The 105,308-nt window shown below is 35.2% G+C and overlaps 17 protein-coding genes, 1 long non-coding RNA gene and 1 other non-coding gene across 28 annotated transcripts; 12 read left to right on the top strand and 7 right to left on the bottom strand.

Moving 5' to 3' along the window:
* Nucleotides 1-3,104: 3,104 nt before the first annotated feature.
* Nucleotides 3,105-4,633, bottom strand: LOC127148509 (ubiquitin-40S ribosomal protein S27a-like). Its single transcript, XM_051082492.1, has 2 exons — nucleotides 4,105-4,633; nucleotides 3,105-3,426 (listed from the first exon to the last, which is right to left on the bottom strand). Exon 1 carries the CDS (start codon nucleotides 4,573-4,575, stop codon nucleotides 4,105-4,107), a length of 471 nt encoding a protein of 156 aa, XP_050938449.1. The 5' UTR covers nucleotides 4,576-4,633; the 3' UTR covers nucleotides 3,105-3,426.
* A 504-nt stretch (nucleotides 4,634-5,137) lies between these two features.
* Nucleotides 5,138-9,232, top strand: LOC103487703 (uncharacterized). 4 transcript variants are annotated; one of them, XM_051082489.1, is made up of 9 exons: nucleotides 5,138-5,517; nucleotides 6,119-6,470; nucleotides 7,216-7,249; nucleotides 7,574-7,801; nucleotides 7,990-8,079; nucleotides 8,212-8,277; nucleotides 8,360-8,451; nucleotides 8,552-8,599; nucleotides 8,686-9,232. In XM_051082489.1, the coding sequence occupies exons 2-9, from the start codon at nucleotides 6,148-6,150 to the stop codon at nucleotides 8,801-8,803; spliced, it is 999 nt and encodes a 332-aa protein (XP_050938446.1). In that variant the 5' UTR covers nucleotides 5,138-5,517; nucleotides 6,119-6,147; the 3' UTR covers nucleotides 8,804-9,232. The 4 variants fall into 4 exon arrangements, with proteins under 4 accessions (XP_050938446.1, XP_050938448.1, XP_050938445.1 ...); XM_051082491.1 differs by having other exon boundaries at nucleotides 5,217-5,517; nucleotides 6,263-6,470; XM_051082488.1 differs by having other exon boundaries at nucleotides 5,217-5,517; nucleotides 6,122-6,470.
* A 3,996-nt stretch (nucleotides 9,233-13,228) lies between these two features.
* LOC103487704 (ATP-citrate synthase alpha chain protein 1) lies at nucleotides 13,229-18,096 on the top strand. 2 transcript variants are annotated; one of them, XM_008446129.3, is made up of 14 exons: nucleotides 13,229-13,473; nucleotides 13,560-13,611; nucleotides 13,829-13,938; nucleotides 14,366-14,542; nucleotides 14,675-14,836; nucleotides 14,967-15,047; nucleotides 15,368-15,419; nucleotides 15,675-15,789; nucleotides 15,892-15,973; nucleotides 16,817-16,912; nucleotides 17,010-17,111; nucleotides 17,263-17,379; nucleotides 17,464-17,580; nucleotides 17,671-18,096. In XM_008446129.3, the coding sequence occupies exons 3-14, from the start codon at nucleotides 13,840-13,842 to the stop codon at nucleotides 17,740-17,742; spliced, it is 1,272 nt and encodes a 423-aa protein (XP_008444351.1). In that variant the 5' UTR covers nucleotides 13,229-13,473; nucleotides 13,560-13,611; nucleotides 13,829-13,839; the 3' UTR covers nucleotides 17,743-18,096. The 2 variants fall into 2 exon arrangements, with proteins under 2 accessions (XP_008444351.1, XP_050938444.1); XM_051082487.1 differs by lacking the exons at nucleotides 13,229-13,473; nucleotides 13,560-13,611 and adding an exon at nucleotides 13,620-13,702.
* A 4,122-nt stretch (nucleotides 18,097-22,218) lies between these two features.
* On the top strand, nucleotides 22,219-27,251 carry LOC103487705 (protein NSP-INTERACTING KINASE 3). 2 transcript variants are annotated; one of them, XM_008446131.3, is made up of 11 exons: nucleotides 22,219-23,013; nucleotides 23,156-23,252; nucleotides 23,378-23,449; nucleotides 23,549-23,692; nucleotides 23,778-23,849; nucleotides 23,952-24,011; nucleotides 24,108-24,196; nucleotides 24,285-24,428; nucleotides 24,574-24,915; nucleotides 26,069-26,460; nucleotides 26,708-27,251. In XM_008446131.3, exons 1-11 carry the CDS (start codon nucleotides 22,914-22,916, stop codon nucleotides 27,023-27,025), a joined length of 1,830 nt encoding a protein of 609 aa, XP_008444353.1. In that variant the 5' UTR covers nucleotides 22,219-22,913; the 3' UTR covers nucleotides 27,026-27,251. The 2 variants fall into 2 exon arrangements, with proteins under 2 accessions (XP_008444353.1, XP_008444352.1); XM_008446130.3 differs by having other exon boundaries at nucleotides 23,120-23,252.
* A 1,114-nt stretch (nucleotides 27,252-28,365) lies between these two features.
* Nucleotides 28,366-31,545, top strand: LOC103487706 (protein trichome birefringence-like 2). Its single transcript, XM_008446132.3, has 5 exons — nucleotides 28,366-29,203; nucleotides 29,410-29,602; nucleotides 29,719-29,909; nucleotides 30,090-30,248; nucleotides 30,499-31,545. Exons 1-5 carry the CDS (start codon nucleotides 28,434-28,436, stop codon nucleotides 30,839-30,841), a joined length of 1,656 nt encoding a protein of 551 aa, XP_008444354.1. The 5' UTR covers nucleotides 28,366-28,433; the 3' UTR covers nucleotides 30,842-31,545.
* A 6,487-nt stretch (nucleotides 31,546-38,032) lies between these two features.
* LOC103487707 (homeobox protein knotted-1-like 6) lies at nucleotides 38,033-48,298 on the top strand. Its single transcript, XM_008446133.3, has 5 exons — nucleotides 38,033-38,429; nucleotides 38,952-39,071; nucleotides 39,222-39,357; nucleotides 47,277-47,515; nucleotides 47,910-48,298. The coding sequence occupies exons 1-5, from the start codon at nucleotides 38,133-38,135 to the stop codon at nucleotides 48,072-48,074; spliced, it is 957 nt and encodes a 318-aa protein (XP_008444355.2). The 5' UTR covers nucleotides 38,033-38,132; the 3' UTR covers nucleotides 48,075-48,298.
* A 525-nt stretch (nucleotides 48,299-48,823) lies between these two features.
* LOC103487713 (2-phytyl-1,4-beta-naphthoquinone methyltransferase, chloroplastic) lies at nucleotides 48,824-56,371 on the top strand. Of its 2 annotated transcripts, XR_007819538.1 has the most exons (11): nucleotides 48,848-49,082; nucleotides 49,181-49,245; nucleotides 49,328-49,418; nucleotides 49,495-49,583; nucleotides 49,724-49,857; nucleotides 49,999-50,060; nucleotides 50,191-50,290; nucleotides 50,435-50,656; nucleotides 51,053-55,064; nucleotides 55,263-55,593; nucleotides 55,765-56,371. XR_007819538.1 is itself a non-coding variant. In XM_008446138.3 (8 exons), exons 1-8 carry the CDS (start codon nucleotides 48,969-48,971, stop codon nucleotides 50,533-50,535), a joined length of 756 nt encoding a protein of 251 aa, XP_008444360.1. In that variant the 5' UTR covers nucleotides 48,824-48,968; the 3' UTR covers nucleotides 50,536-52,059. The 2 variants fall into 2 exon arrangements, 1 of the variants encoding a protein (XP_008444360.1); XM_008446138.3 differs by lacking the exons at nucleotides 55,263-55,593; nucleotides 55,765-56,371 and having other exon boundaries at nucleotides 48,824-49,082; nucleotides 50,435-52,059.
* Nucleotides 50,876-53,688, bottom strand: LOC103487712 (cysteine-rich receptor-like protein kinase 2). The gene is made up of 7 exons (XM_051082485.1): nucleotides 52,923-53,688; nucleotides 52,720-52,836; nucleotides 52,492-52,634; nucleotides 52,189-52,399; nucleotides 51,870-52,104; nucleotides 51,598-51,748; nucleotides 50,876-51,494 (listed from the first exon to the last, which is right to left on the bottom strand). The coding sequence occupies exons 1-7, from the start codon at nucleotides 53,686-53,688 to the stop codon at nucleotides 51,156-51,158; spliced, it is 1,962 nt and encodes a 653-aa protein (XP_050938442.1). The 3' UTR covers nucleotides 50,876-51,155.
* LOC127148508 (cysteine-rich receptor-like protein kinase 2) lies at nucleotides 54,439-58,265 on the bottom strand. The gene is made up of 7 exons (XM_051082486.1): nucleotides 56,600-58,265; nucleotides 56,373-56,486; nucleotides 56,047-56,190; nucleotides 55,754-55,960; nucleotides 55,436-55,670; nucleotides 55,204-55,354; nucleotides 54,439-55,115 (listed from the first exon to the last, which is right to left on the bottom strand). The coding sequence occupies exons 1-7, from the start codon at nucleotides 57,351-57,353 to the stop codon at nucleotides 54,780-54,782; spliced, it is 1,941 nt and encodes a 646-aa protein (XP_050938443.1). The 5' UTR covers nucleotides 57,354-58,265; the 3' UTR covers nucleotides 54,439-54,779.
* Nucleotides 58,266-60,522: 2,257 nt separating this feature from the next.
* On the top strand, nucleotides 60,523-61,050 carry LOC103487709 (pectinesterase inhibitor 12-like). The gene has a single exon (XM_008446134.3). The coding sequence runs from the start codon at nucleotides 60,523-60,525 to the stop codon at nucleotides 61,048-61,050; it is 528 nt and encodes a 175-aa protein (XP_008444356.1).
* A 2,434-nt stretch (nucleotides 61,051-63,484) lies between these two features.
* LOC103487714 (uncharacterized) lies at nucleotides 63,485-66,030 on the top strand. Its single transcript, XM_008446139.3, has 7 exons — nucleotides 63,485-63,983; nucleotides 64,090-64,176; nucleotides 64,273-64,485; nucleotides 64,588-64,752; nucleotides 64,935-64,988; nucleotides 65,070-65,216; nucleotides 65,316-66,030. Exons 1-7 carry the CDS (start codon nucleotides 63,690-63,692, stop codon nucleotides 65,691-65,693), a joined length of 1,338 nt encoding a protein of 445 aa, XP_008444361.2. The 5' UTR covers nucleotides 63,485-63,689; the 3' UTR covers nucleotides 65,694-66,030.
* A 3,697-nt stretch (nucleotides 66,031-69,727) lies between these two features.
* On the top strand, nucleotides 69,728-73,165 carry LOC103487715 (uncharacterized). 2 transcript variants are annotated; one of them, XM_008446140.3, is made up of 8 exons: nucleotides 69,728-70,281; nucleotides 70,384-70,478; nucleotides 70,568-70,671; nucleotides 70,744-70,844; nucleotides 70,926-71,029; nucleotides 71,555-71,992; nucleotides 72,101-72,232; nucleotides 72,329-73,165. In XM_008446140.3, the coding sequence occupies exons 1-8, from the start codon at nucleotides 70,027-70,029 to the stop codon at nucleotides 72,486-72,488; spliced, it is 1,389 nt and encodes a 462-aa protein (XP_008444362.2). In that variant the 5' UTR covers nucleotides 69,728-70,026; the 3' UTR covers nucleotides 72,489-73,165. The 2 variants fall into 2 exon arrangements, with proteins under 2 accessions (XP_008444362.2, XP_050938441.1); XM_051082484.1 differs by having other exon boundaries at nucleotides 69,860-70,281; nucleotides 70,568-70,844.
* Nucleotides 73,166-73,865: 700 nt separating this feature from the next.
* Nucleotides 73,866-74,990, bottom strand: LOC107990702 (uncharacterized). Its single transcript, XR_001762426.2, has 3 exons — nucleotides 74,810-74,990; nucleotides 74,624-74,688; nucleotides 73,866-74,528 (listed from the first exon to the last, which is right to left on the bottom strand). It is a non-coding gene; the product is annotated as an uncharacterized LOC107990702 (long non-coding RNA).
* A 732-nt stretch (nucleotides 74,991-75,722) lies between these two features.
* LOC103487716 (condensin-2 complex subunit H2) lies at nucleotides 75,723-79,700 on the bottom strand. Its single transcript, XM_017044414.2, has 11 exons — nucleotides 79,245-79,700; nucleotides 79,053-79,152; nucleotides 78,852-78,958; nucleotides 78,630-78,766; nucleotides 78,118-78,532; nucleotides 77,832-78,007; nucleotides 77,587-77,760; nucleotides 77,404-77,499; nucleotides 76,662-76,763; nucleotides 76,385-76,543; nucleotides 75,723-76,248 (listed from the first exon to the last, which is right to left on the bottom strand). Exons 1-11 carry the CDS (start codon nucleotides 79,423-79,425, stop codon nucleotides 76,039-76,041), a joined length of 1,857 nt encoding a protein of 618 aa, XP_016899903.2. The 5' UTR covers nucleotides 79,426-79,700; the 3' UTR covers nucleotides 75,723-76,038.
* Nucleotides 79,701-79,961: 261 nt separating this feature from the next.
* On the top strand, nucleotides 79,962-84,010 carry LOC103487718 (glutamate--glyoxylate aminotransferase 2). Its single transcript, XM_008446145.3, has 13 exons — nucleotides 79,962-80,473; nucleotides 80,565-80,630; nucleotides 80,741-80,858; nucleotides 81,249-81,330; nucleotides 81,463-81,550; nucleotides 81,624-81,782; nucleotides 82,129-82,302; nucleotides 82,392-82,523; nucleotides 82,707-82,772; nucleotides 82,902-82,966; nucleotides 83,114-83,205; nucleotides 83,430-83,586; nucleotides 83,707-84,010. Exons 1-13 carry the CDS (start codon nucleotides 80,357-80,359, stop codon nucleotides 83,810-83,812), a joined length of 1,422 nt encoding a protein of 473 aa, XP_008444367.2. The 5' UTR covers nucleotides 79,962-80,356; the 3' UTR covers nucleotides 83,813-84,010.
* Nucleotides 84,011-85,886: 1,876 nt separating this feature from the next.
* Nucleotides 85,887-88,307, top strand: LOC103487719 (F-box protein At1g70590). 2 transcript variants are annotated; one of them, XM_008446146.3, is made up of 4 exons: nucleotides 85,887-86,893; nucleotides 87,232-87,365; nucleotides 87,617-87,799; nucleotides 87,909-88,307. In XM_008446146.3, the coding sequence occupies exons 1-4, from the start codon at nucleotides 86,254-86,256 to the stop codon at nucleotides 88,074-88,076; spliced, it is 1,125 nt and encodes a 374-aa protein (XP_008444368.1). In that variant the 5' UTR covers nucleotides 85,887-86,253; the 3' UTR covers nucleotides 88,077-88,307. The 2 variants fall into 2 exon arrangements, with proteins under 2 accessions (XP_008444368.1, XP_008444369.1); XM_008446147.3 differs by having other exon boundaries at nucleotides 85,893-86,893; nucleotides 87,914-88,307.
* Nucleotides 88,308-89,438: 1,131 nt separating this feature from the next.
* LOC103487720 (ARM REPEAT PROTEIN INTERACTING WITH ABF2) lies at nucleotides 89,439-91,656 on the bottom strand. The gene has a single exon (XM_008446148.3). The coding sequence runs from the start codon at nucleotides 91,429-91,431 to the stop codon at nucleotides 89,611-89,613; it is 1,821 nt and encodes a 606-aa protein (XP_008444370.1). The 5' UTR covers nucleotides 91,432-91,656; the 3' UTR covers nucleotides 89,439-89,610.
* Nucleotides 91,657-91,997: 341 nt separating this feature from the next.
* On the bottom strand, nucleotides 91,998-92,071 carry TRNAN-GUU (transfer RNA asparagine (anticodon GUU)). Its single transcript has one exon. It is a non-coding gene; the product is annotated as a tRNA-Asn (tRNA).
* A 3,938-nt stretch (nucleotides 92,072-96,009) lies between these two features.
* Nucleotides 96,010-97,757, top strand: LOC107990717 (uncharacterized). 2 transcript variants are annotated; one of them, XR_007819537.1, is made up of 4 exons: nucleotides 96,087-96,434; nucleotides 96,553-97,081; nucleotides 97,441-97,506; nucleotides 97,589-97,757. XR_007819537.1 is itself a non-coding variant. In XM_051082483.1 (2 exons), the coding sequence occupies exons 1-2, from the start codon at nucleotides 96,263-96,265 to the stop codon at nucleotides 96,948-96,950; spliced, it is 570 nt and encodes a 189-aa protein (XP_050938440.1). In that variant the 5' UTR covers nucleotides 96,010-96,262; the 3' UTR covers nucleotides 96,951-97,158. The 2 variants fall into 2 exon arrangements, 1 of the variants encoding a protein (XP_050938440.1); XM_051082483.1 differs by lacking the exons at nucleotides 97,441-97,506; nucleotides 97,589-97,757 and having other exon boundaries at nucleotides 96,010-96,434; nucleotides 96,553-97,158.
* Nucleotides 97,758-105,308: the final 7,551 nt, after the last annotated feature.

Raw genomic sequence — 105,308 nt, 5'->3', positions numbered from 1 at the left:
TATTTGCCTTTCATCTTTTTACACACAAATTTTATTTTTTAGTAATTTTTAATTTATTTTATACGGTAAAAAGAAGAGAAAAATACTAAAAATGCACCTAATATTTTTGCTTAATTTAAATAAAGTATATGGACTTTTTTTTATGTTAATTGAATCCTACTTCTAAAAGAAAATAAATTAGATACAAAACCCAAGACTCCACACTGATAATAATTTACCATATTTATTTTTATTTTTTTGAACTTTTGTTCCATTTCATCCTTGAATTTTAAAAGGGTATATTTTAAATTTATAAATTTTGGACGTTATTATAGCTTTCATCACGCGTTAGTATATTTGATATTATCACAATTTAAAACTACGTGGGCTTGAAATCAACGTTGATATATCAAATGAAAAAAATAAATAAATAAAAAAGAAATACATCAATGATCGTTTTTGTAAATTATTTTTTGAAAAAATTAAAGGAGTTAAGTAAAAGGAAATTGAAAGTTTTCGATCAATGTTAAGGGACGAAAAGGACTGTATTAAAAGTCAAAGAAACAGAATGAAAAAACTTGAAAGTTGAATTAACTTTTGGTAGTGCATCCATGAAGGGAAGTACAATATGGTGACTATTTTTCGCCCTTTTTTTCCTATAATCTTTCTATCTCATTTACCAACATTTCATTTGAGTAGAATTCAGAACAGACAAGATTATGTGAGGGTTTCTTAGGCTTAGTTAAAAGTGGGTACTTAAGGGCCCGTTTGGTAATGTTCCTATTCTCTGTTTCTTGTTTCTTGTTTCTTGTTCCCTGTTTCCTGTTTCTTCTTTTTTTAGAACAAGAAACAGTAATGCGTTTGATAACTGTTTCTATTTCTTGTTTCTTGAAAAAAAGAAACAGAAACAAAAAAAGTGTTTGATAACTGTTTCTTGTTTATTGATTTTCTTCTAGATTTATTTTTTATTTTTCACATCTACTTCAATTAAACATTAAACAAAAATATAGGTCTATCCATCAAACATAACAAATAAAATTATCAAAAGTTTATTCATTTAATACGAAGAAGTATCAATGCACGAATAAAAATAATAACATAAACATAAAAATTATATTTATCCTTCAAATGTTACCAAATTTGATTGGAAATATCATCTCTTACTCAGGCAATTTCTCTTTTTAATCCATCAATTTCTACAATCCCATCGTTATTTCGTGACATCTAGAATTTAATATTAATTTTAAAGTAAGTTATTATGTCTTCAATATTCAGAATTGAAAGAAACAAAACAAAATTTCACCTTTAACTCTTAACCTATGATGCTTTAGAGAAAAACCCACAACGAAAATCAAGATTTGCACAAAGAGGAAGATGAAAATTATGGATCCGACGAAGAGGAACAATCTTCTTCGAGTACCAAGGACTCATAAGAAATAATTAAAAAGATTTACTTGATTGAAAATTTACTACCTAAATATTATATTATAATATTATTTGAATAAATTTTTGTAAAGGATTTATTACATTTTATTATGATAAATAAATGTATATTCGGGATTAACCCATCAATTAGATAGATCTAAAATAAAATAAAAAAAGAAATAAAACGATAAAAATAGATAATAACAATACATACATATCAACATTTTCTGCCTAGTTTATTTAACTTAAGAGACTCATTAATCTTTCCCTAAAATAAAGTGAAAAAGATGTACGAATTGTTACTTGGATTTACAATTATTCATTACAGACAAACATACGAAAAAATGAGGTTAAAAGAAATACATAATATGTTACATATGTAATTTGATTCTTTGTTAATCAGATTCGGGCAGATATTCAAATTGATATCTTCCGTTATGGATTAACTCCTATCTACCCCCAATTAGATCGAGTAGATGCATCATAAATAAAAAAAGGATCCTACAGGGGGACTGGCTAGTTTCGGAGGTGCTAGACTATCTTGTATAAGGCGAAAGTCAAACAGATCTAGAGTAAACGATTGTTCCTACCTATTTTTTTTTATTTGACTCTAAATTTTAGTACCCTAAACCCTAAATAGGTCTTAAGTTTCTTAAGGCCATTAATTGAATTCCATTAGTGCCAAACTATGGATCCGACGAAGAGGAAGAGTTCGGGTTGTTGAGAAAGACGGTGAGAGGTGAAGAGGAAGACAGTGTGCAGAGAAAAACGATGAGTAAAAGAGGAAGATGATGATTATTTGGAGAAGACGATGGAGATAAAAGGAAAAGGAAACCAATAAAAATAATTGAAAAAAGAAAAATGAACCAATAAAAATAATTGAGAAAAAGGAAAAGGAAACCAATAAAAATAATTGAGAAACAGTCAAATGAAACCAATAAAAATAATTGAGAAAAAGGAAAATAAAAGAAATAAAAATAATTGAGAAAAATGAAAAGGAAACCAATAAAAATAATTGAGAAAAAGAAAAAAAGCCAATAAAAATAATTGAGAAAAATGAAAGAAAAAAAATAAAAATAATTGAGAAAAAGGAAAAGGAAACAAATAGAAATAAATTGAGAAAAAGGAAACCAATAGAAGCAATTGAGAAACGGAATAGAAGAAACTACTTTTTTTTTGTTCCCAATAATTCTTTATAAAATGAGAAACATTTCTACTTTTTTTGAGAACGAGAAACAAGGAACGTTATCAAACATTTCTGTTTCTTAAAAAATGGAAACAGAAACAAGAAACAGGGAACAAGAACGTTACCAAACGGGCCCTAAATGTATATGGTTATATATGTTGGGTGGAGGGAAAGCAAACCGCTGTTGAATGAATCAGAATTTAGTCATCATACTCGACATGAGGGGTTCCACATGCCTTGCATTTTGGTTATCACCTTAACTATCATTAGGAGAGACATTCTATCACTAAATAAATCAAACACTAATGATTGTGATCGATGAGAAAACATTTTCTACAATAAAATATATTTGTATTTGTTCTTTCATCTTACAAAATTATAAATTTAGTTTTCAATTTTTAAAATTTCTTAAAAGTTAAAATACACAACCACTGAACACAAGTTGAAAAAATTGATTCATTAGGCATAAAGCTTAAAAGCACACTTAAACAATCAATTCCTCAAAAAAATAATATTGAAATTGTCAAAAACCTATTAGACATGAAGTAGGGGCATAATGTATTGAACACTTTTGAAGGTTATGAATCAAATAAATACAACCGAGTACAAAGCACTAAAGAATAACTGCTGCATCCGTCCATCTCAACAGAATTATAGAAGGAAGCACCAAATAATAACATTTCACGAAAATTTGTCACTAGTTTTCATTCGCTAAAAGTTATTACATAATATGGGGCATGGGTCTTCGACATTGGACAATTGTTGATGCCTCATCTATAAGAACATATGGTTCTTCGATGGTGCAAAACTCCCCTAATCTTTTGGCCCGTTTTCATCTGCCAGAGAAAATATTGAATGCAAGTTTTAACCAAAAACCTAATTCCTAGGGGAAATATCTAATTTGACAAATGGTAAGGAATCAGCCTCACCAATTACTCGAAAAAACACATCAGACATCAAAACTCAAACCTAGTTAAAAAAAAAAAAAAAAAAAAAAAAAACCTACCATTGTTGAAGCATCAACAATTGCCCAATGTCAGAGAACATTCCCAAACTTGATTGCCCAAGTCAGCAGTAGAAAACTGCAATATATCTTATTCCCAGTATTTTGGCTTATTATTGATATGAAAAATGAAGAACCTAATAATATTTGCATTGAGGTACTCCCAAACTAATAAGCGGTCCAAGATTAATTTCAAACCCATTATGGATAGGCCAAAAAGGCATAAATAGCAGGGTACCAGTCCAAAGAATTAAAGATTTTTCAATGACGTAATTAGCACACTGATTTAAGTATAAAACTGCATAAAATCTGGAGCGAACAGGCAGTATATGAAAGATGCTTCAAAAATATTAACCAAGATTGAGCGTTGATTTGATCGTTTCCAAATGTAAAACAGTTCATGAAAATGGACCCATTTGATAATTTGAAATCCTAATAATTAATATTACCCCAAAAATGATGAGCATCATTAAAAAAAAATCTCTATCAAAATGTAAATATAAATTAAGACCTAATCACCGCCGGGCTTCTGATACACGTATGTCAAACCGCACTTGCCACAGTAATGACGATCAAAATGATTGGCCATAAATGTACCAGCTCCGCATTCAGCGTTAGGGCACTCCTTCCTGAGCCTCTGAACCTTTCCTGAATCGTCGACCTTGTAAAACTGAAGAACAGAGAGCTTGACCTTCTTCTTCTTGTGCTTGATCTTCTTGGGTTTGGTGTAGGTCTTCTTCTTGCGCTTCTTAGCACCACCACGGAGCCTTAAGACAAGATGGAGCGTAGACTCCTTCTGGATGTTGTAGTCGGCAAGTGTTCGACCATCCTCCAGCTGCTTACCGGCGAAGATGAGACGCTGCTGGTCAGGCGGTATTCCCTCCTTGTCCTGAATCTTTACCTTGACATTATCGATGGTATCAGAACTCTCGACCTCGAGAGTTATGGTCTTCCCGGTAAGCGTTTTCACGAAGATCTGCATATTGTGGGAGTCGCAGGTTTACCGAGTCGAGGAGAGTAGATTGACAGATTAGGGTTAACTATGGTTGCCAAAGTTTTATATTTGGGCATTAGGTTTGTTGGGCCAACCCAAGGCCCAATATATTCATCAATCAGTGCCCGTTTCACCGCTCATTTATAATTATATACATCTAAACTTTAGGTTAAAACTAGAGGTAATAAATTGAAATATAAGAAAAATCAACAATAAATTTTATTATTATTATTTGCCCATTTGTGAGTTCAAAAGAAAAATAGGGAAATTCACATAAATCTACCACGTGCCCAAGAGAGTGCTAGGTTGTCCAGGGTTTGAGTTTGACTAAATTTGTATCATGTGCAAAATGCTAAGTTTACGTTGCTTTGTATACTTTTCTTCATTATGCTTTTGTATCTTTGAAATTTCGTTAAAAAGAACAAGAGATGAGAAAAACAAACTCTAATTTACACACCCACCGACTACAACACGTCTATGCAAACACAGACGTGAACCTTGAAAAACAAAAAAAAAGTAATTCTACTTTTAGGATCGGCTTTCTTTTCTTTATTTTTTTTAGGGTTAATCGTTATTAAAAAAAAAAAAAGAAAAAGAAAAATCAATTTGTATTTATTAAAGACAAGAATTGCAATTGCAATGTGAGTTGCGTTTTGGGAAAACTGGGTACAGGTGGCGGGTAGATTGGGGTTGTGTGTCGAGAAATTGGAAGTTAGACCAATCCCATGCCATTCCAATCCAAAATAATTTAGATTTGATTCTGTAGCAGGAAGGGAGGGTGTGTACCCCAGAATAGAAGAGTCTTCTCCTTCCCCCGGAAGGAACTTGGAGGTGCGGAGTTTTTGTTTCTCATCAAATGGCCGGAGGAAGCAAAGAATCTTCCTTTTATTGAACTCTCCGTTTCCTTCCGACGCCTTCCATTTTTAATCGGTACCTACCAATACTACTTTAACTCTTTTCTTTTCTATTACTGATTTCATTGCATCCCTTTCCACTCCATTGGACCAATCTAGAGTAACGAATCTGGGAATTTCTCTTTACCTTTTCTTTTTTTAATGAAATGATTGTGTTGCTTCTTGTTGAATTAACTAGTTTTAGATATTGGGTTTTCGCCATTCTTCTTCCTCTGCTGTTTATTGAATTTCCCCTCCTCCTTCTCTCCTTATTTGTTCAATATATTATTGCTGCATACAAACTCAATTCTTCAGAAATTTTCTGTTGTAATTCTGACTAATAATTTTATGTTCCCTCTCTGGCTTTCTTTCTTTTCTCACATTTGTTTTCCTTTTCCCATGACTCCACTTCATTTACTTCTTGTTCTTCCTCCTCCTTTGACCCTCATTTGCTCTTCCATGCCTGCTCATTGGAATCCACCATCCTACTTTCTGCTTTCACTGCTCTAAAATGTTTTTTTTTTTTTTTTTCTTTTTCACAACCATTCATTTACCTTCTTTACTTCAAATTTAGACTATCTTTTCAGACAGCTGAATTTTTTTCGTATATTATTATTAACTCAAAATGAGTTTCTTAGCAGTACTATCAGACTCCTGGAAGCCTGTCATGACTACCGATACTAATACTTTAAGCTATTGGTTAAACTGGAGATTCTTTCTATGTGCTTTGTTCCTATCAACCGTTATGATTGTGGCAGCCCTATTAATATGGAAATATGAAGGTTCCAAAAAATCCAAATCTGGTTCGAGAGACGATTCACAAGATTCAGTTGGGTCATTGTACGAGGATGAACTCTGGCGGACGTGTCTAAAAGAAATACATCCACTTTGCCTCCTAGCTTACAGAATGCTTGCTTTTGCTCTGCTTTTTGGATTGATATTAAGTGAGGCTGTTATTTCAGGAGGCAGGATATTTTTATTTTATACTCAGTAAGTCATTATACATCTCGCACTGTTCTATCACTCTAAACCGAATATTTTGTATTGTATGTTTAAGTGGGGAGGACAGTAGCTCTTAGCTCTATTGGGAGCCTGTAAAACTATCTTGTTCTTCCCATTATTCCCATGCTTGTCAAAGCTTGGTAATGATTATAGTTCTGATGGTTCATTTTGGTTCAAATCTAGAAATATTTACATTGTGGGGAGTTGGACTCTGTTCAATTAGTAGTCCAATCATTGTAGCAGTGCTTGCATCATTGCATAGGATAATTTTCATATTCTTCTTAAAGATCTACTGTTAAGGATTATAAATATTTCCTGATAACATTATGTAGCCTTTATATCACTCTTGCCTAGTATAACTTTGTGCCAGATGTGGGCGAAATGCCCCAAACATATTGATTATGGTCACTTTCTCATCTAACATTCATATGTTTAGGGAAATTTGCAATCATTGGTGTAGATGGTGTCCTAGAGAGAAGTTGTGAAGTTATGTATTTAGGTATATCTCGTATGTTGCTAGAGAGAAGTTGTGAAGTTATGTATTTAGGTATATCTCGTATGTTGCTAGAGAGAAGTTGTGAAGTTATGTAGTTTACTATGAATTATCAACCTACCGTCTCAGGTCATATTTAACCATTAATCATCTTGAAAGTACAGAAAACAAGTTACGAACTACTTTGACAATATAGGAAACAAGGTTATATCCCAGACTTGACATATTTTTTTTGTACAGGTGGACGTTCACATTGGTCACGCTCTACTTTGGGGTATGTTTTATAACTTCAAAACTACATGTCTGCTTGCAGATGTGGTTATACTTCACTCACATTTGGTAGATCCAAAGTAGGAGGGTGTATCCATGAATTTGGGTCCTGAGATATGGGGGTGGCCCTAACAGGAAAATAGTGATCCAGAATTTGATATATGTAGCACCATCTAATTATATATAAAATCTTTTTGGCTGTTGAGAACAAGGGTAACCAGGAATACAACTAAACTTATCTAACATTCACTGAATTATTAAAATTCATGGCTTTAGTTTCCCATTATCCGTAAGTTATTAACTAGGCTTAAATATTGCTATCTTGCAGCTTGCAACTTCATTCTCCATTTATGGTTGTTTCAGAAAATGTAATGATAATGGCAGCTCAAACGAGCATACAAGTTTAGATGCAGAGCGAGGCACTTATGTGCCCCCGACTCTTGGTGTGGACAGCCTCGATGTGGCTAATTCAGCCAAGAGTTTGAACTCCCGTGAAGGTTTTCATACTCGCAAAGCTGCTGGTGTGGGGGGATATGCACTTCAAATTATTTTTCAGGTGACTATTTTCCTCCTAAACTGAGTAGAAACAGCTTTTATGTTGAAAGGTATGATGCATAGGTTGGCAAAGGTTATTACATGCTATTATTTAACCTTCCAAGTACATATTTGAGTTATATTGTCAATTTTTTAGTGTTATATTTCTCTTACATCTAGAAAATGTCTTGCTCTGTTTTCTTTTCCTAGATATCTGCAGGTGCTGTAGTGCTTACCGACATAGTATTTTGGTTCATTCTTTATCCATTTCTTCTATCTCGAAGTCGTGGGCTAAGTTTCGTAAGTATTTGATTTTCTGCCCTCTCTCTATAGGGCTAATATTAAGTCATTTACAATGCTTATTTTAGATTGGGGGGAGATGCAGTTTGTTCTGTGTGATTGATGTTTGATGTATTCATCATTTGGCTACAGTTTGTTGTTACCATGCACTCGGTGAATGCTGTTTGTCTTCTTGGAGAAACAATGTTGAATGGTTTGGTAAGTTGGGATGCTTCAATAGGCTTTTCTTTTGGTATTCCATCAAGTATGGGCAATGATTTAATATTGTTTTGAACTGCAGCGATATCCGTTTTTTCGGATTGGGTATTTTGTACTGTGGACAGGGATATTCGTCATTTTTCACTGGATTCTCCATGCTTGTGTTTCAATGCCGTAACTTTCTACTCTGCTCTATCACAATTTCTTGCAATGATTTTATATTGAGCGTATATGAATGAGATTGTTAAAATTATTTTGGCCCGTTTTATTGTAGGTGGCCTTATCCATTTCTTGACTTGTCACCCCCGTCCGCACCATTATGGTAAAGTTTGAAGTCCTGGCTTTGACTCCAATGCCTTTGTATTCTTGTTGTCGAATTTTCAGTGGCTATGGACATTCATTTTGCAGGTATGTTGGGGTTGGGTTGATGAATGTACCTTGTTTTGGTGTCTTCGCTTTAGTGATCAAAATGAAGCAATCTCTGTTGCCGAAATTGTTCCCGAGGTCTTTTCAGGAGTCGAGCTAACGATCGAAGCAGACAATCATCAAACCAGTGGGTTATGAAGCTGTGTTTTCCAGTGATCCCCATCATGTTTGCTTCAAATTACGAGTGTTGAGAACGTAAATATCACACATATACACAACATAAAGCATGATGAAGAAGTGCAAAAAGACAGGCAGTGGGATGGAAACATTACCCTAACAAAGCTCAAATATAGGCGGAGGATGACTGATTTTTTAAGCCTATTTTCATATTTAATACTCTGAAATTCTTGCATCTTCCGAATTACATTTTCCCCCATCTTTTTCTTAGTTTGAGTCACTTCGATTTTCCTCCAACTGCCCGTATAACTTATTTGAAGCATTTCTGGTATGGAATGTACCTCCAGCAATGACTCATGCATCCTCTTTTTTTATTTGTTCCAATAAATTTAAAATCTTGTTGTGTTTTAAATTGTAATGTTTACTTTTAATCCTTCATAAAACATGAACATTGACATTAGTACCCATACCTTAATACTTAGGATGTTGAGGATAATTTCTATAAAACCTTGTTAGGGTACTTACAAACGGAAGTTTAGAGCTTTCTGAGGTATCTTTCAACTTCTCATTTGTCATTCCTGCATTTCTGGATCCATCCAATCCCCTTTTCTAGGGACCCTAATCTAAGGGGGTGTTGCAAAGGAACTTTGGAAAAAAGAAGGCTCGTCAAATAAATCAATTTTGTTTAATAAAATATGTTTGGGAACAGTAAAATGTGTTTGGCAGTATGGTGTCTCATCTCAAGTAATAGATGAGTAAAACTGTTGTGGAAGATTTTAGGAGTATTAAGTATGTGTTTGTATATTATAAATTTCAAGTAAACTAAAAAGTATTGTGATTAGTAGCTAGACTCAGTTTTAGATGTAGAGTAAGCAAATAAAATTGTTATTAAAATCACTTTAAATAATTTAATTTTTTTTTTTACCTATTCATACAATTAATTTAAACTTATTAAACCCTACATCCTTCGAATTAAATAAAGAAACAATAATAATGTACATAATAATAATAATAGTAATAATAGTAAATAATAATAAATAAATAAATATTTTAGGGATGATGTGGCACGTAATTTTTAAACAAAGGTAATTATAACATGTAACAATAACATTAAAAAAAATAAAAGTTATAAATATGTATGAATTTAAAATTTTCACACTTGTGTGGTACTAAAAAATTTGTAGTTCTATATATATTAATATTAAAATACTACAGATAGAGATATTTGATCGGTGACCATTTTATTTATTAACATGATTTAAGTAAGGTGAATGAGTTTACCCGTTACTAAAAGTATATAATTAGTTAAGATTGAATGAAGTAGGAGCTGGAAACCCTACCTAAATTTGTTGATTTGTTCCCATAAAAAAATAATGTACCTAAGTTGGTTGAAAGGGTCTTCTTTTTGCCCTTTCATTTGTCTTCTTTTATTAATTAAGTATTATTTGTTGGATAATTCACAAAACTCAATTCATAACTATTATATAAAATAACCACTAGCATGAAACTTGAATGAAAAAACAAAATCAAATTAGGTAGATGGACTTAGATTGATGGAAATGGGTACTATTACTATATAGATCCTTACTATCTAATTGTGAATATATAGGATGCTAATGCTAACTTGTAATTAAAATCACTTAAATAGCGCAAATGTAATTGTTAATTAATTTGTTGCCCACCTATAAATTAATAATGAAATAATTAGTTGGAAGGAAAAGGTTGTTTAGATATCTAAATTATTGAAGCATCAAAGTTTAGGGGAGACGTAATTGGTATGCATTTGGTGTTTGAAGTCAAATGTTTAACCTCCCATTCTATTTCTATTATTTGCACTTAAAAAAAACAGGTCAACATTTTGGGTGTGTGGGTGTGTGTGTGTGTGGCTATGAATGGATTGAGATGTATTCCAACCAACAATAATATATATATATATAGTCCATATATATATGTGTGTGTGTGTATATATATGTGTATATAGGTTTCAATTAATTTTATGTCCAACCTCATAAAATCCCTACCAAAAATCACCAACCACTTTTTCGCTTTTTATTCCCCTTTTTTTATTTTTTTAACTACTAAAATTGCCTTTTTTTTTCATTGAAAAAAATTGAGTATGTCTTATTTCTTTTTCACTTCTTTAGAGTGAAATAATTTGTACTTCTACCCATTTTGAATTAAAGAAGAATTCAACCATAAATCTAAATCTAATTTATAATATGTTTATTTGAATGGTCAAGAAATTAGAATATTTTTTTTTTTATAAAAAAAGGCTAGAGGGGATGATGTGGTATGAGACAGATCTTTTTACAGGTTAGTTAGAATCTTAAAAAATGATTTCTATGGATTAATAATTTGATTTACCAATAACAATAAGGAAGCCGTTCAGATGTTTCCAAAATTATTTCTACAATTCCAATATTGCAACGTAACCTTATTAGGTTATCAATCTTGGGTTAAGATATTGAATGGAAAATAACTTTCCTATATTATAAATAATAGAAAACAAACATTTAGAAAATTAAAAAAAATAAGAAAAAAAAAACTCGTTTTCTCATAATTATAAATAATAACATGGGAGAGGAAAAACAGCCTATGAAAGTGAGAACGTGTCAAGTCAAGGTGAGAAGGGGGTTTAGGATTTTCTAATTTTTAATATTGTGATTAAACAAATATAATTCAATTGGCATTCAAAATCACACGACTTGTCTCCTTCCTTCACTAACATTTTAATATTTATATAGTTTTTTTTCTCTATGCATTTCTTTCAAATAAATTTCTACTACACATATATACATAATTGTTTTAATTTAAATATATCTAACTTTATAAACAAATAATGTTATGTAATGCCGCGTAATAAGTACCTAAACGTAGCTACCCATCAATGAAATATTGCTGTATTACAAGCACTTTAGTAATTATGTAATAAAATAAAATTCTCAAATTAAACATGGTTTAAATGGTAAAGTGACATATACTATAAATAATCAAGTAGAAAAATGAGTTAAGAAACCGTGGTAGAAGTAGCTCATAAATATTGACAAACTAGAGTTAATAATGTTATGAAATAATTAAGTTGATTAAAATTCATTTTTATAATGCATTGCATATGCACCAACCAAATCAGATGCATTATAATAAATGATAATCCACCTCATTAAAACATTTTTAAAAAGGTTCGTCAACCAATATATTTTGAACTTTTTAAATATATTTGAATATTTTAATTAACCATTTGTAGGTAGAAAAAAAAAATTGAACATGTGAAAATTGAAAGTACAAATACTCCTTAACCAGAATTATGCTAATTTTAGCTACATTACTTCTAATTAAAAGAAAAAACGAAACATGGGTAAACGAATAAATAAAAGTATAGTAGTGGAAAAATAAAGTGAATGGGTGGAAGGAAGTTAAAAGAAAAATGGAGATGAATTCACGAGAAAGAAGACAACGTACACATCTTCTTCCCTTTTATTTTATTTGTTATTGTTTATTTCATTGAAAGAATAAAAATCCCACGGGTATCACATGTTACACCAACGTGATTCATCATATATCTTAAATAATCCATCTTTATTTTTAATCTATCTTTCATTACTCCACTTTAGAATCTCATTATTTTTTCTATCAACTTCTATAAAACATCATTCTCTCTTTCATTACACGGTCCATGGTCCATGGATTGGATCCTTTATTTTTTTTTACCTATTAAATATCTTGAATTGATCAAGTTAACTATTCAAAAGGGCTTCGACTATAATTTTTAAATTTGTATTGAGTTAAATTAAATTGTCGAGTAATTTTTTTTATTAATTTTAAATGTATAATTTATCTATGATACATTCACATAGAACTCAAATATACACACAATATCTATCGTAGATTATCAATCTTGATATATCTATAAATTGATTAGATTGGGTCAATAAATTTATTGAATATGAGACCTAATTCAACCTTTGCAATTAATAATTTAGATCGTATGTTAAAATTGTTAAATCATTTGGAGATCCATAATTTACGATTAACAATTAATATTTTAGATTGTTAGATCACTTGAGTGATCCATAATTTACAATTAGTTTGAATGATATGTATTGTTACATATGTTTGACTTTAAATTTATATTTATATTTATATTTATATGTAGGAAAATTAATGTGTTAAATATTTGTGTTTGATCTAGGAATTTAATGCATAGAATCTAAATTGAAAAAAATCAGAAAGTAAAAATAAGAAAGCAATGTATATTAAATATTTTGTTTTTAAGCGTAGCAAAAGTAGTGAAAATGTTAATAAAGAAATGGGTGTGGTGGATGAAGAAAGACACTAAAAAATGGTAAAAATTGTTGGTAAGATAAGGAGGTTATGGAAAGAGTGATTGAAGTTGAAAGAAGAAAGAACAATAGTTGAAGGTAAGAGGTATGCAAAATAAAGAAAGTGGACTCTCGGGACAGGGGTGCTACTTTTTACTGGCGGTAGTGCTGTGTGGTGGAAACGGAGAGTAGCGGCAAAACAAAAACATCCTACCCGTTGGTTGCCTGCTCCTGAACTCATTCTATTCTATTGTCCTTCCGATTCAACCAAATTGAGGTTCCCGCCGTCTGAAGCCAACGAACCAAACTCATCTTTTTTCTTTTTTATTAAATGGTAACTTTTCTTCTAAAATTAATTTAAAAACATCGTGCACCTATAAATACAAAGGTTGTTGGTAAGGTAAGGCAATTCTTGTGCAGGCGAACCGAATTCATCAACTTCCATCCTCCTCCTCCTACTTCTAATCCAAAGGTAACAACTCAAACTAGTTTTTTCTTTCTTTCTTTCTTTCTTTCTTTTTTGCTTGCATTTCTCTGGAACCAATTTTTCTAGATCTGTCACTGTGAGTGCGTCTTTGTTTTCATTATCAAATATGTAATGTTGTTAAACATTCTCTTTCTTCTACCTCCCAAATGTATGACTCGGACTAAAATCTTCCGATCTGTCTCTCTTCTTTGAATCACTGCAGGCTTTGTAAAAATGGCTCGCAAGAAGATCAGAGAATACGACTCTAAGAGATTGTTGAAGGAGCACTTCAAACGGATCTCTGGTAGAGAACTCCCCATCCAATCCGCTCAAGTGAGTCCTCCTTCATTCTTCTTCTAGATCTCCAAATTCTTAACAATTTTCTTCCTCTTTACCATCATATTCACGTTCTTGTCTGTTCAGGTGTCTTCTTCCCTACACTCAACACATTCACTGAACATTGTTTTTCTTCGTTTCTTTTTCTTTTTCGTTACTGGTGGTCACTGCTGCTTGCCGATAATGGTTCGAATACCCCGAATCATCCTTTTTCCCATTGTTTTTCAAAATTTTCCCGCCTCAAAGTTTCCTCTGGACAATTACCCAATCTGAAATGAGTGTTATTCACCCGTTTGAATCCTTGGATATGTTAAAATAAATCTGATCTAACGTTGCTACCCCTGTCTTTGCTCCACCGCTGACTCGAAATCTCTTTCTATGCTGTCGTTGTTGATTTAATAACCATATTTTAAATCTGGCTCAGGTCACTGAATCAACTGATTTCAATGAGCTTGTTGAGAAGGAACCTTGGCTTTCTTCATCAAAATTGGTCGTGAAGCCTGACATGTTGTTTGGAAAGCGTGGCAAAAGTGGTTTAGTCGCCTTAAATCTTGATCTGGCTCAGGTTGCTGCATTTGTGAAAGAGCGCCTTGGGAAAGAGGTGTTGTTTTATTTTCTTTTGTCTTTTGGATCAATCTGCTTTTGATTATTGTTTGTTTCCTCATCATCCCATTCCATTTCCTCCTCTCCTCTATTGATCCTTTACTATGCTATTATTCTTTTTCATGGCCAGGTAACAATGGGTGGATGTAAGGGACCCATCACCACATTTATTGTGGAACCCTTCATTCCGCACAAGGAAGAATACTATCTCAATATTGTCTCAGAGAGACTTGGGTGCAGCATTAGCTTCTCGGAGTGTGGAGGAATTGAAATCGAAGAGAACTGGGATAAGGTATTGTTGCTTTTGATACTATTTGGTGTATTTTTAATTAACAATCTGTTAGGTTCAGGGATTACTCTTTGTTTGATTTCTGTCACCCCCAAATTTTACTAAGCTTCAATGGAACTCTCTTCTGAATCAGGTTAAAACCATATTTATCCCCACAGGAGTGTCCCTCACTTCGGAAACATGCGCCGAGCTGGTGGCAACCCTTCCTTTGGAGGTAAATTTTCATCGATGAAAATGGTTTCTTCTTTTTAGAGTTTTTTTCTCTGGTGATACCTATCCCATAGTTTGCACTGACTCAACCAAGAGGTTAGAGGTTCAAAACCTCAACGCCACATATTCTTGAACTAAAAAAAAAAAGTATATTACAGTATTCTTGTCTACATAATTTGTGGAAGCCTAAAACTGATTTAAGACCTTAGATATACTATATACTCATGAGGCTTTAATTTATCTGAAATGGTTATCTTGTCACGGAAAGTCAAGAGACCCCTTTGCAAGACCAGATAGTTGACATAAATTTGCTCTTCAATCCAGATCAAAGGAGAAATCGAGGAGTTTATCAAGGCAGTCTATACCCTATTCCAAGGTATGTTATTTGTTTTAGATTTGAACTTAATTGCTCAATTATTGGTAGATTAAAAAACTGAAGTTGTTAGTTTAGTCTCAATATATTTCAATATCATTATAAGGCTTGTCTGTCTTATAATCATGCTACATCATCACTAGAGTATAGTCCTGAAGTCTAGTTAGTCCTATAAATATATGAAGTTAGGTTGGAGTAAATCTAATTACTTATTTTATTTTGTGAATAGATCAATTAAGTCAATTTTTTGTGAGACAGATCTGGACTTTACTTTCTTGGAAATGAATCCTTTTGCGATTGTTGATGAGAAGCCCTATCCTTTGGATATGAGGGGTGAACTAGATGATACTGCTGCTTTCAAGAACTTCAAGAAGTATGTCTGACACCCTTGGTTATAATTACATTACATCCTTTGCTTGTGTATCAAGTACAAGCCTAGTAAATTATATTTTCTGATATGTTTTTTCCCTTGTAGGTGGGGAAGTATTGAATTTCCAATGCCATTTGGTAGGGTTATGAGTCCCACTGAGAGCTTTATCCATGGCCTAGACGAAAAGGTAATGAACCTATCTGTACTTTTTTCTCCATATTTATGATGTCTTTCTTTAACAATTATTCTCATTAGTCAACTGGTTTGTGTATATTCTTTTATTCTGGAAATTCATGGAAAATGTTTGCATTTGAAAACCCTTTTTGGCGTAGAGCCAATGAATAATGATATTTGGGGGTTTTCTGTTATCTTTCTGCAAGTTGTCTGTATGTTCTCGGTGTTTTAGTCTTCAACAATTACGAAAGTACGATGGATTGAATATTTATGTTTTTTTAATGCACAAAAAAATGTTTGGGAAGTTAGAATGAAATCAGGATTACCGGAAATCAAATGGGTATTGAAATGATTGTCGAATTGAAGGCAAAACAAAAATAGGATTGTAAAGCATGAACACAATAGAAAATAGCGTTTAATTGAAAACTGCCAGAACGAAACGATTTTAGTATTACAATTCGGGCTCAAAGTACTCCATCCAAAATTGAATTTTGGATTTCTTTCCAATAAATTTCAATTCTATTGTGGGTGCCCAAACACCCTCTAATGCTCTTATTCTGTAGCCAATTTTTTAAGTAAAAAAAGAAAGGGAATTCAGATAAGAAAAGGACTCCAATCAATGAGAATTAAGACCTAGGGAATAATTACGAAGACTTTGTCACCAATATTTTATAAGGTTTGCATGCCCTTGCAAGTCCGCTAGTCCAATGCTTATGTGACCATCCTAAACTAATTTCATTCCATTCATTTCATCAGCGAGTTTGCTGAAATTTTACTTCTTAATGGATCTAATCTGTTGGAAGAAAATTTTGTTATAAACTAATTGAATCAACTATTTTTATTTCCATCTATGCAGACAAGCGCATCTTTGAAATTCACAGTTTTGAACCCCAAGGGACGTATTTGGACCATGGTGGCTGGAGGTGGTGCAAGTGTCATATATGCAGACACGGTGTGCTTTAATTTGTCCACTCCAATACTTGAGTTTCGAGATTCAGCATTCACTTCTATTATTTTGGTTTATTGATAGAAGATTTCGTTTTGTATAGGTTGGAGATCTTGGTTATGCCTCTGAGCTCGGAAACTATGCAGAATATAGTGGAGCGCCTAATGAGGAAGAGGTGTTGCAGTATGCCAGAGTTGTTATTGATGTAAGCATTGTTTATTATCAATTTACATGTGCACAACATAATTATCATATAGAATACCAATCATGAGCATGTCAAGATACTCGAATTTGTAATTGAACATCTTGTATGTATTGGATGTAGAGGTTGATACTTTCACTTCTGTTTCCTGTAGTGTGCAACTGCAGACCCCGATGGCCAAAAGAGAGCACTCGTGATTGGAGGAGGAATAGCGAACTTTACTGATGTAGCTGCTACATTTAATGGCATAATTCGGGCCTTGAAGGAGAAGGTAAAGCAACCTCTGTCCAGTTTCAGGAAGTCCATTTTCCCGATATAAAGTATTTATATACTAATGGGTGTTGTTACGACTCAGGAATCAAGGCTAAAAGCAGCTAGGATGAGTATTTATGTGAGGAGAGGAGGCCCCAACTACCAGAGAGGGCTTGCTAAGATGAGGGCAGTTGGTGAAGAACTTGGTGTTCCAATTGAGGTAGAGTGCAGCTTTAAATACTTCCAACTATATATTGTTAAAAGGGTTTCATAAAAACTGGTATTGAGAAACCTTGGCTTTGTAATATAGGTCTATGGGCCAGAGGCAACCATGACTGGCATATGCAAGCAAGCAATTGAGTGCATAACTGCAGCTGCATAAATCGGGATACACCATCCGCATCGTTCTTGTCATAGAAATCTTATATTATGTGTAGTTTTCTTTGCCTTTGACCAATTTGTGGTGATAGTTCGTCAAGCTTTTAATAAAAATCTCAATCTGTGATGCATTCGGAACAAGGATTTGAGTGGATAATGATAAAGCAAAGGGATGGTATGAATTGAGAATGTAGATGCAAGATGGGTGTAACGACTTGGGGCTATTTCGTTTCTTTATCAGTATAAGCTCACTGCTTTTATTACATTTAAGATGGTAGCTATTCAATTGAGTTCGTCAATGTCTCACAACTCTTTCAACAATATTAATGTAATGATACTTATCCCTGCTTCCAAGTGATATTATTTCTATCTTCTACAAGTGTTCATTTTTCCTTTTAAAATATATCCCTCTTCCTTTTGTCTCCAAAAAAAAAAAAAAAAAAAAAAAAAAAAAAAAAAAAAAAAAGAAAAAGAAAAGAAAGAAAGAAAGAAAGAAAGAAAGAAAGAAAGAAAAGAAAAGAAATTAACGGCGTTTTGCATGAAATTTCTACTGTCTAGTGACCAAGAATTCACACTAATCACTACTTCTTATCCTCCCACTCGGTATTCCTCTCCTATATTTGAGCTTGTGGAAAAGCTGGAGGCCGGGGAGAGTGGGTACATCTATTCTACATGCCTTTCATTTGGTTGAATTTAATGTGATGGGAAAATTTTGTTTTTGTGAACAACCTTGCTTTACAATAATGTAGAGACAACATTGAAGCAAGGGTACGGAGAATGGCGCTGGGGAAGCCTCAGAGCCTCCACCTTAGACCATTATCATTCCTGGCTCCCTCCTCTCATGCTCCAATCCTACCCACAAACACCACATCCAAAGATATCGAAACTTGTTAAAATTAGATAATGGTTAATATATACAATCCCAAGGCCCAAAGCCCACTAATAGTACATGACAATGACATGACCCACCCCAAAATCACGCGAACCGAACCAACACAGGTTTTATTTAGTATTATTATTATTATTATTATTATTATTTTAATTAGGTGGAGTGACCTCAACATCTACAACTATTTCTTTCTTTTCTGTACAAATTTAAGCATGGTCTCCCCAGCCAGCAGAAGTATTGGTAAAAATAAAATGATCATAAAATAGAGATGGGTGAATCGATTTTTTCAAAGTATGCCCTAGAATGGGCCTACCACTGGCACTCCTTTCCAATTTCCATGGTTGATAATTTGGATAAGACAGAAAGAATGTGAGGCGGTGGGTAATGGTAATTGGTAGAGATGGATGGTGATTGTTCAGCGCATGACATGCTCATACATTACATATTCCATTCCCATTTACTAATACTCTCAATTTCTTGCTTCTACCAATTTCTTTCTTTATTTCATCCTCACTTCCATTGTTATTTTTTGTCTTTTCATTCTTTTTTATGATATATTCCACCAATTTCAAATCGCACTGGATAAACATTTGATAAAGAGAAAAAAAATTATAATAGGTGAAAACAGAGCAAGGGAATTAATTAGGACGTGTCTTAGAAGATGATTGTGTGGGACATGGTGGACCAATCATGATTGAACACGCCAGCAACTTACTATCATGCTGTTCTGCGAGAGGGGATGGAGTCCATCTTCAAAACATGTTCTCTGATTCTCCAATTAAAAAAGTAAATATATATATTATATATATATATAGTTAATATCAAGGTGTATACAACTCAATTATGTTCTAAAAATGTATATACTTTCAACTCAGTTGAGTACTTTTTTTTATTATTATTATTGTAGTGAGTATTTCGAAACCTGTTGGAATAGAAGATTACTGTTTGTTTTAAATTAATATGCTTGATTCTAAACATTATTGTAGAGGATATATCGAAATATTTAAAAACAATTTAGATTAACTTTGTAAGGAGATTAAAATAGGAGAGATGTTAGAAAGTTGTTTGTGTCACTACCATATATCATCATTGTATAACCAATTTAAAAGGAAAAGGTTGATGAAGAAACGAAGAAAAGAAAAGAAAAAAAAAAGATGAGTCACAATCATGTTGATAAGAAGAAAAAATAGAAACAAGTTAGGAAACACTAAAAGTACTAACTCTTTTAAACTTTCCCCTAAACAATCATTGCATTGTAGTAACGCCTTTTCCCTGTAACTAATTAATTCACCGCTTCTTTTTAAAATTTCTTACACTTCCACTAATCACAAATAATTACATATCCTTTGCCAACGAACTATATATGTTTTTAATTGAAAAATCTATAAATAAATATTTTGACTTAAATCAAGATTCTTTTAATAGAACAATTGGCTTTTAAACCACGAATCCGGTGACTATTATTATATTCAAATGTAAGTTGAACTAAACTTATAAATGTTAGGTGAGTTATATTCAATTTGAAGGGAATGTTTTGTGTAATTGGGCGAGGGTTTTATTTTTTTTAATTTTTATTTTTGGATAGGTGGTGATTATGTTTGCGATGAAGTATTGTAATTGGATATTTTGTTTGAAAAAAAGAAAAGAAACAAGAAATGTAATTGTGATTAGGTGGTATATATAAAAAAGTTAATATTATACTTATGGGTTAGGGATAGTAAAGTATGAAGAATGTAAGAGATTGGGAAAAGAAAAGAAAAGAAAAGAAAAGAAAAGAAATGGAAAAGGTAGTTTGGAAAGAACAAAAATGGAGTTGGGAGGCGGAGGGAGGGAATGGGAATGGGAATGGGAAAGGAAAAGGGGTGGGGGAAGGCATGTGATGTGAGTGCAAATAATGGAATATATTATGAATTAGAAATAGAATTGGTAATTTGGAATGTAGTGGGAAAACAATATTTACAAAACCTGCAGCTGCAGCAGCAGTAGCAGCAGCGTTTATATATAAAGCATTATTATTCTACGGAATTGTGGTTTTCCCAAAGCAAACTCCACCCCTTGCGAGCTTTGCCTTGCCTTCGCTTCCCTAACACAAAATTCCTCTATAAATAAAAAAAAAAAAAAAGAAAGAAAAGGAGAGCATATTCAATTTTCCCAATGCGACAAAAATACCAAATGCATCGGGATTCTATACCACTTTATGGCCTTGTAATACCAATCTCAATTTAATAATACACACTCTCTTCCTTATTCAATTATTCTTCTTCACTCCCCTTCCCCTTCCCCTTCCCTTTCCTTTTTAATTATTATTATTATTATTATTATTATTATTATTATTATGCGGACTTATCTTTTTATCTTAATTTCTACACAAATCTTTCTCTATGCAAAAACAACATAACCAATTGTTTTTCTCTTCTTTAATTAATAAATTCATTCGGAAGGAATATATATGGGGAAAAAATATCAATTTATATGTTTATTAGTTCTTTCTCAGTTTAACTTATAGGTATCTCTTTTCCTGTTACAATATAAGCTTTCATTAGATCGACATGTGATTTGTGACATTCGTCCAATTTTATTTCCAAGTGTTTATGTAAGACGTAAATTAAAACGAAGGAAGGTATGTTGTTGTTGTTGAAGATCCTTTTTCCAATAAAATGAGGGCATATTTAATTTCTGATCAGTTAAGTAGTGGCTAAAGATGGTATAAAATACTATGAAAATAGGGATGGGAACTGTATTTTTTGGTTATTTGGAGGGATGACCCACCCAAGAACCATGATTCTTATACGAAATTGAATAAGATTCTACTCTACATATTTGATTATTAGTGATGACCCCCCCTGAGATATGTATTTGGGTATTTGGTACTTGGATTGAAAAGCTTCCTTAAAGTAGTATTCAGGAGTAAATAAGGCTGGGCTCCAAAAGAAAAAAAAAATATTGAAAAATGGGTTGGTTTTGGTTTGGGCATGATATCATATCATAGAGATTCCCATCACAGCATCCAACCAACCAACCAACCAACTAAAAAGAATAACACAAAACACTCGCACTCGCACTCGCACGCACACCACAGCGTCACCGCTCTCCTCCTTTGATTACATCTTATTTTATTTTTGCTAATTCCACAAGCAATAATAACACAAATAAAATAAAAGAAAAGAGAGAGAGGGTGTAGTGTATAGGCCATATACACACACACACACACACAAATATATATCCGTAGGGGGGGGGGAGGGGGGGTTGTAGTGTGGAAGTGGACCCCCTGGTCTCTTACCAATATTCCCTTTTTATAACTGTAACTTTCTCCTTTAAATATATATATATACATATTAAACTAATCTCAAATTGATAGTTAGTTAGAAATATAATTTTAGATGGAAAAGAGGGAGGAATTAAAAAAGAAAAGGGAGTGAAGAACATGATGAACATCATAATATTTATTAGAAAGAAAGGAAACGAAAAGAAAGACAATGGGAGAGCACGTGACGTGATGTGACCTGCCAAATACACACTTTTGTTTCTGCACTCCCAGCCAACACACCGGACACCCTAATACCAATACCCATACCCATACTCTCTTTACCCACATTTCTTCTTTCCCTCCCCCACCTAAACCCCCAATATCCACCATCCTTTCATTCCAATCCAAACTCTTTCTTTTCTTTTTCGTTTTCCTTTTCCCTTCATTTTTCCCTCTTTTTCCTTTTTACCTTTTTCGAAAAAGCTGCCTGCCTGCCTGGGCCTGCCTCCTATTATTTTCTTTTTTAAATAAAATAAAATAAAATAAAATAAAAAGATAGAAAGAAAGAAAGTGGTTTGATTTGTGTGTGTAACTGGGTTTAACTTACTTACTTACTTACATCCATCCATCCATCTATCTATCTATCTGTATTTGGGGCGAACCTCGGCTGCTTCCCGCGGACTCTGTTTGTTTGTTTGGTTGTGGTGTGCGGAAGCAAGAGTGCAAGAGTTGAGTGGGTTTTACTGAACCCCTACCAAGACAAGGCGCTTTTTCTTCTCAACCAACACAGAAGAAGAACAAACAAAAACAAGATTTCATTATGCCAATTCTGGATTCCCCATTCTCAACACCTATACCATCTTTCTCAGATCTCTAGAATCTCACACTTTCAACTTCTACCTATTACCTCTCTTTTCCTAAACACCCAACTCCTCACCTTTCTGGAGAGCCCATGTCGTCTCCACTTCTGCTTTTTCTTCATACATCCTCCCACCCGCTCCCCTGACTCACTCTTTACACAACCCCTAATTACTTGTTCATGGCACCACATTTTCTGTTTTCCAAACCCCTTTTTCTTCTTTCCGCTCTCCTCCATCTTGCTTCTGCTACGCTATCTCCTTCTGGTGTTAACTTTGAAGGTTAGTCTCTCCCTCCATTTCTTTTTTCTTTTTCTTTTTTTCTTTTGTTTTCTTTTCATTCTCCAACTTTAATTCTATATTGGAATTTCAATTTCAATTTTAACAGTCGTAGCGTTGATGGCCATAAAATATGATTTATTAGATCCCCACAATGTTCTGGAGAACTGGGATTCTAATTCTGTGGATCCTTGCAGCTGGAGAATGGTCACCTGTTCTCCAGATGGATATGTTTCTGTTTTGTAAGTCTTCTTATTCCCATTATCTCCTTTTTTCCGAATTTTCTGTCACCACTTGTCATGTCAAAAATCACTCCTATTTATTATTTTGGGTTCCTTTCTTTCTTCTTAATCTTATTTACGAACAGGGGGCTACCTAGCCAGAGTTTGTCCGGGGTCTTATCACCGGGGATTGGAAACCTCACCAAGTTGGAATCAGTGTAAGCATCTCCATTCTGCTTCCTCCCCTCCCCACTTACTGTGTATACATTTTCTATCCAACCAAAATAATTCCATGTGCTATTACATAACATACGTAGGTTGCTTCAGAACAATGACATTTCAGGACCAATTCCTGCAACCATTGGAAAGTTAGAGAACCTCCAGACTCTTGATCTCTCCAACAATGTATTTAGTGGCCAAATACCCAGTTCCCTCGGAGACCTGAAGAAGCTGAACTATTTGTAAGTTTTGCACGCTTTCTTAGCTTTTCGTTGAATGATTCATTCTGATCTTTCTCAACTGCACATTATTTTTTGAGCAAGGCAGGCGACTGAATAACAACAGCCTAACTGGACCTTGTCCTGAATCTCTATCCAAAGTTGAAGGTCTCACGCTCGTGTATGTTCATTTACTTCTGTATACCACATCTCTATTTTGTGGTTTAATCCAGTTAGTGCTATTTGGAAGAAATATATATTCACGTTTTTAGTTGAACTATAGGGACCTTTCATACAACAACTTGAGTGGCTCCTTACCCAAAATATCAGCAAGAACGTTCAAGTAAGTTATTTCCTTTATTGTATTTTCAAATTCATATCATCTAGATTAAGTTAAAAAAAAAATTCTCATACCTCAAGTACTGTCACTTTTGTTCAGGATTGTTGGTAACCCTCTGATTTGTGGTCCAAACAACTGTTCTGCTATCTTTCCAGAGCCATTGTCGTTTGCCCCAGATGCTCTTGAAGGTATAGGTCTAATGACATCTTTTTGTATTTCTATTTTATTTTGATTTGTTACCTTAACTTACTGATTGCTTGGGTTCTTTCTCCTCAGAAAATTTGGGGTTTGGTAAGAGCCACCGCAAGGCAATTGCTTTCGGGGCAAGTTTTAGTGCTGCGTTTATTGTTTTAGTCCTTATTGGACTACTTGTCTGGTGGAGATACAGACACAACCAGCAGATTTTCTTTGATGTAAATGGTAAGTCTCCTCTCTACTCCTCCTTGTTGGCATTTTGCTTTGTGACGGATTAAGTAATATTCAATTAAGCAGGAAATGATCTTGTTTGCTTCTCGTGTAATATGTTTCAAATTCTTATTGGACTAATATGACATTAATGGAACAGATCAATATGACCCAGAGGTACGTTTGGGTCATTTGAGAAGGTACACATTCAAGGAACTTCGGGCAGCAACTGATCACTTCAACTCTAAGAATATCTTGGGAAGAGGTGGGTTTGGAATTGTGTACAAGGGATGCTTAAATGATGGGACTCTGGTAGCGGTTAAAAGGCTGAAGGATTATAACACAGCTGGTGGGGAGATCCAATTTCAGACTGAAGTAGAGATGATAAGCCTAGCTGTACACCGAAATCTTCTCAAGCTTTTTGGCTTTTGTTCAACTGAGAGCGAAAGACTTCTGGTTTACCCTTTCATGCCCAACGGCAGCGTTGGATCTCGTCTAAGAGGTTTGTTGCTTGCATATATTGTGTACTATTCCTAGTTTGTTAATTTAACATTATCTGGTGGCTATCAACGGGATCTGGCTTAACAGAAAAACAAGATATTGAATCTTCATATGGTTTCATACTGCTTGATGAGGCTGTGTACTTGGATATTTAATAGGCTAAATTATATATATATAAAAACATGCTAAACCTTGTACTTTCTGTCCAAAATACTCTTAAAAGTTTTAAAAATGTCCATGAACTATTGGAAAATTTTATAAATACCCTACCTTTAAACTTAAAAAAAAATAAAAAATACTCTCGTTAACCCAATTTTTACACCAAATTTCTTAGCGCCAAAAGTAAAAACTATAATTTTAAATTTTTATCGTTATGCCATACTTCCATGAATATCTTTTCATTTTCATGGGTTTGATATCGATAGTAGAGATGAATTGATATTTTCATTACATCTTTTAAAAACTAAACATTAAAATGAAACTCATATAAATATAAAATAAATAATAAAATGTTTATTTATTTGAAAATAATAAAATATTTATTTAATAATTTAAATATATATTTTAATGAAATTGTAATTTATGTAAAACTAAGATTTGATATATCAATCAACGTTGAGATTTATTTGACTATAACAATGGGTTAATAATTAAATACATTTTTTATTTGACAACTAACTGTCAATTACAACTATAGCTAAATAGTCAAATAAATTTAAGATTATGGTTTTAACTTAAAGTTCAGGTTTTATTTTGGTTCGTGAGAAAATTGATATAAAATTTGGATCAATGGAAATATCTGTTAACTTTTTTAAGTGCAATGATAGTTGTGAAACTTTTTCATTAGTTGAGGGATATTTTTTGAACAAAACTTTACAAGTATTTTTGAATAAGTTTAATTGCATTTTAAGTTTAGGAATTTTTTTTTGACACAAACTACAAGGTTGGAAGGTATCTTTTTCTTTTTTTTTTTTTTGTAATTTAGCAAGTTTCATAGTATTACCGATTCCTAACCAATGTGGTTAGTAGTGGTAATCCCCAGTTACAGTTACAAAATGATGCTAAACTGGAAGGTTTCAAGATTTCTATGTTTTTTAGAAAGGGAAATTTAGTATTAGTGGATGTTTCATAGCTTTCAATCCTTTGTTTATCAGATCATATCCATGGGCAGCCGGCTCTAGATTGGGCAATGAGAAAGAGAATAGCCTTGGGCACAGCTAGGGGATTGGTATACTTACACGAGCAGTGTGACCCCAAAATTATTCATCGTGATGTCAAGGCCGCCAACATTCTCCTTGATGAAGACTTCGAGGCCGTCGTGGGAGACTTTGGGTTGGCCAAACTTTTGGATCACAGGGATTCTCATGTGACTACAGCCGTGCGTGGCACTGTTGGCCATATTGCCCCAGAATACTTATCAACGGGCCAATCGTCAGAAAAGACTGATGTTTTTGGGTTTGGAATCTTGCTTTTGGAGTTGATTACTGGTCAGAAGGCTCTGGATTTTGGTCGAGGAGCAAACCAGAAAGGCGTGATGCTCGATTGGGTAACTATTCTAGCGTGTTCTTTCTATAATGCATATGGCAATTATACTCGTCTTAATTCAACAAACTCAAGGGAAATATTGTTTATACAATTCATTCCACCATTTCAATGGATAAATCTAATCTTATGCACTAGAAACTTGCATCTTTGGCTTCTTGGCTCTTGTATTGTTTTGATTAAACAAAGCAATATATTTCTGGTGGAGTGGAATTCTTTATCTGGATCTTTCATTTTATTTTAATATATAGGTGAAAAAGTTGCATCAGGAAGGGAAGCTGAATATGATGGTGGATAAGGATCTAAAGGGTAACTTTGACAGAGTCGAGTTAGAGGAAATGGTCCAGGTTGCGCTGTTGTGCACTCAATTCAATCCTTCTCACCGACCCAAAATGTCTGAAGTATTAAAAATGTTGGAAGGCGATGGTTTAGCTGAGAAATGGGAAGCATCACAGCACATCGAAACGCCAAGATGCCGACCGTGCGAGAATCCACCTCAACGGTACTCAGATTATATAGAAGAATCTTCTCTGATTGTGGAAGCCATGGAGCTTTCAGGCCCCAGATGACAGCCATCGTTTTTCTTTCTTTTGTAATTCCCTCTTACAACATTAACTTGCAGTTGAAGAGAAGAGAGTGAGTGGGCGTTGATAGTGTTGGTTTCATGCTCGTGTAATTCTTTCTGTAAAAAGGAAACAAGAGAAAGAGTAACGCTAAGCTGTTTGTTGAAGCCTATGCTTAGAGGTTAACTTCTTAGTTCTGGCTTATGGAACGACGTGTCGTTTGTTAAATTAATTAGTGTCCACTAAACCAATTTATTCAGCCAAACCCCAGCTGGTATGTATATTCAGAAAAAGAAAAGAAAAGAAAAGAAAAAAGCTAATAGAGGACATCCGAAAAGATTGGAGACATTTTTGAAGTTTATATGTGATAAAAAGATTTATAGATTTTATCATTTGATAGAAATATACTTAAAAATCATATTAGCAAGATCCATGATTTTGTTTAATTTCAATAAATAATAATATGCTTTTATAATTGATAAACTTTTATTAACGATAGAAGCTATGATTTAAACAAGTTGCAATGCAGAAAGATATTTGTTTAATTCAATCCATATTAAATTATTGTTATCAAGTAATATGAACAATAATATCAATATTTTGTTAACATTTAAATTGCATTGCCACTCCAACGTTTTGTGAACCTCCAAGATCTTATTCGTCACTTACTTCTTTCACTTCCTATTTCTTCCTATTTTCTTCGGTCCCTACCTATGATTTTTAATGGCAAACGCTGCGAGCGCCTATTTTATTTTCATGGTTTTCTCCTTCTCCTTATGGTCTTCGTCATTAATTTTCCTCCATCTCCATCTTTCTGGACTTAAGTCCGTCTATTCTTCTTCTTGGCATTTCCTTAAATTCCCAATGCTGTTGTATTTCTATACAATTCCCTCACTTTCCAATTTAACTTTGGATTCATCGTTTCGTTTTGTTTCTTTTATTTTATGTGACTTCCCATGGCATCTATCTAATATTGATTTGTATTTGGTTTTGGTTTTGGTTTTGGTTTCGTTTGGGAATCCCCATCCATTGAAATTATCGTTTTGTTTTGATGCATATATTATTGGATGGTCTATTTAAGTTTAATATAATGGTTTATAATTTATATATAGGTGGGGATGGATATGTATATGCATTCTATTAATAAGAAAGAAAAAGAAAAGAAGGGTTAATAAATATATGGGTTTGGAAGTGTGGTGTTAAGAATGTGTGTCTCCGGTGTGGATCTCCCTGTTTTGGCGTTGTTAAAAAATAGAAAGGAAAAAAAATCTCTCTCCTTGCGATGAACCACAACCACCTTTAAATCTCATATTCCCTCTCCACCCTTTTCCACTCCCTTTTAATTTAAATTAAATTTGGTTTTTTTTTTTTATAATTTTTATAAGGCATTCTCCCTTCCCTTCAGGTTAAAGCCATGGACCCCAGGAAACTTGGATTCCCCGAGCAGATTCTATCTCCGAGGAGAAGAGTTGTTCCTGGATTTGGTCTTGGCATTTCCCTTTCTCTCATTGTTCTTAGCTTTCTTTTGCTCTACACTTCTTCTCATGGCAAATTTTTCTTCTCTCTCTATGATCAACCCCCTTCCGTTGATTCTCTCTTTTCTTCATGGTCTTTCTCCTTTTCTTCTCCTTCCTTCTCTCGTTTCACTTCTAATTCTTCCAACTTGCCCACCTATGATCCCGCCCTTCCTTCCCAATTCCCCTCACTTCTCAATCACACTCACGATCACGACAATGCCACCATTCAACCCGATCACCATTCCCCCAACCCCTCCCTATTTGCTCCAAATTCAACTGTTTCCGACGTCCCAAAGTTGGACACCCAGCACAATTTCCCCCCCTCTAACTCCACTTCTTTGAACACCAATACTACTCAATATCATAAGGGCACCAATCATTCTTCCAATGCTGAGGACAATTTGCCATCACAAGGTAATCCTAGTGGCACAAATTCAAGCGACACAATTGAAATTTCCAACACCCAACCAGTGCCAACATCCTATAACAGTTTTTATGAGGATTGTGATATCTTCGATGGTGAATGGGTGAGGGATGATTCAAAGCCATATTATCCTTTAGGTTCTTGCCCATTCATTGATAGGGACTTCGATTGTGATCTTAATAAGAGGCCAGACGCTGGATATGTGAAATGGAAATGGCAGCCGTATGGGTGTAACATTCCAAGGTATTATTTTAACCTGATCCCCCCCTCCCCCGATCCTTAATTTACTTGCACCATTAGGTTTGCTCCATTTCCCACTAAAATGAGTTCATGAATGCTGAAAATACTATTCTCTTCCTATTTCATAATGCATGCAACATATATGAGATGTATTTTGAGTTTACGAACCTCTGTCCTAATACCCCTTTTGAACACTGCTGCTTTTTTAGTCTGAATGCAACACATTTTCTAGAGGTGTTGAGAGGAAAGAATCTGGTGTTTGTCGGGGATTCATTGAATAGGAACATGTGGGAGTCTCTCGTCTGCATTCTTCGTCAAAGTGTAAGCGACAAGAAAAAAGTGTATGAGATATCTGGAAGGACAGAGTTCAAGAAGAAGGGCTTCTACGCCTTCCGTTTCGAGGCAGGATTTCTTTGGATGTTTGTCTATTTATTCTCTCCATTGTCCAAAGTTTTAAACACATGTTTGTCATTTCTGCAACGTTTTCAACTCATCTTTCAGTTTTGTTGTATCTGCAGGACTATAATTGTTCCGTTGATTTTGTTAGTTCTCCATTCCTAGTTAGGGAGTCTTCATTCAAAAGAAGGAATGGAACCATCGAGACATTAAGATTGGATCAAATGGACCCAACGACCGAAATGTATCGGGATGCAGATGTTTTGGTCTTTAATACAGGCCATTGGTGGACTCATGAGAAAACATCGAGGGGGTATGTATTGTACTCATCATTTTTATTCAATCCAACCTCTTGGGGAGATTGTGCTCCATTGCATTCTCTTCACCTTGAAATTCACCTGGACTTACCTTGCATGATATCTTGCCATGGTGCATCACCATTTGTAGCCGTTTTCAGTTGTTGAAGTTGTTTTTGCTTTCGCCCCTATTTCAGAGAAGACTATTACCAAGAAGGTAACCATGTGCACTCAAAACTCAAGGTGTTGGAAGCGTTTAAGAGGGCTCTCACCACTTGGGGTCGATGGATCGACAACAATGTTGATAAAAATCGAACTCTGGTTTTCTTCAGAGGGTATTCATATTCTCATTTCAGGTATACAAATTTCTCTTGTTTTCTTGCTTCCAAACTAATTATTGTTATAGATATGCGATTTAACATGGAGAATATGCTACTAGTCCAAAATGAACGAACAATATTATTAATTTATTGTTTTTATTATTTTAATGAATTCATCGCGTTCGATGCAAAGCATCGCATTGAAAAGGGTTTGTCTATCCTCGTTCTAGTAAAAACTAAATGAATATGAACTAGAACTCAACTTTTTTTCCATTAATGCTTCCAGTGGTGGCGAGTGGAACTCAGGAGGGCAATGCAACATTGAAACGGAACCAATTTATAACAAAACACACTTGGGCAAATACCCTAAGAAAATGAGGGCTCTGGAATATGTGATTCAGGAGATGAAAACGCCAGTGTCATACTTAAACATAACCAGGCTCACTCATTATCGGAAGGACGCACACCCTTCAATTTATAGAATGGAGTACAAGACAGAAGCGGAAAAACGTGCAGGCCTGCGAGTTCAAGATTGTAGCCATTGGTGCTTGCCCGGGGTACCCGATACTTGGAACGAGCTGCTTTACGCATCTGTTTTAAGGATGGCAAAGAGATATTGGAGCAACTAATGAAGATTTGTACTTCACCATGTTGCAGTGAAATGATCGCATAACATTTTTTCCCTATCTTTTTGTTCTTGTGTTTTGTTCTTTTTGTTGGGTTTTGGGGTAAAGATATATATCAAAGTCTTGTTTAATCGCCTAGGTTCTGAGCAGCAGCATGGTGCATGCTCGTGTGGAGGAAACTATGTTGCTGACGTATAGATTGCCTGAGTCGTGCAAATGTAGAGCCAACAATTATCATATGTGTATTCTGTTATTCCAATTTGTTTAGAAATAGAAATGATTTTTCTTTTTGGTATTAACTTGCAGTTGTAGTGGCTGTTTGGCATAAGTAATTGCGACGTCTAACAAAAGAAAGAGACAAAGAGAGAAAATTTCATTTCGTTTTATTGAATTGTAGTGATTGTAGTTGTAAAGAAACATAGTAAGATAGGAAGACGACCCTATAAACTAGACTCAGAAGAGTCCACGCCGTTTCGTGACTTGCCGGTGTGCGAGAGCAGAATCCAAAAGCCAAGCAGAGAGTGAGGCATGGCTGATGGGTTATGCTCCGGAATATAAGGATGAAGGTGAGAGATTGGCATTGGCATTTATACTTTCACCTGATCTCCATTAGCATTTCTTCAAGGCCTGTGGTCGTGGTCGCGGTCCATAAACCACAGCCCCACAGCCTCTCTCTCATTCAACACTTGAGCTCTCAGAAAAGCTAGGGAGAAGCTGCCTTCTTCATTCTGGGCTTTAAATACACAACCCAACTGTTACCTCCATCGCCATTATAATACTCTCACCACCCATCAGTTGCTATTCCAAGCTGGATAAGCTTCAAATTTAAGGATTTGGAAGTGGAAGCGGATTCAATTTATGGTGGAACTTCCAATTCCAATTCACACATCACAATAATTAATGCTTGACTCAGCTTTACATTAACAAATACCTCTCTTCAATATAAAATACTTGTTTGAAGATCCACCCTCCCTTTGCCCATTGGTTGGGTGAAGTCATCCATCCATTCCTTTATATCATGGTTTTAATTATCACTAATATTATGCAATACTATATATACGACAGTGGGATCTTATCCCATTTTTACTCATTACTTCCTCTTTTTTTTTTTTTTTTTCCTTCTAATTTTGAACAATAAAGGGGAGTGAAATTTTAATATCCAACTGCTTGGGTAAGGATATAATTTTACAATTAAAGTTGTGTACTGTTTTACTTTGTTTAATTAGTAGCAGATCACTTATAGCCTCTTTGGATATAAATAGACTACCTTGTTTGAGTTCAACAATAATTATAAAGTGGAAAATCAAACCATTGATTTTACCACATAATAGACATATGTTTATGTGTAGACATTAAAAAAGGTTAGGTTAAATACGAAACGTGGGTGGAAGAAGGTTTTATGAAAATACATTTTGAAGGAGGAAAGAAATATGAAAGAAGAGGAGGTGTGGCGTAGTTTATTATATAAGAAGATTCATGTAGAAGAGGATGTTTGAGAAAAAGACAAAACACCTCCATCTCAGAATCCCACCTGCTGACAGTCGATAATACAAGAACCATCCAGTATCCACTATTCTATTGTTTATGCGCATTTGCTTTTGATATTGGCGTTTATCCATTCCTATAAGTTCCCAACTAAAGAGAGAGGAGCTGATTCAAAAGAAACATTGGGGTGGGCTGGATTAGATTGGGCCTGGGTGGGCTCCTCCCAGGGCCCAGCAAGGTAGAAATGGAAATAAATAATAGGGATAAATAATAATAATAATAATAATAATAATAATGGTGGAATGGGGGAGGGGAGGCATTGAATAAATAAATTACAGAAATAAAAATGGATAATTAATGGGGTATTTAGATTTGAATGAGTGGTCAATTCGTAAAGTAAATTAAGAAAAGGAAGGAACGTGTTCAGCTATCGCTTTCAAAATAGACAAACAGCATCTCATCCCACGACACGAACTCCACCCTTTTTTACTTGCCTTTTCCTACTCATCATTCCTCTTGTGATTTTTGTAATCCTCTCTCTCTCTAGTCTCTCTCTCTCTATATATATATATGGACTGAAGCCTACCTAGATGATCTAAATAGAAATTTACAATATTTACTACGTTTAAATTAAAATATTATGGTTGTTTCAATTATTGGTCGGCCTGTGCAAATTAAGAAACAAACAAGCAAATATATATATATATATATATATATATATATATATATATATATATATATATATATATATAAATTATGGTAGTTGTTTTTATGTTGACAAGAAACAGAGGAGTGTAATTATTTATTTGTAAGTTAGCTTTGGATAGGTGGCCTGCAAGAAGGGATAGGGGATGTTTCTTGCACCTTCTGTCTGCCCTTTTCTTTACACAATCTTCTATTCTTCTTTTGGTTGCTTCTGCATCCAATCCATTACATCTTTCTCCTTACTTCCTATCTATCACCCTTATTCTAATATGATTTTGTTTCAATTTAAATTTGGTTGGATTCAACTATATATATAATAATTCAATGTTTTGAAAGCAATAGGGGTAGCTTCCTATGCCGCTGGCTGCTGCTGCTGCTCTCTCTCCCTCCAACATTTTCAATCAATCTACTACCGGCTACCAATCATCACTTGTTGCATTTATGAATGCTTTTCTCTTGTAGTAAATTCACATTTTTAACCAACCAAAAAAGAAAAAAATAACAAACACTTTACTTGGAGCCCCTAACTTAACCAAAACATATGTGTATTTTTCTTTTCTATTCATTTCTACCCCAAGTGTTTAAACTAAAACACGTCTGAAAATCTTTATTTGAAATCATATAGAAAATAACCTCTAACCTTTTTTTTTTCTTTTGCACTCAACAAAACCTCCACGCCTTGATGCTGCTTAGAACCTAATTCCAACTTTGGACTTTATTAACTAAAAATCCACAACTTAAATATATGACAACTTCATTCTACAAATTAGTTCATATATAAATCTTTTAACTAGCTTACTTGCAAATTTTAGCCACGAAGTCTAAGTGTTGAGAGAAAATGCACGAGTAAAATGGAAATTCTGATTGTCCAAAGTTACCTATTTTATAGTGCATCTTGCACATATATTTAATTTTCAACACTTGTGACTTCACAACTTCTACTTGCATGACTTTTACTTTACACTTCCTACTTGCCACCATCTAGGTGCTTTTCATGTCATGACTTGGCTTCCGCTCCATCTCTTGCCCAAAATGCCTTAAAACGTTACCTTGCTCGCATGCATACACACAACCAGACTTTGCCAGAAAAAGCCTCATGTGTCAAACTACATGGCTTAGCTTGCCTAACCCCTTGTCTTGCCTACAATGCACATCACAACGCCTAACATATCGTGTTTGGCTGTATAGTTTTGTCCTTAGAGGTTATTTAGACAACCTTTGTTGCCTAGCCTAAACTCGAAATGCCCACTTGACACTTATACTCAATTTCCACCTTGCTAAACATTTCTTTGATGGTCAAATTCTAGCTCAAAATGTCTAGTCCCTTAATATGGTTGTCTGACATCAATACTCGGTCAATTTTTCTAAACTTTCCTTATTAAAGCATGAAACCTTTATAATAGGACTTAGGCCACTACCACAACTTAGTAAACTCCTTTTTGTCCCTTCTTTGAACCACCATTTCAACTAAATCTTAGTCTTCAGCTGACCTCAAATCCAATTCATTCGGTTATTTTATTAGAAGGTTTAGGAATGATATAGTTTAGGGTTTACATAATTTGTTTTGAATAAATCTCATGAAAGTTTAAAGCAATAAATTATGCAAAAGGAAAAGAATTATAGTCATAAAAAAGAAGTAAATAATAAGATAAAAGAAATGGTGAAGAAATATCTTACACCAAATTATAAATTATAATATTGAATTGATATAGGAGCTAGAAGAAATTAGTTTAGCATTACAAAGTCGTAATAAGGTAGCATAGTTAATATTATTATTTTTGGGAATCAGGTATTTAATCATGTGTAGAGAGATATATATTGAAGTTGGAGCAAATGAAGGAAATTTGGTATTAGTAAAAAGGTATGTGATGTGATAAAAGTGGAGATGAGTGAAGGAGAGGATGAAGATGTGAGTGATTGTGATTGGAGGGGAAGACATTGTATATGTGAGTCAGGGTGATTAAATTTAAAACTTGTAATTAATCCAGCAGTCCACCCCGGACACTTAGGGGGAGACACGACTCGTGTCCTTCCTTTGACTTTGGTGGTATCGTAGATTAATCATATTAGGCGCATAATTAGTTTAGATAGAAATGTGAATAATAATAAAAGAATTAATTACACTACAAGAAACGGGGGTACTCCCGACGCACAAATACGTCGGCGAAAATGCAAAGTACGTCGGAAAAGGATATCCCGACGTACAAAACGGCGTCGGGAAGCACGTCGGGAGAAATGCGTCGCGAGAGGCTTTCCCGACGCCGTACCAAAGCAGCGTCGGGAAAGGCTTTCCCGACGCCGGAATATGCGTCGGCATGACGGCGTCGGGAAAACCTTATTCCCGACGCCGTCTATGCCGACGCATATTCCGGCGTCGGGAAAACCTGTTTTCCGACGTTTTTTTCCCGACGTAATGAACGTCGGGAAATATTTTTTTATATATTTTTTAAAATATTGTATTTTTACTTTTTTCCTTATAATATTTTGCTCAAACATTCACAATGATGTTCGGATTGCTCAAAAAAATTTCGCGACGTTTTGGATTAAATTAAAATAAATTAATAAATATACAAACACAAATTAAAAAAATAGAATTAAAATTAATAATACGAATAAGTTGACTACAACAAAATATAGTTCTCAATATAGAAAAAACATAAACATAATGAAGCTAGGGATCATGTGGTGGTCCCTGTTGTGCACGAGTTAGGTCTTCAATCATCTTTTTCATAGCTTCCACTTGTGAAGCTAATGCTTGGTGATTTCTATCTTGTACTTCAATCCGTTCCAAAGCTTCATTAAGTTTAGCTTGTAATAGGCTTACGGGGCGATCGTCATCGGAATGCGCCCATTTATTGCAACGTGGCGCTCTAACTCCAAGAGTCGAGACTGCGCACGTCTCCTAGGAGTCGGAGTCGTTTGTTGAGAAGAAGACTCTGCTCAATAAATAGACAATAACATATAAAGTTAGAAAAAAGAACATGAAATATTTGTAAGTTAAAATGAAGAAAATTCTTAGACTCACCCGTATTGTCGCCCACAGATGATGACCCTCCCGCGATGTTATTATCTAAATCGTCCTCAAACTGGAGGAACATATCGTCCGTCTCCATAAAAGTTGATCGTCGATATGACATAATGGCTATGGACATAGAAAACAAACATTTTCAATTTAACTTAAACCTCCCTCTCCCCAGATAAGTAGTAATTCCATTTCATAATAATTACACGACCACTGTACACAAGATAATCTTCCCCATAGAATCTCTATCAGATCAAGACATCTCGGTATAGACTTAAGCATATTCAAAAATCTCATGCTAAAACTTTAACTTTCTTAAGTTAGCATGCTTATGAAAAAAGAAACTCTTGCATTAAGCAAGTCTCAAATCTAGCTTTGCTTTAAATTATCTCTTTGCTCTAATATTTTCAGAAACTTAGCATTCTAACACATTCTCATAAATCTCATGTTTTAAGAAATATGTTGAGTAGACCCATTAAAACCATCCGTATATAAGATTGAAGAATGTTAAACATTTTGTATAAACACAAAATTAAAAGTTTATTAGGTATTTCTCAAAGTTCAAACGACTAAGTAATTGGAGATCCTAAATCACAATCTCAAATTCAATAAACACCCCCCCCCCCCCAATTCAATATAACCTCAAAAATCTCTACACATTCAAATTTTTTATCAATCTCAAATTCAATTTCAACTTCAATCTCAACGTCAATCTTAAATCCTAAAACCACTTCAAATTCAAATTCAACACTAAAACCTAAAACTAATTCAAAATCTATATCCTAAAACTATTTCAAAATCTAAATTCTAAAACTAATCCTAAAACTAATTAACTAAAGCAAAACTAAAACAAAAACAAAAAAGAACTTTAAACAATTTCAATAATACATACATTTTTTTAACTTTGAAACAAAAAAAAAAAAAACAAACAAACCCTAAACTAATTTTTATCAAAAAAAACCCTAAAAAAACTAAATAAATTTACATATTTCACTTACCTAAAGTGGCAGACGGCGACGAGGAACAACGGCGAGGCGGTCGGCGACAGACGGCGGCGGAACAAAAGGATGGCGGCGACTTCTTCTTCTTCTCCTTTCTTTTTCTCCTCCTCTCGGTTTCGGTTCTGTGAATACAGAACTGAAACGAATTTAAAGGGGATTTCCCGACGCAGTGACGTGGCGTCGGGAAATCCCTCAAAACGCGTCGGGAAAAGGGGAATTCCCGACGCTCATTAAACCCCTTTTCCCGACGTTTAACGCGGCGTCGGGAAAAACCCCTATTCCCGACGCCGCTCCCGACGCACTGTTCACGGCGTCGGGAAAAAACCCCTTTTCCCGATTTACTTTTTGCCGACGCCTTCATGTTGCGTCGGGAAAAAAGGTTTTCCCGACGCCGCTCCCGACGCACTGTTCATGGCGTCGGGAAAAACCCCTTTTCCCGATGTATTTTTGCCGACGCCTTCATGGTGCGTCGGGAAATATGGTTTTCCCGACGCATCTCCCGACGCGTTGTTGAGGGCGTCGGGAAAGCCCTTATTCCCGACGTTCTTTATGCCGACGTGCTTTTCGGCGTCGGGAATTCTCCATTTTCTTGTAGTGTTAGGTTAGGATGGTTATCATGTGAACATTGTATATATAGAAAAGAAAAGGAAATGGGGCCAGAAGACAATATGGAAGCTGGGGGGGGGGAGAGAGTACATGAAGGGAAGGAGAGTAAGAGTAGAGGTGGCCGTCGCTGAATTGTTGCAGTGAAAAGGGTCGACCATCATTGCTTCCATAAGTAATTAATATAATAAACAAACTTCTCTTCCACCGTTTTTTCCCGCAACCGCAAGTGTGTAGTAACAATTAACAAACAATATGAAACCCCCCATCCCCACACCGCCACTCCTCCGCGCCTTCTCCGACAATCCCTTCAACCACAATACTATTTCAAATCAAATTGAATCCCAAATTCAAGTCCATTTATATAAATTCCCTTTACCTCTTCGTTTCTTTTTTTATTTCTCTCTCTCTCTCTCTCCCGCCGACCCCCCTAGCTATCTTATTTTCCTCATCTACCCTTTCCCTCCCTTCAAATCAAATGGACGAGAATATGTATGGCATGCCTAAGTCCTTCCTTCCATCCGACAATCTTATCCTTCCCCTCGATTACCAAACCATGCTTCCTTCCACCAATTTACGCCGCGATCGGATTCCTATGTTCGGATCTCATGAATTGGTTTCCCGCCCTACTTCCTCCATGTCCCAAGCTGAACCACCTTCCACTACTCTCGATTTTTCGCTCCCAGAAGAAGACGTTCTCAGCGTCACCAAGGCCAAAATTGTCTCTCATCCTATCTATCCTCGCTTGCTTCATGCTTATATTGACTGCCAGAAGGTGATCCCAAACCCTCTTTTTCTCAGTTTGAACTTCAATTGCGTTGCCTCCAACTACTGTGATTTACTTCCATTTAAATACTTTCGTCTTTTCATTTTCAAATTCAGACTCTTCTGTCAAATACTCGATTGTTTGAAGACCACAAACAAATGACGCGCGTCTATAATTGTTTTGCGATTACCGATCTTTTACGTTCTTTCTTTTTCTTTTCCAAGAGCCGAAACCTTTTTCCCCAGGTAGAAACGAAGATGGTGGCTTCTGACAATTTATTGGCGCAAGTAGAAATTGCTATAGTTTGTTTTTTTTTTTTTTTTTTTTCTTTTATTAATTTTTACTATCAGTGAACCCTAGAAATTAAAAAATATATATAAATCAGTAGGTGTGATTTTTGACTGCAGTCCTAATGGAAACTTAGACGGTTTAAACAAAAAAAGGTTGTGTGTTTCTGGTGAATCGTAAAGTAAGACGCTACAGAATGAATTTAATTAGATGGTTTATTAATTTATTTGATTTTGGGGTCAGGTTGGAGCTCCTCCGGAGATAGCGTGCTTGTTGGAGGAAATCAGGCGAGAAAACGACAGTCATGAACAAAATGCCATCTCCACGTGCTTCGGAGCCGATCCCGAGCTCGATGAGTTCATGGTAATAATGGTCCCCCCCTCAGTCACCCACACGCAAACTTCTTCGTGATTCTAACCCCCAATTTGGCCATGGTGCCTTTTTATTCTATATATATATATATATATATATATTTGAGTGTAACTGAAAACTCTTTATTGTCTCTCCGGATAGGAAGCTTACTGTGACATGCTGATGAAGTACAAATCAGATCTCTCAAGGCCCTTTCATGAAGCTTTCTCCTTCTTAAACAACATCCAACTGCAACTTTGCAACCTTGGCGCTGGCGCCTCCACCACAACTCCTTCCAGTCAGTTCTCTCTCTCTCTCTCTCTCTCTCTCTCTCTCTCTCTCTCTCTCTCTCCCTCTCCCATTCTTTCAATAATTGATTCATTACGCACCCTTTTTTCTATTTATTATTTCTATTCCCTCTTCAGATTATTGCATCCTTTTTTTCTGCCAGCTACATTATTTTACCTTTTATCTGTATCTGTATCTTTTTTTCTTATGACTTGGAAGAAAATAAATGGGATAACAAAAATACTAAGTAATCCAACCTACTCTGTCAATCCTTTTGATTTAACAAAAATGAAAAGAATTAAAAACTCGGAAGAATAATAAAAACACGAGAAAACAGCAGAGAACCCTAGTACAGAGAGACCCACGCCTTTGATTACCCACGATTCTCGCGGTTTTTGCCGGTGATTATTGCGTCCTCAGTGTTTTCAGTTTTGTACAATGGACGTATCGTTATTTAAACTTGGGGACTTTAAGTGGAACAGCAACTACTCAAGTCTGGATCTTCCCTTCCCTCTAGTGACCTAAACATTTTCCATTTTAATTTAAATCTTGCTGTCTGGGCTGCTGATCATTTGTTTTGATTTCATTTCTCGGCCCAGTTTTTTTGTTTTAAAATTCATTTTCCTTTTCTATCATTTCTTATCCTTTTCGAGGGCAAGCCGGATAAAAACAGCTTTCCGTACGAGAGATTCTGACTTTGACTCTTGAATATTGGGGATGACTTTGGCGGATGGTAATTGATTAAATGGTATAGACTTATGGTCGGCCTGGTTGGTCACAATGATTAAATATGGAGGAAGCCTACAAAAGTGGAGTTGATGGGTTTAAAGCCTCTTCTTTTAATCAAAACATGAAACGGGTTGTTTTACTAGGTAAATTTAAGATAGGCACAGGCCTTACACGATTTTGATCTCTCCTCCTCTGGGCTCTGGCATCTGTAAATGGCTGGAAGGGAGAGGCCCTCCTCCTAGTGCATGCTTGTTTAGTTGAATAAGTCACGTAGCACCAGTATGACAGGTGGCGTAGATTGTTGTTTTCTTTGCTTTATATGTGACTGGTCTTTTATTTCTTTCGGTCACCTATTGCCTTTGCTAGCGGGTGGTGTAGATTTTTGTTATTTTTCTTTATATGCTGTGTTTTTATGTTTTTCACCTACTGAGGGTTAAAGGGTTGGATAAAAATATTTGGAAACACCTATTTTTGTATCTCACAGAATTGTTCATTTATTTCTTTAATATGCGTGATAATAGTGCAATGCATAGACTTAATGTATCTTGAGATGAGATGCATCTAAATAGGCTTGCACAATACAAAAAATATCATCTATTTATTTGGCCTCAACTTCCCCTTTTCCACTGTCGTTTTATCACTCGAACATTTCCATACTTGAGATGTTTGTAGGACTCTGTTGAACAGTTCCCTCGTCTTACTAGACTAGACCCTACGAATACATACTTGAAATGAACCACACTGAAATTTTCTTTTCCTTTGTTTTTTTCTTAAAGAAAGATATGGAACAAAATAGGATGAGTCTGGTATTCAAAAGATGAAAATAGGTCTGGGAGAAAAACAAGAAAGTTTGGAAGATGTTAATCTATTAATTTCCTCGAGCAAGCACTCAATAATTCCCTTTTATAATTCATGTTAAAAATTGTGTGTGATTTTCCCATCAATAATAAAAAGTAATGTTTCTAAAGGTAACACTTCTATGTAAGTTAAGTTAAGCAACACTTTCAAATAATTGTAATTCTTTCGTGATATCCCAACTAGTAATAGACTTGCCAAAATGGATTTAAATTTTGTTATATTTACCATTTTTTTTTTCATTGTGTTAGAAGATTAATAATATGTTACCCAATAAAATAAATATGTGATTGCAAGTATAATTTCTAAATTTACCATATACTCAAAATTTTTGGTAAGCCTTTCGTTACTCTTGATTTTTGATGTGTTGAGAATTTTCTATTATTTGGGTTGAGAATATTCTTAATTTGCACCTCAAATAAAATATTTTAAAGAGTTAACTAAGCTTTTTTTTCCTACAACTTCGTTTCTAAATACAGCAGAAAATATATTTGACAATGAAATTTTTGTATGCATTTTTTAGAACATTCAACATAATTTTAGATGATTTTCTCAGAAAATAGAGTTTGATATAGGGAAACCTTTATAGATGCATATTGATATTAAAAAAAAGGTTAATGGATTATGAATACGAACTATATAAAACATTCTGAAGAAACAAATTATTGTCGTCTGAAATTTAATTATTCAAAACTTCGAAGAATGTAATATTGATGCTCGTGATTCAGTTGTTGCCCCATTTTTTAATTTGAACATCCTAACGCAAAGGAAAGAAGGAAAAAGGCCGTAGAGCTATTCTCAAGGTAATACCTGCAAAAGTCTAAGTCTGTAAAATAACCTACATAGCTGCACAGCTACGGTTCCCAATGCCATTTTTCATTTCCCATAAACTAATAGTCATCGTTTCCGGTGCTCTGGAATCTAGAATTTAGTTGGTTTTTGTTTTTCTTTTTCGTATATTCATGTATGTCTTGTCTTACAACCTACGACATGACATGCGGTATATGTATATTATATTCAGTTCGTTTTCTTGCCCTTGAAAATCTACTCATATTTTATGTTTTAGATTTTAGCGAATAGAAAAGTGCCTTGGTTGGGCATTTTAGTCGGAAAATGCTCCTTGAATTGGAGTGAGTATTTTTCTTTTCATCTTATTTGTTTTTTGAACTTTGAAATTGAACGTGGGTTAACATTTTGTTTGTGTTTTAAATATTTTTGGTACGTTTCTTCTAGTGCTGATAATATGGATCTATAATGTTATAAGAAATTCTACATTTGTGTGATTGACGTTGACTAACCATTGACTTTGTTGGTTGAGCGGACATATTTTATGCCTGAATTAAGTTCTTTTTTTGTTGAATAAGTGAGAGAAGTTATGGAATGTATAAAATTTCCATTAGAAGAGATTACTATCATATCACTTCCTTCATCCTTTTTCCTTTTTCCAAAAAAGACCTTTTTATCTTTGCTCATACTATTAATTTTGTAATATTTAGATTTGAAATAAACGCATCGTCAAGGGTTTATACACGAGGAAGAATGCTTCCTCCCCACGCACACACACGCCGACCTTTTCCGCCATTTGCGAAATCTGCAAGTGCAAATGAATGAATATGTCAGCTTTATATGTTCACATCATCTTTGATTAAAGATGTAGCTTCGCAAAAGGGTCTAAATCATGGAATAGCAGTCTCATTGGTCGTAGTCGGAAACTAATATTATTTATCGAGACGGTACAATCTGCCTTTTTTGGTATGTTGTCTTGTCGTCATCTTTAAAATATTTTTTTCACTTTCGGCTGCCTATCTTCAACGCTTCCATTGGGGGTGTCCTAGGTCTAACTTGTTCCCTTTGAACAACTTTTGTGAACTTTGATTTAAATGTTAAGTAGCAGCAAAAATTAATCTATTATAGTTAAGCTATTTTATTGAACTTATTTGGGTCTAATATTTGGGGCCGTGTTGTTCAGGCAACTTTGTGATTTAATTGAGTAATTTTTTTTATTTTTAGTTTTATTTTGCCATTTGATTGGATACTATTTGTTTGGATTTAATGATTTACAAAACCATATCCACAATTTTATTTTCCTCTTATTATTCTTTACACTTGGCGTAATAACCAGCAGGCAGCAGCAATGGTGTTTGTGAAATTTACTGGTTTATACGATGAATAATCGTGGTTTATTTAATAATTGTATTTGATATGGTACGATATGTTGATACAAATTATTTTATTCTCATCTCCCAAGACTTTAACCTGATTTTTGTTAAATAAGATATATAGCAATATAAAATCTAACCATCCATCTTTCTACCCGATAAATTTGTTTGAAATTAAGTATGAGCTTCGCTTTTAATAACGTTTCTTTCTAATATTTTCTGATCCAACTCTCTTAATCTTCCTACCCTCTGGATTTTTTTCCCTTTTTTTCAGTTATAGTTTAAAATAAGCGAACCACCTTCGACCTTGAATATGAAATATATATGGAGCAAAATTATGCTTGGTCCTCGATTATGATAAAAGCCAAAATGATGACCTCTCAGTCCGATGTTTTTGGGTCCATGCAAATGTTTTTAAAATTTTAAAATAACTTTTTAAATGATTAGACAGTTATCAAGTACCACTCTGTAGAACTTAATTGAAGATTAAAAAAAAAAAAAAAGTCAGACATACCACTCTATCATAATTGGGCTTGCTACATTTCCATCCCCATCCCAATATTTTAAATTTGATAAACCACCTCTTTAACTACTTAATTTGCTACGAATGTGTTGCTAAAAGATCAATTAGTTTTGTGTTGTGTATTAATTTTGGTTCTCAGCCCCTATAAGTATCAATTTGCGACGTTCCTATAATTGTAAATTTGATATTGCTAATATATTGTATACATAGAGTGACTGATTGAATTGTCTAACATAATACAGTTTGCACTATGTTTGAAACGTGTATTTTTTAGTTTCTGAATTAATTGTCCTTTTTTCGTAATCCCTGAAGAAAGGTTATTTCTACTTAAAGTTTAACTCTCATCAGGGCTTCTTAGGCATGTTAGATTAGGGCCGTTTCTGTTGGTATCAGAACTAGGGGATAGTTGATGTAATTTAAAAAGTGTTATTGAAGCAAACATCAAAGTTAGAGGTTGTTTGTGTAGTTTTGATAAGTAGGGTAAATATGTTTTTAAACAGTTCAATCATAGGGAAGACGGAAGATATCAAATATTTTATTTGTCTAAGATAATGGTCGGCCACTTGAGCTTGGTGTTACCTGGCTAGCGATGTAGATTCCAGTCGAGTCCAGTGTTACTTGTTTGGATATATAGTTTCCACTTGAGCACAATAATACTTGTTTAGTTCTATATATATATATATGTATATATATATATATATATATATATATATATTATTATATTATATGTTTGAATCACGGGTGAATTTAGTGTTATGAATATCATTAGTTGGTCCAAGAATAAATTACTCTTTCAATTCCTTCTTGATTTAGATTTAAGTTCCACTCTATTCTTGGATTAATCGACAGTTAAAATCCTTTTCCTTAAATATATATATTGAATCTATGGAATGTAAAAAATCAATTATTGGCGAATAAAATGTGAGATGTTTTAGTGAAACCTGGAAAGCTATTGAAACATTATTTTAATATAATGTGGATAATTCATGTTTTTAATTGGAAGGAAATAAATAGCGATTGGTAAGAAATATATGTAATACTCCATTGTATATTCTGTGTTTGGGCGAGTCACGGTGGAAAAAACAAAAGAAAAGAAAACTTGGGGCATCGGAAAAGTCGTGGGTAGAGGATGAGAAGGGTGTGAAGGATTGGTGTAGGTTTCAGTCTCACATCACATGGACTCCCGTGGTTCGCGCTGAGAAGCAGCTTTTAAGACCTTTCGCTCTCTCTCACACACGCACTGTCTCTTCAGTCTCGGTGTTGGTTAGTGCTTACTACTTTCTCTTTACAAATAGTCTGTTGTGGGTCTTTAAGTTTCAATTTGATAATGTGTCTTACACGTGTGACCTGCCTGCTTCGTATCTGTATCCACCGATTCCCACGTTCGGATCTATTTCTTTTAATTACAAAAATGAAAAGGTGCCCTGTGATCATTCTTGAGGGCCCTTTACTGCCAAATCCGTGTGCCCTTGTCCCTCCTGTGAGTCTCCAATTGGTCTCCGTCGTTTTGACCACTGGTGTTTCTAGTGATCCAGAACCCTCCAGGGATACGGACTTAAATTATTTTTGGACAATAAACTTGGTTCCCTCCCGTCCCGTTTCGTCTTTTGTCAGAACAATACACGTCTTACTAGAGTATTAGTCGAACGTATCACTTTTACTTTTAATTTGGTGTGGTGTACGCATCTTCTCCCTTTCCCAGACAAGTTTTGGTTACCACGCCCAATTTGTCTTCTTGGACCGAGAGTCTGCATTTTTCACTCTACCTGACAAGCTAGTCAACTAGATTCTTAAAATGTAACTTTGTTTGAACCATTTACTTTGCTTTATTTGCTTGCTTTCTACCCTTCAACATCTTTTCTATTGTTGTCGGAGATGCTGATGTAGTTGCGTCATTTCTAAACACATATTTAGCACTAAGATTTTCCATCTTAGCTGCATCTTAGGCTACAGCCAGTCTTCTCACTGTTGTAATTCTGGTTACTTTTTGTGCTTATTTGGTTTCATTGTTCAGCATTATAATGATAACTCAGCGTCATGTTATCATAGCTTTTAGTTGTATGGATGGTTAGTTATCTTATGGTCAGTTAGTTAAGCTGACATTAACATATGAATTATTAAAACTTGGCGTGAGGAGAATGATGAAATATACTGGTACTCTAAAGAAAAAGAAAAGATAGAATAATACTATACAGTTCCATTAGTTTTTCTTCAATTTATTGCTCCCTTTTACTTAAAAAGGGGTCAGATAAATGATGTCGTAACTTGTAACTATCCAGTTCAAGATCTTTTTTATTTTTATAATAATGCAAATGGAGATGTTGATTTCTGTTTTAATCAGTTTCTTAATCTTTAATAATACCATAAAATAACGAAATATACCATTTTTTTTTTCTCGAGCACCTTTAACACAAACAAGTACAAGGATTATTTCTAGGTTAAATTACACCTTTTTGTCTTTATATTTGGATTTTAAACTTCCAAAAATATCAAATAAGTTTTTGAATTTTCAATTTTATGTGAAGTGCTAACTTTATAATTTCTGTTTAATAAATTCTTTAGTTTTTAATTTTGTATGTAATATGAGATTGATATCTGACCTATTAGATTTAAAATTTTACTGGATTCAATACATGACAACTATCTATTTAGTAATTAATTTCCTACAAGTTTACTTTTAACCTTCAAATATTGTAGGGTCACGAGAGTTTTCACCTGAAATCACTACATAAAAATTTGCTCAAACACTCATAAAAAGATTATTTAATGTCTAAGATTAAAGGAACCTTGAAATATCACAATCTATCAATATGATGGAGATATAGAAAGTGTGAAATCTCCGATATTTGATAATTTAATGAATTCTCTTCTAAAGTAGTCTTGCCCTTGAGGGCTTTATAGCTTGTTCTTAGTGTTGATTTCTTTTGAGGGCTCGACAACATGATCTTCCTTGAGGACTTTCTAGCTTATTATCAAAGGTATAGTTCTTGGGTTACGAAGTTGACTGATCGTCTATATACGAGGAGATGTATTTTAAAGATCTCAGGTTTCAGAAGCTTCAATGTGCGGCTCTTTAAATCTTCTAATTTTTATGTGAGTTATATTCTTCACAGTTTCATAGCTACAAACTCTGTGACTTCACATCTTCAGGGCTTCAACCATTGGAACTCCGGATCGGCAGAGCTTCAAACTCTGAAACTTTTGATCTTCAGAGCTTCAGGCTTCGGTTCTAACCCTCTCAGGTGGAGCTTTAGATTTTCATGGGTCTTACATATGCGTTGGGCATAGTCGATTTCGGCTCAAAGATTGGGCTTGTACCTACTTATTCGTTTGGCCCAAAATTCCTCCGTGAACTTGAATCGAGTTAGACTTTTGACCTAAGCTACTTCAATTACTCAGTCCGGCCCGATTTATAATTTCAGGCTCAATCGAAACTCTAGTTAAATTCATTCATTGTGGTTTAGGTTTAGTTACCGTCGAATTTGATAAGGCTAAAGAAAGAGTAAACATGCATCTTTAACATAATTCTAGAGAAGTCTATTACAGGAAGTCTATTACGGTTACCTTTGCTTCTAGAATAATTGTTGCTTCTACTTTAACATGGCTTTGTTTATTGTATGTCTGGCTGACTATCCGGTTTTGTTTACGCGTTCATTTCTGCAGACGAGGATGCCATGTCATCAGATGATGAGCTTAACTGTGGTGAGAGAGAATTGCAAGATGGTCAAATGAGGTTAGAAGACAAAGGTCTTAAAGACATGCTCTTAAGTAGATTTGGCGGTCACATTGGTACCTTGAAGCTGGAATTTTCCAAGAAGAAGAAGAAAGGAAAACTACCTAAAGAAGGAAGAAAAGTACTGCTTGAGTGGTGGGATGTTCACTATAAATGGCCATATCCTACGGTATATTTTCTCTCGATCAGCAAATACACGAAGTGATGTTTTTAGTACTCTGATCTCAGTAACTGCTACTAATTGTCATGATCTATAATTGAGTTCGAATTTAATGTAGGTTGCTGTTATTTTATTTTTGTCAAGAGTGAACCTGAACTATCCTAAGTATTAGGTTAATGTGATTTGATGAATGATAGTACGGAGTGTTGCTGGTTATGTCTTGTTGCAAGACAAGCAAGGTGTGTGTTTCGTTGGTCGTGTTGAGTCCCCATGGAACTGAATTTTTATCTTAAACTTACTGATTCAAACTTGTTTACATTGAGATTTTGTCTTATAAAGAGTTTAAGCAACGTGATAGTAATAAAGATTATTTTATTGATGAAGTGTTTTCTCAATCATCCAGGAAGCTGATAAGGTTGCGCTGGCAGAGACCACAGGACTAGATCCCAAGCAAATTAACAATTGGTTTATTAATCAACGAAAGCGGCACTGGAAACCTTCTGAAAGTATGCAATTTGGAAATATTGATAATACGGCTGAACAATTTTCCGCTAGGCTCGACTCTTAAGAATGAGGTGTACATCGTCCAAATGGGTATATATTACATGCTTTAAAACCATTCACCATCCTAAGCCAATAGCTTAGCATATTCGAGAACAAAACTATTGTGTTCGTTACATTGGTGGGAAAATATCAAAATGGCTTCCATACTTCTGTCTTGTAAATTTGTGAAAGGATTAACATTGATTATGGAAATGTTAATCGAAGTTTGGTTGATTTCTCCGTCTTTAAGTCTATATCTAATCAATGTTTGGAGGACGTAGGTTTCTCACCTTTATTTTATTTTCGGAAGTAAAAGAACCTACAGTCCTTAAATAATCACATTTGCAACCCGATTCTCTTCTTATGGTTGGTTTGGTGCAAAGCGAAACGGCAGTTGTAAAGATTTGTCTTGATCTTTTAAAACAATTTTTTTGTATCGTTAATTCAATGGTCCAATGTTTTAATCAATTAACGCTGAAATTTTAGTTAAAAAAAATATAATCTATCTTAAATATTTAAGTTTTATGGATTAAAACTCTGAACTTAAAATGTTTTTTTCTTAAGTGATTTAAACATCTGACAATATTAATATATTATATTTTTATCCAGGATTATATAATGTTTAAATATTAATTACATGAGATTTGAAGAAGATTAGGTAGATTATAACGAATTATGTTGAGAGCCGAGGCACATACAACAGTGGTAAGAATGTAGTTGTGGTTGTAAAGAGCAAAGGAAGGCCGACTTAATTTTTATCTTTATAATTTGTATTGTTGGTAAAAGGTGAAGTGGATAAGTTGGTTGGGAAAGATGGCAATATGATGGCGTAAGGCATAAGCAGCGAAGTGAAATCTGATGCGCTTTTGGCGATTTCACTGGGAATTTCCATATCCATACTTCTCCCACTGCTTTTCCAATGTCTTCCTACCTTCAACTCCAACTCCGTCTTCCTCTTCTGCGTCGCCGTCCTATTCAATGCGCTTCCGACCGCCAGGCATTGTTCAACCGTATTGCGCCTGTTTATGATACTGTGCGCTTACTTTTACTTTCTTTTTCTTTCTTTCTCCATTCTTTCCTATTTCCCTTTCCCCTCTTCAATTTTTCTTTTCCTTTCTCCTTCCGTTTTAGTTAAATGACTTCCTCAGCTTGGGCCAGCATCGTATTTGGAAACGGATGGCCGTCTCCTGGAGCTGGTATCTCACACCTCTTCTCCTTTTCTCATCTTCTCTTGTTCATTTTTCTTTATCTAAGGCTTCCTAACATTTTTTTTAACAGTGCGAAGCCAGGAGACTGCGTCTTGGATATATGTTGTGGAAGCGGCGATTTGGCCTTCCTTTTATCTCAGAAAGTTGGATCCACCGGCAAGGTAAACCGACGTCCACACTCCACTTTGTTTCTGTATCTATGTTCATTATCGTAATTCTAATCGTGATAATTCACAGGTGACGGGTCTTGATTTCTCATGGGAGCAGCTAAGTATTGCTTCTTCTCGCCAACGTTCCCTCTCCAAACCCTGCTATGAGAACATTGGGTGAGCAATTAATTAATATGTTGGCCTGTACTATTTGGAAAATATTGAAGTAATCTACTTGGTATTTAACGATACAGTTTTGCTGCATTGAGAATTGTTTGTGAAATTAACTACCTATTACTGCTTTTGTCGAAATGAAGGTGGGTGGAGGGTGATGCACTCAATTTGCCATTTCCTGACTGCTCTTTTGATGCCATTACAATGGGCTATGGCCTACGAAATGTGGTGGATAAACGGAAAGCACTAGAGGAAATATTTAGAGTACTCAAAGAAGGTTTTTTTTTTTTTTTTTTTGGGAGAGGGGGGTGTATGGTATGGGTATTTTCTGATATCGGATTGTGAATTTATCGTGGTAGAAATCAGTTACAAAATTTACGTACATGTTCTTGATTAAAATATCATGTGGTCTTTCCAGGTAGTAAGGCATCAATTCTCGATTTTAACAAGACTACACAACCCACTGTTGCTGCTATTCAGGTACTTTTATGTGAAAGCCTAAACCTTTGCTCTGTGGTCAACACTTCAATTTTACCGAGTCTCGTCTCAGTTTGTATCTCTAAATCCCCTACTTGTTTCGTTTGTTTCTTCTGAACTTCCTCTATGCAAGGAGTGGATGATCAACAACATTGTCGTCCCTGTGGCATCTAGTTATGGCCTTGCTGATGATTACAGATATTTGTCCAAATCCATCCGTGAATTTTCAACAGGCAGACTCTCTCTCTAGATAGGGAAACTCCTGTTATATTTGTTTTGTTTTATTTACAAAAGCCTCCTGTTTTTTTTTCCCTCATAATTATGTATTTGGGATTTTTTTTTAGTATCATCTGCTGACAAAATTTGTTATTATACAGGAAAGGAATTGGAAGACCTCGCTTTAGAAGTAGGATTCTCGACCTCTGTACATTATGAACTTAGTGGAGGCCTTATGGGAAATTTGGTGGCATCTCGTTAAATGGGATTCATGTTTTCTCTTGGTTCAAAGCTTTGAACTAGAGTACCTGAGAATATGCTATTTGGCTTCATGTCTTTGATGCATTAAGTTCTGTGACATTTTCAACGGTGCTCTGTTTCATGTAAGTTTAAGCAACAGAAAATATATAGTTGCCATAGACGTTCCATGTTTGGTTTGTTATTAACGCATAAGGTTTTTCTAGTCCCTTCCGAATGCTATTGAGTTTTCAGTTTATGGATACATATACCGGGAACGTTATAAGTTTTAAGCCTCATTATAAAATCATCCAAATTCTAGTACGTTCTTACTGTAGTAATGATAGACATTATAACTCAATATATTTTCCAATTCTTGTTAATGAACATTGAAGCTTAATTAAGTGGATGTATACGTAATGGAGTTTGAAAATTTAAATATTGGAGAACACAAAATCACTATATCTACAGATGTCAGTTTGTCTGATAGCTTCATGGTGGCTGCCTTCTGGCTAATGAATCCTTTGTCTTCATGGTGTCAGGAGATTGGCAATTTTTGCGAGGAATGCAATGCCATTTCCCATTCTTGGGAACGTTTTAGTGCTTTAGGTAAGAGAGACGGAAGGATTCCCCAGTTTATGGTAGTTATCTGGGATAAAATGAACTATGGCCGACTGTGGCAGTAGAAGATCCCTCCGTATTCGAATAACATCGTGAGTACTTGCATGAATCATCAAGTTCCATGGTCATCTCATCCATGAAGGGTGGTTTGGTGGGTGGAGGAAGATGCTCTTCCTCCATGGTCAGCATTCGTAGTACCTTTGACATTGTTGGCCGTAGAGATGGAATCTCCTGGATGCATAAGAGCCCTATGTGCACCACTCTCACTACCTCGTCCTTTACTTTCTTGTTATAGTGATTCTGAAGATTGAGACTTGGATCAAATAATCTCTCAACTGTGCCTGCTTGGAAATGTCTCCATATCTATTTTACCATGTAGAAACACAAGGGAGAAGGGAGATGTCATACTACTGTTTGTAGAATTTTGCATTCATAGAAATATATGTAATGGTTTCGTAGAACTTACAGCAGTGACTAGACTTTCAATGTTTCCGGAGACTTGAATGCCGCTATATTGCAACCCTGTAACAATTTCTAACAAGAGCACTCCAAAACTATAGACATCGGCCTTCTCTGATAACTGACCATAAGCTAGATACTCTGGAGCCATATATCCTCTGGAGATGCAGAAGGTAGAAAAAGGGAACGTTATTAGCTCTGCAAACCTTCTATTAGCTTTTATCTAATTGAATATATTTCAAACTGACTGAAAAAGAACTTGTTCATGAGAAAACATACAGGGTTCCTGCAACAGCCGTGCTAATATGGCTCTTGCTTTCTTGGAAAGACCTTGCCAATCCAAAATCTGCTATTTTCGCTTGATACTTTAAGTCCAGCAAGATATTACTGGCCTTTATATCTCTGTGTATGATTTTGAACTTCGGGTTTTCATGTAGATATATTAAACCTTCAACCGTTCCAGTGATGATGTTATATCTCTTATCCCAATCTAGAGCTCTACTGTTACTGGTATCTGTGTAATTTTTTGAAAAAGTTAAGGTAAGATCTTTGAATTACTATAATCAATGTATTTTATAGTGATAGCTGCAGTACATACCGAAAATGAAGCGATCAAGACTCTTGTTTGGTAGGAATTCATAAACAAGAAGGCTTTCAGGTCCAGAACAACTGCATCCAAGCAACCTTACCAGATTTTTATGTTCAACACTGCTGATCATGTTTACTTCATTGTAGAAATCTGCTGCTCTATGTCTGTTATCATAGAAGAATCTCTTGACAGCAATCTCTCTTCCATCGGATAGAGTACCCTGTGAGGAATGAGAATGAAAAATGAATGGTGTGTTTTCGGTTAAAATTGAAGATTGTAGGACCTTCTCAGATGGAGAGGAAGAATAACTACCTTATAAACTGAGCCAAACCCCCCTTGTCCAATCTTGTTATCTAGGCTGAAATTGTTTGTTGCTTTTTCAAGGGTTGAGTACTTGAATTCCAAGTTACTATCTTGAAGAGTTTTTGCCAACTTCTTCACGTCAGTTGAACCTCCTGAAGTGTAAATCGTATCATTTGAAGAAAAAAATGTCAATTAAACTCCCTCAAAGGGTCCTCACCATGAAACTTGCAGCTTTACCTTTCCTCTTCTTTTTAATATATCTGCGCTTCCAGATATAAGTGCCAATCGCCAGACCAATTATCAAAACAACAACAGAACTCAAGACTGAAACTATCAATTCAGTTCTCGTGCCACCTGCAGACAAGGCATCGTTTTAAACATTGTGAGAGTGGAATAGTTGGTTAGCATACTCTAAACTTGTGGCATAGGATCAGTGTTACCTCTGGAACTATTTTTAATGTCCTGATTGAGGAAGTCTGTATTTGAATATCTCATGAAGCAGCCTGTGTTCAATGCCCGTGCTTCCGATCGAGGTAAACATCTTAACATTGAAGCAGAAGCAATTTGCAAACATGTGCTGCAAGAACTGCGGTTTAAACTTCTCCAGCACTGACCCAGAGCATAAGCGGCAGATTCATTTGCCATCCCGGCCACAGCCATTCGAGCTTTCGCAAAGCCTCGGTTGTCTGGTGCACCATTGACCACTTGCATCACTGCCTCCGTGGCTGCTTGTCTGTAGTTGGGGTCATTTTGGGTAAAGTTCCCGCAAATTGCAGTGTCTTCAGGTCCTTTATATTCATCAAAGAAGCTGTAGTTTTCGAACCTCAGGAAGCAGCCATCGATGAAAGCTCGACCGCCGTTGAAAGGAAAGCATTGGGGAAGCATTGTACGTGCTTGAGAATGACACAGCACACATTCAAGGGATGAGAGATCTCCATGGCATTGAGCAAGCCCATAGCTGGCATCGGGTCCTATTCCTGTACCAGCGGTTCCAAATCCTGAAGTTCTGATTTGTTGTCTAACTTTTTCCATGGAACCAAAAAAGTTTGGGACATATGCGGTGGTGTTGTGCTCCAGTTCTTTCCCGCAAATCACTCTCACAGTTCGATCTCTTGGCTTCCCTAAAATCGAAGTTGCTTGCAGCAGAAGTAAAGTGATGACCGAAAATAGGATATATTTAGAAGCATAAACAAGCTGGATCCCCATGGAATCTGGATTTCTGTTGGATCCAGAGGAAGCCGAAGAAGGAGAAGGAGAAGAAGAAAATTGGATGACAGTTTCTGTGGAAGGTTCTACCCAAATGGAAGTTTAAAATTTTTGTATTGAAAATGAGGGGGTGATGTAATGGGAGTGGATGGCTCTAATCGACACGAAGTCGTCAAGTCCAGGAAGGAGAAGGAGAGGGAGGGAACGAGACCTCTCCATTCAGTCAACAACGGCGGCTTCCTCTCTTTTCTTGCAAGCAATTATTTTGTTTTAACAAATGAAATTATGGTGAAACAATTCCGCCTGGCCCTCGATTTTTTCCATTCCTCAATTTCTCGTAGTTATTAAAACATTTGAAAATAGTTCTTATTTAAATTCTAGGACTCTTTATCATTTTTTTTTTATCAATAAATATTAGCGAAAGATTATTCTCAAGATTATTTAATGTTTTCAAAATATGTAGGGCACTTGGCGGTCAAAAAGGGAAAAGAAAAGGTTGAAACCAAAATTCTGCGGATGTTGTAGAAAAAAAGGACAAGAAAAAAACCTAACACAATCTCAATAAGGCCATTTCTTTTCTTTATTTTATTTATTTCTTTTGAATTGGGGGTACCAGGGTTTCAACAAACCCACGACCTTGAATCTTCATAGGAAATGCCCGATTATACAAAAAAGAAAGATCTGGTGTTCACTTTTATAAGCCTGGAATTTAATTAATTGAGCCTACCTTGAATTTGTGCTACAGGTAGGTTAGTTGGTACCAGAATTAACTTTACTTCTTCTTCCTTTTCCATTGAAAAAAACACAAGAAAAAAGAAAAAAAGAAAGAGCAGTTACAAAATTTCCACGAGGAAGCAAAAAAGAATTTGGATGGCACCTCTTGGTCCTCGTGGAAATGGAATTGTGGCCCATTGCAATTTACAACTGGGAATTAGCGTACATTAGAGAGTTGCACTCAGATTACATTACTCAATACTTCAAATTACGGTATTGCTGATCGACACAATTATATTTATTGCCAAATACCTTCTCTTCTCCTCCACCATATCTACAAAAATCTTCCTGAGGTGAAACTCTAAACAATATTACAATTACCTGGGATGAAATGAACTATGGGTGACAGTAGCAGCTGAGGAAGAAGCTTCGGTGAGGTTGAAGCATGATGGGTCCTCACTGGTGTCGTTTAATTCCATTGTCCTCTCATCCATGAACGGTGGGTTTGTTGGGGTCGGAAGTTTCTCTTCCTTCTTCATCAGCATCTGCAGTACCTTCGACATTGTGGGTCGGAGAGATGCACTCTCCTGTGTGCAAAGAAGCCCTATCTGCACCACTCTCAATATTTCCTCTTTTGTGCTCCTATCTTCCTCAACCATTAGGTTCGGATCCAATATCCTTTCAGTTGTTCCTGATTGAAAATGCTTCCATGCCTGTTTTGTGTTTTTATTATTCATTATTATTAGCTCCATTTCTAACTTCCAATTACAAACAAAGTAACAACAAAAGATACAGCCTTACAATTAGTACTATGCTTTCCAAGTAGTCTGAGGTTTTGCTTCTACTGTTTTGTATGCCAGTCACAGTCTCCAGCAAAACCACACCAAAACTGTACACATCTGCCTTTTCTGTTAGCTGCCCATGAGCTAAATACTCTGGCGCCATGTATCCCCTGTGGATTCAAAAATCACTTTTTAATTAAATCTTCACTAAAACAATATGATCGATCTCAATACAAGAATATAAAACACACAAGGTTCCAGCAATGGCAGTGCTGATGTGACTCTCGTCTTCTTCAAATGATCTAGCTAATCCAAAATCGGCTATTTTGGCTCGAAGCTTGGAGTCTAGCAGGATGTTGCTAGCCTTGATGTCTCTGTGAATGATCTTGGTTTTCGAGTTCTCATGAAGGTATGCCAGACCTTCAACTGTTCCTACAATAATATCATATCTCTTCTCCCAATTGAGTGCTTTACCTCTATCTCGATCTGCATGTAGTTTTAATTTTTTTAAACTAATCAGAGTAATTGTTTCTAAATCATTCTATTGAAATGATGATGTCAACATTTACCGAAAATGAAGCGGTCGAGACTCTTGTTGGCAAGGTATTCATAGACAAGCAGACTTTCAGGTCCAGAACAACTACAACCGAGCAACCGTACTAAATTTTTGTGCTCTACACTACTGATTATGTTTACTTCATTGTAAAAATCTGCTGCTCTATGTTTGTTATTGAAGAAAAGCCTCTTCACAGCTATCTCTCTTCCATCCGATAGAACTCCCTATATCAACATGGTAAAAACCTCAGAGTTCAAGCTATATTAATTCAAATGCACGTTCGAACTGAAGCAAACAAAACAAGACTTGCCTTATAAACAGTGCCAAATCCTCCTTGTCCAAGCTTGTTAGCCTCAGCAAAGGATCCTGTTGCCTTTTCAAGGGTAGAGTACTTGAAATTCAAGCTACTATTGTTTAGTGTTTTTGCCATCTTGTTTGCATCGTTTGAACCTTTGGATTGGATATATAAATAAAGGGTAATCATGTGAACATCGATGTCCTAAAGCTTAGAGCTCTTGAAGAATGCATCGTCTTCTCTAGCTAGCAGTAATTAGTGTTTTCCTTTTTTTTTCTTTTTCAAGTTCTTGGTACTTAAACCAACAACAAATAGAAAGGCAGTGTTTTAAAGTTACCTCTTCGTTTCTTCTTTACATATCTGTTATTCCAGACATAGATTCCAATTAACACTCCAACGACTAAAACAGCAACAGAGCTCACCAGTGAGACTACAATTTCTATAATAGTACCTGCACAGATGGTGAATTGAAATTTCATAGTAAGCTCTAACCAACTTAAGTTGTGATGCAGGTTGAAAACTTGAAACGGAATATAGCTTATAAAACATAATTTGAATCCATACCCCTTGACCTTGAAGCTGAAGCTTCCGCATTTAAGAAGTCAACATTAGAGTATCTCATGAAGCAACCTGTGTTGAGGGCTCTTGCTTCAGATCGAGGTAAGCATTTCAAGATAGAAGCAGAGGCGTTTTGCAAACAGGAAGTGCAGGAGGTTCGATTCAAATTCCTCCAGCACTGAGCCAACAGGTAAACGGAGGCATTGGAGGTTCCAGGTGGAGCCACTTGAATTCTAGCATACCCTCCATTGTTGGGCGCAGTTTCAATTGCTCGGGCCACTGCTTGCCTGGCCGACTGTCTAAAAATGGAGTTGGTGATGGAATTGTTACCACACACAGCCCTGTCAAGAGGCCCTGCAAATTCGTCATAAAAGCTGTAGTTCTCAGCCCTCATGAAGCAGCCATCCAGGAAAATCCGGCCGCCGTTGTAAGGGAAGCATTGAGGAAGGACAGTACGGGCTTCCGCATAACACAACACACAATCCATCAGCGACAAATCCCCGTAACATTGAGCGAGTCCGTAGTTGGCGTCCGGCCCCTTACCCACAACTGCCACTCCAAACCCACCGGTTCGCATTTGGTCACTTATTATTTGCATTGTGGCCACGAAATTGGGCACGAAGGCAGTTGTGTTGTGCTCTAGCACTGTTGAACATAGTATCTTCGCGGTTCGGGATCTGGGGTCTGCCACGGTGGATGAATGAAGCAGCAGAAGAGCACCGATCAAAATCAACAACCTAAGTGGGGATCCAGTCTTCATGATCACCTCCCTTATACCGATTCAGGGATTAGTGTGTGTCTGCAATAAGAGAAAACGCAACGGACATGTGAATTTGAAAACAGAAACAGAGGGATAGGATTGGGTTGTGGGTGAGAGTAGCAGTAGTTAAGAATTAGACAGCTAAAGGTAGAGGATTATGAGAGTAACATGGATAGAAGGATTGGAGAATCAAAGTCGGAGAAGATGAATTTTGAGATTGGATTATTAGGTGGAGGAGTTTCGATCTTAAAGATTGAGAGAGAGAGAGAGAGAGAGTTGAAAATTGAAGGTTGAAGGTTGAATACCCAAAAAGTCAAAGGGATTGGTTTGAATTAGAGGGAAGGGATGAGCTGGTGGCCAAGTGTTAGTTTGCCGGTGGAGGCAATTAGCCGCATTCCCCATAGTTCTTTGGTTTCATACTATTGGTTGATGGTGGGATATCCTTATTAAAGCTCAAAAGCACAACAAAAACAAACAAACAAACATTTAAGTTGACTCAACTCACCGCCTCCACGTTGGACTAAAACCAAAAAGTGGAGATCTCAATTCTCAACTATCAGCACTAAGATTAGAAGCTTTCGCCCTTTCCAAATATATCACTTTCACTGTGAAAATCACAATAGGTAAAAATAAAAAACTAAAAGCCGCTGTGTCAATACAAGAGAAAGAAATCCCATCCTTCCCTTTTATGACAAAAGTAATATATGTTTTCTCATACCAACCAACATCTCAACTTCTTGAATTGAAAAGAAAATCTCAATACATCCATATATAATCAGTAGCTGATAAGTAGCTATATCCCCCACTTCCTCAATTTTTTGCAAATACTTTTTCAAGTACAACCGTTTTCAATTTTTGTAGTAGCTCTGTTTTTGTACTAATATAATGTATCATGCTCTCTCATAATCAAAATTAAATGATTCCGAATTGAGAGGATTAATTTAGTATAAGTTATATAAGAAGATAAGATTATTAGCATAGCAGGCGAGGCGTAGTTAAAACAAAATAGGTTAATCTGAAAATAAAAAGTGAATATATAAGTTGATAGGTCGTGGAGATCAATGAATAAAAGTAGAGGAGAGGAGAGGTGTTGTCTGTTGAGTGTGATATAAATAAGAAAAGGACAACTTTAAATTGAATGAAAAAAAAAGTGTAGAAATGAAATGATGTGTATTGATGGATGATTGAATCTACCACATTAAATGCCAAAAGGGTTGTTAAAACCACACACTATGAAATTTATATACTCAAAACTTAATTAATATCTTGCCTCATTAATTTTAATTTATAGGATCATCATCTCCAGTACAGACCTGCAATCTCACCAATTACTAAGTCTGGATCCACTCCATCTCCAACCAACGGAAACTGAGCGATGGCCGATGCCGATAGATAAGATAGTATTAGTATTAGTATTAGTTCTAGTATTAGTATTAGGATTAGTATTAGTATTAGTTCTAGTATTAGTATTAGTATTAGTATTAGTATTAGTATTGAAGAAGGTGGTCGTCAAATTTAAAAAAAAAAAAAAAAAGCAAAAAAGAAAAGATATATTTTTGGTGGGATTTGACACATCCTCACACTTATAAACTATATTCTTTATTCCACTCTCTAATCAACTTTCTTCAACAAAACAATGAATGCTACATTGAAATTTATGGAACCTCCAAACCATGTGTTTAATATATATGTCAACTTTCTTTTTATTCCTTTCTTACACTCAAAATTCCTACGTCTAAAAACTCCATCATCCAAACCACAAATATGACCCTTCCAAAAACTTCCAACTCCAATATGTTGACCACTCGAATTAATGACGAAATTTTAAATAATTGAAATTGAGTCTCAATAAAAGATAGTTTATGTTCCAAAATTGGGATCGAAAATATAAATTCCTACGATGATGGTACAAATCAAAATAATTATTATAGTTCAATTAAATATTATTATTTGTTCTAGATTCTAATTAAGCCAAAAAAAAAATACTTAATTTAGTCAAGATCCAACTAATTGAGTTAGAAGTTAGGTGATCAACTAAATTCAAGCTCATAAAGTCTATCATTGAATAGAACTCTGCGTAAATAGAGGAGTTTTTCTTGGAGAAGTTGGAAATTCTACTCTCAAACCCATAAAATCCAACAATAAGAAGACTCTAACGTACCATTTTTTAAAAAGAAAATAGATTATACAAAAATTTGTGTTAGTGAGGTATGTTGCCATATATATGTGTGTATATCTATATAGAAATAATGTTATGGGTAGCAAATTAATTTAGAACTTTTCTTAATTATTTTATTTACCGATATATATTGTTGATTGAAAATCATCTAATCATAAATAAAAACATCAATACTAAAAAGAATATATGAAAAGTAGGTGTAAAACAAGTGATCATTTCAATAATTTTATTTAAAGTAGGTACGGTCTTTCTTTTTTGCTCATCTTTCTAAGTGTATTGGTAGGAGAGATGTAATTTGAGAAAAAGTCATGCCCATTTGAAGGCATTAAAAATGAGTTAAGTTCGCGATAGATTAATAAAAATTAAGATGGAGAGAATGTGCTAATGGATCTTCTCATTTTCATTAATATTTTATATTTTAGAATAAGTTGTGGTTGAAGTTATATATATAATATGTATATACAAAAAACAAATATTAATAGATTGAAGAAATTGAAATGAATTTGGTTTGAACTTATAAATTAGTTTTATTATCAGATAACACATGGATATTGATATTGATATTGATAGGATAGGAAAGGAGAGGATACGGTTAGAGATGAGGAACGGTAAAAGAGGGAGAAAGAAAATAGATCAGTACGTAAACGGAACCCATGGGTTGCCCTTCAATTCCTAAAATGAAGGAAAATTACTTCCCCCTACCTACACATATACATGTTTATATATATATGAATCAAGAAATAGGGTTTCTAATATTCAGATGTAAATAATTAATAAATTAAGAAAAACACCAATCCCATCTTTTCCTTTTCTTTCCATTGCATGCAGAGATCCTCCCTGTGTCTTGTCTAGTCCTAGGAATCCAGGCGCAGAGAGAGACCCGCCGCCTCGGATTGCACGGATTGAAATTCATTTTCTTATATATATATATATATATAGGCTTCAACAAATTTACAAACAAACAAACAAAACAAAAAAACACGGATAATAATGGCCGCTTCCTATAATAGATCAACAGTTTGTTGTAATAATTTCTACTTACCGTTGTTGGTGGTGGCCATGCTGTGGAGCAGCCCGGGATCAGAAGCAGCATTGACCTTGAATCTAAACCTTTCATTGGACCTTTGCAAGAAAGCAGACTACCCAGCATTGTGTCGGTCGGTGGTGAAAGGGCTGACTGACCCATCAACCGCCATGGAAACCTCAATTAAGAAATTGATGGTTGAGACGAAGCAGGCGATGAGTGTGGCTAAAAGGCAGAAGTCGTCGGCCATGGATGTGTGCATAGAGGTTTACGATGACGCATATAGCAACCTGGAGACAAGCCTTTCGAGTCTAAAATCTCACGACAAGGGAACCCTCAACATCAACCTCTCGGCATCATTGACCGACTACGTCACCTGCGATGATGCAATTGCGGAGAGAGGTTCTACTTCTCCGGTTACCCGAAATAACAAACTCCTCCGTGAAATGACCACAAATTGCTTGTATTTATCTGGTTTGATTCGTCTTCACTGAGATTAATTAAAATCCACTCTCCCCTTCCCCTTTAATTTTTTTTTTCTTTTTTTGTAATTTTGACATTTAATTTTAAGTATGAAGTGGCCGAGGAAGATGAGAGTTAAAAACTCTTTTTTTTTCTTTTTTTTTTCTTTTTTGGTGTGTGTTTGTATGATTAAATGAATAGGAGAAGAGATGGGAATTAAAGAGAACAGAGATCAGAAATGGGGTTGGAAATATCCATTCATCGTCTCTGTTAATTAATCTTTTTATATATATATGTTAATATAATCCCTCTTTCTGTGTTTTTATTGATCTTTATTTGCTATTTCACCATCTTCTTTTATTTCTTCTATATCTATATATCCATCGTCGTTATTCTGCAGCAGCACCCCTACAGGCCTTCACAACGTAACATTCCCCATCTACACACACAAATCCCTTTTATTTCTTTGAAATCATATATACATATATATTTTCCATACTTTTTATTTCTTTAAATTATTAAAGCAATACTGGAAATTCTACGTTAATTAAAAAGGAAATTAAATGATTTTTCTTTTTTCTTTTTTCTTTTTTCTTTAAATATTGGTTAGAATATATATATATATATATGTATGATAGAAATACATATGAAGCATATGATTAATAATGATAATGTGTTGGGTAAGGTTACATAAATTAATTATACCCTTTTTCAAAAAAAAAAAGAAAAGAGAATTATGAAATGGCATTAATATGTATTGTTGTATAATATCCTTGAGGGTTGGATGAGATGATGATCGACATCATCATCCCCTCCATCCCCCCATTATATTACCTCTTATTCCTTTCCCCACTTTTCTCTTCAATATTCAAACTCCACTTTCTTCTTTTCCCATTATCTTTCTCAAATTGAAATACATCAATTAACCCTAAATCCCCGATCGACCTATACTATATATATTTTAATACCACCAACACTTGCTTTTCACAATATCTTTTTCTTCCATTCATTTTTTACATTTAGTACTCTACCAACGTTTCAAATTATCAACTCTCAATTTTATGATGTTCAATTACCTTGGTAATTATAAAGCCAAATAAAACCTACACCCGAATTTGTAAACAAAAATTGAGCTGTGTGCCCTAGTAGTAGTAGCAGTGGTGGTGGTGTTGAATTTCAAAAATTTGAATAAACTACGCAAGTAATAATATCTAAGCTAGAAATTATGATCCCTTTTCTAATGGTAATAGTTTTGGCATAAAAATGGAAATATTTTTTTAAAAAGAAAAGAAAAGAAAAGAAAAAATAATTGTGAGTGTTTGGATGGTTAGCCGTGGAGGAAGAAAGGCACGCCGGCCTGTGTTTATAGACAAAATCATTGTTCTAACATATATATATATATATATATATATATATATATATATATATATATATATATATATATATATCAATATATCCTTCTTCCACTTCCACGCTTCCTTTTCTTTTCTTATTCTTCCAATGCACCTTTTTCCCTTCCTCACACCCCACATTTTAATTCAACCTTAATATATATATATATATATATATATATATATATATAATACCAATTCCTTTCCTCCACCTCTCTAATTATTTTTATTGATATCAATTAATGGGCTTCCGTGTAATATATTATATTCTTCTATTTACCAAAGTTCTCCGATCCCTTTTTTTATTAAGTTTTTAAATTTAATTTTATCAAACACTTGTGTACGGGGCCACCAATTAGGAAATAAAATTCAACCCTGATAGTTATATACACATAATAAAATGATGCAATGTTTTTTAAAGCTTCAAACCTTCATTTAATTTTCTTCTTCTTCTTCTTTACCCTCTAAGATATGAATTATTAAATTCCTCAAATGGAAGACAAGAAGAAATGTATATGGATGGAGAATTAGATAAGATGATTTTGAGTTTGGATAAAAAAGATCATGTCATATGTAATATAAAGACAAAGGATTTAGGTAGAGAGGGGGTTGAAGGTAGGATTGTAAATGTAAATGTAAGAGAAGGAGGGAATGGGAAAAGATGACAGAAAGAACATCTAGAAAAGTGTGAAAGAGAAGCAAAGTAAAGCAAAGCAAAGCAAAGCAAAGCAAACAACTTTTGGAACCCCCCCAGAATGAACAATGGGGCTTGGGACTTGGGAGTCTATAATTCCCTCCACAGCTCTCAAAGTAAAAGAATAAAAGAAAGACACATATGTTATGTTTCACTCCCCATATTACCCTCTTTAATCTTACTCTTTTACTTACAAAGTTACAATATACACAAAAGCTAAAGTTTGCAGTCCTTGTATTGGAGACTGGGAACACACTCTCTCTCTCTCTCTCTCTCTCTCTTTAAAGGGAAAAGGAGAATCCAACATGATTTCCATCACTACCCAACTACTTATAGCACTCACCCCCACATACACACACAATTATACATTACCTATAACAAATTTTAAGCCTTCTTTTTCTTTCTTTCTTTCTTTCTTTCTTTCTTTCATTTTTTTTTTTTTTTTTTTTGTAATTTTGCTTCGTAATCAACTTCACGCCTCCAACCTCCCCTCCTTAACACTACTCATCATCTTTCAAAATTATGGTAAAAGGATGGTCCTTTTGGTTTCTCAAAACATTAACAATAATGCTCTCCTTGCTTTCACATGGTGCCCGCTTCATTTCTATGGAGGAAAAACACTCCCCATTGTGATCCATCAACACTTGGACACCGCCTGAGCATGGCCTCTGCTTTATGCTTCATCAACATCACTCCAACAATTCTCATTTTTGTGCTGCTTTTTTCCCTTCTTGCTTCCACAATAACTCCAGTGCACTCTTTGCATAACCGCCCTTCCACAAATCAAACTGATTTCCATCCTCAACAGGAATTAAACAAGTTGAAGATGATAAGGGCTCATTTGGACAAGATCAACAAGCCTGCTGTCCACACAATTCAGGTTACTAATACTCAATTCCAATTCTCTACTCTGTTTCACTTCCTCCTATTTCCAGAATAAACAGAGCCAATTTGTTTATTTGTTTGTTTGTTTCCCATGAATCCAGAGTCCTGATGGAGACATCATAGATTGTGTTTTATCTCACCACCAACCAGCATTTGACCATCCAAAGTTGCAAGGCCAAATACCTTTGGTAACCAATCGCAGTTTACTTCCACTGCACCCAAGTTCAAGGGTAACCCAGAGAGGAAAGTAAATCTAAAAAAAATGAAACTGTGTGAATTTGCAGGATCCGCCAGAGAGACCACAAGGACATAAGCCGCCTAGGACGGAGACAGAGAGCTTCCAATTATGGAGTATGAGCGGGGAAAATTGTCCTGAAGGAACGGTGCCCATTAGAAGAACAACTGAGGAAGACATGCTAAGAGCTACCTCTTTTCAGATGTTTGGAAAAAAAGTAAGAAAATGGGTAAGGAGAGAAACAAGCAGCGATGGGCATGAGGTACGAATTCCAAGAAAAGAGAATAGAGAATCCAACCCAATTGCTTTATTAGTTTGAAGATGAAATGCTTTCTTTTTTTTTTTCTTTTCCTTTTTCCAACAGCACGCTGTGGGGTATGTTACCGGCGAACACTACTTCGGTGCAAAAGCAAGCATCAATGTGTGGGCACCTCGAGTCGCCGATCAATATGAATTCAGCTTATCGCAAATGTGGGTCATCTCCGGCTCCTTCGGTGACGACCTGAACACCATTGAAGCCGGTTGGCAGGCATGTCTGTCTCTATGTTACATAATCCTCGTCTTTTACCTTTGTCTCCATTCAAAAAATAAAAGCTAAAGATTTAGGCCGACAAAGCATTAGAGTAAAGTGAATTTCAACAGAAGCCACATTCTGCGCTTTTTCCAATTAAAGGATTGATGCCAATGCTTTTACAAAATTTGGATCCGCAGGTTAGTCCAGAACTGTATGGAGACAATTACCCAAGATTCTTTACCTACTGGACCGTGAGTTACCCTTCAAAACGCTTTCTTGTTTAAGTATATTGGAATTATGGGGTAGTCTAATATTGAGATTAATTATGGCAGTCGGATGCATACCAAGCAACCGGGTGTTACAATTTGCTATGCTCTGGGTTCGTTCAGACAAATAACAAAATTGCAATTGGAGCAGCAATTTCTCCGACGTCTTCATTTGAGGGTGGTCAATTCGACATCAGCTTGTTGGTTTGGAAGGTGGAAGCTTCTTCTATCTCTAACAACTTATCCTGGCCAATTGTTAATGGTGGTTTTGAAACAGAACTAATTGGTAACATGGATTTTTGGGTGGTATAGGATCCGAAGCATGGAAATTGGTGGCTGGAATTCGGATCGGGGGTTTTGGTGGGGTATTGGCCGTCGTTCTTGTTCACCCATTTACAAGACCATGCAACAATGGTGCAATTCGGAGGAGAGGTGGTGAATTCAAGTCCGTCGGGATTCCACACGACGACAGAGATGGGGAGTGGGCATTTCGCAGGGGAGGGATTCGGAAAAGCTTCATATTTTCGGAACTTGCAAGTGGTGGATTGGGATAACAGCTTAGTTCCATTATCAAACCTGGTAGTTTTGGCGGATCATCCCAACTGTTATGACATTGAAGGCGGGATCAACACCGTTTGGGGTAACTACTTTTACTACGGTGGACCTGGTCGAAACGACAGATGTCCTTAGACACTTCACGGGGATAAAAGGGTAAATACACTTTTTTTTTTCTTTTCTTTTCTTTTCTTTTTCAAATTTCTCTCAAAATCATTCAAATTTATTTGTGGAGGTCATAGCGATACCGATAAAAAGGAAAGGGGTGTTGGAATGTTTTTGGAAATTTTTTCATCTAATTTGGTCCGTTTCAGTTTTCAGTTTTCAATTCTTGGATATTAATACAAAATTCAGTAATGCAATGTAATGTAATGGGTGATGAATTATTATATCACCTTCATTATTTAGGACTTTATATTTGTAAATTCCGCCCTAAAACAAAACCCATATTAATTTAATTCTCTTTTTCCTACCTCCATACAACAAAACTATAATAATCTTTTTTGCTCTCTATTAAATTTCCTTCCTCATGCAACTCTTGTCTTTATTATTTATTATTTATTATGTATTATGTATGTCACCCAAACTATTTTCATTTTATTTTTAAATAATAATAATGAAAAAAAAAAAAAGAAGACATTTTTCATATTTGCAAAATGCAAAGAAAATAATTGAATTAGACAAGTGGTATGAAGGAAGATTCCAACAATTTTAATGAGAAACCACTGTTTTGTCTATCACACTTCCAGGGAGAGGAATAGAATATATAACTTAACAAAGAAAATGTATATATTTTACCTGTATTACCAACATATACAGTTTTATGATATATCACTAAATAGAGACATTATTACTATTGGACAACCATTATTTTGTCTATCAATAAATAGGAGCATATGACAGCTCAATACCCCATTTCTATATTTATTATATATTTATATATGGCTATCACTTATAGATTAATAAGCATCAATAATTGTTGTTAAATGTAAAAATGCCTAAATAAGCAAGTTAAACAAACAACTAGCTATGGTAGAAAATGAAGCCAACCTTAATTATGTGCATAATGCCCTGGTATATTGTATCAATGATAAATTCAACTAATACCAAATTAATTAGGTGTAAAACTGATTATTGTTGAATTGATAATCAAGGATAAACTAATATAAATAAGCATTCCAACAAATAATATCATTATTAAAAAACAAAACTAAATTCTACGTGATTTCTAATTTTCTTTTGTTTATTAACAATATTTTTTTAGTATATTGAAATAATAACGGTTGAATGTATTATTTAAATCAAAATCAACAAATTTTAAATTTAAGTATCCATTTATTATACTAAAGAAAGATTAAAAATCAATATATATATACATACACACAGACTTCAATGGTTTCCGCTAAAGTGTATAATGAGAATTTAAATAATGTATATTATATTAAAGTTGAAAATGATGAATGCTTGATGTAGAATCTATTGATGGCCATCTATATATCTTTGTCTCAAAGATAACACAATAGAGAAGTGCATGCCATGTATATGATATCAGAAGACATATCACAATTATTAAACTTCAAGTTAATTTTCATCCTGCTAATTTGAATCTTCTATCTTTGGGATTTTATTTATTTATTTATTTATTTATTATTATTAATTTAGATTTTTTAGAAAGAAAATAAAACAAGATGAAGAGGAGAAAATTCAGAGTAAGAGGGAGTGGGAGTGGGAGTGGGAGCAGTTCTTTAATTTAGAGACATCAATTAACACGATAATTATGAATGTATGGTCATAGGGAATAGGTTCTAAATCATTCAATTTAACTTTTACATATAAGATTTTGATCTTTAATGCATATATATAAATTAATAATTCAAGATGACTAAGAAATTTTGAAAGAAAAAAAAAGGCTTCAAGAAAAAGATTGCTTTGCTATGCAAGTGGGATGCACTCTACCCCTAAAAATAATTGGTTGGTTTTCATACCTTTTCTTTTGTCTCGACTTCATAAATTCTTGTCTAATTTTTAAAGTTTTGTAGAAAAAATTAAATTAGAGGATATTTATCGAGAGAGTTTGACAAAATGACTAAGTGAGAAATATGAGCGTTTTAATGATAAATGTGAGTTTCGTTAATAAATCTTTTTAATTATTGAACATCAACCAAAAGGTGAGTGGTTTTTTTACTTACCCAATCAAACACTCATAAATTACCCAAATTGCATGTCTAATAATTATCTTTAGTTTGTTTGGACCAAACTATTGAATATTAATTTGTAAAATTTATTAGCATTTAACCGTATTTAAAATTTTATATTAATTTGTGAAATTATTAGCATTTAACCGTTTTTAAAATGTTGTATTAAGTATATCTCAAAAGTTTATATATGTTCTATCTTTTTTTTTTTTTTTTCTCTTTTTTCAAGTGTGTAAGTGTGTATATATATTATTATATCTCAACTTGATTTGTAGGTGTTTAGATAAACCCTTAATTTCATGATTCAAAGAAACACATTGTATGAAAACTTAATCTAACCGTGAATGTAGAATTGTTGCACCTCACTTCACTTTTCACTTCACTTCTCTTAAATATAGATGACGTCAACGTTTTCTGGAATTTTAAGTGTTGTGGGCCAACCCATCCATTTTGGACCGAGGTAGAGGGCAACGTTCACGGCTGGGCCTTGAGCCTTCACCACTAGCTACCCTAACCAATATAAATATTCAATATTAATATTATTGCTGCCATTCATGATTTTATTTTTACACAAATACCCTTCCCTTTACTATATTTTAATTCACAGGACAGGACCACGTAATTTGGGTTTGCCTATGAAATTGCAATCCCCCATTTACTTTCAAATTTCAATTATGGGGGGAGGGGGTCAAATTATTGATCATTTAAATATAGTAGTTTATGGCTATTTACAAAAATGAATAAATAAACAATAAATATTTATTAAAAAAATGTGGTAACTAAAATACAATTTATATAAAAGTAAAGTAAAGTAAAGTAAAGTAAAGTAAAGTAAGGTAAAGTAAGATAAGGTAAGGTAGAGAGGATGGGTAAGGCGGGGGTAAGATGTGAACAGAAATTTAGTTGAAAATAATTATGGTGAAGAATTCTAGAAGTTTCGTTCGTGCGTTGTTTATATGCAAAATTGCAAAATCTTCTCACCACCTAATTTTTGGCCACCCAATGCCCCACGTGGCTTCTGAACTACACATTTTCCCATCTCAACCTCTATTTATTTACATTATCAATTTCGATTGTCATCGTCACAGCTGCATCATTCCAATTCCCAAATCAATATCTTGCATCCATTTATTCTATTTTTAATTCTCTACCCAATACTATTTCTTCAACAAAATTCATGGATCAAATATGCCATGATTTTAGTGAACAATAATGTTTTGAACTTTATTACTCATTTTCTGATGTATCAATTCATCATAAAGTTTATCCTTTTGCATTTAAGTATTGTTGTGGGCTCCACGTCATCTAACATATATTTATTAAATGTAATACTCTAAAATAAATCACATATTGAAATATATGTGATCAGAGAATCTCATTTTCTTTTTCACAAAAAAAGATGTTTATATTTAAGATGAAGTGGTAAATATATAAATAAGGAGTAAAAATGTGAGATTGGAGGATAAGAAAAAGGGTAGAAAATAGATAAAAAAAAAATAATGAATGATGAACAAGGAATAATAAAAAGAGAAAAAGAATGAAAAAGGGGAAGTGGATAAAGGGAAAGAGAAGAGAGTAGGAATAGAGTTGGGGTTTGGTGGGGTATGGGAACCTTCCAGGTAGGATCCAGCGAGGCAGAGTATTTATTGTAGAACTAAAATCGTAATCCAATCATAAATTTATCTATCTATGTATGTATGGTTTATTTTCTTTTCTTGTTTACCGCACACTCCAACCTACTTTGTGTATTCGTTTGGTCACGAAATGATGAGGCTGTGGCAATGGGCATCCCCCCATTTCATTAGACCCCCTTTTTTTTTTCTTTTCTTTTTTTTTTTTTTATTTTTGTTTCTGTTTTGGACGGAGACGGAGCTCACCGCTGATTGGTTATTAATATACATTCATATTCTCACAACGCTGGGTTAAAAAGCAAACTCTGAATCTTTTGGGAAAACCATTCCCTTTCAATTATTTATTTCATTTTTTTATACACCCAAAATAAATTAAATAAAAAAAAAAAAAAAAAAGAAAAAAGAAAAAGGAAAATTGTTGCTTTCAATTTTTGTAGTTTGTAGACTATAAAGAGGGTGTCTGTCGTCCCCTCCCTTTCGATTTTCCCCTTCCATTTTTTTCTTTGGTGGTTCATTGGAAAATTTGAACCATCCTTTCCTTCCTTCCTTCCTTCCCATTTTTGCATTTTGCAGAAGAGCCTTCTTTTTTGTTTATCGGGGGGTTGAAGAACAAGAAGAAGGCTCTCCTGCTTTCCGGTGAATATGATTAGACTCTGGATTGATGCTCTGCAATTGACCGAATTATTTCTCAGCTCTTTGGTTCATTTGGTCTATGGGTTTTACATTTTTAGCACTGCCGTCGCTGGGGATATCTCTCAATCCCTAAACCAATGGCTTTTCTCCCCTTCCTCCAAACTTCATCTCAACAACCATCATTCTTCCTTAACATCAACACCCGATCATCATACTCTCCCTCCAATTGTCTTGGTCCATGGAATTTTTGGTTTTGGCCAAGGAGTAACTACCCCCCTCTTTCCTTCCTTTCCTTCCTTTCCTTCCTCCCATTCCCATTCATTTCCCTCCTCCTAACGCCTAACCTTTTGTTCTTCATTTCCGCAGAGATTGGGAGGTTTGTCCTACTTTGCCGGTGCCGAAAAGAAAGACGATAGGGTGCTTGTGCCTGATCTAGGTTCCTTAACCAGCATTTACGACAGGTAACAGTTCAATTCAATCTTTCTTTCTTTCTTTCCTTCATTGATGCCTCCCTTCTGTTCCTTCACGCTTTTTGGTTTTGGTTTCTCAGGGCTCGGGAATTGTTCTATTATCTGAAAGGCGGACGAGTCGATTATGGGGAAGAACACAGCAACACCTATGGCCACTCCCAATTTGGCCGAGTTTATGAACGAGGTTTTCCAATAACTACTTACATAGCAGACCGCTTCTTGTTACCCATCTTCTTATTGCAATTCTTTTTGGCAGGTCACTATCCTCAGTGGGACGAAGATCATCCTATCCACTTTGTGGGTCATTCTGCCGGAGCTCAGGTCGTTCGAGTACTCCAACAAATGCTCGCTGACAAGGTTACAGAAATCCAGAGTTTAATCTTTGTGGCTAAGACGTATCTGAAAGATTCTGATGTTAACATATTCTTATTGGTTCAGGCATTCAAGGGGTATGAAAATACCTCGGAAAACTGGATAATTAGCATCACGTCTTTATCAGGAGTGTTCAATGGGACTACCAGGACCTACTTGGATGGGATGCAGTAAGTTTCTTTATTGGTTGATCTTCTGCAGGAACATACCTTCTAGTTGATATTATTGAGTCCCACCTTTTAGAAGCCTGCGAGCCTAATATTGCAATATGCTTATAGCTGAGTCTAACCAATTGACAATTACGCGCTTTAAACTGAATGGTGATAGGTATTAACTTTTTCTAGATTTTGAATATCACACATTCCCTTCTCAGTATATTTGAGCTCAGGGAGAGTTTCTTATGAGTTTTCTTTGCATTTTGGGATCATGTCATGAAATAGGGGATGGTCGCAACTTTATTGCACATAAATGAGGTCTGCGAGTTGTTTTGTCACTATCCCATGGTAGCTCCTATTTTGTCATTCTTCTTTTTGCATAGAGTTTCTAATTAGTATGACTTTTTAAATCAGTTGCAATGAGCAATCTGACCTAATATTTTGATTTGTATTAACAGCCAATATGATCAAATCATTTTAGTTCAATGAGTTCCAATTGGTTTAAAGAAGCAACTGATTTTTGCCCTAAACTTGTTCCAGGCCAAAAGATGGGAGATCAATGAAGACTATATCCCTGCTACAGTTGTGCCGCCTGGGTGTTATAGTATATGATTGGATTAACATTCCCTGGTTGAAAGAATATTATAGCTTTGGGTTTGATCACTTCAACATGTCGTGGAAAAAAATGGGTCTTTGGGGCCTTCTTGATTGTCTCATGGGAAATTCAGGTCCGTTTGCCACTGGAGATTGGATCCTCCCTGATCTTACCATACAGGGCTCCATTAGTCTAAACAGCCACTTGCAGACCTTTCCTAATACATACTATTTTAACTATGTAACCAAGTGTACTAGGAAGGTTTTTGGGATCACAGTTCCATCAAGCATATTTAGAATCCATCCCTTGTTTTTTATTAGAGTTCTGCAGATGAGTCAATGGCGCCATCCTTCAGATGTCACTCTACCTTACAAAGACTACAGGTGAGGAAAGACCTAACTAGCAAGAAATTCCTTCAACTTTTGTTTTAATTTCTGAAAAGGAAAACAAATGCAACATGCTATCAGAATATAATAGTAATGCTTGTGCAGAGATGAAGATTGGCAGGACAATGATGGTGCATTAAACACCATATCCATGACTCACCCACGTTTTCCAGTCGAGCATCCAAATCGTCATGTAGTAAATGACTCAGATTGCAAACCCCTCGAACCTGGTATCTGGTTAGTAAGAGAAACATCTCAAATTCCAAGTGTTCTATTGTTTTTATATTCTCGTTTAGGCGCAATGTTAAAGCGAGGTTTTGACTAAAATTTCAGGTATTACAAGGTAATTGAAGGTGATCACATACTGTTCATAGTAAATCGAGAGAGAGCAGGAGTTCAATTCGATCTCATATATGATGGCATTTTTGAACGTTGTAGAAAACATGTGTTCAGGAAGAACCCCCCAACCTTGCCAAACCAACCTCACCCGTAGGCGCTTTTATTGTTCCTCCCAATAGCTCTACAACTAGGGAATTGAAACAAAAGTAATTGCCTCTGCTATGGCATACGACCTTTGGTTACCCCATTCTACCCCCCCCCCCCCCCCCCCCCCCCCCTCTCTTGTAAATAAAAGAGATTATATCAATTTTTTTTTCCTGCACGTTCTTCCCTGTTCATCAATTTGTAGTACCAATCAGCGTATCTCAAGAGGGTAGATTTACGTAACCACTGCACTATACTGAAACGATGCGTATGGACAAACTAAAGTAACAGAGAACGAGTTCATATGAACAGAGCGTATATTGATATGGCGAAAGGTATATGAAACGGAGGTGTAGCTTAATGAGTAAGCTTATGAAATCGCAGTTTCAAACAGATTTGACGGCCAAAAGAGTCGAGTCTGGGTTGAAATTTGGACCATTTCTTGATTTGGGCATGTCAGTCTTGCACAGAGCCATGCCGATCTTTGATTCAACAAGTTTGGATTGAAATGGGAACACTTTGTTGGTTAACATTGGACCGCTGCCGTTAATATTATATGTCGAAGCTAAGGCAAATTAGAAAGGTTTGTTGAGAGGAGAAATTAAGAGGGCACGTGGTATTGTTGAAGGATAGGTTCATGATTGGATATGCACATGGCATCTCATATCGCCACTTTGCTCGATCGAACTATTTGTTGTCACTATTCTAACATCATTCGCACTCATTTTGCTTCGGTTCCACAGAAAATATATATTGTCCCTATAGAACACTCAAATGGGGTTTGCTTTAGCTTCCTAAAGCATTAACGAAAGCATTCTACAAAATCACGTTAAAAGTCTTATACCAATCATATAGCACCCGTTTTAACGAAAAGACCCGGAATGTTTGGCTATTTGATTTGCTTATTTTGTGGAACTATTGAGACAGTCAAATCGAGAACAAGGCGCAAGAACACCCGATTTGATTCTGCATTTCCAATTTGAATTCAAATTATATACTTTAATATTATATATATACATATAATAAGAGGTAAATGAAGAGATATTGTATAATGTATTGTCCGAATAATCTAATGATCATTTTAGTTTCAAATAATGGGTGATAAATTATAACCGATCATTCCCCAAATAGTTCCAAATAGTGCCATTATTTTTGCATTCATTGCTAGTTTGGCCTTCTATTTATTCTCCAAGAAACAATCCAATTCTCAATCGTGCAATCTCCAATATTCCATCTACTCAACCATATCTCAGCATCAATCAATTCTGATAGGGATCACATGGTGCAAACACACCTCAATAGAGAACTAACAAACCACAAGATGATACCTAGCAGCAATGAATTTACTTCACTTTTTGGAGTCTCAGTTTTTCAAAGAGTAATCACATATAGAAAGATATTGCATTCGAACATCATATAATGAAATGAGTATGGTAACAGCTCTCCAAAACACTCTAAAACCCAATGGAAAAGTTACAAAAAGGTCTTTGAAATCGAAATCTAGAGGGATGCATGAAATCTAACTAAAAACCAAACCTCACTATTATTCCTTTTCATACCACGAAACACTCAGCCATTCCTCTTCTCCCTATAAATCCCAAATAATAGGATTTTATATCATTATCCTAGGCAGCAGATGAATTGCAGTTTGATCTCTTGATGAAAGAAATTTGCCAATATAATCATTTGGAAGATATTTTGTTCTATATTTGTCATAGCATTTACCTAGTTTCATAGCATAGAAGTGAAACTGGGAGGCGAGGCTGCAAAGATGGTATCTGAGTGGTCAAGGCATGCATTATTTTCCTGAGAACATTAGTATCCATCTACGGTATCTCTTAACCTTAAAGGCATTTCATGTATGGCTGCATAAAGTAAAAGACATCAAATCTCCCTATCTATCACTATACAAGGATAGTGATGAATTAGATTATTAGAGAATCTTCATTCACCCATCTGATAGTCTGAAGATAACAATTTACTGTGTTGAAATCCGAGACTTAAAGCTGCAGCTTATCGGCTGTATATCACTTGCTTTCTCTGACATTTGCTGAGGCAGAAGAATAGCATAACAGGCCCAAAAAACTTTTAGAACAGAAACAGCTTCCATTAAACCTCAACATAAAAGGAATCCGTATTAAATACCTTGACAATGCTCACAAGTGGTTCAATTTCCTTAGACGTTGAAACTCTTGAGGCAAATTTTGGATCTGCCAAGAAAAGAACAGTGCCCTCGTGACTTTGAGGTTCAACAATTCAAACTCATCCTTAGAAAACTACATTTCAAATCCCATTGCACCGTATGAATGGACAAAATCTTATACAAATTACCTGATTAGTTGAATCTAAAAATAGTTCTGGTGCCTCCGGCTAGAAAACCAGAGATACAGGACACCTAAGGCCATAAGAAATCCAGCTTGGAAAAGATAGAGCTGTTCCTACATCAAGATGCAAAGAAGCGTAAGACATGCTTCTTCCAGTGCAATGAACACATCCAATAATAGAAACGTAGTTTTACATTGGTATTTTGAAAGAATAATATTGTACGATTCCACTGAACTCAATACAAGGTGCTGCCCTTGAACTGCAGATTGAAGCATATACAAGGGACCAATTCCTGCAAGAATCTAACATATGCTCTGGTTGAATTCAGGGGAATTGATCAGAAAACACATGAATTTAAAGAAATGAAATAAGAAATTTATTTATGCATGAAGGACAGAGTTCTTGGAATCCAAAGAAGCAAATGTATATATTAAGAGGAAAAAACATTTCGTATCTGGCAAATTTATTGGTACATACGGATGTATTTCCCAATGGTTGTTGCTGGTGGGGGTGCTACTTGGATAACAAACAAAGCGATGAAATTGTATTTCCCACCGGTCTTAATGGCAGCCAATCTCATCTCTGCACACTAATTGTTCTGCACCGAGCTTTCAAATTCCGCCATTCTTCCCTCTTCCAACAACCCTTCTCCTGCTTTACACAATAACCTGCCTTACACCTATTTTATATTAGTACAATAAAAAAATGGATTGGGAACTCGAACCTCTACACTGGGAAAATAAAGTGATGTCTTAAAATTATAGCAAATGTAAACGGTTTTCAAGATTTCAAAGCTTTTTCAATAAACAAGCAGGAGCAATAGGAAGCCTGGAAAATAAGGCAAAGATTTGTAAACGAGCAAGCCCTGCTGTCATCTGGAGAAAAGAAGCATAATAATGAAACAAAAAGCAAGGGGGGATGAAAAGGGAAAATACAAGTACCAATACCAGTGACAATTACATGGTTAAGATATATTTTTCCATTCAATACATCCATTTCCCTCCATTGAAAATTACATCAAATAAAGGAATCTAAATGAGGGAAGCAGAAATATGTCCCCAACAAAAGGTTGATGCTCAATGCCACAACAACTTGTGTTGAATCGCTCTATAATATACAAATAGTCAACTGTACATTAGATTGTCGTCCAGTAGAATGTTAATCAACTGGTTCAATAAATCAATATCTTTGTCTCCTTTCGCCTTCAGGAGTCCACTTTATGCCACCAACCTTCCCTACTTTCGTCCCTTCTTGTCTCTCACACTAGATTCTTTGAGAGTATTAGTTTTACCTGGGGACACAAACCTCTTTCTTGAGGTTTGATGTGTTTTAACAACCTGTTGCTTGTGGCGAACAAGCCTAATGTGGAATGGATTCACATTCGTATAGCAAATTGACTCCCCATCAACCCCATTCTTTTCCAGCTCCACATCTCCATTGTTCACCTGAAAATGACTTGTCAATTCCAATTTTCATCCATAACAAATAAAATTTAAGAAACCATTTGCATACAATCACAAGCTTTCAGTCCTTAAATTTCACCGATCTCGGTACTTCTATAATGTATGTTTAGTAGATTACCAACTGAAGTAGAGCAGAAAAGCTTCGTGCCACATTGTACTTTTCCTGCCCTTCAACAACATCAGAGAAAGGCATGAGACCTCCTCTGTCAGCTTCACTAGATAATTCATCAAGAATTGCTTGACCGTATTCATGAATATCAAATGGAGGGTGTTTGTCCTATCAAAAAAAAAAAAAAACTTCTCAAACCCAGAAAAAAAAAAAAAGAAATAACCATCAGTCATACCATACAGACAACAAAATGAAACTGAGGTATAATAACATTAAATTGAATTACTTGCTCTTCCAAATTGTGTTCGATATTTTGTTTCCATGTAGAGACTCGAGTGGCCATTTCTGTCTGCTTCTCAGTCTCAGCAATGCTTGCAAGGAGTGCGTCCTTTAAAGAAAAAAATTGTAGGTGACCATCTACCATGTCAAATATGATAAAAAGGCAAAAAAAAAAAAAAAAAAACAAAACAAAAAACTAGGCATGATTTGCATCTGTGGATGTCATGTTCCAGGTTTTGCAGTTTTGATCGTTATAATTTCCAAAAGCTCCTGCAAGTCTATCGACTAAAATCATGGGTATAATGTATTGATTTTGAAGGACAAAGTGCACAAGTCCGCATAACCTCACCAGATGCCGTGCTGTTTATCAAATACAAGTACCAAGAGGCAAGAGGGATGGTAGGCAGAGTGTTAAGAACTTGAACAAGTTATTTTTCCGTTGATCAGTAAATGAGAATGTGTTTCACATCCAATCCATAACCAAGCAAGATATTCTAGATCAGTAAAAATGTATGTGTATATCCAAGTGAAAAAAAGAGCGGACACGAGGAATTCACTCAATAGAAAGCAAAAAAATAATAATACAAACAAATAATTAAAAATGGGTCGTCTAGCATTGATAGATTTTGAAACTTTGTTGTATTTGTAATAACAGATATCACAATTAAAATAATTTTCCTTAAAAAATTAAGAGCCAGCAAGATTACAAATAGGTAAAGTCAAGTGACAAATCCACAGATATCACTTACAAGATGAGAGCGACAAAGGTCTTCTAGACTTGAACGAGAATCAGGAAATTCAGGTTCATATGCTTCATCATTATCAAAATGAGCTGCAGCATCGTGCTGCATAAAATCCATGACTTAACAATCAATAGTAATTCGAAAGAAAAATTAACCTACAATAAAAATGTGCCGCACAGTTTACTTAACCTTTTCATTCCCAAAACCCATAGCCTCATCCATATAATGGTCATTGGGGTCACCAATATCTGGCTGATTGACATCAGGCATTGCATCTTCAAAACCATTATCAATATTGTCATCTTCCACATCAGAAAGAGAATCACAACTTTTATGACCTTCATTGATAAGTGAATTTCGCAGCTGTAGTCACAATAGTTAGTCTGTCAACTATAAGAAATATTTTATTAGTCAAAACATACACAAAAATGTACCTTCTCATATAATAAAACAGATTTGGATTCTTTATGTGCTTTGAATTCATGGTTCTGCTTTTCCCAAATCTCTGCAAACTCTTGACTAACGGGGCCATGTAGTTTTGCCATTGGAAACAAAGCTGTTAGAGACTCATGCTTACCAGAATTGTTATAGTTCTTTTTAAAAGCTTTAACTGACATGAGGGCAAGAAGAGAGAGAAAGTTAAAAATAATAATTAAAAAAGAGTTTACTTTTAAACAAAAATTGATAGGAAATGAATGTAAGTAAAAGTGTGTAAACAACCTTTTCTAAATGGTTTTATTTTTAAATTTCCTGGTTCATGGGGATTCAAAGGCTTCCAAAGATCGTCATCCTCTTCAGAACCATTTGAGTCCTCTGGTTCAGAATTTCCACCATCCATATGATCTTCATTGGCAAAATTATGACAAACTGGAGGATCATGGACGAAGCTACAGTTGACAAGTGGTGATTGAGCATTATGATCACCCTGAGTCTTGCCAAAAGATGATCTTTGCATATGTCCTCCAGAACGTCTAACTGATGGAGACTGACAACTCCTGCGGGTCGAGCTGCCCCTGCGTGCACTATTATGGCTTTTTCCAAACTTATTGCCCTCATTCATATAATCTTCGAGTGTTTTAACATCACACGGATCTAAAAGGATAAAGTCTTGGAAAATATTACTAGTGGTGGCCAACTGCATAATTAAAAGAGGTTATTATTGACTGTCAAATGATATAAAAGGTAACGAAAACAAAAAACAAAAAAAGATAATTAGTTATAGCAATCAATACCAGGTATGAATCTAGTTCCCCATTGTCAGATGCATCCAAGCAATCACCCTCAAGAACGACTAAATTTGCAGGAGCCTTTACAGTTTGATTTAAACAAACATCTTCCTTGGTACTCTCCAAGGTATTCTTTGGATCAACTGCAAGATTTGAATCATAAATCAAAATGTTATTTTGTCTTAAGTATTTCACAAGTTTCACTATGACATAAAATAAATAAGCTACCTGGCACGTCCCCTGAAACCCAGTATAGATTGTTCTCGTCCTCATCAATTTTACGAGAACCATTTTGTTCAGTCTCTATTGAGGTCCCTTCCAAATGATCCTGCTGTCTGTTCGAATACAAAGCTTATGAAAATATTTATGAAAAAAAAACACGGGATAAGCAATAACTATAAGACAGAATTGAATTAAAAATAATCAGACCTTCTTTCAGAAAGGAACTCCAATGCTCGCAAAACTAATGAGTAAAGGTATTCAACCTTGCGACTGTAAACCTGAATCGAGCCCTGAAGAAGCAGAGCAGCTACACCCGACAAAAAAAAAATCCCAGAATACACAACTCAATCAGAAATATTCAATTTTTTTCACAATTCAAAACAATAAAAGAAACCTCACCTTCAGCAAAATTGACAGTGTGGTTCTCATCTTCGCCGGACTGAAACTCACCAGCGCAAATCTGCAACAGATATCTCTCGAGGTTCTGGGCGAGGTCGACTTCCCAATTCAATCGAAGGTCACGCTCCGGCTGTAGCATGTGAAAAGCAGTCTCTCCAGTAGAGTCGGTTTTAGTAGTCATCTAGAGATTGAAAATTGAAACCCCCTTTGCAAAGCTCGTGCTTTAACTTGAAATGAATCCCTAGGGCTAACAAGTTGAGGAAGAAAATAGCCAGCTCTTGGAAGAAACTTCGTCTGCCCGTGTAACTAAACGAAGACGAAGACGAAGAGAGCTTCTTGTTGGTAAGCCGATTTGGGAGTGAAAAAAATTCAAAATTGTTCCCTTTGGCGGGGGTCGCTCCCGGTTGAATTGAAGTCAATGGAAACTATGCGGGAAAAAAATTGCACAGACCAACGTTTCGGGCTTTCCGGATCAAATATCAAATATTGGGCCCCAACTCTTAAACCATAATAATAATAATTTTAGATTTTTGCTCCCAAAAAAAAAGAAAAAAAAAAAAGAACATTTACTTAGTTCTTTTTAAATGATTGTAATGTAATTACCGATTCTATCAACTAATCTACAGAGAGTAAATATTTAAAAATATTACCTCCTTCGGCTTCAACTAACAAATATTTGCATTTGCATCCCTTACACTTGGCCGCTTTGGATTGGAAACAAGTTCGGCGTTTCAGTGCGGGATGAGTTTGTTGCAGCATCATCACACTAACGACAACTCAATTCTCATATCTGCTTACCAGGTTTCCTTTGTCCATTGTGTTGCCCAGTTCCTCACAAGTATTAAGGGAAAGTTCTGCACAAAATCCTCCGCCAACAAGACCATATGGTCACTTTTCCATTTTTCTTTTTTTGACAAAATACTGACGTCCAAAAACGAGGAGCTGATTAGTGTCCACATTTTACATCAGGACTGTATGTCCCAAATCGACGAGTGGCTCGAGTTGTTGAAAAACCAAGAGGATGAGTAAAGAATTCCTCCATTGAAGCTTTTCTTTATTGTTGAACTCGTAGAAGAAGAAGAAGAAAACTGAGAGTTTTTGAGTATCTGAAAATGGGTCTGAAACCATTAGATTATGAGTCTATAAATGAGAACATGAAGAAGGTAGAGTATGCAGTTAGAGGAGAATTGTATCTTCGAGCATCCGAGCTTCAGAAAGAAGGAAAAAAGGTTTCCGTTCCTAATTTATTTTTTCTTCAAATTCCTTCTAGTCCCATATGGGCATCGGTGGTATCTCTGTTTTCACTCTTACAATTTCCAGATTATCTTTACAAATGTTGGGAATCCTCACGCTCTTGGCCAAAAGCCTTTGACCTTTCCTCGTCAGGTTCACTTCAACTTCCCTCTTCGGTGGTGATTTTCATCCTAACTGCTATTAAATGACTCTTAAGTTGCTTAGCATGAGCTTTTTGTTTGATACGTGTTATTCTTGCCCAGGTGATTGCTCTTTGCCAAGCGCCATTTCTTCTAGACGATCCCAATGTAGGACAATTATTCCCTCCTGATGCAATTGTCAGGGCCAAACATTATCTTTCAATGATTGGGGGTGGTTTAGGTATGCATGTGTTAGTTTGTACGACAGAATTTATTCATTCAATGAAACAATTTCTACACAAGCCCTTTTTTACAGCCTCTGATGTTCTGCCGATCATATATTATTTATCTTTTATCGTGCCCATATTGTTATAGTTCTATCAACAAAAATATAGTAGATACCCACGGCTTTCTTGACCATTTGATGTTTATTACTCCGTTATCGCTCCTAGATTAGTATATCATCTTGAAGTTCTTGTGCTATCTGGGAACCCATTGCTTGTATTCGACTTATCATCACCCTCCTAAAAGTACCAGTTGAGTTCGAAATTATTCAATTACGGTGCCAAAGCAAAGAGTTCAGGCATGCCATCCAATGACCAAATAATTAATGACTGAGCTACTCTTTCAGGTGCTTACAGTGATTCCCGAGGAAATCCAGGAGTAAGGAAGGAGGTGGCAGAGTTCATAGAAAGGCGTGATGGCTATCCGAGGTATGACCAGGCTAGCTAAAAATTTAAGAAGTTATGGATTTTTCCCGACCCCAGTATTGGCTTGATGACAAGCCAATAAATTTCAACATTTGTGTTCAAGTGAAAGCTCACTACAACATGTTTAAATGACAGTGATCCAGAACTGATATATCTCACAGATGGGGCCAGCAAAGGTGTGATGCAAATACTGAATACTATAATCCGTGGTGAAGGTGATGGGGTAATGCATCTTCTTTGATCCTTTCAAATTATTTATCCATTGTATGTTGCCTTACTTTTCTTTCTCTTTCCAGATTCTTGTTCCAGTCCCTCAGTATCCACTTTACTCTGCAACAATTGCTCTGTTTGGTGGTTCCTTGGTTCCATATTATTTAGATGAGAGCTCCAACTGGGGTCTTGATGTCAATGACCTTCGTCAGTCAGTTGCACGAGCTCGCTCTCAGGGAATCACGGTTGACATATCTCTCTTTAATACTTTTTGATAATCAAGAATTGTGCTTAATGTTGGGAGTTGGTATTTTGTATTTAGAATGAGATAGGCGACAGTGATACCTTTATTGCACCCTCTGACGAGTGTGTATCTGGGTTTTTAATCACAACAATGCAAAAACTAAGATTTCTTTTTTTGCTTCTTTAATTATTGTTCCTCAAATATATACTTTTCTCATATATATTGTTACACTATCCCATTCATTACAATATATTTGGATAGTTTTATTTTTACTGTGAGATAATTCTATGTAATTGTCTTCTTTATGTTCACGACCTAATCACTCTTACATTCTGTCAAACAACCAGGTCAGAGTAATGGTAATCATAAACCCCGGTAACCCAACTGGTCAATGCCTTAGTGAAGCAAATTTAAGAGAAATATTGAACTTCTGTTTTCAAGAAAATCTAGCATTACTTGGTGATGAAGTTTATCAGCAAAACATCTATCAGGATGAAAGACCTTTCATTAGTTCTAAAAAGGTTCGGTGACAATGCCATTAGAACATACCAAACACGTTCCTCTCTACTTGTCTATTTGTATTAAGTAGCTTGTACTATAAAATTGGAAGGTATTAATGGATATGGGGCCTCCCATCAGCAAGGAACTTCAGCTCATATCATTCCACACTGTGTCAAAGGGATATTGGGGAGAGTGTGGACAACGTGGTGGATACTTTGAGATGACAAACATTCCTCCTCAGGTCCTCTCTTATAGTTTAGTTATTGAATTTTCTTTGTACCCATGTAGTACCTCAACGTTCTTCCATCTTTGGTTCTGTCACACTCTGAAGGCAGATCCTCTCCCTTGTTTAACTTCTTTTCTTTTTGTGATGTATAAACGAAGTCATCCAATTTTTTCTGCTTATGTGCTTTTAATGATGCAGACAGTGGATGAGATATACAAGATTGCATCAATATCTCTCAGTCCAAATGTTCCTGCACAAGTGTTTGTAAGACATGCACTGACTCCTTTTTTAGTACTTTTCGTTATGTTTGAGAGACAACGAGTGGAATCTGGGGTCTGGACATGAATTCATCTTAGTATCTTTTTAGTAAAATGTCTCCTTTTGTCAATGCAGATGGGACTCATGGTCAATCCCCCCAAACCTGGTGATGTATCCTATGAGCAATATCATCGTGAAAGGTATGCGTCAGCCGAACTTCTTTGGAACTTGTTGGACTATGGTTTTTGAAAATTTGTCCATTTGTATTTCTGGTAATATCTTTAAAAAAGAGGTTATGTTAAAAGGCAAATGATACTAATAATCAAATGTGAACCATGAGAATGTAGCAAAGGGATCCTTGAATCACTTAGGAGAAGGGCAAGGATTATGACAGATGGTTTTAACAGCTGCAAAAATGTAGTCTGCAACTTCACTGAAGGTAAAAAATTTGCCTGTTGTTTAATAATTAGAAACTACCTTGTGGTTAGCTGGGCTTCAGCTATTTTTTGTAGCCCCATGTGATTGGATCACATGGTGCCACATGTCAAACTGATGTTTCTTATTGTGGTTGAATTGAGCTGCAAAAGAAATGGTTGTAAACAAGCTGCACAACGAAGTATAAGTATTACCTATAAATATATAACAAAAAAATTGGGGGTTTAGGTGCCATGTATTCATTCCCTCAAATCCAGTTGCCTCCTAAAGCAATAGAGACGGCAAAAAGAGCAGGAAAAGAAGCTGACGTCTTCTACTGTCTTAAGCTTTTGGAAGCCACTGGAATCTCCACCGTCCCAGGCTCGGGATTTGGACAGAAAGAAGGGTAATCTCTCTAAATTTGGACATCATTTTAATCAATCTCTGTGTGTTCCCTTGAAACTGAATTGGTGGCAGTTGTTTTGACGGCGAGAGGAATAGATGTTATATTCTTTTTATTTTGCAGGGTCTTCCATTTGCGAACAACCATATTACCGCCAGAGGAGGAGATGCCAGGGATCATGGCTAGTTTTAGAAAGTTCAATGATGAGTTCATGGAACAATATGCATAGAGGAACATCGTCAGCAACTGTTTTTGCAAACCTATATCCCGTGGTTTCCTTTCAATAAAATTTGCTCATCTATGTAATTTAACTACTCTGTTGGTGTGAGCCAACGATAACTTTTCTAGAATGTAGTCTAGGAACAAAAGTAACATTTGAGTACTACGGGGGTTCACGAAATAAAGGGAGTGTCAAATAATTAGTAAATTCACGTATCATGATCATGATCATGATCATGAATGCGTTAGGTGTTTGGATTTATGCATCCTAATTGAGACTCCCCCTTAAGGGTAGGGCGGTGTTTAAATTAAATTTTAAAATCCAGCAAAATTAATAAGTAACGTTGGCACCGCCAAACTAAAGTTAAAGAATCCACCATATTCTCTCTCCTAATAATAATAACAATGGGCATGGGGGGGGGGGGGGGGGGGGGGTTGAGACTTGAGAGTGAGAGTGGTATTTAAATCCGGTCTGCTTATGTCACGAGTTATTTGGAGTGTGTGTTTTAAAGATGAGGGTAGGGAGTATCTACTCTCTCCTATCTAGTCTGAGCGAATAGGGGAATCAGAATTCAGGATTTGATGTTCTATTCAATTACGCACAACCAATGGATCCACTGTACTCTTTTCACTCTCCCTCATTTATTAAACCCATTCTTTTCCACACCCTCTTCTTAGCTTCAACATTCCTCCGCCTCCCTCCCTCTTTCATTCTTACTTGCTGCTTCCAACTCTTTCTTTCGTCATGATGGTGATTTCCGAAGACGAGCGCTGTTTGTTTCTGAAAATGAAGCCAAAGGTGGCGGATCGGACGGAGATGGATCTGGAGGAACAACCAACTACTCCAACCAGTGAAGAGTTTAGAATTGGCCGGCGAGTGCATAATTATTTGACATGCCCTCCACCGCCGAGGAAGCCTAAATCACTCCCCGGCCCCATCACCATGAGTCGTACTACTCTACTCCACAATAATAATAATGTCGCCAAATACTTCACTACTTACTCGGAACTCCACGCCGCCTTCTTCGCCTCCACTTCATCATTTCCCTCTACCTAACAAAATCATTCTTCTTTTTACCCAACGCTGATGTCCTAAAATATATCAAATCTCCACAGCTACTACATTTTGTCCTAAAATATATAAAATCTCCACAGCTACTACCTTCTGTATTGCATTGATCGTTAAACCACTCTCTACCAACTGTTTGTGTAGTAATAGTAATACATACTGATCAATAGAAAAGAAAAAAAAAATCACTTGTCAAGCGAGCATAAGTTAGCTGTTCCCTGTTAAAGAAGTTGGATTATTTTGTAGTGCTTTTTATTGTAGTTCTTCTTCCCTGTCTGAAGAGGTTGGTGAGTAGGACTTTATTATGCCCTATTTCTGGGTTTAGAAATTCTAGACCTTCATTTTCTAAGACAAATTTCTATCTTAAAACTTTCATGTTTTTGTTTAATAGATTCTTGGACTTGAAGTATAGAAATTTTAGATACAAATTCCTCTAATTATTGGCGAATATATCCCTTAGCATATACAATTGAGTGTGAACTAGCTAAAGACCGAACAAATGGCTCACTGATTCGATTTGGATTTTATAATTATTCAAACAAAACCCCAACTACGGCTTCATAATTTCGTTCCTAACCAACCCCACACCGCCACCTTCCGTCTATCGTGTCATTGCTCCTCATCCTCTTCACCGATCGTTTACGTAACATTCATCAATATCCACGATCCGACCGCTCAACGTTGGGCTCCCGCCGCCCCCTTTTGTGATAACGGCCCCGGTAATTCACATTTTGAAGTTTCCAGAATCGAGGGAAATCTCACACAAGCTTTGAGGTTCGGCGTTTAACAAAAAAAAAATTATTTTCAATTAATTGAAAACTGGAAGCAATGAATTGGGCTGGATTGAAACCATTGGATGTGGGCTTTTTGTATCGGACCAGCCTATACCAGGCCCATCATTATTCTTTTGGGCTTGTACTTGAAATACCATTTGGTTACTTTTGATTAAGCTTTTCAATTTTGAAATGATGAAGATTTCATTTCATAAAAAGAGCCACATATAATATTTAGAACAATAATAAATCTAAAATATTGATTATTGTTTGGAAGGAAATAGGATAGGAAGGGTGTGGGTATGGGGTTAGAGCGATGATTAAAATGAAAAGAAGAAAGGGTGGATCGGAGCACGGGAGGAGGAGATGGAAGAATCAAGATTACAGTTAAGAGCTGGGAGACAGAGGAAAACCGGTGGTTGGTAATTGGAATTTGATAAAATTATTTGGAGGACTACAATTCCAATTTGGGCAATTTGGAGTCAAAAAAAGCATTTCTTTGTCTACCACCAAACCGCCGCTATCCTTGTCGCTTTCTTTACTCTTCTCTTCTCTTCTGCCGTAGGCCTAGACGACGACGACGACGACGACTTGGACTGAACAATAACTATGTGGCAAAGAACTTGGCCACATCGCTCCGATGCCTCTCCTTTCTCTTCCTTTTCTCTCTCCAAACTCAAAGGCAAAGCTGCGATTCACGTGGACGATCACCACCACGCCGACCCCGACGAAGAAGACGTTGATGCTCATCACTTCTCTCGCCACACCCTTTCCAATTCCAAGTCCACTAACTTCACCCACACGGTCCACCCCTCTCCATCTACCTCTTCCTCCTCTCAAACGCCTTTCTGGGTGCGACCCTCCTCATTACCTTCCCACGATTTCTCTGCCTTGCCTTACGACGTTCTCATCAAAATCGCCGCCTCTTTCAATCTCCCTAATCTACGTGCTGCGTCTTTTGTTTGTAAGGCTTGGTTCGAGGCCTTCAGACCTTTGAGGGAGGCTATGCTATTTCTCCGATGGGGAAAGCGCTTTAAGCATGGCCGAGGTGGGGTTCGACCCAATTCTGACAAGGCTCTTAATTCCTTTCTTAAGGGTGCCGCTCGTGGCTCCACCCTTGCTATGGTTGATGCCGGACTTCTCTACTGGGAGATGGGCAACAAATACGAGGCTATTGCCTTGTACCAGAAGGCTGCCGACCTAGGCGATCCTTCTGCCAAGTGCAATTTAGGAATCTCCTTTTTGCATGGTATGTATAATCAATCTTATTCCACTTCATTCTCCCTATTATGTTTCAATCTTTTGCTAAAATCACGCTTAGTCACTGGAGGGTCAGCGATTTGTATTATTTCAGCACATCCATCTTTTGTTGTAAGTAAATGGGGAGCAATATTTACATTAGTTGCTCCCGGCCTTCGACTACTGCAATGTTTAATTCTGTACATTTCCCCTGGTGTTTGTTTTGATAATCTGTGAATTCTTTATTACTTTGCAAGTAGATAACTGATTGAATGGTGCTGGCAGTGATATGTAGACCAAATTCATTGCTTTCAACCTTTCGATAATCTCGTTCCATCGATTGTGCAGCAAAACCGCCAAATCCAACTGAAGCTGTAAAATGGTTGCGACAAGCATCCATGGTTGGCAACGTTCGAGCTCAATACCAACTTGCTCTGTGTCTACAGCAGGGTAATGGGGTGGATCGGAATGTACAGGAAGCTGTATGTTATTTTTCCCCTTCCTATCTATTTTGCTTACGAGGGAGAATTATGTTTATGTTTAGGGTTAGTGTTTGAATTAGTTGCCCTTTAATCCCTTTGTATTGCTGTGTATTCTTTCGACCTGGCCAACTTTTATTAACGTTCCTCTTATTTCTTTCAGATTGTTAACTAGTCATTCATCAGTTTGCAGTGGAAGTTAAATTTTTATTTCTTTTTGCCTCTCTTTCTCATTTTCCCTTTTCATGAAAAAGGCTAGGTGGTTTTTCAAAGCCGCTGAAGGGGGATATGTGCGTGCCATGTACAATCTTTCTCTGTGCTATTCTTGCGGTGAAGGCTTGGTACACAACCATCAGCAGGCTAAGAAGTGGATGAAGCGGGCAGCTGATCGTGGTCATAGTAAAGCTCAATTTGAGCATGGACTCCATCTCTTTTCTGTACGTTTCTTCCCAACCCGCCCCCAACGTTTCATTAATCAAATTGTTCAAATTGAGATTTTTTGGAATATAGAAATCGATGTGGGTACTGATCTAAGTTCTTGGGCAGGAAAGAGACATGATGAAAGCTGTAGTCTACTTGGAACTTGCAACTCGTTCTGGTGAAAGAGCTGCTGGTCATGTCAAGAGTGTAATTCTCCAACAACTTTCACAAAGTTCACGGGATCGTGTCATGTCTGTTGCCGATAACTGGCGTCCATTGCCTTCGTCTCATTGACGTCAATTTTTTCGCATACAAATGAAGTAACCTTTTTACAAAATGTACACTGGGTGCTTTTTGTTGTAGTCATTGCATCCAAAAATACTAATAGCCATTCACTAGGAAAGTTGCCTTAATACTTGTAATTTGCTCGTTCCACTTATTAGATGGTTGTTTATGTCTTTTTCTCATTCAGAAAATTAGATTGTTCCTTCTTATTTTGGCCTTATTTAGAGAATTCTTTAATAATGATTGTCTTCTAAAGCACCTTCCCTTCTTCCAAATAACATTACTTCCTAGTTTGCAAGTTTCAGTGGGTTTAGGTTCTGCTGAATATGATTCGTTCGTATGTAATTGTAATACTTGTGGTCTATTTGTATTTCCATTCCCGTTCCTCTGTGGTTAGTACTTTATCATGTTATTCAAGGGATTATGTATGGCGGATCTTTGGCCAGAATATACCTCTCCGATTAAGGGATTTGATATCTTCTTTGTAGGTTGAAGATTCAAATCCCGACCATCACAATTGTAATGTTATATATATATACATAGAGAGGAAAACAATGTTTAAGTAAAGATGTCCACTGGATGATGACTGTTCATCATAGGGAAACATGTTTTGAATATTAATTATGTCTTTGTGTTTGTTGGCCAGATTTTCATGGTTATACAATCCCTTAACTACGAATATCATCAATATTTGTAGGATGTGGCCATGATTAAGGCAGAGGTGAATACAAGGCTCAAGAATAGGAGTCATCTAAATACAAGTTCTATATTCATCGAACTACGATCTTCATACGTGTTTATAAATTACCAATTATAAGCACTCCCTTAATCCGGACCGACATATGTAATGAGAAACATACAACTCATATATTCCCATGAGTAATAAATTTCTATATGATTACGCATTCTAACTTAATTGGGAGTTACGTTTAACCTTCAAGTAAACAATTTATGATGTTTTTAAGAAGTTGAAAGAATGAAATATTAAATTAATACGAATCAAACTGACATGTACAGTCAATCAGAATATACTCCATGGGTCATTCTGAATCTCAGAGTAAATGTAGATAATTTTTTACACTAACGTCGGATTGTAAACGTTGTGTTATGGAGGCTGCCGAGTATGTAGACATAATATACCAAATTCAGAATTACATCTCGAAGGAAATTAGCATAAACAAGTGTGGTTGAAACAATTTTGAAACATAGGTCTGATTTTTATTATTTTTTTATTTTTTATTTTTTGTCTTTATACAGACGCATTCAACTCTATTTTCCGATATCCTGCAGAATCAGAAGGCAGTAACATTCAAACAGAAACATGAGAAACCACAAAAACCAATTAAAGGCAGGCAAGGCAACACCGTAAGATAGAAGAAAAAAGGTATTCCACTATGTAATTTTTTTTTTTAATTATTCATTCATGTCAACTCAACCACATTGGAAGTTAAAAATGTATAAGCTTTATTTACACAACTCTACCTAAAATTTTGTTCAGAGGATATCTATATGCCATAGCCATACCCCCTTTCTCACCGATATTTTAAGGCAACCCCAAGTGTAAATTAGAATGGATTCCCATTCCTGCATGATAGAGATTGAGGTGACTAATTGCCTTTCCCACCAACTCTTTCAACTCTGGGTGTAGGGTAATCATGGTGCGATCCGCCCCTTCCAGTACTGTCAAAACCCTGGCCTGATCCACAATCTCACTGTTCCCTGCATGAAGTGCAAGATAACACAACAGAATCACTCCATACATTTGACTCTTCTCATTCTCCCTTAGTAACTTCAGTACGAGTGGCACTCCATTAAACTCTATTACTGTCCTCGAATGCTCCATGCACAGAAAATTCTCTGGACAAACAAACTTCCCCAACGAAATGGCAGCTTCTGCAGCCACATCTACATGCCTACTCCCGAGTTTCACAACCAAAGGACCAATCACTCGTGTCTCTCTCGCGGGAAATGTCCTAGCCAGTGATCCTATGGATCTTATGGCAGGAATTTGCAGAGCTGGGTTGTCCAAATCATTTATCAATCTCAACATCTGATCCACCACAGCCTTGGCAGCAGGAGAATTTGTCTTGAACGCTGCACGCCTCAAGTCCGCATTGGATTCTGCCGCAGCTGTTATCTCCATTATACACATCAGACAATTCATCTGCAATTCCCCTTCTTCTTTCTCCACCATTTTTGCCATACAAAGCAATCCTTTTGTTTCACAAATTCTCCTACTATTCGACACGCTCCCTTTTGCAAGCAACCACAAAGCCTCAGCACAAGTTATTTTCAGCTTATGCTTTACTTCAGGTCTCTCATTTCCCCTCTCTTTCCGGGAGTTCCCTGCCCCACTACCCCCTTCCATATTGCTCAAAGCATTTTTCTTCGCATTCGGGTTTTGTTCCATTATTTTATCTAGTGTCTTCTTCTCGAGGTTCCTATTGATCTGAACAATGGAATGAATGCTTTGCCTACACGTATCATCCATAAAAGTCTCAAATGATAACAGAGTAACGACGAGGGGTCTAATCACGTTCTCTCGTGCAAAATCTTCTTGAGCTAGGGGATCATGCATTGTCATCCTCGCCACCAAACTTGCCGCTTGTGTCTGCACCAGCATCGGCGAATTTGCAAGAGCCTGCACTATAATCGGAACTCCGTGTTCTTGAACAATAGTCCTCACTCTGTTCGTATCATTTGCAAGCGTATTAAGTGCCTTGATGGCCGCAATTTTAGCCTCCGGCGAGGGGCCTTCCTTCAAAAGCTTGAGAAGAGGAGGAATTCCTCCTTCCTCAACAATAATATTTTTGTTTCTCTCATTATCAGCGGCAAGCGAAGCGAGTTCGTTGGTACCTTCGATACGATCCGGCAATTGACCCATCTGAATCGAGGCAATGGAAGACCAAACCCAAGCAATAATGGGGTCATTGCTAGCAATTGGGGGAAGCGAAAGCACGATACCGCCACCATTGCATTCGAAAATAGTGAGAAGCCATTTCATATCCCCAACCGAAGCGTCTAGAAGGTTGAATAGTTTACGAAAATCGGTAACGCTGGTGATGGACATAACGCGGCGAAGCGCACTCTGGTGCTTGCATTTGCGTACTAGGGTTAGGGCACGTTCGAGATTCTTAGAAACCTCGGCAACAACCCGGCGGATGGGACGCTCATAGATGGCGGGAGTTCCGGTGGCGAATCGAACCGCGATTCGGAGCATTTGGGCGAGGCGATCCACTTGCTTGGCCACTTCAGCACACTCAATTTTGAAGGAGTGGGCTTCGTGGACGGCGGAGCGAAGACGGTCAGAGAGTAGAATAGGGTGGGAGAGTAGGTCTTCAATCCGTTTATCGTCGGAATCCATTAAGATACGCTAAGTCCGTATTGAATAAGGGATTGGTTGGGAGAGAGAGAGAGAGAGAGAGAGAGATGATGGATTTTGCAATAAAAGTGTTGGAACCGAGTGAGAATAAGAAGAATATAATAAATAAGAAAGAAGAGGGGAGTATGGAATTTTGGTGTGTGTTTCGTACCACTCGGCACTCAGAATTTTGGTATTTCAGGCAGGGGATGGGAGTGTGTGTGTGTATGTGTCAGTGTGTATTGTAATAATAAATGGGCTGATTGGGCCTGGAAGCGCCTGAGTGAAGTGGCAAACAATCTCTAATCTAATCTAATCTAAAAACAAACACACTTTATTCATTATTACCTTACTATTTATTACTCATCAGGTATAATACTAATTCCCTTCCTTCAAGGAAGTAACTTGGTGAAACAAGTAAATCAAATTACATACGTACAGATTTGGATTGAAACTCAACGGAACCTCCAAGTTTCCGTTTCTGTTGAGTTAAGTTTAATTAATTCCTCACTGGCTATTTCTTCAATATCAAAAAAAAAAAAAAAAAAAAAAGAAAAAGAAAATCAATTCGCTAGAAGGAGGGCTTGAACCTCCGACCTTGTGGTTAACAGCCACACGCTCTAACCAACTGAGCTATTCCAGCTGCTTTTATATACATATATACAATTATTGATCTCTTACTTTAACATGTGTTTCTTCACACATTGAGTCCGTGCTAGCGGGTCCAAGAAAGATTCCATTGCCTTTTACATTCCTTATTTACAGTGTTACGCATGATCTAAAAAATTATAAGAAACTTGAAAGAAGTGAAGGAATTAAGGTAACACCATGCAGCAGCTATTTTTCTAACGTCCAAAAAGAAGAATGATGTTCAAACTCTACAACAAAAGACATGGGAAAGGGAAAGGCAATGGACCACAATCCAACAACGAAACTTTTTTTTATTCAAAATTAGTTTGCATGCATGCAGTGCAGTTCATGGATTGTTTCCGTCTATACAGTCCAAGAACCAAAAGCCATGAGACAAATCCAAAATAGACCCCAACTGGAAAAGTTTTCTTATTTGTTATTATCTTGACCAGGTGCAAGAGATTTGAACCACCATAACAAATTACTTTGGTCCTCTTTTAGACGACTTCTAAATTGCTAGGGTGGTGTTATTTAGGGGTGGCGTGGCGCTATGTAAGTAAAATCAGGATATATAGCCAACCTTAACTTAAAAGGGTTTGAACAAGTTTATTAATTTATTTGAATTAAATAATGTGAGATGATAAATCTAAATCCATTGTGTGTCAGACAGACAAACAAAGCTAAGCTAAGCAAAGCAAACCAATAAGGATCATGAAGGATTAACATATACTTACGCTTGTGTGTCGTTCATAAGATAAATCTTTCTTTTAAAAAAATGTGGAATTGACATTGGAATGTACGCTATATATAATTGGTGAACCTCGTTTCCATCACCACAGCTTTGTCGCCTTATTTTATAAGAAGATGATCATCATCACAAGAAACGGGGCACCATCATCGGGGATTCAGTATTATCATTCAATTCAGCAGTAATATGTTAAGGAGTTGTTTGCCATATTTAGGGTCACCCGATTGTGTTAACAACGTCGTCAATGATGAATCCAAAAGCAGAGAATTGGAGGAAGCTGCAGCTAGGCATCATGGCCACAACAACAACAACAACAATCAGAATAATTCACCTTCTTCATTCGTATCCTCCATTAATTCCAAGCACATTTTCGTGAGAGTTGTCCATGCCGGTGGCAAAGTAGACCATTATCCCAATGCTGTTCTCGCCGCTAAAATCCTTCAAACCCTCCCCGGCAAATGGCTCACTCACCCTCAAGTATTCAAGCAACCACATCAGTCCATCATTTACCCTCAAGAATATCTTCTTCCTGGCCACAAATACTACGTAATTCCTCTTTCGACAATTGACAAGCTCATGAAAAAGCATAGTAACAACAACACCGCCGCCATTAGATTCATAATCCCCCCAAATAATACTATTGGTATCAACCAACAAATCAACACCGCCGATTCCGAAGCTAATATAGATCACGACGGCCATACTCAAGAATCCATGGATCAAGAGGATTTTTCCTTCTATTCTGCAAGAGAATTTTATGCCAACAAAAACAAACGCTCTTCCTCGTCTGCTATGAATGGATCTGACCGAGGTTCGAGGAAGCCTCGGAATTTGGTGCCATTGGCCAAAGCAAAGCCAAAAGCAAAGCCAAAGCCAAAGCCAAAGCCCTGCTCTGCCAATGCCTGGGAACCTGGCCTTACTTCTATACAAGAGCTTTCTCCATGACACTCCCACAATTTCTGATCTTCTTCTCTAATTATTCCTTTAACAAATCTTACTAAGCTTGCGATAATTAATAAGCTTTTCAGGCAATTCCATTTATCTCTTCATCGTCTACCTAGTACTGTACTGTACACACAGAATTAATAATATATATTATCCTCTGTAATTTTGGTTTTCCTATGAGGATTTCCATTTAATTTACCTCTACAATAAAGATCAAATAAGATTGAGTTTACGTTTTTAATTCTTATGTCCAATGTTTATCAGTACAGATCCAAATAAGATGAAATTCAAAACTCACGAATAAGAATATCTTTTAGTTGAATAAATACAGGTAGGGCCACTTAGGTTGAAGTTATAGTACAAGGTATATTTATAAAGTATCTTAATCATCTAAATAATGTACATTTTAGAGAAATCGAACCTAGTTTTAACTCACTAACTTAGAAGCAACACCTCCCAAATCCCTCCCACACCCTACATGTTCAACTCAAAAAAGAAAGGGTTGATTACAATTTAAATTTTCGCACACTCTATATTATGTTATTTACTTTTAGTTACTTCTTTTTAAATTAAATATATCTTTAATTTTCTGGTTAAAATTAAATTAGTATTAGTTAGAAACCAACATAAATGAGAAGAAAGCTAAGAACTTGGAAAGGGGGATAGCAAGTAAAAGGGTTTTCTTAAAAAGAAAGAATCAACGTAACTAACAATAGGCAGCGAGAGAGAGACAAAGAAAAACAAAGTGATAGGAGCTTGACTTGAAAGTGGAAAATATCCGATTGTTCTAAAAAGTGATGATAAGTTAGAATAGATTTGTTAAAAATATCTTGACGATAAAAATTGGAAAAGAAGAAAAGGGTATATGAGAAGATAAGAGAGACAATTCAATGTTTTTTTCTTTAACAAAGAAAAGGCATTAGAAAAGCTTGAATGGAAGTTGGGTATCAAAATCAAAGTAATTAAGTAGGGAAAGTGCAACCAAATTCTGGATAAGAAGAAAAAAGGGCGATGATGATATGTCGTCTTCCTTTCTTTCTTTATTTTTTTTTTATTTTTTTTTTGATGAAATATATGAAAACTACGTGCTTTTTGGAATCTCCCCTCCCGATGGGTTTCTCTTTTCTTGGTTTTGTTTAGAGTGATCCAGAAATGCACATGGCAGCAACATAGGGGACCCCAACCACTTGATCATGCACCCATCACATTGTTACGTACCCAAAAGCGTAATTAAAACCCTAATTAACTAGATCATTTTGTTATAGGACTCATTTGTTAAACAGATAAATAATCATATATAGTAGACACTTCCTCCTTAGCTTGGTTATACTGTAACAACAATCTCTGCTTATATATATTCGTTAAGGAACCTGGTTGTTTAGGGAACAAGAGGTTTCGCCCCCTCCACCACCCCACAAAAATATCACCCTTTCATTAATAAATGTTGGTAATTGATGGGATTGAGACCTTAAAGGGGTATACCCAATCATATGTCTCCGCGTGCTACAACCATTTCAAAGTCCCAATCCAATCCACCCTCCTCAATACAATATGAAAAAGAAAAAGGAAAAAAAAAAAGGGAAAGGAAAGGCTTATATGTGAATAGGACCCGTCGTGATGACAGCCGACGTGTAGGTGGGCACCATCCCATAACTGTTGCCGATGTTGATGCGGAACACCTCCTCTTTCAACTATGAATGAATATCCCCTCCTCTTTTTCTTTTCTTTTCTTTTCTTTTATATATATATATATATATATATATATATATATTATTTAATAGTATGGGTTTAACTAAACTAAATATGATGGTATGCATGAAAGTTACATATATATCAGAAAATAAAATCTCTGGATCAAAATTGATGCACATGATATGGTTATGGTATCTCATCTTCCTTTTCTTTTTACTTGGCTCCTCTCCCTCCACCCTCTTTTCTCTTGTCCAGACAGTATTACGCACCATTTTACTGCTTTTATTTTTAATCACAATTCACCAAACACACATTAATTTTTATTCGGATTTCCTTTTTATCTTATCTTTTTTTTTTTTTTTTTTTACTTAATAAAAAAAAATGAACGGATAATATTAAGAAGCAAAATTAGAAAGCAAATGCGACACAGTATTATTGTCTTTGTCACACCCACAAAAATATTGATGTTATCGTAAACTGGAATGTCGCATCAAAGTTAATTTGGTTAATAGGTATATATGGGTGGGGAGACGGACGTGGAACAATTTGAGCGGCTTGCTTATATTTCATAAATTGGGTTTAAATTAATTAATTAAGGTTTAAGGTCGAGATGAGGGAGATACATAATTTCACAAAAATAGAAACAATTGTATTATAAATAAGGGAAAGCGTGTTCGATGGATTGGGTTGAGGAAGAAGAAGCAAGGGCAAGGGCAAGGGCAAGAGCAAGTGGGTAACCCAAACGCCACAAACCCTCTCCTCTCTTATCTTCAATTTGAATACTCAAAAACAATTTTATCGGTGATACGACGACGACACATGGGCAGACCTCCCCTCCACCGCAACGCACTCACCTTCAGACCTACTCCCACCATCAAGTTCCTCTGCAGCTACGGCGGCAAGATCCTCCCTCGTTATCCCGACGGCAAACTCCGTTATCACGGTGGCGAAACTCGCCTTCTTTCTGTCAACCGCTCCATTTCCTTCTCTGGTAACCGCTTTCTACCCTCCCACTACCATTCTATCCCCCCCCCCCCCCCCCACCCCATTCATTAGATTTGATTTTTTTTTTTTTTTTAACTCTCAAATTTCTGCGTGCTTTACAACAGAACTGCTGTTGAAGTTCGGGGAGCTCTGCGGAACCTCAATTTCTGTGACCTTCCGTTGCCAGTTGCCTAGAGAAGACCTCGATGCTCTAGTTTCCGTTACCTCCGATGAAGATCTCGCGAATCTCATCGAGGAATACGATCGAGCGGCTTCCCCTTCCTCGTCGTTGAAGATCAGAGCGTTCCTTTCGCCTCCCAAATATGGCAAAAGAATATCGCCTCCTTCTTCAATGACTTCCTTCTCCTCCTCGGTGGCTCACCGTTGTTTTCGTCGGATGTCACCACCAAATGCTTCCTACTTGGAGAGATCTGCATCTTCGGTTCCTTTTGGTGTATATAATATTCAGGGAAGTTGTGCTTCTAGTCACATGTTCCTTCACAGTGGTAACAGCTGGGAATAACACCAACTCTTCCAACAGAAGAACAACCGGATTTGTCAAACCCAATACCAAACCACTTGAGCTATACATATTATTTACAAAAAAAAAGAGAATTAAAATTAGAAGTACTCAAAAAGAGATGCCAATACAATGTAATTGCCTTGTATATTGCTGCTTTTCTAATTTGATTGCGTTTCCATTTAATGAATTTTTAGTTCAATTTGGGTAATGGATTCCAACTGAATGCTGTGGTGAGTTGAGTTGGTTTCGTGCGTCTTGAATCTTCCAGCAAATTTGCTTTTTGTAACAATTTCCCCCGCCGTCTTTAAACCTACTTTCTTATGAGCAAAAGTGCGACTTTTTTTCTAGCATGCTGTCGGTTTTGTGTAACTGGGGAAGAAACAAATAAACATCTTTCCAATTTCCAAAATTCTTTCTGTACTCATTCAAAGTTTATTCTCTGTTTGTAATTGAGCCTTTTTTTTCTTTTCTTTTCTTTTCTTTTCTCCAGGACTTTCGGCACCAAAAGATTTTCAAGGTTGGACTCGGAGATTAAAGCTGCGGTAGAGACCAATGAGTAAGCTTCCTTAATTAAATGCAGTCTCTGAAACAGTAATTTAATCTTAATTACATCTAAACCATGTTTTGTTTGTTATTAGTTTTTCTTAAGTCATTGCTGCGGCTGGAGAAGCTGAAACACACAAGAGAGGGTCCATATCCCATGGTGGGGTGATAGCTTTTTGGAATCTTAATCAACTGGACATGGTATATCAGTATCTGAAATAAATTTATTCAAGATTTGAAATAAAATCATCCAACCAGACAAAATGGAGAATGAATGCGGGTGGTGCATGTGCATGGGATCAAAGTAGAATTTAATTAATTGCAATCTTTTAAAACGCAGACGAACAAGAATAAATTAATAAATAAATAAATAATAGATATTTGAATGGGATGAAGGGTTTGGGTTTGGCTTCCACACAAATGGGGATTTCTGTTGGAAAGAGACATGCATGGCCTCTCTGTGTCTACACCAAGCCAGAAAATAAACACAAAACTAATCCAAACAGTAAAGGGAAATATAAACCAAAATCAATCTATATTTGGATTCAGTCCTTCCTTAACATCACAAAAATGAAACACACTTGTAATTTTTATAAGGACTTCTTCTCTTCACATTTTACTAATCCACGTTGTTATAGTTATCAAACCACACAAAAAAGTAGTATACAAATATATATTACGACATGAAGCAACAAAAACAAGTAACTTAAAGGTACTTGCACTATGATATGGAGATTAAATAATGTAAAGAAAACTGAACTCGGGATCTATAAATCCAACAAAGTTCTCTAATTAAAATGAAGGATCATCTGGAGAGACAAGGAAGGGGATGTTAAGTTGTGGAGATGTGTAAGACCATTATATCATATAGCCCAGCCCAACTAGGACGATGGGTTTTGTATGTATGTTAGGATGGTGGAGCCAAATCTAAGCCTACAAATATTGAAGATTCATCACATAACATAAATGCATAGACGGGAATTTATTAATTTATGAGATAAATGGGTGGAGGAAGTCATGCATTCATGATTAGAACATACATTTACATGTATGATTTTGACCATTCACGAATATATTTACACGAGGATAAGAAAAATCCAAACTCGTTAACCCATATCTTTATATTTCAGTATCATCCTCTTTCTTCTTCTCTCTATTATTTCTTATTTTATGATTTATTACTTACTACCTACTTGGTTTTAAGTTAATACAAGTAGTGAGTAATCCAACTCATGATAAAAAAAAAAAAAAAAAGGAAAAAAGGGTAAGTTTGGGTATCTTTTTAAATAGTCTTTCATCATCGAAAAATTTGTGACTTTTTAAATCATAATGACTAAATTATAAAAAAGTATATATATAGGATTAAATCGTTTCTAAAACCATTTTATTAGTTTTATATATATAATTTCTTTCCTTATTGTTGTTCTTTTACATTATTTTTTAGACAAAATCACAAATAGATCATAGATCCTTGGAATATCTCAAATAGATTAACACTTTGTTAACATCCTCAATCTATACCCAAACCAGAACCATCTTATTCATCTAAAAAGTACTTGAGAAAAGTACAAAGTCAATTCTGAGAGTTTGAGATAACCTACAGCAAACAACAAACAAAATAGGATAAGAAATAAAAAGTAGGGGGACACATTTTCAAAATATTCATTTTGGTTCACATCTACTTTTATTTTATTTCGAGTTCATTTTGATTTAGTTTCAAAATTTGATGTATGTATAAATTTTAAAATTGGATGAGATTTGGTATAAATTGTGATTTGTGAATGTGGTGTGTTTCTCTCTTAAATTAAATGTCATTATTTCTTCCAGGCTATGAATTTTGGGAAGTCTTCAACGCGTCTTTTGCTCTATAAGATCAATAGGCGATGTAGACTATTTTCAAATTCTCCATTTTCCAATATTCATTTTTTTAAAAAAAATAATAATAATGCTATTTAGATAATTATCGTAAAAATAAGATTGTTGTAAATGTATCGTAAAAAATAGGTGGCCAAGTCATGTATAACTCCTATACAATTAAATTAAGTGGTGCCCAGTTATACAACTTGACATCAAATTTTCATTCTCAAATGAAAATATTTCCATCTCGTTCAAAATTTAAGTTGCAAATTAAATTGTAGGATAATATTAGATTTCAAACTTACAATTTTTATTCTTATTTTTATTTCAAAAACTCTTTATTTTTTTTACGTTATTTTCAACTTAAACCCTTGTTTTGTATATTTTGTATGGCTACTCTATTTTATCATTAGTTTGAGAGAAAAAAAACATTATTTTTGAAATGTATATTTTGATTTATTTCGATTCATCCTATAAGAACTATTATAGTTTAGTTTATTTTACTATATTTAAAAATAAAATTTGTATTTATTATTAATATTTTTATAGATGCGTTATATTTTTTTTCTTGAAAAACAAATGTAACATTTAAAATCAAATTAAACCACGTGTAAAGAAAAAAAAAAGGATTTAGCAAAAATAAAGATACTTTAGACTCAAATTAGCTTTATTCGAATTCTCTTAATTTTGACGTCAAAGCTTTTATTTGAGTTTAATCGTGTTGCATGAAAGATTAAGGATTAATTAAAGCTACAATAATTTTAGTTCTTACTTTTTCTATTTCTTTTATCTTTTACAATTTAGTCGGTACGTTTTTTTACTTTTAATTATGTGCTTGAATGATTTTTAATTTTAAAATCATGCTTTATCACAAAAATGCTATATATATACATTCATCGAACGTCAAAATTATTCATTCTAATACATATCAAATCGTGATAGATTCTATGTTCAAGACGAATATGACCCTGAATTTAATTACATTTTTGTGTATAGATGACGAATAGATTAATGATATATGTCTCAAATTGAGAGCTACCGTTTAGAATTAAGAATTTTTTTTATTAAATATAAAAGACAAATATTAGAAAAACGCACTAATATAAAAATCATAATAACTCGAAATTAGGAATCATTTTTAGGTTGAGAGCAGCCCTAATTATCAATTAGTGCTAACTAAAAGAATATAAATCTTGAAACTAAGTCATCACACGGTAAAATGATCAATCCATGCACAACACAAAGTCCATTGCGTCAGTCCAAGTCCATGGCCTAAACAAGCTGCAGGTTAATTAGTATGCCAACTGATTTGCAAATTTGCGATCCCCATAAAATGGATTCGATTAGGTTGAATTGGTCAAGCTTGAATCAAGTGTAAAAACTGGATATATATATATATATATATATTATATACAAAGAGTTGGAGAATATAGAAGTGAGGCAATAATTATTAAATTGAATTAAAAGGAAAGGAAAATGAATGGAGACAGATAGGAGAGTGGGGGGTGTTTAAAGAGAAAGAAATTGGGTAGTATTGAGAATTTGGTGTTGGGATGTTCCCATTTATTTCAGATTTTATTAAACATAAATATTATTAATATAAGAAAAAAGATATAAAGGGAAAATATTAAATGCAGTAATGGTTATATAAATAAAAATGTAATTAATTATTAAATGTAACATTGAATAAAATTAAAAGGGAGGAAAGAGAAGAATTAAAAGCAATAGATAAAAGGTGGTAGGAGTAGGACCAAGTTGGTGGATTGCCATTGCATGGGGATTCATCAATAATACATCGCCACCTCCAATCTCCATTACTACTATTTACAATTCCCTAAATATATCTTCGTACCCTTTGTCGTTCTCCAACCCTAAACCTTTTATTTTTAAGTTATTGCTCCCTATCTCATCAAATACATTTTTTTATATACTTCAAATGAATTTTTTAAATATCTAAAAGGAAGTTTTTGCATGTGTGAGAATTCAATGTTTGCATTATTATTATTAAAGGAAAATATTCATACACGGGTTCCATAATTATATACTGGATTGGATATGCAGAAAGGGCATTTAAAGGCATACAAGATTCATATCACTTTCTTTTTAACTTCAACATATATAACATATCTCTCTCTCTCTCTCTCTCTCTCTCTCTCTCTCTCTCTCTATATATATATATATATATATATATATATATATATATATATTATGTACTTTATTTGTTGCACCCTGTAGCTGTAGGCTACCATAAATCCTTTTTTTCTTTTCTTTTCTTTTTCTCTGCAAACCAAAAATCTCCATTTTATATAATATAACACCTGATTCCTTCCAAGGAGACAATGCTTCAGCTTTTCCCCTGCATTCTACACTTTAACAAATGTACTTTCTAGCAACTTACATATATATATATATATAAAAGAAATAAGAATAACGAATTATTTATCTTTTTAAGTCATACAAATCAAAGTTTGTGAAAATATGAAGGTTGGTCTCTTCTAATTGTTTTGTAAAATATGCAATTCTCTGGCGCACACATATATATAGTTAGATTTGGAGGTTGAAAATTAGATTAGATTGATATATTGTAGTTAATTTTTCTAACGGGGAAGGAATTGGACTAGTGACCATAATTTAAAAGATGTAATATAATATCCACCACACACACACACATTTAATAATTCTAATTGAATTCAGACACAAACATTTAATTTGAAACATTATGTTGTATCTAAAAGGAATGACAAACAAATGCCATACCAATTATAAGTGGATATCTATAATATCTTTAAAAGATTTCATCTTTTAAAAAAACAAATCATAAAAATAACTATATGGTTCTTATATTTCATCCAACCATGTGTTGGTAAATTGGTCTTGTTGCATTTATTTTAGCTTTACATTTAACTTATTGTTATACAATAATACGAAGAAGAACCTTAATAGAGTGTTAAGTAAACATTTATAATTAGTTTAATTTTACTTGTTAAAGAATTAACTTTCACAGTTATTTATAAACCCATCCAATCTATAATTAGTTTATCAATCAAAATACATAAAAATAAATAAATTAAATTCTCAAAACTGACTCTTAGCTTTTTATATTTTTTTTCAATTATCCTCTATATATTCACAATGGTATAGGGTGATAATGCACCTCCTCCTTTGGACATATAAGTCCATACGCGACCAACTTTTAATTGTCTGTTTTCTTAGTACAAATGATGGGTGAAAGTGGAGGATTTTGAACTATATATATCTCTTAATCATGAGTTATTTTATTTGAACTAAGCTCTTGATAATTTTGGATTATTTTGTTATACTCCTTTACATTTTATTTTATTTTATTTTATTTTTTGAGGTAGGTTAGTTATATTTAAAAGAAAGATTTGGTAATATGTTATATGTTGTTGAGACTAAATAATAGAATTCTTTCCTTTTATTTCCTTTTAAATAAGTATATGGTATGATTAAAATTATTAAAATTAAATAAATTTAAAATAGGTACATTTTTTAATATATATTATAGGATTTGTTTATTGTCCAAAATGCAAACTCAGTCTTTATAATTTTAATAAAATTTTAAATTAATTTTGATTATTCGTTCCAAAGTTAATTTTATAGAAAAAAATGCACTGCATAGTAATATTTTTCTTTTGTTGGAAAGTTCATAGAGAAGTCAATTTTCTTTTTCATAAAAAGATTATGAAAAATAATTAATAGAGACTAAATTTGAGAGCTTTGTTTTAAAGTATAAATATTATATTTTGATACTCTGAAAATTATATGGATTGAAATAGATGAATTTAAATTTTAAAATTTAAAATAGTAAGGAATATTAATAATTGAAAAAAATTAATTAGATTGCATTATTGTGAGTAGGATTAATAATGAATACTTTCTTTTAGAAAAACTTTTGAGTAGAGGTATAATTAATACTTATACGTACTAACATTTCATTAGGAAGGTGGCCAAATTAGATTATAACGTTTCGTAGCTTTACTAATAACTTTTTGCGTACCTATTGATTTTTCATTAATAATGGTCATTGATCAGATCTAAAAGGTTGTAAATAGGCCATCTCATACACATATATACAGACATCACATGACCAAAACCATCAACTTATAGGACGGGTTTATATATATTCTTTTTCTATACTTAAAATTTTTTGTTTTGTTTTGCATTGATACTGCCTTTCCTTGGCAATTTTTATAATTGCTTCATCTTTTTCACTGAGAAGTGAAAATATCCTTGCCCTTAGCATCATACTTTAATTTAATTGTTATTTATTACTTACTATTATTGTTATTATTCTGCATAAAGGTGTAATTCAATTTAGTAATTGGGAATCCATATATATATATATATATATATGTATACATGATTGTACGTACAGTCATTTAATTCATATTTACCACCCATTATGCATAAAATACATAATTCAAAATAATATTGGTACGTATATATATATAAAAGAAAAAGAAATCTACGAAAATATATATACCTTTATTTATATGTAATGAGAAGTTAATACCGCCAACCTCTATAATTCCAATAATTGTTTCCTTTGTTTGGATGAAGAAACGAGTGCATTATTGAATTAAATACACAATAATTTGCAACTGTGAAAAAGGTGGCAATTGTAATTAAATTTTACAATGAATTTGGCCAACTATTATATGACTTCCTACTGATCTACAAGGAAAAGATATACCCAAAAATATTATTCAATCCGTAGGAATTTATAATACAAAATTCAACCTTAAAATTCAAACATCTCTCTGTTTTGTAATAATTATGAATTAAACAAATATATAATAGTATAATTACTTTGGTTTAGAGTTATTATATAGAAAAAGAATAATAATGGATGAGAAAAGAGAATTTAAAGCAAAGGAAAAGGAAGAGAGAGAGAGAGAGAGAGAGAGAGCATTAAATGGAGTGAAAGAGATGATTTGAGAAGAAGGAAGTGAGTTATGAGAGAGACAAAGGTTCATAAATATAATAAATATTCATTTAGTAAGATTAGTTAGTTTTTTTTATATGCAACGTAACCATTCTACCAAAAATAAAATAATCATTCCTCATTCCAATTTGCATACAACAGATAATCATTTCCTCTTCTTCTCTTCCAAATTGTAATCCCATCATATATATTTTTATCCATCCTCTTTTAATTTTCCTTCTTTTTCTTTCTTCTGCTTTCAATTCTCCCCTCATCCCTATTTAATTAACCTACTTTTATTGTTATTAATAATATTTTTATTTATGACTACTCTTTACTAATATTAAATGTATTTTATATTACCACGTAATTTTTATTTTGGAAACAAATATGTTTCCCTAATTTCTTATTATAAAAAGAAAAGAAAAGAAAAGAAAAGAAGATATTGAGATAAACTTATATCTAACCTATTATCATAAGATTCTTAGGGTTTTTTTGGTTGGTTGGTTGGATTAATTGAAACCTTAAGACAGTTATCTTTATCTCTTAATTAAAACGATATTAGTATTAAAAAAAAAATCAACTTGCATAATTTCTTTAACCTTTACATTTAAATAAGTGTTAGACGTAATGGAAATTATTATTGAAAATTTTAAAGTTTTTTAAATCTGTAGGGTTGTGACAGATTGGTTTTTCAAAGTGCTCAGGAGTTGGATAAATATATTGTAATTGAATGAAAATTTTGGAAATCCAGGAATAAATTAAAAAGCTATGAGTTCGAGATAGGAGTTGTCGACTAATGCTAAATTATAACATTATTGTCGTGTAGAGCCCTCAACGAGATTGTATAAGGGTGGGTACATTACATAATACCTATGGTCTCATTTTGGTTAGAGTTCAGTTTGAAAGAATGCAATACAGTAGTATAAGATCATATCTCATATGTGACATCAATATCGTCCTTAAAAGCTACAACAAAATCAATGAAAATGTCTTATTTGATTTCTTAGAAG

The sequence above is a fragment of the Cucumis melo genome, chromosome 3 (genome assembly GCF_025177605.1).
Source record: "Cucumis melo cultivar AY chromosome 3, USDA_Cmelo_AY_1.0, whole genome shotgun sequence".
NCBI lineage: Eukaryota > Viridiplantae > Streptophyta > Magnoliopsida > Cucurbitales > Cucurbitaceae > Cucumis > Cucumis melo.
This window is presented reverse-complemented; position numbering and strand designations above follow the sequence as displayed.

Bases quoted from the DNA above. Each gene is read 5' to 3' on its own strand.
- LOC103487719 (XM_008446146.3), top strand. From the start codon at position 86,254: ATGTGGCAAAGAACTTGGCCACATCGCTCCGATGCCTCTCCTTTCTCT. The intron at 86,894-87,231 runs GTATGTATAATC...TCGATTGTGCAG, and splicing joins AGGAATCTCCTTTTTGCATG to CAAAACCGCCAAATCCAACT. The intron at 87,366-87,616 runs GTATGTTATTTT...TTCATGAAAAAG, and splicing joins ATCGGAATGTACAGGAAGCT to GCTAGGTGGTTTTTCAAAGC.
- LOC103487706 (XM_008446132.3), top strand. From the start codon at position 28,434: ATGGACCCCAGGAAACTTGGATTCCCCGAGCAGATTCTATCTCCGAGG. The intron at 29,603-29,718 runs GCAGGATTTCTT...TTGTATCTGCAG, and splicing joins TCTACGCCTTCCGTTTCGAG to GACTATAATTGTTCCGTTGA. The intron at 29,910-30,089 runs GTATGTATTGTA...CCCCTATTTCAG, and splicing joins CATGAGAAAACATCGAGGGG to AGAAGACTATTACCAAGAAG.
- LOC127148508 (XM_051082486.1), bottom strand. From the start codon at position 57,353: ATGAAGACTGGATCCCCACTTAGGTTGTTGATTTTGATCGGTGCTCTT. The intron at 55,671-55,753 runs GTAAATGTTGAC...AACTACATGCAG, and splicing joins TCTCGACCGCTTCATTTTCG to ATCGAGATAGAGGTAAAGCA. The intron at 55,355-55,435 runs GTGTGTTTTATA...TTGAATCCACAG, and splicing joins ACTGCCATTGCTGGAACCTT to GGGATACATGGCGCCAGAGT.
- LOC103487704 (XM_008446129.3), top strand. From the start codon at position 13,840: ATGGCTCGCAAGAAGATCAGAGAATACGACTCTAAGAGATTGTTGAAG. The intron at 13,939-14,365 runs GTGAGTCCTCCT...AATCTGGCTCAG, and splicing joins TCCCCATCCAATCCGCTCAA to GTCACTGAATCAACTGATTT. The intron at 17,380-17,463 runs GTAAAGCAACCT...GTTACGACTCAG, and splicing joins TTCGGGCCTTGAAGGAGAAG to GAATCAAGGCTAAAAGCAGC.
- LOC103487720 (XM_008446148.3), bottom strand. From the start codon at position 91,431: ATGGATTCCGACGATAAACGGATTGAAGACCTACTCTCCCACCCTATT.
- LOC103487715 (XM_051082484.1), top strand. From the start codon at position 70,027: ATGATTAGACTCTGGATTGATGCTCTGCAATTGACCGAATTATTTCTC. The intron at 70,479-70,567 runs GTAACAGTTCAA...TTGGTTTCTCAG, and splicing joins TTAACCAGCATTTACGACAG to GGCTCGGGAATTGTTCTATT. The intron at 71,030-71,554 runs GTAAGTTTCTTT...AACTTGTTCCAG, and splicing joins ACCTACTTGGATGGGATGCA to GCCAAAAGATGGGAGATCAA.
- LOC103487709 (XM_008446134.3), top strand. From the start codon at position 60,523: ATGGCCGCTTCCTATAATAGATCAACAGTTTGTTGTAATAATTTCTAC.
- LOC103487713 (XM_008446138.3), top strand. From the start codon at position 48,969: ATGTCTTCCTACCTTCAACTCCAACTCCGTCTTCCTCTTCTGCGTCGC. The intron at 49,419-49,494 runs GTAAACCGACGT...GATAATTCACAG, and splicing joins AAGTTGGATCCACCGGCAAG to GTGACGGGTCTTGATTTCTC. The intron at 50,061-50,190 runs GTACTTTTATGT...CCTCTATGCAAG, and splicing joins CCACTGTTGCTGCTATTCAG to GAGTGGATGATCAACAACAT.
- LOC107990717 (XM_051082483.1), top strand. From the start codon at position 96,263: ATGGGCAGACCTCCCCTCCACCGCAACGCACTCACCTTCAGACCTACT. The intron at 96,435-96,552 runs GTAACCGCTTTC...GCTTTACAACAG, and splicing joins CCGCTCCATTTCCTTCTCTG to AACTGCTGTTGAAGTTCGGG.
- LOC103487703 (XM_051082489.1), top strand. From the start codon at position 6,148: ATGACTACCGATACTAATACTTTAAGCTATTGGTTAAACTGGAGATTC. The intron at 7,250-7,573 runs GTATGTTTTATA...GCTATCTTGCAG, and splicing joins TGGTCACGCTCTACTTTGGG to CTTGCAACTTCATTCTCCAT. The intron at 8,600-8,685 runs GTAAAGTTTGAA...TTCATTTTGCAG, and splicing joins CCCCCGTCCGCACCATTATG to GTATGTTGGGGTTGGGTTGA.
- LOC103487712 (XM_051082485.1), bottom strand. From the start codon at position 53,688: ATGGGGATCCAGCTTGTTTATGCTTCTAAATATATCCTATTTTCGGTC. The intron at 52,635-52,719 runs GTAAAGCTGCAA...TTTACACTTCAG, and splicing joins TATTAAAAAGAAGAGGAAAG to GAGGTTCAACTGACGTGAAG. The intron at 51,495-51,597 runs GTAAGTTCTACG...ATGGTAAAATAG, and splicing joins TTGAAAGTCTAGTCACTGCT to ATATGGAGACATTTCCAAGC.
- LOC103487718 (XM_008446145.3), top strand. From the start codon at position 80,357: ATGGGTCTGAAACCATTAGATTATGAGTCTATAAATGAGAACATGAAG. The intron at 83,206-83,429 runs GTAAAAAATTTG...TTGGGGGTTTAG, and splicing joins AGTCTGCAACTTCACTGAAG to GTGCCATGTATTCATTCCCT. The intron at 83,587-83,706 runs GTAATCTCTCTA...TTTATTTTGCAG, and splicing joins GGATTTGGACAGAAAGAAGG to GGTCTTCCATTTGCGAACAA.
- LOC103487707 (XM_008446133.3), top strand. From the start codon at position 38,133: ATGGACGAGAATATGTATGGCATGCCTAAGTCCTTCCTTCCATCCGAC. The intron at 39,358-47,276 runs GTCAGTTCTCTC...TCATTTCTGCAG, and splicing joins CTCCACCACAACTCCTTCCA to ACGAGGATGCCATGTCATCA. The intron at 47,516-47,909 runs GTATATTTTCTC...TCAATCATCCAG, and splicing joins ATAAATGGCCATATCCTACG to GAAGCTGATAAGGTTGCGCT.
- LOC127148509 (XM_051082492.1), bottom strand. From the start codon at position 4,575: ATGCAGATCTTCGTGAAAACGCTTACCGGGAAGACCATAACTCTCGAG.
- LOC103487716 (XM_017044414.2), bottom strand. From the start codon at position 79,425: ATGACTACTAAAACCGACTCTACTGGAGAGACTGCTTTTCACATGCTA. The intron at 77,500-77,586 runs GTTAAGTAAACT...GATTTTATGCAG, and splicing joins TGGGTTTTGGGAATGAAAAG to CACGATGCTGCAGCTCATTT. The intron at 76,764-77,403 runs GTAAGTGATATC...TTTTCTTTAAAG, and splicing joins ACCTTTGTCGCTCTCATCTT to GACGCACTCCTTGCAAGCAT.
- LOC103487705 (XM_008446130.3), top strand. From the start codon at position 22,914: ATGGCACCACATTTTCTGTTTTCCAAACCCCTTTTTCTTCTTTCCGCT. The intron at 24,197-24,284 runs GTATAGGTCTAA...CTTTCTCCTCAG, and splicing joins TGCCCCAGATGCTCTTGAAG to AAAATTTGGGGTTTGGTAAG. The intron at 26,461-26,707 runs GTAACTATTCTA...TTTAATATATAG, and splicing joins AAGGCGTGATGCTCGATTGG to GTGAAAAAGTTGCATCAGGA.
- LOC103487714 (XM_008446139.3), top strand. From the start codon at position 63,690: ATGGTGCCCGCTTCATTTCTATGGAGGAAAAACACTCCCCATTGTGAT. The intron at 63,984-64,089 runs GTTACTAATACT...CCATGAATCCAG, and splicing joins CTGCTGTCCACACAATTCAG to AGTCCTGATGGAGACATCAT. The intron at 64,177-64,272 runs GTAACCAATCGC...GTGAATTTGCAG, and splicing joins TGCAAGGCCAAATACCTTTG to GATCCGCCAGAGAGACCACA.